At 35.7% G+C, this 144,179-nt stretch overlaps 2 protein-coding genes across 2 annotated transcripts; one reads left to right on the top strand and one right to left on the bottom strand.

The window, feature by feature from the left end:
- Positions 1–46,470: 46,470 nt before the first annotated feature.
- Positions 46,471–143,965, top strand: LOC141390149 (uncharacterized). Its single transcript, XM_073962833.1, has 5 exons — positions 46,471–47,094; positions 50,155–50,422; positions 110,627–111,992; positions 129,122–129,677; positions 143,335–143,965. The coding sequence occupies exon 3, from the start codon at positions 110,983–110,985 to the stop codon at positions 111,580–111,582; it is 600 nt and encodes a 199-aa protein (XP_073818934.1). The 5' UTR covers positions 46,471–47,094; positions 50,155–50,422; positions 110,627–110,982; the 3' UTR covers positions 111,583–111,992; positions 129,122–129,677; positions 143,335–143,965.
- LOC141391207 (uncharacterized) lies at positions 90,643–91,257 on the bottom strand. The gene has a single exon (XM_073964117.1). The coding sequence runs from the start codon at positions 91,255–91,257 to the stop codon at positions 90,643–90,645; it is 615 nt and encodes a 204-aa protein (XP_073820218.1).
- Positions 143,966–144,179: the final 214 nt, after the last annotated feature.

Below are 144,179 nucleotides of genomic sequence, written 5' to 3'. Positions count from 1 at the left end.
GGTTTTCGGATTTATTTCTTGAAAACGGTTGATCTAATCAAAAAGTGACTAAAGTAAATATTGTAAACAGAAAAATTATCTACAAGTTTGCCCTTTATAATTTTTTTCCTAGAAGGAATTATTCTTGAGATATATACATATTCAAACGAACCGGCTATAATAAGCGAAGTAATCGGGTCTGACCCCCCAAAAAAATACATATTTTCTGGAAGAGCGAAATTATAGCTATCTTCTAAAAAAAATCCAACAAAATCGGAGCGTGTTCAGTAGAGTTATTCAATGTTAGAGTCATTTTATGCAAAAATAGCCAATTTAACCCACATGTATAATCGAAAGCCCAAAGGGAACGACCCCAACGAAAACTCTCCGATTTTTTTCAAGTTTTGTCCGAAGGTAGGGTTTGTTGCGCTGATTACGGAATTGTATAATTTTCAACGGGTGCGGATCCGGTTCGCCGGTTATTCGACCCGAAAGGCCAAATTTAAAAACCGGGTTTGACCCGGTTCTACTGAGCCGATTACTGCAAAGTGGATATCGTTTGAAAGCTTACGGAAGTATCTAACACACAGTGTCGTTACTTTAACCGACCCGCCTCATAATGTACTTACGCTGCCAATTTTTTATTTGACCTTTAGATCGCGATATCTCGAAAATGATAAGTCTTTTTTAGGAATCATAAAGACCACTCTTGTAGACAATTATTAAATCAACAACTTTTACTTTAGCCGGCTTTTGCTAAGTCTTACCGTTTTTGAGAAAAATTAAAACTGAATAATGCCTCCAAAAATGACCTTTGACCCCGAATAACTTGTTTTGCACACATGGGCTCGATGGGGACTTTTAGGACGTTGCTTCTAATGGCTAACCCTAGCTCTCCACAATTCAGCTTTGTGGGAATTTTTGCTATTTCCCCTTATACGCATGTCTATTTTGACCGGACTAAACGGGGATATTTCGATGGATTGGCGACTATTGAAATATACCCGTTGTTTGACCACATACGGCGTCCTACTTTGCCTCATTGGCAAAGTGTGATTTTATAGTTAAATTGTAAGGCTTATTTAAATTCCCTAATAAAAGCGGAGGTGTATGCATAAAAATAAAAAGTTGACTATTACCCGACCGAATTTTTTTTTTTTTTTGACTATTTCGACCACTATATATTATGAGACCATCAATTAATTTAATAAGACCAAAATTCATTTTTTAATATACACTCCGTTTCATGTCAATAGCACATTTCAAATTACTTTTTGTTACTTCATTTTAATCGATATCCGTAGAATAACCTCAGAAATGTTTATATATCTTGGTGTGTAATCTTATGAAGTATCTTTCAACAAATTGTTTGGATTCGATAACGTACCGTTATAATTTTTTTAATTTTCTTTCAAAAAGCCCAAAATTTGTAAGGTTTAAAGTGTTTCATCGGAATAGCACATTCTTTAATAACTTGAGTAAAAATGCAAATTTTGAATATAGGTTGGATTTTTTGAGGCAGCTATAATGAATATTATAAGGAAAACATGTATTCGTTTCCCGAATCAACTAATCACTATTTGCAGGTTTCCGATGGCAAAATTTATTACTTCTTACATCTCCGAAAAGAGATGAACTCAATAGACCATCAATATTGCCGAGTTGATCGTCTAATGGAATTGAACGGAACAAAATATTACTGTACTAAATTTACGAATATTTCCAGTTTATGTCTGTTCCATAAATTCAAACTATTTTCTTTCTGTGTATAGGAAGAATGTGGTTTTTTCTTTATAGTATATTGGCTCAGATCTAGAGCAATAAAAATCGCCCAAAATTTTAACGGTTAAATTACATTAAGGCCAACATTGAAACCTATTATGCAATTAGGTTCATAGGAATTTGAAGTTTCAGGAAGAAATTTACCCAAATTTCAGTAGCAGCTCAAGTTTATTTTGCACCATTTGTCTTCTGTCATTCATTTTTCATTAAATATTTATAAATTTTTAACGTATTATAGACAATTAAAGTCCACAGCTTTCATAAGGTCTTATTTCCCCGGTATTAAGTCATATTCCGACCAATTTTAGCGTTTTAAACTTAAAATAGCTTTTATCCGTTCCAATTTTAAAGAAGAAGTATTCAAAATTTGCATTTTTACTCAAGTTATTAAAGAATGTGCTATTCCGATGAAACACTTTAAACCGTAAAAATTTTGGGCTTTTTGAAAGAAAATTAAAAAAAATTATAACGGTACGTTATCGAATCCAAAATTTTTGTTGAAAGATACTTCATAAGATTACAAACCAAGATATATAAACATTTCCGAGGTTATTCCACGAATATCGACTAAAATGAAGTAACAAAAAGTAATTTGAAATGTGCTATTGACATGAAACGGAGTGTATAAAGGTGGGGTGTAAACTTTTAAACCAAATAACGGGATTTTTGTTATTCGTAACTTCCAAATCAATTTACTAACCCATTATTTTAACTAGAAGGTGACAAATAATCTAAAGATCATAAGTTCTAATTTTAGGATAGTTGTGGTGAATTTGTATTCAATTTCAACACACTCCACATTTGTATTTTGCTCTCTGCTAGATTTGAACACACGAACTTCTGATTCCTCATATATTCCTGGATGCCAACAGCTGAGAAAAGTGTACCTTTATTTCTATCCTAAATTATTATTCGGATAAATGTCAAGCCATGATCTCTTTGATATTCCTTTTTAAGATAAATTTTACAAATAAACATAAAAATTCTTTAAATTGTTGTGCACAAAATTCTTTTAAATTTTGGACAGCTTCTAACTGACTACCAATAACTGGCTCTTCAATAGAAACCACAAATCCTTTATTTTGTGGCCCTTCATTATTTACTCAGAGCAAATTTTCATTTATTGAACACATTAGATCTGATCCATAGTGGAAGAACAAAATCAATTGTTTATTGTTTGCTACCTTTAACCGCAAACATTATGAGATGAGATACAAAAAACAACAATAACAGCAGCAAAAACCCAACAAGCATTCAATGAAATGTTGTAGATGACTATGCCACAAGGGATTAAGGGAGGGCTATCAAAACAATTGAGTTGGTAGCTTTTAAAGGCATACGTAAGGATTTTTAGGGCACTCATAAGGATCACTATGTGCATGTGTGTGAGTGAGTGTAATATATACATTTTGCAAATGTATTTTTTTTTATTAATTTTTGCAACATTTGTTGAGGGAGTTTAACAATAAATAAATGTTGTGTATATGTGTACTATTGGTCGGTTGTACATATGTATGTCGTTGGTCTCCAGGAAAACTCCTACATGTAAAATCAACACAATTCTTTTATTAATTTTCTCGTTTAGAGTTGAGCTTTATGACCGATTATTTTTTGCAAGTGGAAAATATAAGCCGACTATTCGAACCCACACAGCCACCAATGTATGTTACTAGTTTCGCTGTTAATTTTGCAGATCATCTGTTTAAAAGGGCAAAAAGCTTTTATGCATTTTTTTGTTACATAAATAAACGAAAATAAAGGTTGACCTTTTGCATTTGATACGTTTGCTTTTGGTCTTGTATCGATACCAAAGCAGCTTATTTTTCTCCCTTCCTGTTGACATTTGTTATGATGTTTTTAAAAGGTAAACCTTGGAACTGATGAGCAAAAGTCTGTAATATTATATAATAATTGTTCCAGAAACATCCCAGGTGGGACAGGGGAGACTTCTCTCATATCAATGAGTGCACCCCGATTCATATTAGCTCAATGATATGGGAACAGCGAGTCCTAATACACCTATTGTAGGGAAGTTTTACATGGCTCAGGAAATGTCGCCAACATTACTCAGGGGTATTTTGCAACCGTTGAAAATTTGCAAAGATGTCAATGGAAAAAAGAAAAAAAAAACAAACACACAAACATTTTTGTGGTCCTAAAGAAAACAACATAAGTCGAATTGTGTCAAATTTGATTTATTCCTACCGCCTATATGGTAAATAACAAAAATGTTTTGCAATCGATGAATCCTAGTTTCACCCTTTCAGAATTCGCGAACTGTTAACATATTCTATAAAGTATGACTACAATTCTTTAAAATGAAGTGTTTTAGGAGGGATCCCATAATGTCGACCATTAAAATTAATTTTCGTAGAAGGTGTGTTGGCATCCATGTAGAAAAATGGGTAAAATGGGTTGAAGCCAACAAGTTTTTTTATGTTCCCATGCGATTTCTGGCTTAACCTTACATTTTATAGACCTATTCCCAAAGAATGAATCACAGAATACTCCATGGGCAATAAGATAGTAGTGTATGATTTTTCGATACATCCACTGCATCCACCTAAAATTGATGCTGACAATTTGAAGCCGGAATTTCGGGGTTTTTTGAATTTTTTTAATAATCCGGACACGCAAGAAGATAATATTCTATAGAACTCGCGATTTTACGTCGTTTGGTGCATATCTCATGAGTGTGCTACTTACAGCATCCTAGTAATTGGAGTCGAAAGGCCAAAATTTCATGCGTGAATTTTTTATGTTTATGAATTTATGTTTAAAATTTACAAGTGCCATTCAATTTCCTTTGAACCCCGCGTGAATTTAGTTTTTTTACGCGACGGATCTTATGAGCCCTTCCGCGAGCGAATCTATCCACTAAAACCGCGGATATAGACACCTTGGAAATCGGAAAATCAGCAAAAATATATTTTGACAAATCCGCGACTTTCTTAAACAATTTTTACATAAATGGACTCCTTTACTCGCGATTATAATATTTGCGGAAACACGTGTCATAAAAAAACAGAGATACGCGAGTAATATGGGTATTTCGCCAAAAATTGAATGTGGAGGCACATCCGCGGTTTTTGAAGAATCTATTTGAAATAGGTGTGTATTGACGTATTTTTGATGGGCGCTGATGAAACCGGATGCGCATCAAAATCGTATGCACATTGCGAGACTTTTACCAACTTTAAGGTTTTTTGCAGTGCATGATGCAACTGGCGGCACACATTGGCCGCTGACTGAATCATCGAAATATGCATAAATATTGAAAGAGATTGATTCGCTTTATCCAAAATCGGATGCGCATCAACCGACTTTAACTAATTCGCGAATTACAGGCATTTTAGTTTGCATATCATTTAAATGATAGTAATTTCAATATTACTCTTAATTTTCTATCCATATAAGTTATCACAGTAAGCAGTTAAGCTTTCACGATGGTAAACCATGTATTTTGATAAAGTTTTAGCAGAATACTTTAATTTATGTATTAGATTTTAGCGAAATAGTTGGATAACACTCAAATATTTTTTTCTAATTTTTCGAAACAAACCAAAAAATATATTTGTAACAATATTTTCCAACAATGAGTTGTTTCTCTTTTGTTGTTGTTATAATATGCAATTTATAAAGCCAATGTTTATAATTTTGGTTTCACATTTTTTTACGCGTTGTCTAGTTTCTGTACTTATTTTTAATTTAGTTTTTAGAGGTTTATACGGACTCTCAGTTAGTATAATTTAAATTTATTGCCAGACTTTTTTTTAATTTTTTTGATTTTCCGCGAAAATAAAAACACATTTTGGAAATTTTGATGCATCTACGGATGGATATCAAATTCTGTTACTGATATATGCTTACATTTTCTCAATACAAAAATTAAGAAATTTTAAATTATTTTTTCTTTATAAGAGGATAAAAACCGCTATAATTTTTGCGCGCATCGGCCAATTTGTGAACGCGAGCAGATTAGAAACCAGATTTTTTTCCTTTAACTCTATACCAAAAATAGTAGATGTGCTCCCGAAAAATTTTTTTAATTTTTTTCAAATGGAATTGCAAAGGAATTTTGTTATTTGCCATATGTATTTTTGAGTTAAAATTGGATTTTTGGGTTGAAAACACGATTTCAGCCTTTCTTAATACCGTTCTCACGACTCTTAGTAAAAGAAATTACGGTGCTCGTGAAACAACTTTAAATGAAAGGAGCTTACGCTTGCGAAGTTTTTGTGGATTCTGAAACTACATCGTTCCTAGATGAGAAAAACCAAAAAACCAAAAAAAAAAATCCTTTTTAAATAAATCGCGTTCAAAGGTCACATTTTTAGGGGTTTTAAGGTTTTCACATCGATTTATTTAAAAATCCTCCAGCGTTTTTTTCTTGTATTCGATTTTTTTTCATCTATGAGCATTGCTGATTAAGAATCCGAAAAATTGTCCGAGGTGTAAGCGATTTTTATTTAAAATTATTTAAGGCGCACCGTACATTACATTGTTTTATAATGAGGCGATACTTTGCTTTGTCCCAATTTGAACTTATATATCTCAAAACCGGTAAAACCTACAATAATATCAATCGTCAACAGAGAATTTTCACTGCTACAACATTTGTTTTAATCCCATTTCGATAAGACTTGCGGTTTCCGAGCAATATCGTGACAACCTAAAAAACCCTAAAAATGTGAACTTTGACCCGATTTATTTTAAAAGAGCTCCGGTAATTTTTTTTGTTTTTGATTGTTCTCATCTGTGAACATTGTAGTTTCAGAATTGATTATTAAATTCGTATTTGAATGCAAGAAGATACAATGTTCTGTAATGTATCAATGGAAAAGAATCTAATTTTGGCTTCATTAAAGCTGGTGTACCACAATGTAGTGTTTTATGCTCTGTTTTACATACCCTTTATACAACCTGTAAGAGATGAGACTATGATTGCTACTTATGCCGATGATACTGCCGTTCTTGCTATTAACGATGATCCTTCTTCAGCTACTGTCTGACTCCAAACACATCTGAATGGTATCGAGAATTGGGTCAATAACTGGAAAATTGGAGTCAATACCGAAAAATCTGTGCATGTTACATATTCCCTAAGGAAAGGAGACTGTCCTGCACCAAAATTAAATGTGCTTACCATTCATTCTGCAGATTGTGTTAAATATCTCGGTTTGCACCTTGATAGAAAACTTAACTGGAAAAATCATATAACATATAAGAGACAACAACAATATCTGAAGACTAAAATAATGTTCTGGCTTCTTGGTCCAAAATCAAAACTAAATCTGAATAACAAATTACAAAACTATAATACCATTCTTAAGCTTAATTGGAAATATGGAATACAACTTTGGAGAAGATCCAGCACTTCTAATATTTAGCTACTTCAACGATATCAATCAAAGACACTTAGATTGATTACCGATGCTCCTTTGTTTGTTAATAATAACGTGATTCATAGAGACTTAAATATTAATGAAATTACAGATGAAATTAGAAAAATTAGTACTACGTATCTTAACAGATAAAGTAACCATTCGAATATTTTAGCAATTAATCTTTTAGATGATGCAGATTAAATTAGAACACTAAAACGAAGAGATGCTTTAGACCTCCCATTTATTTAATAAGTATTATAAAATATGTAATCTGAAATTAAAATTGTAATATGTATTTGTTGTTAAATCCACTGAGGTTTAACAACTTATTAAACTTATTGCAAATAAAAAGAACAAAAAAAAAAAAAAATTTTAACTAAGAAAGTTAAAAAAAAAAACAAAGAAAGAAAGAATCGACAAAATTTACCAGATATTTCAAAAAATCGTTAAAATATCTGTCTTTTACTCCAGTGTAAGGTGGAATATTTTCGAATTGGGCACTTTTCTCTGAAAACCACAGTTGTTTGCCCTAGCTTTTTCTTTTACTTTATCAATCACGTGTCCTTTCTGATTTTCAGGTGAGTTATTGGAAGTATTGAACTATCCTGTTTCTTTTTCACCTCTTTTTATACACACTCGACCAGATGCAAATTCTATGACAAAACCTTCTCGGCAATATCGATTTGCCACCATATTGTTTTCGCGTCTTTATAAACCATAGCTTTGTTCCCGTACACATAAAAGTTGTACAATGTTCACTTCTCTTTAAACAAAAATGGCGCTGATTGACACTCTTTAAAAACTTTTTTACTCGATATATGTAGACGAGTAGAAATAGTAACATTGTTGCCGGTTATACACCCACATTGATATTTGTTCCATTTTTTCATGTTTTTTTTTTAATTTCTCCGTTCCCGAACTATTTCAAAAAACTTTTGTGAGAGAAAAATTTTTTACAGTTCTCTCTTTTGAAAATTTTACTATTAAAAAGTACGGAATAATACTTTTTATGTATCACACTTTTTGCATTGGTTTACACAGAGACACAAACACACACATTTCACATTGAAATTTATTTTAGAATTCCCTTATAAATGTTGTTAGTCCCTGCCTATTGTTTAGTGTAAAATAGTTGATGTCTTCTTTCATCTAAATCTTCTGTCTATATGATAGAGATGTTAAACACTGTTCGTCTTATTGTTCAAGAGTAATGCCTTCGATATTTCAAAGATACGACACCAAGACAATAGCCAGATCAAAAATCATCTGCTCAATGTCAAGTATTGCCAATAAAAACCACAATACTGACAAATGAAGATGACGATGCTGAAGACGATGTCGGTTAACAACAATGAACACTTGAAAGCAATCAATGATTAGTCCAATGTATGAATGAATAAATGTCATTAATGTGTCAAAACCAAAATCAACTACTAAATCGACATTTCATCGGTGGCACTGACATGATAAATACTCTGTCATTATTGTTTGAGGGCTTGCTATTTGGAAGTATTTAAGTATATCTCATTTAAATCGATGAACAATAACAATGTAATGATGCTGTCGATGTTTAGTGATATTGCTATAAAACATAGTATAGAAGGACTAAGGTTTCAGTGGAAGTATGATAGAATTTGGATAGAGCCAACGATAAAGAATTTTCCCGTCAAAGGTTAAATTGGGAAGAATTTCCGAAAAGTACCTTTATTACGTTAATGGACGCTATTTTTTCATATGCAGTATTTAGGGCATACATTTCTTCGATAAACCTAAACATTCTTCAATACTGTTTCTTGATTTGTAAAGGGGAATAGATGAGTACCATGAAATTTCATTGAAATGAAAACTAAACCCTGCTCTTAAATTTCTACAATGGCTACAAAAGGACAACAAAATATTGCAGAATGTACTGTGTGGTACATAGCAACATTTTGTATGACATCGCAAAATAAATGTGAGACACTGTTATCGTTATGCATAGCAGAGTCCATAATTTATTGCGCAAATATTGACGAATTCACCTGAGAATAAAATTTGTTTTGTTACCATCAATAAATACTGTTCAATATGAAAAACGCTTATATCTTCAACACGAACCACTTAGTCATTAATCACTGTTTGCAAACGCAGGGGACAAGAGACCGTAACATCTGTTCTCAAAGATTGTATGATTAATGGATATTTGACATATTGCTAAATTAACTTGTGTCCAATTCATACCTCGAGGAGACATTGAAGTTGCAACAATTTGAAAAACACTCACTTAGAGGGTAACTCCCTACAGTACTGTCCCAGTAATTTAGAGGTAACATTTATCCAACGCAATGAATATGACTAATTTTAAACGATTTAAGTAATTAAATGTTATTTCATGGAAATCATTGGCAATTTTAACCACACTTGTCACACTGAAAATTAAATAAAAATCCATAGCATTCTTATGATAACCACATTTTCTAATCCCTAAGACATTTAAAGTAATATTTCAAAAACAAAAGTGCAAAGCATGTCCGCAATATCAATTCAAATGCTGTTCTCTTTTGGCAAATCCTATCTTTGTGTGTGTGTGTGGTTTATATTCAAAGCCTATTTCGAAGCATACCATTTCACCCATTTGCAAATAAATTAGATGCCATTAATCATCTCTTCTCTAGCCATCCTACTAATTTTCTGAAAAATAAAAGATTTGTTATACATTTGTCTTATTTTTACCACAACCAAAACATGACTCAATCATGTACACCCACAAACACAAAGAAATGACATGTCAAAATGTCATCGTTACAAGCAACATCAATTTAACTTTTAAATTGTTTAATTCATTAACATGGCTAGGAAAGAGTGTTGATATGTCTCAATTTTGAGGGAGGCATTCTTTAGAGAGTGGGTGCCACCGTGGTGCAATGGTATACACACCCGCCTAGCACGCAGAAGGTCGTGGGTTCGATTCACCGACTAGGTAACATCAGATTTTCAACGGTGGCAAAATACCCCTCAGTAATGTTGGCGACATTTCCTGAGTATTTCAGCCATGTAAAACTTCTCTACAAGTGGTGTCTTAGGACACGCCGTTCGGACTCGGCGATAAACTGTAGGTCCCATATCATTGAGCTAATATGAATCGGGGTGCACTCATTGATATGAGAGAAGTCTCCCCTGTCCCGCATGGGATGTTTGTGGAACAATTATATTATTATTATTCTTAAGAAAGTAGCAGTATCCGTGATATTGATCAAGACACTTTATACTGCAATCGGAAATTGTGAAGAAAATCTTTCTCTATTTACAAACACTCCTGGCATTTTCCCACAAAACTCAATACTTAGAATGGTATGTGGATCCATTTGAAGGTCCGTTTTGGTTTTGCATGAAGTCCTTGTACCTGCAATGTCTTAGGAAATGTTATGCTTTTTCTTAATGAAGATACACACTTTTAATCTGTTTATGGGTCCCCAAAAAATTATACATCTTATCCTTAGATAAAACATTCAACACAAAAATCAAGGAATTTTCCCCATTGTTTTCGGATTAAGCTTATATCAGTTTTATTTTTACAAACACTATCCTCGTATATTACTACCTTTAATACTAATCGCATTAAATTATGTTTTACACACTTCTTTGCAGCCATCTTTTAAATATGTTTTGTAATTTCGAAAGTATGAATGAATAATAATAGTACAGTCATTACCTAAAAGTTTATCACCATAAAAACATAATGTACATTAATGATAATACACAGTGGAAATTAGACCGGCCTTGTTCAGTTTTTTTTATCGCATTTAGTAAAGCCACAATACACCACAAATGACAAAAACGTCATTACAACACCAGAATGGAATTTCGCCCGCCACCATAATTCAAGTTCAACATGTTATCATAGTTTCGCTTTCCTAACGGAAATGAAGGCATTTTTATTGCAAATGACTTTGTGTCGTAGTAATAGTGTGCCAAGACACCAGAAAAAAGTGGCACTTGTCATAGAAATGAGAATGAGAAATGTGGAAAAGTTTTAAACCACATTGACATTGAAACAAGTGGGCAAAGGCTATAGTCAGGACGGGACCGACTATGTGATACCCTAAGCCAACCACTACCCACGTACATAAAATTTTCACTAGTAAACATTTCTTTAAGGGAATATTATCTGACTGCCACCAAACTCAATATGCTCATTCCTCTCTGGGAACCCCGTTAGCCAACAAAGTTTCCTGACGATCCGATAGAATTTGCGAATTGTAGCGTGATTACAAAAAATAGAAAAAATGGTGGGCATTGCCGACTATTGTGATATCTCCCATGTTTGACCGCCTTCGCCAACCAATTTTGCGTTAATATAAAGGTGATATTTTCCGTTGGAATACTCCTACTGGAAGCTGATATATTCACATAAGAATAAAACTTTGATTTTTTCTCCAAATAATTTTTTTGTCCATTCCGACCCTGGAATATTATCCACCACCATTAACCACCAAATTTTCGTGACGATCCGATCAAAATTGCGTCCTGTAGCGAGATTTCCAAAAAAAAACAAATGGTATGTATTGCCGACTATTGCAGTATCTCCGTTGTTTGACCACCCACTCGAACCTACCTTGCATCGTTGTAAAGATGTGAGTTTCTACTTTCATAGCTAGGCTCTGAATTTGGAAGGTCTTCAATCACAGCTGAGATATTCGTCATTACAATAAAAATCGCAAAAATGAAAACCTGTTTTGCATTAGCGATTATTGCGATATCTCCATTCGTTGACCTTCTACGAAAACCTACTTTACATCATTGTAAAGGTGACATTTTCTTCTTTCATTTTCAGGATTTTCTTTTTGTATACCCGTTGTATTTTTCTCCAAATAAGTCTTTTGACTATTCCGACCCCTGAGTATTATCTGGCCATCACCAAAATCAGTAATCCCATTAACCCTCAAAATTTCGTGACGATCAGATCACAATTGCGACCTGTAGCGTGATTTCCAAAAAATTGGAAAAATGGGATGTGCTACCGACTATTACGATATTTCCGTTATTTGGCAATCTATGCCAACCAACAATGCATCATTGTGATTTGCTACTATCATAGCTAGGCTTTGCTTTTGGAAAGTTCACAACCAAAACTGTGATATTCGTCATTATAATTAAAATCTAACAAAAATTAAAAGTTGGGTTTTATTTGCGAAAAAAAATGTCTTTTTCTGCAAATAAGTTTTTTGTCCATTCGCACCCCAAAATATTATCGGACCAGCACCAAATCAATAGGCTTCTATTCGTCCGGAACCCCCATCAACACCAAAAATTTGGTGACGATGCGATCAAAATTGCGACCTGTAGCAAGATTACAAGGTTTAGATGGACAGGCGGACAGGCGGACACACATAGCCAGATCGACTCAGCTCGTTGAGACATTCATTTTGATATATATAAGTATGGGTCTACAAAAATTATTTCGATGCGTTACAAACTTTATGGCCAAAACCAACTGATAATACCCTGCCCACATAGTGGTGTAGGATATAAGAAGAAGGAATGAACACAAAAAGGCGACTACTACAAATAGCAATGAAAAAAATTGACAAAACGCACACACACAAGTACACGCTTCGTGGAATTAATCACAGCACACAATAATTTAGACAGGTGCTGAGCCCACAATTAAGGTGCAATCCGTGAGAGTTCCTGTTTGTATGCATCCAACTTTAGATTATTTCCGTTAAAACATTTCCTTCGGCATAGCCTGCTAGACAATGGCAAATAATTGTAGAAAAGAAAATAAAACATCATTGAAAACTGATGCTACAGCTGTGCAATTAGGAGCTTTTGAACGCCTGGCATACATTAGCATTTGAGAACAACAACTTAAGGAGAACTGGCTGCCAATCCTCTGGCCTAAAGTTTTGTCTTTTTCCAAGTTAACATCCCGATTAGATGTGCTGTTCGTCAAGCGTTTGTGGGCTTTTTGTTGTATCTTCAAACGAAAACACGAATGTCAACACATATGTTTTATGACAGTCCTTCTTGTTTAGCAATGAAAAGAAAAATTGTCCTTTAAATAGGTTTATTGTTTTTTTTCTCTTTTTCTCTTTTCTAAGATTAGCAAAGTTTGTTTTATTCGCACGTGTCCTTTATGGCCGGTAAAGCCTAAAGAAAAACAACAATATTGTCTAAGTTATTGCCCAGAGATGGATATATGGTTGGGATGTTTTAAGCCAATCATCGTTTGAAAAAAGGCTGCCACCATAAGTAATAGGAAAAAACGGACATTTAAATTGACCAAACTCAAAAAGGAAAGCATAAATCAAGTTCAAAAAGGTCTTCGTTCGTGTGCGTAGTCATCTGCTTGTATGTGAAAATTCGATATGGCCAATAAATATAAATTCTTATTTGAAATGTCGATTACTCAATTGTGGATGGAGTATCAAATAAGAAAATAAACCCGTTGATAGATTGAATCAGAAGTAAAATGGGAAGAAGTTGCTTGTGATACCCACACAACTTTTTGTGCAGATAGGATGATAAACGAGTATGACCTTCGGATATATGATTAGTTTATAATACTTAAGTTTATTTTGTCTGTACGTTCAGCTTCATGGTACAAATTCCCCAGGCCTGACAGCTTCACATTTTTAACGGTGGTAAATGCTCGTATATCCCTCAGCATAATGCTGGTGAAATTTCCAACGTAAAACTTCTGCAAAGGAGGTGTCTTAGGACACGCCGTTCACACGGCGGTAAAAGTTAGGTCCCAAGTCAATAACTTAATATGAATCGAGTGTACTCATTGATGTAAGATAAGTCTCCTTTTCTCTCTTCTTTTAACATAAAATAACCTTGCCAAAAAGTGTTGGCGTATGTTTCATCTCCTGAATTATTTAAAGAATTTTTGCAAATGGAAAGCCATTCCGAAGTGCGTTGCGGCTTAAAGAAAACAACGTATTACGCATTGCCAGGAATTTGGTTCATAGATCTGGAGAATGAAACCCCTAGTCTGCAGATCTACGGCAGTACGAAAAGCCAGCCCCGCCACAGTCAATGACATATATGATAGTTTGAATATCTACATAGCTGACTTAGTGCATTTCTTCCATCTGAGGATATGAAAATATCCGGCGCGAAATCCACTGCCACACTGTTCATCACCTGGACATCTGTAATGATACTAGCTCTTGAACATATTGGACGATGGTGACCAGATTTCGACTACTAACTGCGCTAAGATATTGGGTGTAAAGTTCGATAACATGTTTAAGTCTTCGGTGCAAGCCCCATATATTTGCGATAAGATTAGGAGCATGGCTTTCAAGTCACTGGCCGGCATCACTTGATGTGCAGACAAGGAAACCTTTTTGACCTGTTACAATGCAATTGGCCTGTCTGGTAAGCTACACGGCATAATGTGGTATCCAAATGTTAGCGCTATAACAACAGTTTACCTCCTCATCACACCATTGGAAGAGTGGCGTGGAAGTGGTCGATGCAGTACCTGCTGCCATCAGGATCGATTATCATAATCTAGAGAGAGGTCCAAAGGTTAAAAACGAGACCCTCTAGATCAACGAGGCATGTTGTACAGCATTCACACGATGCAGTTGTCCAAGAATTGAATTCTTAAGCCCCGACTGAAGGCCCTCTATCTGCATCAACTTTTAATTTGAATAGTTATGGGGTTATTTCCGTTCCATAACATCGGATATAGGTTCCAAAAATGTTGGGTGTTATATCCTACATTAAACGAGGACTAAGACCAAAAACATATTTGAGAGTTATGTCCGTTGGTAGTTATGTCACGGAAACCCATCCATGCCTACAGAAGAACTACGGTTGCCAAGACAAACACGAGAGGTTTTAGCCCGATTAAGATCCGGACGTTATAGCTGCTCAACTCGTATTGCATTCAAATTTAAAGCATTCTCTTGATTCTTTATGGGCGCAGCCAGTACAGTGTGCGGAATTTTTAAATCTGCACGGAGGAAAAAAACGCCTCTCTAACATCTGTCCCAAACATATTTTCCAGCAGACATATATATGTTTGTATGTTCATTTGTATGCTCACTTGCTCTCAGTAAGCGCTCACTGGCTATCTCTATCATATACACACATTTATAAATGGTGGTGGTTTATTGAAAGGCATAGAAAAAAGGCAAAAGCAAGAAAGACACATAGGTACATAAAAAAATTCCAAAGAAATACATAACAGACTTTAATAAAAGAAAAACTGAATGGAATATGAATTTGATTCGATTATAAAATTTATTGGACATTTAATTTACTAAAAAGCACTAATTTCTTTAAGAGAAGACAAAATACTGATTTATTCACTAACTTTACCGTCTTTACACAACGATTGTATTTAGGCAACTGAAGGAAAAAGAACAACATAATTAATAACATTTTTTTCCTCTTCGCTTGCTACGTTGGTTAACAACAACAAAGCTTCTGCGTCTCCTATTACACCATACATACAGCTCTTTATTATAAACCAGCATTCCGCAGTCGCAAAAGCCCTGTTGTTACTCTCTTTGCCAAAAATCGTCTCTCCACCCATAAAAAATATGTTCTAACATAAAAAAAATATGTTGGTACCCAAACAACTAAGATTGAGATATGTTACAAAATGTTTCAAACATATATTTGTTTGGACACAAACAAATTATGTTTGGATCTAAGCATATATTTGTTTGCAATCAGTCCCGAACAAATATTTGTTTGGATCCAAATATATATCTAAAATATAAATATTCTGCGTGTGGACACAGAGCAATCGGAACCAGATAACTGAAAAATGTACGAACCAACATATTTGCCTTGCTACATCAACAAACACCGCCCTAAAAATCATGCTACGATAAAGCTGAAAACACATCCAACGTTTGGGTAAAGTTTGGTGTCGTTTTGGCCGCTTTTACACTGTTCGGCATGATGCCGAAAAATTCAAATTCATTTGAAATATATGCCGGCAGACATATCAACGCTGGACTTTGGTGTCGGCGTCACCCTGTTATTGTTGTTTTTTTCCCAACGCCCAACACAAAACTTTAATCAAACGTTGGATGTGTTTTCAGCTTAAGAAATGGGATATCAAATACGTAGAGTGATATCAACTGATCGGTCCTGCTTAGTTTTGATCCTTTCCTTACTGGTTTTAAATAGTTCGTAACCGCGCCAAACCCCTAAAATGCAGCCTTACATTCAATTCTAAGTGGCATCCATTCGTCTAAACTCGAGGAAACCTAACAAACTGAGAAATTGTTATGGCCCAATTATCGTGACCGTCGCCTTAACAAAAATTAACTATGTTTGCGAGACCCCATAGCCACTTTATTTACACTCACCGAGGAAATGGAAAGCACTGATGCATGGGAGTGCTATTTCAAATTTGGTCCACACGAATACATCGTACCGTTTATTCTTACCTTTCCTGTCCTCTTTGTGACCTACCAAAACAAGAGAAAATAAGAATGAGGTCGCTTTTAAAGTCTGCAGTAAAAGCTTTAAAAAAGCACTTCTTACTATGGACGAAAATAATCCCAAAATAAGAATAACAAATATTTTCCAACTCAGTTTGCACACAAATAATCATAAAACATTTTCATTTGAGAACTTTTATTTACCGCTTCCTGCATTTTCTTGGTTTTCTTCATTCCACAGACCATTCATACTGTGGATGCACAAGTTACGCTACTACCAGTTAACCGACCTTGACATATCAGAACAAGGAAGGGAAAGCAACCAGTGAATGGATCCATTACAAAGGATAGCTTGCTTGGTTAGCCGGCCGACTGGCTTAGCCATTGACTGACTGAGTAACTGTGTTGAGATTGTTTCATATGGTTTTGAAATCGACCAACAGGATATAACAGAAAAAGTTAAAGAGAGACGGTGTATAGGAGAAAGGAGAATAAAACGGTATAAGTAAAAAAAGGAAAAGTAAAAATTATTTTTACTCATTATTTCGTCGACATTTTCATTATTATTCATTGTTCTTTAATGGCAATATGCCGGCTTGTTTGTTTTTACTACTACTTTCAGTTCACTTGGACGGAGAGGCTGACTGAGTCTTTCAAAAATAAACTGTTGTAGCTGCAACTTCTGCTGCTGTTATAAAAGTGTTTTAGCATTCGGCTCCCGAAAACTCCTTCATCTTTTCATTTTAACTCGGCCATGTTGGCAAATTGCTTTAAACATTTTATGTGATTTCGCTGGTCATTTCTCCTTTCCTCCCGACAAGAAAAAAGTTTTCGTGTTTTCAACAGCTTGCAGCTGTTTCTTGTTCCTTCGATGGCTCCTTGCCAGTTCAGCTTTTGTTAACGTCATCATATATTCATTGTTTTAATAGCCTTTACTGGCCGTCTCATCATCTTTGTTGCCAAACTACACTACTCAAGGAATTGCAACAGTTTTGGGATTAAATGCTAACGTGAAGGTCACTGGGAGGAAGGCTGGATGGGTAGTAGGTCATCATTATGAAGGAATGTGGCCGCCAGATTATCTCTGAATCATTGTAGCTTTTCTAAATAACAAGAACTTTTGCAATATCTCAGATCATCCCTTTTCGTCTCAATATTTAATATTTTCTTTGACATTTATCAATTTTTAAGCTGAATTTGTTCGTTGTTATTTTTTTATTATGGTAATTAAGTTAATCGAGATGAACTTTGAATCATGTACGAATGCATACTAGAGAGCATGGCACTTGCATATAATTTGAAACATGAAGAGATTTATTAAAAATGATATCAAAAATTTATATATGTACATATTTCCCGGAGACTTTGACGTACTTTACGTCAAATTATGAATGAAGATTTATGTTAATGCGCTGTTTTATGCACATTCATATAATCTACTCCTGCTTCTTCTCGAACCACTACATTTAATAAAATTCTCCATCTTAAAACCACTCTCTGCTAACTTCGTATGCCAACACCGTATAATTGTGTAGTGCATGTATTTGCCTCATTAAGAATTCTGTTTAATTTGCCTTGCAGCATTAATTCATTTTCTCCCTACACGCAGAAAAATTTATGTTAGAAATATGTTTGGGTCCAAACAAATATATGTTTGTAACATATCTCAATTTAAGATGTTTGGGTAAAACATATTTTTTATGTTAGAACATTTTTTTCATGGGCGGAGAGAGGATGTTTTTCAAAGAGAGTAATAACAGCGCTCTCGCGGCTGTGGAATGCTGTTTTATAATAAAGAGTTGTGTGTATTGTATAATAGAAGACGTAGAAGCGAAGAAGGGGGCTTTGGTGGCATGTATGCGTCAAACTCGCGTGTTTCTTGTTTTGTTGTTGTTAACCAACTTAGCAGCAGGCGAAGAAGAAAAGAAGAAATTACATGAATTATATTTTTTTTCTTTCTTCAGTGTTTTAGTTGCCTTTGTAGAGTCAAGACGGTAAAGTGAGTGAATAAATCAGTGTTTTGTGTTTTCTTCAAGAAATTGTGCTTTTTAGTAAATTAAATGCCCAATACATTTTATAATTGGAAATTTTATAATTGAATCAATAAGGTGAATGGAAATATTGTATTGGACAAGGAAGAAATCGCATTTAATATTGGTAATTACATACATACTTATGTATATTTGAAATATGGCATATCCATATTTATTTATTACATTACATAATCATTTGATTCTAGATGCCGATTCCCCGCTGATGATTTCAACTATGAGGACAATTTGTTTTATTTCACAACTATGGACAAGTGTTCAACTACGTGTCTATATATTTTTCCTTTTTAAAAGTGTGACTATTTACAAATTATTTCAATCAGTTTTTCTTTTATTAAAGTGTGTTATGTATTTATTTCTTTGGAATTTTGTATGTACCTATGTGTTTGTTGTTCTTTTGCCTTCCAATAAAAAACCACAACATTTGTGTGTATACTATAGAGATAGCCAGTGAGTTCTTACTGAGAGCAAGTGAGCACACATTTTAAAGTGTTTTACATTGTATTTTACGCTCCCTTGCTCTCAGTAAGCGCCCACTGGAGCATTTTTTTTGTGCCTTTTGGGTTTGTATTTTTTTGCACCCAAACATAAAATTGTTTCCACCCAAACATATCTTTGTTTGCACCCAAACATATCTTTGCACTCAAACATAAATATCTTTGCACCCAAACATATATATGTTTGCACCCAAACATATATTATGTTTGGGACTGTTGCAAACATATATATGTTTGCTGCAAAATATGTTTGGGACATATGTTAGAGAGGCCGTTTTTGTTGCGTGTAGTGACCATTGGGATTCTAAATTGTTCTTCATTCAAAAACAATATCGCACTTCTTTATTTGATATTTGATTTCTCAAAGATCTTCAGCTTATTTTTCATTCACAATGACACAAAGATATTTTTATTGACATCAGTTTATATTAATTTTATTACTCCCATACCATTTGATTTCAATATAATTAACCTTTGGGAAATGAATTTGAGAATAACAAAGTAGGCGATTTCTTGGGATCAAATGTTGGCCTTACAAAAATCTAACCACAATAATTGAATTAGTAGATAAATATGAAATTCAATTTTCAAATTTAAGTGGACAAATATTTTCAACTAATTGGGTTGCCGAGGTAAATATGTTCGAGACAGTAGAAAATTGGTCATAACTCATAAATGTACTAAGAGTTCATTAATTGGCATTGTAGGCATACCCACACACAAACAGACAGTCATAAATAGAGCACTAATTTTGCCGCAACTTCTAGAAATAAATTGTTTTGAATGGGTAAAGGACAGCAGCATATTTTTGTTTGTGTTAAGTCAGCAGCAATTAATTAGAAATATTTCGTGCGCATCGAAAAAAGCAAAAATTAAAATATCAATTTATTTTTGCTAAGGTTGTAGGACGTGGCAAATAGTAGATTTATGTTCACAATATATAAAATTATGAACACAACACCATTGAAGGGAGCACAGTTCATAATGGAGAATTGCCATCTTCCATAAAATGAGAATTGTTTTGTTTATCATTTGAAAAAAAGAGAAAGTCTTTTTTTTAATTTTATATATGTTGAAAAATCTCGTGTTGAATTGGTGTTAAAAATCACGTGTAAAATTTTGTTAAGAAAATTTGTGTAAAGTAAAAATTGGGTGTCACTTGTATTTGACATTAAATACACAAAAAGATAAACATCCCTCGTGGCAACACGTTTAAACTCATCAAATGATTTCTAAACCGAGAGTGCCTTAAACACACATTTTTCAAATCATGAATTGTGTTTGCCAAATGACAAGAAAATTTAATTTATGTATCTTTGTTTAATCGAAATCGTTGAACGTTATTTATGTCACACTAAAGATACATTATTTTCCTTGCTGTACTTCCATTAAAAGTCATTGGTGGTTTTTAATGGGTTTTCAATAAAGATTTTCTCATATATCCTCTAACGGAGATGGTAATTCCTTCAAAAGCGACGCATAAAGAGAAGATTATATATAACCGAATATTATTTCATTGAGATTAGCTCGAAAGCTCTGTTTTTTCGATATAAAACAAAGAGAAGAAACTGGACCCATTAAAGCTATATTTAAGTATTTTCCACGAATGTGAAATATAACATTGATTGCGTTCTCACCATAAGAGGAAACGATTGCCTGCAAATGCAAAAAAAAAAATGTAAACTAATGTAATTCAAATGTCTATAAGGACAAAGCATTCCCAAATAGAAAATAACCTAGCCAAAGTAATTTTATTTAATTTTACTTTACATTGCACAGTGGATGTAGTTATACAGGAAGGTGTGACAAAATTATTTTTGACAAGTAATTATCGATCTGCAAAATCCTGAATTAGGGTAAAACCACTCGTGTTTGCCTAGGCAACTGGCTTTCTTCTGCTGCGATGGATGGGGTGGATTCCGAGTACGGCATTGTATTTTCATTTTGTAACATGACCGCTACATTGCACAATCGCCTCTCAAGTATTACGCCCCGCATCATATTGATGATGGACAACTGGAAAGAAGCTTATTATCGTGGTCATTACCTCTGCTGTCATCATTGTCATAGCGGGACCACCCTGGCACGATTCTGGTACTGTCGGCGCATCTGGTACTATATGTGTAGCTAAATTGAGGGCATTTGTCAAATACTCAACTCCGGGTTCATCCAGTTTAATAAGCATTACCATGGAGATTCCGAGTGGGTCCAATCTTTGGATGATTTCGCGTTTCCGATTGTCAAAGTCCTATCATTATTGCCGGATACGAGAGTAATTTGACCGTAGCCCACCATTCAAATAATCGTCTAATGTTGCATTTCTTCAGGTGGCCTATCCACGTTTCCTCTAGTAGGCGGCCGGTTGACTTCAATATCGCAGGGTGAACCTCATCACGCGTGTATGTAGCGAGCTGCTGCAGCCGTGATTATGTCCCGAAAATTATACTCAGATACCCGAGGATCTGAGGAAATGGGCGGATCTCTGAAGCCGTGAGTGGTAAATACTCCGAACTATTGCCAATCCATGGTACAGCCGTCAGAAGATGGTCTCTTAGGTTGGTACTGGACAAACTGATGTATAATGACAGCAATTCATCCTGCTGCAGGTGACGGTGATCTTCCTGTTTCCGGAACCGTGGCTACCATGATGTTCTTTCGACTCATAACTGACTGACTTTGTTGCAATTGAATTGCAGAGATTATGCATATCCGCATCGCAGAACAACAACACGGGGTGTACGAGTTGCGTTTGTTTATTGAGGTCCTTTATCGAACATGGAAACAATTCAGTCTTTGAGAAAAATAAGTTATCCCTTCCTACCAAATTAACGGGTTTTCAAGATTTTGGTAGCAATCCTAAGTCTAATTATCTTCAATTTATAATTGACCTCTCGTGTAGCTAAGATACTCCTTTACTTATATTTATTCTGAATTCATTTCTTAATACTAAAGCCTTCAAGATCAATACATACCCAGCAAAATAAATTGGAAGTAGTGCAATGTAGACTACTTCTTTCACGGCATGTTTTTATGCAGTTCAAACGGAGTCGTGAAAAAGGCACTCCATTCCTCACATTTTAACCGCATTTGGATGCAATCCAAAGAATCACATCCATTTGTCACATTTTAACAACATCCGGAGGCAGTTCAACGGAGTCGTGAAAAAGGCACTCCAATTCCTCACAATTTAACAGCATCCGGATGCAGTGCAAACGGAGTCGTGAAAATGGCACTCCATTCACTACATTTTATTAGCAGTTGTTAGAGATCCCTACATGTACATAAATCAGTTTGTACATCTCTACATTTCCAAAAAGAGATAATCGTGTTAAAATTTCCAATCATTTGTTAATACAAACTAAATAATATTTAATTTGTAAACATTTTTCCGGTAACTCACGAGAAGAAAATTTCCCAATGGAGTGCTGTTGGAGTACATGTCGAAATCTTAACTAGTGATGGGAAGACAATATCAAACCCATTTAGCAGATGAAGCAAAAGCAATTAAGCTTGGATTTAATGAAGAGCGGAGGAAACACACATGTTTGCGATTGAATTCAATAGAGAATTTTCATAATTTGTGTGAATTTACGTAATAAAGTTATTAATATGTTTGTTTTACACAAATAATAAATGCATTTGATTTTGTTATTCGAAACACGTGCTCTGGACTGCCTCCTATTCTGCCCCAAAGGGTCAGTTAAAATGCAGTGCCAAAGGGTCAGTTAAAATGCAATGCCAAAGGGTCAGTTAAAATGCAGTGCCAAAGGTTCAGTTAAAATGCAATGCCAAAGAGTCAGTTAAAATGCGGTGCAATGGAGTGCCTCTTTCAGTAGTCACGCTCTTGTAAAAATCATGAGTGAAAATGCATAATTTGATGCACTTCCAGATCACTTGTACATATCATTTAACTGCCTCTTTGGAGGCAAACTTTTTGCTGGGTAGTATTAACAATGTAAAAATAATCCCAAGTAGGACGTTATAACTAAATAATGCAATATTCATACCAAATTAAACCACATATTATTGGCTCTCCAGCTATAACTACAAAAAATTGTACAAATGAAGGTCAACTTAGGCGACAAACAACAAATTTAAATCCAACTGCTCAATTTTGAAGCATCCCTTTTTGTAGCAAAATGTTGATAAAAAGGACAAAGGATTTTACAAACATGGAATTAAAAATTCTGGGTATAAACATTGGTGTGGTCCATGAAGACATATAAAATCTAAACATATTAGACAAAAGAAGGCCATTTGTCACTTCTTTATAAAAGGGACATAAGATTCAGCTAGAAACAAAACTCTCTACATCAATGCACATTACGCTCCTTACATGATCAGAAATGTGCTCTCAACATTTAACTCCATTAACAAAACAGACAACAGAATTAACAACACGCTTTAGCCTCAAAAAATACGATCAGTAGTACCGGATATAATTTCCAAGCCATAATTTATATGGGCTAATAAAATAAGCTAATTTCTTCTCATAAAGCATGGTAGAAATAAATAGTTGAATATAACCTACGATTAATACCAAATACTTTACGTTGAACAAAATCCCCATGTCTTTCAAATATGAGCTTATCATCAGCATAAATACCTAAAACTTTTTGAGCACTGACAAAATTAATCAGGTTCTGGCCCAAATAAATATTAAGGTCATGAGTATGATTCCCAAACCTCATAGACCTAGTCTTCTGGGGATTTAACTTTAACTTATTATCCGAATACCATTGACTGAACATCGATTAGCAATGGTTAATTTCACATTGAAAAGGCGTAGCATTGTTACGGAATTAGGTTTAACTAATCTCCGTGTAGACGTTGTTTTATTTCCCAGTACGATTTGCAGCAAATGAAACAGGGTTCGTTTTAGACTACGTTTTGACAATGCTTTACTTACTTTATTACACTTATTCGGAACCGACTTTAATTAGCACACAGCTTGTCTCTTGTAGGCACGCAGCTTTTCTTTAACCATCTGTTCTGTTTAACGACTAAAACACAACCGACTCGCTTTTCTGATCCCACCTGTATTTATCCCAAAATCTCCTTTTTCGGGAATTATCCAGAGAACATGTGGTAACCCCTCGAATCTGTGCAACGAACACACAGACGCACATTCACACTAAGCAAACAACCACACTCACATACATGGGCGAAGATCAATACAAGTGGACAAGCACACTAATGACGTAATTACAAAAACAAACACAAAGAAAATACTACGAATGAAAACAAAAGAACATCAATAACATGTAAAGTAAGAACTGGAATGATTAAGAAAATTCTACATGGTAGTTGTTGTTGCTTAAATAATGTAACTGCGTAATAAAACTGTACGTTACAATTCAAAATTTTAAATTAACGGAAATTCAACTAAATTATCTTAAACCTATCAGTTACATTCGTAACAGTATTCTGTCGATTATCACCAAAGACTAGAAAAACTTCATCCGTAAATAAAAGTGGAGTACAATTGACTCTAAAAAAGCACTCAGCAATACTATTCACATACAAAACAAAGAGTAAAGGTCCTAAAACAGAACCCTGCGGTACACCACATGTAAGAGGAGGCGTTGTAGAAGAAGTACCATGTAAACAACAAATTAAGATCATTGACATAAATAAGATAAGACAAGTTTACAAGCAGCAGAGAAATTAAAATCATTCTTAAGCTTTCTTATTAAGATATGATGAGAAATAGTGTTATACGCCTTATTCAGGTCCAAGGACAGCACTATTGTAGTTCTATGATGTTTACGAAAATCAAATTGTCCATTATAAATTTAACTGTCAACATGAGACATTATCTGGTATTTCATGATATGCACACATAATGTAGACAAAACAGGCAGAATGGAAATTGACCTCAGATCAACAGGACCATTAACAGCTTGGCCCTTTGGTATAGGAGCACTGCGAGCTTTTTTTTTCCACAACGACGGAAACAGAGAGAATGTTAGAATGCATTTTATCAAGTCGAGAATGCAATCAGATACATAAGGGAAGATAAGCCTGACAAAATCCACAGGAATCTTATCAGCCCCAATTGATTAAGACTTAATTCTCTTCAACGCCATTACAAAACCTTTAATGTAAAAACAGTTAAAAGAGAAGCCACCAGCAAACGAAGAATTAATGACTTCAACATCCATACCACAAATCAACTCATCATCACCAAAACATCCAAAAACTTTAAGAAATCGCCATAGAGCAGAAAAACCCATAGCATTAAATTTCCTTGAATAGTTTAAAGATATATGTTTATGGTTAAGGGTATGCTAAGATTCATAAAAATACATTTGTAAATGATCCGTTTGTTAGATTTTTATTCATATTTTTAATGATTTATTTTCCCATTATATCCCAAACATTGAATGACTTCCCATAACTGGATAAAAGATATACTTTAAAAGTTAAGAAATGATTATAGAACAAAACAGAACAACTAACTTTCTAATTAGGATTTGAACATTTGTAGGTTTTATGAAATTTAAAACATTTAATGATATCTAATTTAAAGGTATTCCAACTTTTGAACTTTGATGTTATGATTTTTATGGGGTATGCCTCCAAGATTTAGCTGGTCCTTAGACAAATATGTTGGTCATTAAAACTTTTCTCCTAAAATTTGTTTTTCCATTTACTTCCTTTTGTGGCTAATGGATACTTAAAAAATATTTTTTTTCCTTTATGGCGTTTTCGCCATCACTCCCTTTTGGTATAGCCAGCTGTTTTTCCAAAAGCATTCATAATCAAGCTAAATTCATTCATCATTGAACTCCTGTAAAGTCCATGTTAAAATATGAAAGAAGGAATGTTGAAGTTATACCCGCCATTAGGACAATTCGAAATATAATTCACTTTATTTTGAATTCCATCAGCTCAGTTTGTCTTTGCCCCTCACCAAACAAAATTGTATTATTTCCATTATGTTATTTTTCTGTTTATTTACATTCCAATTTGTATTGCGCCCCTTCAATCTGATCCCGTCTTAGGGATATGATGATGAATAGCTCCTACCATAGGCAGTCAGGATAGATGTTGAGATGAATGAATGGAATTTTATTTCATATTTTCTTGAATTGTATTTAGAAATTTTCTTGATAGATGGCCTGAAGCACAGTTAGTGTGCCGTGGGCATGATTTTGTGGTCAAAAAACAACGACTGATTGTAGCTCTGACATGGTTACAAGCGATTTAATTTAAAGACGTTTATAATTACATTACATGCGGATTTACATCTACATTATTTTTACTATTCACCTGTCCCGCCCCTTTCTCACTACACAGTAAGGCAATTGACGAATGACTTTAATGAGGACAAGGAATTCAGCCGTTTACCTCAGAGTATGTTTAGAGAAAGTTTCACAGAAAAAGTAACAAACAAAAACAAGTAATATGTTGTAATAAAAAATATACTAAGCCGCAAGCTATCTAGATATCTTGATTCTGCCATGCCGGACAACTCTCTATAGATTCAGATTTTTGAGTTGATATAAATTTGTTATATTTTCCAATACATAATTTCATTTCAGTCATGAATTCCAACTAAATTGTATTTCCAGGATTTCGAAGAAGAATGTAAAAACATTATATTTACCATTAACCTAAGCTAACTTAGTTAGCCCTTTTCTGCAACTTCAATTTGTAATTAGTCTAAAACCTTATCTATAAATACAACTCATAAACACGTACACAAACATGCACCTATACATGAAGCATTAGATTAAAAAGGACTTCCTTTAATTTGAAAATATTTTCATTGCCCTTTGGCCAAATGGATTCTACTAATTGAGTTATGTGTTGCTTTCTCAGTAAATGGCCGTAAGCGGAAGTAAGCAACTGTGCAGTTTAGTTTACTTTTGCTCGTTAAAGAATAGACATATACAACAACAAAGCCATAACATTTCCATAAATTACTCAAGTAAACACATTTCAAAATATTTAAGATCTTTAATTATTAAATTATACGCTTAATTAATGTGGCATTTATACTCTGGAGAGGGGAGTAAGGCGTACGATGAGGGAGTATTAAACACTGGGTTACTTGAACTTGAAATGAAAAGAATTGCTAATGAAAGACAATAACATTTTATACCCAGGAGGAAATCTGTAGAAAATCAGTTTTTCGTTTTTACTTGTTGTGCTTTTTTTATTTGGCATTCAATAATTAAAGTAGAGGACTCAAACATTTTGTTAATGCGACATTCTCGAAGACTTCTAAATCGCCTTAGTTATAGCCTACAGATTACTCACGCCTCTATACGAGCAAAGATTGTTTATAAAGCTATATTCTACGAATTTCAATAAATATATCTTCCATCCCCGCCGTTATCCTTTATTTTTCGTTGAAGATTGTGAAAGTGTTAACCACTAAAGGTTATCCAGCGGCGTGTTAAGCGACCACGACATTTGAACCAATTACCTGAGTACTAAATATAACTTCAATAAGAGTAACGTCGTTGTTTCTATGACATGCCAACGTTTAAGTAAATATGCCTTGCTTGAATGAGTAAGATGCTAAAATCAAAATCATTTGAACACATGGTTGAAACAATCTTTGACATCGAACATTTTGCTTTGTAAATGTTATACAGGTAGTGATCTATTACCTCAAATCGGTGTTTTTCGAGGTTCGCTGTAGGATACGCTACAGCATTTGAACGGAACCTCGTTGATATCACAGCACTTCAACGAGTAATGAGCTTAGTTGTCAAGTCCTTGCTGTAGTAAAAAGGCTATGTGACGGTCGAACTCAGTCTCTACAAATCAATATCTAACGGATATACGCACCGTTACTAAAAATCCCAAAGAAATACCAAACTCAATCTCCCCGACTTTTAGAAATATGGACATTGACAGCGAATCCCTTTTACTGTCGCCAGCAGCTCAAGCTCATGCGTGACAAAGAAACGGACAGTAGTTATAGGCGGGGGCAACATCAATGAACTAGACGACATACATAACAGTTTATAGAGACAGGGCAGTGTGGTCTTCAATCTCATTGTGGAGAAATTCCACTAAAGTTTCTTGGAAGATAGCAACCCGGACGACATTTGGAATAAAATATCAATGATGGAAGAGGATTAGGCTATGGGCACGACAGTGATCCATGTCTCAAATCCAGACTTAATGATGCGCCTCAACTCGTTTAAAAGGATGCTGAACCGACATATTTCATTGGACAGGTTTTGTTAACGCCGGACAAATCCCATAGGCACATACTTTTTAGGAAATTGTAAGGGAGAATGACCCATCACATATACGGATGATTTGATGATCTGACCAATTATTGAAAAAAGTGAGTCCTCGACCTAGGCGGAGACAAAAATAGTGAAGACTAGACCCAAATTCTCCGAGGCGGCTTCACTGGGCTCTTCATCTGCCTCACGTCCAAAACCCCATATCTGGGTTATGGAGGTGAGATAGTTGATGGACAGAGGGAAGTCATTCAACTTCGATACAAGAACGAGCAGTCAAAGCTTGGATGGTTATGTGACAGCATCAACCACTTTTAAGGTCGCCAGCTCTCAGTTGGCCAATCTGAAATCAAGAGGTTGTAACGAAGAAGGTTAGTTAGAAGATCATCCAAATCTCTAAAGTAAGTGCATCTTCGAAGCAACCTTGCACGTCTGAGAGGGCGAGCAAGGAAAGTGTGGACCCTAGTTTTTCGCAAGATATCATGCTCTTCTACCGGAAGCATGTTGACAACCTGTGCAACGGATTGTTCCAAATGATCTCAGGTTGACAATCATAGACAAGGCAGGCCCCAATTGGTGTATCAGTGATAGTCTTTGGACAGTTCAAAGGACATTCTCATCTCAGACGTTCAGATCAATATATGGTTCTATCAGTCAGCCCTGTACAAGGAAGTCAAGGTCATTAGTTACGAGGATAAGGCATCGGTGGCTCATAATGGCATTGGCTCACATTTGAAAGGCAGTAATCTGGTGGCCGTACTTCTTGATAGTCCGTATAATGATAACTTCAATATGGCGCTGAAGTTAGTCGAGGAGCAGAACATTAGTTTTAAAATGGGAAGTTGGAGAATTTGTAATTCCTTTCCTACAAATGACGATCATGTCATTAAGTACTGGCGAAGACTATTCAAAAAGTATAAGGAGGGTGCTTAACTTCGAATTTGGAAAGTTACGACACCGAATCCCTCAGAAGCAACAGTGGTATGGAAGCAGAAATAGCTTAAGTTTGTGCAGGTAAATCTTCATCACTGCAAAGCTGCTGAACTCCTGCAAGCTCCTTCGACCTTATTTGTATAAAAAAGGTAGGTGAACTAAGCAACAAGACCTATGCTGTATTTTTCGTCCCAAGGGAGACAAGGTGAGAGCTTATCGATTTGGTATTATTCACATCGTTTACTTCCACTATCGTTAATATCCAATGTCGAAGTTTGTGCTAATATGTAATATTTTTCACGACCAATGCCATCGCTGCAAGTCTTGGTATCTTTGGTTTTACATTCCAAATAACTCAACTACAATTTGTTTGCATAACCTAGTAAAATTCAATTTTAGCTCAATCGAATATTTTTCTATTGTCATAATAGTGAACTACAGTCAGATCAACCATTATCAAGTTCTTGTTTGTTTCAAAATCCTATAAAAATTCCAAAAATATACTTTCTGTAATATCTGTTTATATCGGATTTTTATTTATCAAACGCAGCCATTGCTTGCAACAGCTGCTGTATACAACATTGTACATTAAATGCTCTAATACAAAAATACAGATTCTGAATCTCTTGATTATCAATTGATATTTATTTCAAAATATCATTCTGACCAGGAGAATAAACTTCTTTCCCCTTCATTCCAACAGACAATTGTTATTTATTCCAATGCACTCTTGCCCAGTTTAATTTCCAAAGCAACGATTTAATTATCATACATTCGTAATTATTAGTTGTGACACCCATTTTCAACCCTCTATTCGACGACATTCTTCCACCAAACCAGACTACTTATTGCCAAAGCATTGTGTGTATTGTTGTTGTCTAGCCAGAATGCCAACATAGTATGAGCCGAGTCATGTCTACATTAGCTGTTAAGAATACAGATGGAACAGGAGCAACAGCAACAGCATAACGACCAAATCACTGACAATATGCGTTTTAACCCCATTTTCTGGCATTAATTAGTAATTGGCATTTAAAGTTATCTGCAGAAGTGATGGTGTTTGCGTTTGGTTTGGTGAAGTGGCCGGCTGTTTTAGCAACCCGTCTAGACATGCCAAACACTGTTCAAACATTTATTCACCTTTTAATTTCACAAAACAACTGGTCTTACTCTGCACCCTCCTTACTTCCATTTTTTTTGGTTTTTAGTTGAGCTTTTTGTTATTAGAAAAGTTTACAAAGGCTAAACACGATTTTCACGATGGTCGTCCGCCTGTCAATGAGAATTTTTAATTTTCTTTGATGAGCTTTGATTTCAATACCTCAGGTAAATTGGCCCAAAGGTGTCGGTTTTTTCCATTTTGAAATGAGACTGCTTATAGAGATTTATTAAGAATTCGTAGGATGTTCCATAAAACAAAGTCGATAGCCCGTAAAATATGAATATTCGTGGCAGTGAAGGTGTTCTAAAACTCAATTACAATGTGGGTTGATTGGAATATAAAATGTAATAAAGTCATTAGAATGTGTGGTTTGTGGGAAGGAATGAATTAGTGCTTTGTGAAGAATGCCATAGAACAATTATTTTTTCTAAATAAATGGCAACAATTTGTTTAGTTTTAGGCACGTCCTATAAAATTTAAATTTATTGATATTGTATTTGAAAAATGAAACATTTCAGCGAAATTTATAAATACTTGATGGCATATTTTAAAAATTTTTTATATTTCGTGGCAATATAAAACAACAACAGTCGTAACTACGGTAATGGTAATGCGTAATACTAATAGGATTTGAAATATTTGTTTCAATTTCAGTTACATTGAATATAGAATCAACTAATATAATTTGTATAAAATATTAAATTTCTGCAAAATTTAATTTTTCTTGTAGTGAAATATTACGGACATCGTATGGTCGCATACAGGATTTCCAAATTTCTAATGTAGAGGGTTACGATGGGGACATAGACAAAGAAAATTCTATACACTGACATTGGAAGAGGTACAATTTTGTACAATCATAAAAGTGATAATCGCAAGCCTTTGTATTAGCTGTTATATTTTTTTGAAAAGTTTTTGCTGTTATACTATTCTTAGCTCTTTCTGAATTTCACTTTTTCCTATCTATGAAAATCCTCAAAATATTTGCTCTCCCCCAAAACCTGCAAGAATCTACTTTTTCTCAAACTTATAAAGGAACAATTTTAAATTTATACCCTCAGCCCTTAGGCTAAAAAGGGTATATACAATACGACCAAAAATGTGTCTCGTCGAAATAACGGTTTTAGACGCCATGTATGTTTGGACAAGGTTTGTTTCAGATCATTTGGAGTCGATTTAGCCATGTCCATCCGCCTGTCTGTCCGGCTGGCTGGTGCGCACCGATAAATGGGCCATATCGTTCTCCTCTTTCGGGTAGCTCCACTGCAAAAGTTCAACATTTGTCTGAAAAATGTTGTATACGATAACTCTCGAAGGGAACAATCGATTTGGTCCAAACTTTGCACATCGTACACATCGAATATGGACCATATAGGTCCACTCCTTCTGATACCTCCCTCACAAAAGTTCCAAACTTTTCGCTAAAATGATGTGCACGTTAACACTTGTAATATTCCTATGAGAGATAGATTAGGTTCGAATATGGACTATACATTAGAGTGGGGCGATTTGAACACCATCACGGGCGCCTGGAGTTTCTGATTCTTGGGATTGTACTGAGAAAAAAGTCAACTAGACCATATTTCTACGGTGAAAATCGAGCCCCCGGATTTTGACTTGAAGTTTTTTTCAAGGATTTTCGGATATTTTGGCATATAACAACCAAACCACTGATATTTTCGATCCAACACAAAGACAACAATTGTAGCCAAGACAATAATAAAGAACTCTCTAGTACATCGCAAAAGCATTGGAACGCTCCTTCAGGCAGTTATGGCCTCGAGAAGGTGCACATTTTCGGGAAATATCAATAAATGACACTGTGCTACAAAATAGGACTCAAATTCAGTGGGTGGAAAATCCCTTTTGGAGATTAAAGCCCTTGGTGAGTGTACTAAGAACCTAAAAGGAAATTTTCACCATAGGTCAAGTTTCCGAGATTTCGCGTGATTAATGGTTTAATTTTGGCCCCTTATTTGCGAGAAAATAGCTTTATATCTCTGTTAAGCGTTATTGTAGCTTCATTTTGAGATTACATGTCTTCAGTCAAATCGAATGGTGAATCTTTCTGTAGAATATTTCATCCCTCTAACTCAATTCCTTCCATGTCCTTTTCGTCCTTTTTTTTTGAACCGTAGTAAAAGTACCACAAGATGAGATTTTACAGCATCCAAATATTCTACAAAAATGTTGTTCAGAAGATTTTAGGTACGGTTCTCATTGATGATCAAACGATATTTCCCCGTTTTCATGGTCCTTTTTGACATTTACCCGTATTTTGTTGAGAAAATTATGTTTTGTTTTTATGTATATTCGTTATTGGTCTGTGGTGCATCTGAAATACTTACCATAAATAGCTCTTGTAATGACGAACATGTTAATAACAAATTTTATTGAAGGATAGATCCGGTTATCTAAATTTTTGAACCGGATATTCTGATATCAAAACCGATTTTGGAACCGGTTTTAAGTAACCGTTTAATCGTATATGTATATCGTTGGAAAGCTAATAAAGTGGTCACTCAAATGACAGCAAGTAGCTGATTACAACTTTCTTGGTTCCGATGCTAGAACAAAAAAACCGCTTTCTTAAACCGATTTTGATGTAAAATATCACTGCGTTGACGTGGTTCAAACTTCTGAGTTATGGCGAAATTAATTCATTCTTGATGAACTTTAAGTGCATGATAACAAAACAACATAACACAAATTCATCTCACAATAACTCAGAAGTTTGACCTATGGCATAACTGTCTTTCCAGATTTATAAAACATCTTATTCGACTTTCATCGCCAAAAAGAATTTTTCAACCCAGTGATATTTTACATCAAAATCGGTTTAAGAAAGCGTTTTTTTTTTTGTTCTAGCTTCGGAACCAACAAAGTTGTAATCATGTAATCAGCTACTTGCTGTCATTTGATTGACCATTTTATTAGCTTTCCAATGATATATGTACATATACGATTAATCGGTTACTTAAAATCGGTTCCAAAATCGGTTTTGATATCAGAATATCCGGTTCAAAAATTTTGATAACCGGATCTATCCTTCAATATTTTGAGGTATATTTTATTAAAAAAATTATGGTGAAATTTTCTGTAGAACATTTCTTTCATTGATAACATGCTTCTAAAGTGCATAATTTTAAAACAGAATGCAGCGAAATAGGGAAAAAATGCCAAATTCGACGAAAATAAAAAACAGTTTTATATACCAAAATTGCTGCCTAATTTTTATAGTTCTATGTTATTGTTACAGATGTCTTTTGTTCACAATCTCATAATAAAATTCGATGATAAACATTTTTTCTTTTGACACTATCTGCGTAAAGTGAAGTATTTTGGAAGATTTTGCGTCAGTTTGGAAGTATACGACATTAACAGATTGGAATTTAAACAAAAAATTTACACCTATAATACATCATTTTGTAATGCAATTCTTTTAAAAAGTATTATACATAGATACCTAGTTTATTCTGAGACTCATAGTGAAATTTTGTGTAAAATATTTCTTCTTTTGACAATTTTTGTCTAAAACTAAGTTTCATGGTACTTTCATGCATTAACTCGAAAAAAGTCCAAGACAAAATTCATCAAAAAAATGATGAGATATTTTCGTGTTTTTTCGTCAAAATTGATGCATATATTTTAATGATAAATAATGTAAATATAAGTTTCATTTCTTTGGAGACTTACAGTAAAATTTTATGGAGAATATTTTTGCCTTTGACGATTTTGCTCTAAAATTATGTCATGTGGGAGAATTATGCAAAAACTCAGATGAAGTACGAGTTTAACCCTAAAACGTGTTTTTATTTTTTGCTTATTCCTGGCATTTAGGTAAGTTTTACGGTTTTGACGTATTCTACTACCTATAGTAAAACTTTATGGCAAAGAATTTTGTAGAACATTTGGATTTGATATGACCACATTTTAAGGGAGTTTTTGAACAATTTTTGAAAAAAGGACCAAAAAGACCCCTTTCATGAACCGTATGAGGGTTAAGTTTTTTAACAGATATATTTCCCATATCCTCCTCTGTAATATTGCCAAAGACACTATACACCTAAAATGCATAGATTCCATGATATTTCAACTCGAATATTTCGAAAAAGCTAGAAATGGGCGGAACTTGCCCCACCTACTTTGGTTACTTTTCGATGTAAACGTTAAAAACGCCGATACACGTGTCTCATATTTTTAGGTCTACTTTCATAATCTGCTTAGTTTTCCTTGTCATTTTTTTTGTTGTCGCACAGTGTAGTTTGTCCAAATGTAGTTTAACTTCGAAAATGGTCCATATTGGTCTTTTCCTTATGTTACCTCCCCCACAAAAGTTAAACAATTTTGTTTAAGTGCAGCTTAATGTCTGTTCGAATGTCTTTTGAAATTCATAGCAATGCTACTCCTTGTGGTCATGGTTAGAGAAATATCATGTTTTTCGTGGGAAAGTCCATGTTTCCTGGAAAGTCAAAAAGCTTTAAATGATTTACTGAAATGACTGGAGGTGCGCTATCTATCGAATAGAAATGACTCCCAAAATAAGAAGCACCTCCAAAATGGACTATGTCGATCCATAACTTCAGGTACATCCTCCGCAACACTTTTGAGTTTCAATCCAAATAAATTTTTTGTCTGCAAGTTTGTATGTCCAAAAAGGACCACAAAATCATAAAACCTCCTAAATACATAATTATTGAGGAAAAGTATTTTGATTGCGTAGCCAGTATTCGATTACACTGTGCGACACGAAAAAATTAACCACATTCTTACACCGCAGCGTGATAGAAGACGAAAAATAAGAAGACACGTGTCTCGGCGTTTTTCCCTGTTACTTCGAATTTCGCGGTTATGGGCCCCCAAAGACCTGAGGCCTTGGTGTCAAAAAGGACCATTTTGTCAGGCTCATGTCTTCTAAACCGCTAAGAATTTTGGTTTACTCGTGGAGGCAGAGTTGTAGCTCTCATCTTAACGAATAATAATTGTGAAGACATAAAATCCATTCAACCTTATCTTCAAGGTCAAAATCGTTAAGGTCAAGTTTCCGTTACAATTTTTTCTCAGATTTTGGCCTACAGATATCAAACCGATCAAAATTGAATCAAACAACCAACTACAAACATGTACCAAAGATTTCAATAAACAACTTTCTAGAACATACGAATCCTGTAGAAATGGTTCTTAAAGGTCAAAATAGCAAAACAAATGCAATTTTTATTTTCTTTTTTCGGTTTCTGCTCCATAGAAATTAAACCATTCAAAATTCAAGAAAACATTCAACCACAATAATGTAGCGAATATATCAGTATACAACTTTGTAGAACATCAGAGCCCACTACGAACTGTTCTTAAAGGTCAAAATAGCAAAAAACTTCAGAAAATATTCGATTTTTATACTTTTTTTCCGATTCTGGTCCATAGATACCGAACCGTTCAAAATTCAAGAATAAAAGCAACTACAAAAATTTACATAAGATCTCAGTTAACAACTTTCTAGAACATATGAACATTCTAGGAGCGGCCCTTTAAGCTCAAAATATCATTAGTTTTACTCATTCTTTCCTGGTCAGGTCCGTAAATAACAAACCTTTCAAATTTTCTAGAGTGTTGAACAGTTTGTTATTTCCACACCTGTGCATTAACCATAATATTAGTGTTGTGAATTTTGAACATGAAGAACCGTTCCTAGAATGTTCATATGTTCTAGGAAGTTGTTAACTGAGATCTTAGGTAAATTTTTGTAGTTGCTTGTATTCTTGAATTTTGAACGGTTCGGTATCTATGGACCAGAATCGGAGGAAAAAGTATAAAAATCGAATATTTTCTAAAGTTTTTTGCTATTTTGACCTTTAAGAACATTTCGTAGTGGGCTCTGATGTTCCACAAAGTTGTATACTGATATATTGCTACATTATTGTTGTTGAATGTTTTGTTGAATTTTGAATGGTTTAATTTCTATGGAACAGAAACCGAAAAAAGAAAATAAAAATTGCATTTGTTTTGCTATTTTGAACTTTAAGAACCATATCTACAGGGTTCGTATGTTCTAGAAATTTGTTTATTAAGATCTAAGGTACATTTTTGTAGTTGGTTGTTTGATTAAATTTTGTCGGTTTGATATCTGTAGGCCAAAATCTGAGAAAAAATTATAACGGAAACTTGACCTTAACGATTTTGACCTTAAAGATAAGGTTGAATGGATTTTATGTCTTCACAATTATTATTCGTTAAGATGAGAGCTATAACTTTGCCTCCACGAGTAAACCAAAACTCTTAGCGGTTTAGAAGATATGAGACTGACAAAATGGTCCTTTTTGACATCAAGGACTCAGGTTTCTGGGGGCCCATAACCGCGAAATTCGAAGTAACAAGGAAAAACGCCGAGACATGTGTCTTCTTATTTTTCGTCTTCCATTACGCTGCGGTGTCAGAATATGGTTAATTTTCCATGACACAAAAAATTACACACAGTGTTATATATTGTACGAAGATGAAAGTATCAATTCACACAGGCTGAGGGTATACCTTTGTCGGCAAAGCCGACTGATACTTTTTTACTTGTTTTTTATTTCTTCCGTTCAGCCTGTCCTTCAAATATTTTTAGAAAAATTCCTTCTTGTAATTTAAATCATTATCTAATTTCTAATTGTTAAACCTACACCATTCACATTAAAAAATATAACCCAAATTCACATAACTTCTAGTTATTCATTTAATTGGGATTTAAGAACCCCCGTCATTGCTGGTAACATCTAAAAAACCTTGCAAGACCCTGCAGAAGTAAAACTCCATTGATTTTTCCTCCACATAATTTAATTTAAAAACGTTTGCTTTTTCTTTGGCATTTCGAAAAGTAAGAGGAGAACATTCGAAGAAATTTGCAGCATGTTCTCAAACAAACTATGTAAAACATGATTCCGATTACAAACAGCCTTTAGTCTTCTGTTTAAAACGGTTAGTAGATTAAATGGCTTCTTACAATAATTTGCCAGAAGTACTAAAACGCTTCGATACACATTCTAAAAATCAAAACAATATTAGTGAATTTTTTGAAAGGGGGAGTTTTTTTTAAGAATTATTTTAAGACCATATGCCGTACTGTAGTAACGATATTTATAATCATGACAAACAGACAGTCAAATGTCTAAAAACGTTTCAACAGACTGTCTTGATTTGCATGTTAAATCAGTGGGTATTTTAAAATTCGCACTTTGTGCGTTTTGTTGGTGCAGAGAAACCCGCATGAAAACAAACAATCACAGCCCTTCATATAGCCCACACACGAAATCACACGCACTGACTTACAAGAAATACGAATATATACATAGAACAAATCTCCATACGTACATTAACAACAGTAACAACTACAAACCAAGTAAATCTAACACAAACAAAAGGAAAAAGTACTTGCACTTACTATACACATATGAGATATTCAATAATAGATTGGAATTTATTCGAATAGCAGAAAAGCCGACACATGAATTCAACGAAAGTGTGGATTTATTTAAACATAGTAATGTAACAGAACACATCTCCCAGTGCGTTGTCGTCGTCATCGTTACCAGAATTACAATTCAATTGCAATGTACTCTGAGGTAAGGTCGAGAAAATAATGGACTTTTTGAATCGGAAAAATTTCATTGTCGCGTAGAGCTCAAGTTCAACAAAACTGCAGCTTGCCGCTTTCTGATGGTTACAAAGTGTTGAGGAAGGATCGAACTAAAAGTGGAAATGGCGGACTAGCTCTCCCATTGGACCAGTCTGTTCAATACAGTCCTAACCCGCTCTGAGCTCTAATGACCCCTACATGGAAGGTATGGGGACAGCAGTCAGGTGGGAAACTGCCGAGGTAGTGTTGATTAATATATTTATACATACATAGTCGAACCGACTGGTCATAGGTGACCACCAGACTTCATCACATCTGAACCCCAGTGTTGACTCTTCTTTGTAAATGTGGACAAAAACGGAAGGACAGAGACCGTTAAGACTTGCAAATGAGGGGGATGAGTTTAATCGAGCCAATCCTACTGACCCTGTAGTTAGTGTGCTGAAGTAAGTATGTTAGTCGGTGAGCCCAAGCGGAACAAGTGGCTAGATCATCTGATGAATTGCAACATTCGATCCGTAATTAGTGAATTGTGGGCAACGCTTATTTTACTCTCAAACCCTCAGAAGAAAGAAAGTAGGAACACAATCACGTTTGGCGACATTGCGCTGATTGATTCGAAGTGATGCGGACGTTATTTTAATCAACAATTACGCGAGCACCCTGGGAGTGACAGGGCGAAGAGTACTATGTCGCGTTAGATTTCTTCCCGCCGAGAAGGTACTACAGCAGTTTAAAGTGGATGATGTTGCAAATGTCATTAGAAATGCTAAATCATCCAAAGCCAGTCGTAGGTGGAATTCAGGAACAAGAAGTCGAAGCCTCGTAGGGTGAAGCAGACGCTTTCCCAAGGTGGCATGATATCTCCGGAACTGTTTAACTTCTATCTCTCCTATATTACATCTGCTCCCGATGGCATTGAGATCGTTAAGAGGGTTGGTTGTACGATCTTGGAACCTTCCCTAATGTCATTTGAAAAAGCTGAACTCCCATTTAAACTATCTTACAACCAACTGCCGATATCCGTCGCGCGAAGAAAATGCAAAACTTCCTCCACAAAGTGTATGACCACTTTCTACATCACACGCACTGCAGAGATAAGCATAAAGTTCAATATCCTAGTCAATGCTAACAGAATTCCGACCATTAACTACCCCAAGAATGATATGTAGAAACAAGACCCGCCGGCAGCACTTGGAATGCTGAAAAAAAACATTGTTGACCATATATAATATGTTATAAGTTCAAAGCTATAGAACAATATTCAAAGCTTTCAGAATGCCGCCCCGAGAGCTTCAACAGAGTGCCTCCTCATGTCAGCAGTGGATTATCTGCACAAGAAGTCCAAGATTCGTCCAGTACCTAACACAGTGACCAGCTCTCGTTGCAGTACTTGCTCGTGTGTTACCGTGAAAATCATCCTAATTATCGTATGGTGGATATCAAGCAGGTTGGGAAAGCATTCACACATATATAGTCACAGATACCATAAATTAGTATCGTGTGAATGCGGTCTGGGAGCATATCTCTATCTATCAAAGACGAAGAACTTCACATTACACCTTTTCAACTGCCCAGCCAAACATAATCAACAACCTCCCGTAGCTTTGTGGTTACAGCCCATCTAAGCCACCACATTATACGAAGTTACAAGAACAACATAATGTAGAGGGTAACATTGCTTGAGCACACAGTTGAGAACCACCTTCGTGAAAGATTGTCCACCAAGTCACATTTTACTTCAGGAAAGCTGTTGCTGATAGTTATATCTCCTAAAACAGGTGTAATATTTTTTTATATACACTTACTTATAACCACAACAGAACGCATAATATTGTCGTCAAACATATAATTTATTTACAAGTACATGGGAAATTCGGGCACCTAATTTACCCAAACCCCGTTTTAGCTGTAACCACATTAAACCATTTCCACAGCCTGACCTAGAAAGTGTATGTCTTGCCACCTTTAGCTATTCTCTTATTTAGCGGATCGGTCCTTAGAATTATCAAAAAAATCTTCGAAGCACTCCTACTCTGATCTAACTAAGCATCTAACCATTTTTCTGAAGCACAAAATAAATTACACTGTAGGCCATGATAGATCAATTAATTAAAGTAACTTATGTCCTTTCCAACAGATATGGACTTAATTATGCGGATACTTTGTACATATCTTATATAAACATCTTACAATGTTATTCATACAAAAACCTTTATGAGAAACTTCTTCTTTCGATTGAAAAGTCGCACTGGAAATATAGTAAAGATACGGCAAAACTCACCATGGAACTGTCCATAAACACGTATATTTAAAGGCAATTCTCGTGCAAACTCTTAATGAATATTTGTTTTAAACTTACTGCAGCAGTACGATGGAGTGTCATGAAATTGTGATTTTTACGCACAACGAGTATATTAGGCATGAACGTGATCGGGATTCATAACATTTGCACATCGTGAAATGGTGAAGATAGACTGTTGGTATTTGACAGGTAGCCCATACCATAAAGGTGTGAGAAATCTCTTTCTTTGCAATATGGGGTTGGGTTGTTATAGACTGATTACAAATGAAATGATGTAATAGGGAACAACAGCAACCAACAAACAAAGAACAAATAACAGTTCAAATAAATAAAAATAAGGATAAGAATATTAGTCTGGTTAAACAAAGATAAATCGTATGATGCCACAAGTCCCTACTAAAAAATTTGTGTAAACTGCTGACATTGGCAAAACAAAGTTAAGAAAAAGAACAACAATGAACAATTTCAAAACACCTACAGTTCTTGACAGATGTCTGAAATAATACATTAAAGGTATTAGCTTTGAAGGGAAACAAGAAATTGATAAGAAACAAGCAAATAAAATTGGCATCACCAACGTAAGATAATAAAACCAAATGTCCTTCCACTTGGCATTTATTCCCAACAGATGTTATTTTATTATTCAATGGGTATTTTGTGCACATTTCCTAATTGAAGTTTATTTACATAATACTACCGTACGTTTGCAGGTGCCTCAACACGATGCAGTTTATTTATTAAATAATACTACAATATGCTTCGACAATATATTTTTTTATAGTTTTGTCTTGCGATTTCCTTTATAAATATACTAGCTGACCCGGTCCGCGTTGCTGGCCCGTTGTTTGGGTTCTCAGTGTAAACTTTAGTTATCTATCCAGCATTGATACAGCCATAATTAGGCATCCCTCTAGAAACTTCATAATATAAATCAATGTTTTGACATAAATTCCATGTAATGGTATCCCCCAAATGTAAGATATAAAATCTCTTTTATTATACCCTTCACCATAAATTGACAGTTTAAAGCACTTTGTGACCCACATATAATGATCGGTGCACGTCAATTAACATTGCTATATATTGGATTGTTGGTCTCGGTTGGGGTCGTAATTATTACTGCAGAGAATTGTCAGTATAGGTCCACGTTTTGATAAGCTCCCATAGAACGGTACCGGCGGATTTTCGCTATTTTTGAGGATTTAACATCATTATCACACCGAAATGACTAAAATTTGGTTTTAATGTAATTTAAAGAGGAGAGCATACATATTCGTATCGACCGAAAGACACGCCCTTTTATTTGCGCTCGGTATGCAACAGTTATAGGTTCACGTTTTGATATAGCTCCCATAAAGCAGTACCTCCCGATTTTCGATAGTTTGGAGATATAGTCACTTTTGGGGGGTCGTAAACAGTCTTGCAGAGAATTTTCAGTATACGTCCTCGTTTTGATATAGCTCCCATAGAAGGGTGGCGCCTGATTTTCGCTATTTTTGGTGGATTTAACCTCTGGATAGTGAAATCTCAAGTTATCGGGATTTTACTGTATTCCAAAATGTGGAATTGATCGCGCTATCCCACTTATTGTTTAGAGTTCAGCGTTTATCGCATTTTTTAGGCACGCAAAATTATGTATATTATCTGAAATAATAAATGTTTGAACATTTTGTGATGACCGCGATATTTCACTTCCGCGAAGACCATTCAGGGTCAAGACGGTAATTACAGTAGTATTGCAAACAATCTGTAAACAATACGTTCAAAAATATCATGGACTTTAAAAAAAATTGAAGGAGAACCTCCGGTCACTACACTTAGCCATGTTAAAATAGCTCACGACCGCGCTATCCCACTTGTTCAAGCTAGTGTTCATATCATTTTTGTGTCACGCTTACTAAAATTATGTACATATATTAATTGAAATAATACATTTTTGGAAACTTTGTGATGACCGCGATCATTCAGAGAAAACAATCTGTAAACAATACGTTCAAAAACATCAAAGATTTCTGATTTTCTTAAAAACATTGTGGGGAGGACCACCGGTCACTATTCTTAGCAGTAAAAACAGCTTACGACCGTTCTAATTAATTGAAATAGTAGATTTTTGAACATTTTGGGATGAACACGATATTTCACTTCCGCAACGACCATTCAGGGTCAAGACAGTATTACCATAGCAATGCAAACAATTTGTAAACAATATATTTAAAAGTATCTTGAATTTCGCGGTTTTCTTAAACAATTTGTGGGGAGGACCACCGGTCACTACACTTAGCGGGATAAAAAAAAAAATAGATTACGACCTATTCTCAGACCTAAAAACTCCACATACAAAATTTTATAAGATTTCCCAATCGATTTTTCGGAATTTCTTTATAGTGACATCTCATGTTATCGGGATTTTACTGTATTCCAAACTATGGCGTTGACCTCGTTATCCCACATATTGAAGCCAGTGTTATAGCGGTTCTGTAGTCACGCTTACTAAAATTAGGTATATTATCTGAAATAATACATTTTTGAATAATTTGGGATGACCGCGATATTTCACTTCCGCGACGACCATTCAAAAAAATATATGGCCTATTTTCACCACCGGTGTTCCCAGTACATTATCTGAAATTTTCAAGAAAATTTATTCAGCCGTTTTTGAGTCTATTCGGAACATACAAACATACAAACAAACAAACATACTAACATACACACATTGCCTTTTATATATTAGATTCATACTTAATTATAACTGCGAAATATTCTGCAAGGGCTCAGTCTATAGGCTACCGAGGGTATGTGCGTATCGTCACCATAAATGCCCAAAGACGTAACCCACATGAAAATCCAAATTCGTTTTTTGATGGAATTTAATACATAAAGCTAAAATATATGATCCGGCAAAACTTCAAGCTTCCACGTTCAAAAATAACGATCCTATTCAAGAAATGACATTTCGGAAATGTGATAACATTGCAGATTTTGTTGTAATGACAGATCCCAAAATCAAATTTTTTCGCGTTTTGTTTGTTTTGTTTTTCGGGCATTTATGGTGACGATATATACACTTTGGTACGTTGAAATAATGTATGTTTGGGTGAATCCGTTTCAGACAATATGGGGACGATGTATCCCTGGCCGTCCGTCAGCCTGAATCTGTCGAACGGATCGACCTTTAGATCCAAAATTTGGTCCCCGTAATATTTCGTTCAAACATAGATCAATTTCGAAGATGGGTCATATCGGTATACTCCTTATGGAATCTTTCTCAAAAAGGTTCAAGCAAAACTTGTATTCAAAACTTTTGGTCATCATTCAAGTGAGCTGGTAAAGGGCAAGCAATAATATCGTTGCAGTATTGCTGTTCACCCGATCTACGTATGTATGTATGTTGTGTGGAAAGCTAGAGGTATCTAGGCGTATGAGTTATAATTAGGACGTTGTGTATACTTGTAAATTACACTGTACGACAACAAAACAATGACAAGGAAAACTGAGTAGATTATGGAAGTAGAGCAAAAAATATGAGACACGTGTATCGGCGTTTTTAAAGTTTACATTGGAAAGTGACCAAAGTAGGCGGGGAAAGTTCCGCCCATTTCTAGTTTTTTTTCGAAATATTCGAGTTAAGATATTATGGAATCCTTGCATTTTAGGTATATAGTGTCTTTGTCTGCTTTACAGAGGAGGATGTGGGCAAAATTTTTGTTAAAAATTTTAAACCTCAGGCGGTTAATCGAAGGGGTCTTTTTGGTCCTTTTTTTCGAAAATCCTTCAAAAACTCCTTTATCATATCCAAATATTCTACGAAATTGTTTGTCATAAAATTTTACTATAGGTCTCAGAATACACCAAACCTGTAAATCGCCAGAAATCTCTACAAATGAAAAAAAAAAAACGGAAAAAGTCGGACTTCATCTGAGTTTATTCAAAATTGTCCCACAAAACATAATTTTAGAGAGATGACGTCAAAGAAAAAATATTCTTCATAAAATTTCACAATCGGTCACCAAAGAAATAAAATGTCTATCTACATTATGTATCATAAAACTCGCAGCATTAAATTTGCTAAAAAAAATAAAATATGTATTTCCCAATTTTTTTGATTAATTTTTTTTTCTTCTTTTTTAGAGTAGTTTTTCCCATCATTTAAAAAATTAATTCGATTCGCTAGTAAATTTTTATGATATATTATGTGTGTTTTGTTTTTGTTGAAGATTCAAACATATGATTGATTAAGTTCATATTATTAAATATTTTAGTTATTTATTTTGATTATTCCATATATCTATTTTTTCTTTTTCATTGTAATGGCAATGTGCTGGCGCGACTAGTTACAGTGCCCATAAATCTTACCGTACATTAATAAAAATGGAATTCAATCAATAGAAAAATATTTCCACTTAAAATTGAACATTTAATTAAAAAGATACAATAATTTGGCCAAAATTCAAATATTTTTTCCAAACCATCAAAAACTGGTGGTAAAGCACCCCCATTCTCCTTTACCACTAGTCTACTCGGAACAAGAGAATGAGTTCACCACCTTGGGCAATGAAAATCAAATATTTCTAATTTTCAAGTAAATCAAAATTATGCAATTTCCATAAACTGGAAATCGTAAGTTTTACACGGTTTACGAGAATGAATCAACAACGAGAACTTATGGAAAATGCCTATAATTAATCTTAGGAGAAACCTCCAAAAACGAGTATTCACCACTTGTATTTTACTAACACAACCACCAGCTTCAGTTCTGCCGACAAAAAGGTGTAGACTACCCCTGCTAACCTCCATAGCTTGCATTGACAAGTGAAGATTTTAAAATTATTCATAGAACCACAGAGCATGTCGTACCATTACAAATGACAAAATGTAAACAATCTTACACAAATTTTAACATTCTAAAAATATTTGCGACTAATACAATTTTTTTCCAGAATCAGACGAATTTATTTTTAGCAGTTTCACATGACAGATATTTTGCACGGTGTCATTCATCCTTGCCCTCTATGAATTTAAACGTCTGCACCATCCCGAATGGAGCTAAGCCCAAACTACTCTGGTTTGTATTGGCACCTGACGTTCTACCTAGGACCGGATTCAATGTTAGCTACGGGCGACAAAAATGAAATCGATCCGTACGATTCACCTTAGCTGTCATCCCTGTCTGGCACAGACTTCGAGTTCGATATGGGTAAGTAGCTACAGTTTGAGAATTGGTGACACATCCCCCATTCCTGGCTAATTCATCTGTTCCAACATTACTTGGAGATACCGTCACAGTCTAACCCTTTGTACAATTTAGCATTTGCAAACATCATCCATTGTAAATTGTAGTGGTTCCTCTTCCGCAGAAGGAGATCTAATGCGAAGTAGGACTCTTCTCATCTCCCTGTCGCACCTAGCGTGCTCAACTAATTGTCGTAACTTGCGCACCTCTTCGAATCATTCAGCTTAATGTCGCCAAACGTGACGGTGGTCGTATCTTCCTTTTTTTGTAAATAATTTTACATTTCCAAGAAAACCATGTTTTTCTACAATTTGTCGAAATGAGTGTACTAATGTTTTTATAGCTTCTAATCGTACCTATAACTGGAATATGTTAGAGATGGTCTTGTTTTGAATTTCAACAAAAACAGTTCATATAAAAACATTACTGAAATATTCAGAATATAAATATTCCAAATATGAAATTCGTTTTACGTCTCATACATTTTACTGCTCTTTTATTAAGGATGCGATTTTATTATTAAGAAACACACATTTTCATAAATATTTTCCCACTGTAAAATAACATTGGACAATGTTATCATTTGCATATGTTCTTTTTATTTATATAGCAAAAAATATTCCAAAACAAATGCCTCTCTGTTCCACAGCTTCCCCCTATTTTTAATATGAATATTCTCACATAATGTTATTAACATTGCGAGAGAACAGTGCCATATAGTTGGTCAAATGTTCTGTTACCAACTAACATTGGTCAATGATGCTGTGCGGTTTCGCGGCTACTGTTGCTGCTGCTAGCGCTGCTGCTGCTATTGACTGCTAACTGTGATGCGTCTCCGCCAAAGGCATCGTTGGTAGGAATGCGATGTGGGAAAATTCACAAATTTAGTTTGTTGTGATAACTCGCGCGTATAACATTCAGATAATACATGGAGCTTAATGCACGCGCTCGGAAAACAACAATTGAGATTGAAAATTCAAAAAGAAATTAGAATGGAAACATAACAAATTTTAAAATGTGCAAACAAATTGAAACAAAATGTTTTTATTCTTAACCGATAAGAAATGCAACGAAATAAAGTAGCCATAAAGAGAAAAAATAAAACTATAAAAGAAAATGAAACATAAAAATTTGAAAAAAATGCGTATTAACATGTTGGCAAACATATACATAATATTATTTAATTAATTTTTATGGTGTGCATAATCCATGCATAATTCAATAAAAAATAAAGTAATTAATAATTACTTTAATGAATTTGCATAATTAACGATGTAATATCGTTTTGTTGTTTGTTTAACATTCCCTTTCAACTGCAGCGTTTTTGCACTTTAAATAAATTACTTTAGTTGTGTGTGTGTGTGCAAAAACAACATCAAAATATTTAATGTCCTTTATAAAAACAAATGAGCTAACAAAACGAGTTTATATTACGTTAAATAACATTTAATGCAGAATATTTAATTAAAGTGGAAAAAGTCAATTTTAAAAAGTGAAGAATAAACATTGAATTACAAAAAAATATATTGCAACAATCCCGTAATCTGTAAGTGCTGTCATGGTCTGATAACTTTCTTTTTCTATATCAAGTGTGCTTGTTAAAAAATTATTGTGTAGGCACATACATATGTATGTATGTTATAATCCCTTAACATTCAATACATACATATGTATATACTTTGAACAAAAATATGCTTGAATTGTTGTACAAGGCCATACAAACAAAAAGACTAGACATAATATAACGCAAACAACAAAAATGTTTATGAAACAATGTATAGAAACATTACCCTTAACAGAAACAATGCAGGTTCCAGGAAATTCAAAATCGCAACCAAGCACTATAGGCCCAATGGCAGGTTTCTGAGACAAAAAGTATATTTTTGAAGTAAAATATTTGAGTAAAATAGTAACGGGTTTAAATTCCTAACACTTTGAGCCACTTAGAAACAAAATCATTTCATCCTGGCAACGCTTCATGACCACATAAATCTATCAAACGAAGAACAAATTTGTTTAGCTCAACAATTAAAAAGCGCTAACGTAATAATCCGTTTTTTTAAGGGATAATACGTGTAAAGGCATTTAAATTAATATTCTGATTAAGAATTAAAAAAGTTAGATTTGGTAAGGAATATTTGATGTAGACTTGTGGTGTATTTTTTGTGTAGTTTATACGGTTTTTGGAATAGAATTCTTGGTGTTGCGACGTATTGGCGAAACTATATATATATATGGTAGAAGGGAATAGTGAGTACTATATGTGTTGAAAATTTTATCCCCGTATGGATCCGTAAACTTGTAGAAAAATACTTACAGATAGCGTGACACTTAAAAATTTGGATATTTTAAGTATTGGGTTGGGCTGGGAGTGGGACTTGACACAAGTCGCGAAATTTGATAGTTATCTTAATCGAGTTATACCAAGCATTGAAATCTTTTATGTTCAAGATCTCTTAATTTAGTAATTGGGACTACAAAAACATACTAAATTTAAAAATCTTAACATGTAATTATAAAGAATTCAAAAATTGAACGCGATCGCGTTATTCTACTTCCAAATCATCAACTAATGATGGAGGTCACAATTACTGTTGTATTGCATCCCAATACGTCAAATTATCTCTGAGATTTCGTGTTTGGCTAAAACTCGTTGTGGGTGAGGTCCCCCGCCCTCTCCCTTCCCCGGTATAAAAACTATCTTACGATCTACTCTAAGACCTAAAGAATCTACAGTCAAAATTTTATCAAATTCTGTCCAGCCATTCGGAGGATTTATATTTGGAACATCATGGCAGGCCTGAATAAATTTCTATATACATATATGTAGATATATATATATATATATATACCTGAACCAATCAGAACCAAATTTTCTGGACGTGATTCTTAATTGATTAGGATGTACCATATAAAATTTTAAAGTCATCGGATGCAAATTGTGACCATAGTGCTGCTCAAATATAAAGTCGGTTGAAACATATATACGAAAGCTATATCTATATCTGAACCGATTCCTTCCAAATTTTGCAGATATATTTTTATGCTCACTATAAACATCAGTACGAAATTTGAAAAGTTCAGCAGCTTCCAGTGATTTGTTGCCTCAAAAACCTGTCATTAGGCCCATATTGCCAAGGAGGAAAATTTCATGTAATGGTATCAGAAACGAAATTTATAAATTCCAGAAGAATTCTAAGTCAATTGGGACGTTAAATTCGGTTAAATACGTACAATTCCATTGAAATTGAAATGTTTACAAATCAAACTTCATTAGACTTTGTTAGATTCTGCAGATTTTATAAAGAAATTAATTTCATATCTTTTATATGTGATTTTTCGAATATATGTTCATGGAATCTTTGGAGTGCGGTAAATTGAAAATAAATTTACCTCTTATGTTCTCTTTCAAGATGAGCCGAATGTTTATATTTTTAGAATTATTTATCGGCTTATAGTGGCCGTTTGGCACGCAATTTTTTAACAAAGGGTTTGTATATTGGTTTGTATGTAGTTATATCTACCAAAAAGTATGATATAAACCATTATTTGGTAATGGGCGCCTCTAGTATCAGTGTGTTGTATAGAGTGACTTTGGTATAGGAATAGGTTGATTTGTTTTTGAACTACTTGACCACAATTATAATTTTCTTTTTACACAAAACCTAAAATTGTTTGTTTTATTCTGTGGCTGTTCCAAATTGAATCAAGTCGTCGCTACATCAAACAATTGCAACTTATGCTGCCTTTCTGAGTACAATGGACGTTTTATGCGTTGGCACCATCAACAGGGTCTGTCACACACACATTAGCAGATTCCTTTTTCAAAAAATGTTCAAGCCACTCGTAAAATTCTACACAATTCGGAAGAGTGATTATTTATTATTATCAATGAACATAATGTAAAGCGAAAATGTGAGGAATTCGGTATGACAACATTTACGCTTTATTTGAACACAGTTTTTATATTTAAGTAGCGGGTATTATAAAAAACAATTTTTTTATAAATTGTGTTACACTTACTAATGATTTTCCAATTACAATTATTACAGAATTATATTATCAACTAATAATTTTTAAACTACTATAAATGTTGTAACTGGAATTTGTTACAGTCCCATGCAGAATACTGTGTCAAACATAATATTATTACTGTACATAAATATAACTAAAGAAATCATGATCTCACAAACAGAACACAAAAAACACCCAAAATTAAAACACAAATAAGAAGGTGTAATAAAACACAATCCAGAGTCTAAAAAAGAAATTTTAAAATCAATTATAATTAATTATAAAATTAATAAAATCAAATTGGAAACGAAAAAATCAAATACATGAAAAAAAATTCAAAATAATAGAATATAAAGACTACGCTCACATAAAAATAAGCAAAAAAAAAAAAACAAATTCCATTCTCTAAGAAAATCAATTTTCACTTCTAATCAAAATATCAATTAAATAGAAACACAATGACAACAAATCCAATACAAGAATAATAAAAACAACAATCATGCGTAAAAATGTTAAGAAAAATTCTAAAATTAATAAAATAATAAATCATTAGCGAAAGTGTAAAAAATCCTTAAATAAATAAATTCGATAGAATGGAATTACAACAGCAACAGCAACAACAAAAACCACACGGCTATAGCCATAAAACTGAGTAAACAGAACGCAACGCAACAAAAAGTGGCAAAATAAACCACACAAAATAAATATAATAAAATAAAATAAACAAATAATAATAAAATAAATAAATAATAACCAACCAAAATATTGCATTTAACGAAATCGATTCGAAATTTTATTTGTAGTTTTTTATATTCACACAAACAAACAAACTCATCATCAGCAAAGCCGTATCAACAAAAGTAAGTTGAAATGCAAATAAAAAAAAAACGGTTGGCATATTAAACGCAATTGAATGATTGTATTTTAAGAAAAAATACGAATTAAGAAGCCTTTCGTTCGAAACCAGGTCACCCCAACAGTTCCACAAAAATCCCATACGGGACAAGGGAGACTTCTCTCATATCAATGAGTGCACCCCGATTTATATTAACTCAATGATATGGGACCAACTGTTTATCGCCGAGTCCGAACGGCGTCTTAAAACACCACTTGTAGAGAAGTTTTACATAGATTAAATACTCATGAGATATCGCCAACATTACTGAGGGGTATTTTGCCACGGACTTCAGCGTGTAAGGCGGGTTTGCATACCCTTGTACCACGCTGGCACCCAACATCCCAACTGTAGGATAAAATAATTTAAAGCATTTTAATAGAGCGTATGTTTAATTTTTTTATCGTTTCTCTAGAGTTCATTTTCACTATTATTATTTTAAAGCACAATTCTTGGTCACGTCCCAAAGAATGCATGGAGACTTTTTCTCTTCTAGTTACCAAAACCAAATCTTCTAGCACCAAAACCTCAAATGCCACCCAAAAAATTCTAAGAATGCAACCATCTTCATTAAAAGATTCAGTATATATGCTATTCCAAGGAAAATGCGAGACAAAAATTTTATATGATGTCGTCAAAATTAAAAAATAAAAATATAAATCTCTTAAAGAAAATGCATATATAAAATATATTCTACGTATATAAGACTAAAAGAGAATATGCATGATACGGAAGGCCATTTGGGAGCAACAGGAGCCGATTAAACCACTACTAAGTGGAAATCAGAAGTTCGCTTGTTCAATTCCGACAGAAGGCAAAATAAAGTATTTGGATTGTGGTGAAATTGAACACAAATTCAACTGCTTATTTATCGACTTTTAGTGGCCATAGAATTACGATACTATATCGACACCTCCAAATAATAGTATGCTAAGTCTAAAAAGTGAGTTTTGCAGGAGAAGCTCTCAAAGTGTGGAAATTTTTCTGAACTTCAGTACTATGCTATATTTGTTTATAACTTCTGTTCGGATTGACCGATCATTACCAAAATTTGACAGAATTTAAGTTAAAGGTCGTTCGACACCTCCAAATAATAGTTTGCTAATTCTGAACAGTGAGTTTTGCAGGACAAGCTCTAAAAGTTTGGAAATTTCTTTGACCTTCAGTACTATGCTAAGCCAATATTTGTTTATAACTTCTGTTCGGATTGTCTTGTTATTACCAATATTTGACAGAATTTAAGTTAACGGACGTTAAATATAAAAATGTAAAGAACTTGAAAACATGCTAAGTCGACTTAGCATACTATTGTTTGGAGGCGTCGATATATTCAGGTGACATTATTGTATATAGGGAATTTTGCTGGGTAGTAAAGCAACCTATAATGGCGAAACACAATAACAAATAATATATTGATATCATGGCTTTCTCATATGAAATCGCATCTGACTGCAACATTGCCACTGTTGTGCAATGGTATGCACGCAGAAGGTCGTGGGTTCGATTCACCGGTCAGGCAACATCAAAAAATTTTCAACGGTGGGAAAATACCCCTCAGTAATGTTGTAATGTACGCGGGTTTCCACGGCACAGTGTCCACAGTTTTTGCGCAAATAATTATTTTAAAAAATCTCTTTGTGAGTCGTGCTAAAAGAGTCAATTTTATCGAAATTCGCTTAAAGTTGAACAACAGTTCTCGCATTATAATACCCCAAACATGCGCTTCAACATATGTTAAATTCCCACGTAATTGCCCATATGTACAAAAGATCCAAAATAGTCTCACCTTAGAGGTCTTCAGTTTGATTACCATTCATAGAACGTTTTAAAAAATATTCTGGCCTCATAATATCGACAATAGTCGTTGGAAATAATTACATAGTAATGATTTCTACTTATCGTACTACTGATCATATTGTAAAATATTTCAGAATTTCAACCAAAGTGAGCAAAGGCTATAGTCGGGACGGGGCCGACCATGTGTTACCCTACACCACTACCCCTGTGCATAAGCTTTTCACTGGTAAACATTTCTTTTAGGGAATATAATCCGAATACCATCAAACATAATATGCCTCTTTCTCGCGGGACCCCTTTTAGCAACCAAAATATCGTGACCATCCGATCAAAATTGCGGCCTGTAGCGTGATTGCAAAAAATGGAAGAATTGCGTGCATTGTGGCATCTCTCTCTTGTTTGGCCACCTTCGCCAACCTACTTTACACCAATTTAAAGATAATAATTTCTTCTTCTATTGACAGGCTTTGCCGTAGGAATACCCCTACTAGAAGCCGATATATTCTCAAAGAATAAAACTTTGAATTTGTCTCCACATGAGTTTTTCCCCATTCCGACCCCTAAATATTATGCGACTATCACCACAATCAATAGGCTTCTTCCTCTGTGGAGCCTGCATCTACCCCCAAAATCTCGAGACTATCCGATCAAAATACGTAATCAAAATTGCGGCCTGTAGCGTGATTGCAAAAAATGGAAGAATTGCATGCATTGTGGCATCTCTCTCTTGTTTGGCCACCTTCTACTTTACACCAATTTAAAGATAATAATTTCTTCTTCTATTGACAGGCTTTGCCGTAGGAATACCCCTACTAGAAGCCGATATATTCTCAAAGAATAAAACTTTGAATTTGTCTCCACATGAGTTTTTCCCCATTCCGACCCCTAAATATTATCCGACTATCACCAAAATCAATAGGCTTCTTCCTCTGTGGGGCCCGCATCTACCCCCGTGACTATCCGATCAAAATACCAACCGGTAGCGTGATTACAAAAATGAAAATTTGATATATTACTGACTTTTGCGATATCTCGGTTGTTTGCCCACTTACGCCAACAAACTTTGCATCAATATAAAGGACATCTTTTCTTCTACCATTGGCGTGCTTTCTTTTTGGAATACCCCTACCAGAAGCAGAGATATTCGCATAAGAAAAACACATTGACTTTTCTCCACATAAGCTTTTTGCTTATTCCGACTCCTGAATATTATCAGACCAGCACCAAACTTAATAGGCTTCTTCCTCTGTGGGACTCGCATCAACTCCCAAAAAATGCGTGACCATCCGATCAAAATTGCGACCTGTAGCGTGATTACAAAAAATCGAAAAATGAGATGCATTGCGATATCTCTGTTGTTTGACCTACTGTACATCGTTGTAGAAGTGATATTTTCTACTTTCCTTGCCAGGTTTTGCTTTTGATATACCTCTTAAAGGAACAGAGCTGCTTTGAAATAAAACGTTGACCTTTTCTCCAAATAAGTTTTTGCCCATTTCGACCCCTGCATATTATCGGACCATCATCAAAATCAATACGCTTCTGCCTCTGTGGGACCACATTAACTCCCAAAATTTCGTGACGATCCGATCGAAATTGCGACCAGTAGCGCGATTTTGAAAAAAATTTAAAAATGGGATGTATTTCCGACTATTGCTATATCTCCGTTATTTGGCCACCTACGCCAATCCGCTTTGAATCATTGTAAAGGTGGGATATTCTTCTTTCATAGTCAGGCTTTGCTTTTGGAAGAGCCCCAAACAAAGCTGTGGTATTAAATTTTGTGATATTCAAATCGCAAAAATAAAAAGATGGCTTGTATTAGCAACTATTGCGAATTCTTCTTTATACATCGTTGTAAAGGTGATATTTTCTACTTTCATTAGCAGGTTTTGCTTTTTATATACCCCTTATAGAGGGGGAGATATTCGCTTTGAAATATAACGTTGACTTTTTCCCAAATAAGTTCCATTCCGACCCCTGAATATTATCCGACCATCACCAAAATCAATAGGCTTCTTCCCCTCCAGGACCCTCATCAACACACAAAATTTTGTGACGATTCGATCAAAATTGCGACCTGTAGTGTGATTAAAAGGTTTAGATGGACAGACGGATGGACTGACGGACGGACACACATAGCCAGATCGACTCAGCTCGTCGAGACATTAAGTTTGTATATATAAGTATGGGTCTACGACCATTATCTCGGTGCGTTACAAACTTTTTGGCCAAAACAAACTTATAATACCCTACCCACATAGTGGTGTAGGGTATAAAAATAAGAGGACTAATTTTCAACTTCCCTCATTGTTTTATTCATTGTTGCCACAGTTAACATGAAAGGGAATACATCTACGAAATTTAGTACCTCAACTTGAATGATTTAGTTGTATTTTTTCAGCTTTGCGGTTCGCAAAAAGTATTAAAATTCCTTTTAGATAAACGTTTCTTAACGACAAGTAAAACAGATGAATAGCAACATTCTTACATCTGTGAGCATATCCAACTGCAATGCATTCGTCATTCAAACAAAAAAAACTGAGCCATGTGTATGGTTTTGCAATGCACATATGTATACGTCGTCGCATTGTAATTACACATTTGAATAGAAAATTTATATACCCCCACTACAATGAGCTTTTTTCTCCCTCTTGACGCATAATTACCTTTTTTCTAAGGTGGGAAAGAATATATATTTACTTTATTGCTTACTTTTATATAATTGCATATGTATATGAATGTATGTATGTGTCCACAAAACCACAACTTTTCGTTAAGGGCCAGAGCTTACAACCACACTAACGATGACAAACCGCGTTTGCTCTAACAACGTCAAGTTACAGCCGCCATGACAAAGGCTAGAACGAAAAGGAAAACTGTGTGCAAATGTGATAAAATAGGAAGAGTCTAATGTGTAGAAAAAATTGGTGTAAATAATGCTGTCAGGTATTTTCTTGTTTATACTCTCAGCTGTCGTGTAATGTGGAGGATATCGTTCAGTCAGTTTATATGTATGTTAGTTTCTGAAGATATGTGGAGGATTTAGGAAATAGCTTTGGAAAAAAGGTAAAAGACTACTGACAAAGCATGAAAAGAAAATTATTAATTTCTCGAATTACGAGCATGTATCCAATATGTACCCAGTATGTTCGGAGTATTTCTGAAGTGTATACCATACATCAAGGATCTGATTTTATAACTCATTTATCACTATTTTCGAATAAAAATGTACTGTTCTTAAGAAATAGCAACTAAAATGTATCATTCTCTATCTGTAACTGCATAATCGCCCTCCCTTACTTTAATCTGAAACTAATCGATATCGTTGCAGAGCTCATCGACTATTCCCACACCCGTTTTTTGCGGATATGCGGTTATCTAAGCGTATTTCAAACAATCACAGAAACAATCACATTCCACCAGTGGCAGGGAATAACGTAACTAACACCAACGATAACAATACACAAGAAAAAGAAGAAGCATTAAAATGAAAAACTAAAATAAATGTTAACTCAAGTGTTTGCTCACTGAGTAAACCCCATTCGCTAAAAGAAATACAACAGTTTCTTCCTCTTCTCTACCTTGTGCCCGCCATTACGGGAAATTTTACAATTGATTATTTTTTTCTTCTCTTTTTTACAAAATCTATACAGATCAGTCAGTCATTACCATCCAAATTTCATTGTTTAGCTTATTGATTAAATCCTGCCATTGGGAAAATCTCAATTTTAATGATTTTGGAGAATATTGAAAAAATGCATTGAAATTAACTTATTAAATTTATCATCACCTTAATTTTTTACTTTAAAGGAAATAAATAAGGAAAAAATGCTAGCCTTTTTGATAGCACTGAATTTGGTTTACCGATATTCGAGACAGTAAAAATATTTTTTTATTCCTAGTATTTTCGTAACTCTAACCAGGTGCTGAGTGGAGGCAACGTTGTCTGCATTTCCACTGGAGTGGAGTTTTCCCGGCTCAGACCAATTACTGCACATGTCTTCTCCAACAGATAAGGAATATCCTCATTTGTCCAATAGAATCTAAGGTTAGAATTGTAAATACATTTGAGTAGTCCTCTTTAAAAGCCACTTTCCCTGTCAGTGTTGCAACATTTGCAGTCCATTTCAGTCGCCTCCTTAATAGTTGAGTTGTTCTTTAGGTTTCTTTGGCTACACTTCGACTGTCAGCTCTTCACGAGACTAATTATTTTCAATATTTTTCTGTTGAGAATTTAAAGAGAACTGATCTATCGGTTAGTCTTAGCTACAGCATTGTTTAGGTCGCTAGGTTCCCGAAATATTCGGTGAAAAAAATTTACTTTACCAAACATTGTCGCTAATTTTGAATATGCCATATTACATTATTTTACATATGAATTTGAAACATTCTACTGTGTGTGTGTAAATATCTTATAAATCACCAAATAGCTTGAGAAAGTATATTTGCTGTGAAATTGTCCACCCAAGCATAGCAGAATGTTAAAAATCTTGTTTAGTATATTTGACAAGAATACAAGTGTGAATATTTTAAGATTTACTCACACGCACATTGTCAGCATAAACAATTCTTCGTAAATATTGCAACAACAACGACATCGTAGCTAAAATTGTTATTTGTCATGCCAATTTTTTTTTTTTTGTGTATTTTTAAAATGAAAACGAAATGTTTTCTATTTTAAAAAAAAGTGCAGAAAAATATTTACATTGTATGTCCATAAGTAAACATAAATCTTGCATTAAGTCGCTTCCCACACTCAATATTTTGTTCAAAATGCTTAGAAAACGACTATTGCGATTATTAATAAATTTAGTTAATCATATAAGAAATAATCCAATCTTAAATTGCTTATGATCATAATCAAACATTATTGTCACCACAAACTATATATTGCAGACTGCAAGAACCATAACAACTGAATCCGATAATTAATTGGTACCAGAAAACGGTTAATTAATTTGAAATTTGCATAATCATTGACACCCGACTAAACGTCAACATGCACCACCCTAATGAAATATTTTATCACACAAATCCAACGCATGGTGTCTTATTCTCGTAATAGGTGGTCTCTAAACTTCACTCGTCAGCACAAATAAATGAAAACATCTGTATGCGTGCTTGCCAAGTTTAAAATAGTCATAAACTATTTGTCATTTTGGTCGTATTTTTGCAAATACATCGTCAGACCTGAATGATATCAATGCACTTAACCAAAAATAAAAACAGAAAAAGTTTAATAAATATAAAGAAATTAATAGCACTTTTAAAGGATTCCCATGAGTTTTTTCAGTCTCATTTAAATGTTGTCATGTATTTATTATTTTATTTCAATAAAATTTTTCTCATATTGAAAATATTTAGTCCAGACTATTATATCAATATACCTCATCTTACCACTTTAAATAAACACAATGACTATATGATTTTCAGTAAATCGACAACACTTTTCACATAGTTTTTCAAACGTTTCTGTCAGAAATAAGTCTTTCATATTTCATTTATAATACCGCTATATGTATGTACGTTATTAGCATGTATACAACCCACTGGCCTTTTTTTCAATATTTTTTAATTAAATTTGACATTTCGTTTGTAACACATCGAAATATTCTAGAGTTGTGCCAAAGAAACTATATGGAACTATATAGTTCACTTCGCAGTTCCAACGGCCCACATTTTTTCTTTGAACAAACTGCGTACACTTAACAGCACACGTTATATTTCATGATGTTACTCATACGTTTTGGAACTAGTACAAGGAACTAGGAACTAGATTACCCAACTCTAAAATATTCGCCGGAGACCCTATAAAGTATATATATTCTTGATCACAAATAAATTCTAAATCCATATAACCATGTCCGTCTCTTGAAATCAAGAAACAGTTCGCAATTTCGAAAATAAAGCTTTATAATTTGGTATAGAAGTTGTTATTACTCCTAGAATGTTTGGTATTGAAAATGGGTTATATCGGTCTACGTTTTGATATAGCCCCCTTAGAACATACTTTACCATTTTCGGTATTTTGAAGGTTTTAGTCTCATTAGTACAACGAAATTGCTGAACTTTGGTATTCAGTCTTCGTTGGGGTTACAAAGCTTTCCACTTGTCGCTATAGGTCCACGCCTTCATATTGTCCACATAGAACGGTACCTCCCGATTTTCGGTATTTCGAAGGTTGTGGCCCCAATACCCCACCGAAATGGCTGAAAGTAGGCATTTAGTCTTCGGTGAGGCTATAAAACTTTCCACCTGAAATCTGTCGGTATAGGTACACGCCTTTATATAGCTCCCTTAGAACAATACCTCCCGATTTTCGGTATTTTGAGGGTTGTGGCCTCAACATAGCTCTTAAATGGCAGAAATTTAGTATATGTTTTTCGCAAGGCTACACAACTTTCACCTGAAATTTGTTGGTATAGGTCCACGCCTTCACATTACCCCCTATAGAACGGTACCTCCCGATTTTCGATATTTTGAAAGTTGTGGCCCCCATATACCACCGAAGTGGCTGAAATTTGGATTTTAACATTCCACGGGGTATAAAATATTACAGAAGATGATTATCAGTATAGGTTCACGTCTTCATATAGCCCCCCCCCCCCCAGGAAATGTACCTCCCAATTTGCGATATTTTGAAGGTTGTGCCTTCAATATTCCATCGAAACAACTGACATTTAGTATTTATTTATATTGCCCCCCATAGAATGGTACCCCAGATTGTCGGTATTTTGAACGTTTAATCCACAATATTCAACCGGAATAACTGATATTTAGTATTTGGTCTTCGCTAAAGGTAAAACATCCCCGGTACAAAACATCCCTTGCATGAAATTAGACAGTATAGGTCCACGTTTTGGTATTGCCATAAATTAAGACATTTTAAATATTTTTTGACATTCTTTTACCGAATTGGTTGTAGAATCTTGGATTTTTGTGTTCCGAGAAGATAGAAAACTTACTCTCAAAAAGCTATCCAAATCCAGGATATCCAGGATTGAGTCTAGCCGGTATTGTTCAATTTTATGTTTTTTGAAGTTTTTGGTCAAATTTTGGAACCCAGATTGCTGTAATTTAAAAAAAATTGTAAATATTGGTCCACTTTTTGGTAAGAACGACGATTACTCCCCATATGAGCTCTATTGAAGGAAGTATTATCAGTTGGGATATACTACACCTGAAAAAATAGGAAGAGCTTAGTACTTTCATAGACGAAAGGAAATTAATTATTCCAAATGTATAAAAAGTTCGGCCCGGTCGCACTTAACGCCGTTCTTACTTGTTTTACAAGTTTGACTTCTCTCGAGTTACGTCCACATTTGACCCCAATGGATGTTATTTTTTAATTAAAAGTTTAATAACACTGTGCGACACAAAAAAAATTAACCATATTCTGACACCACAGAGGGATAGAAGACAAAGACTAAGAATACAGTTTCGCTGTTATGGGCCCTCAAAAACCTGAGCCCATGATGTCAAAAGGACTCATTTTACCAGGCTCATATCTTCTAAACCGCTAAGAATTTTGGTTTACACGTCGAAGCAAGGTTGTAGCTCTAGTCTTAAAGAATAATAATTTTGAACACATCAAATCCATTTAACCTCATCTTCTAGGTCAAAATCGTCAAGGTCAAGTTTCCGTCATAATTTTTTCTCGGATTTTGGTCTTCAGATATCAAACCGATCAAAATTGAAGCAAAAAACGATCTACCTAAAATTTACCTTATATATCAATAAACAACTTTCTAGAATATGTGAACTCTGTAGAAACGGTTCTTAATGTCCAAAATAGCAAAACAAATGCTATTTTTATCCTCTTTTCTCAGATTCCGGTTCATAGCTACCAAACCGTTCAAAATTCAAGAACACAATCAACTACAATAATGTAACAAAGATATCAGTTAACAACTTTCTGGAATATACGAACTGTCTATGAGCGGTCCTTAAAGGTGAAAATAGCAAAAAAAACTTTTGAAAATATTACATTTTTATACTTTTTTCTCCGACTTTGGTCCACAGATATCGAACCGCTCACAAATTACGTATACATCCAACTACTAAAATCTACCTAAGATTTCAATAAACAACTTTCTAGAACATATAAACATTCTAGGAATGATTCTTTAAGTTGAAATTCGTCAAATAATTAAATTATTCTTAACATTTCCCCCAGCTCATTTCCCCCATCTTATAATGGAACATTTCCCCCATCTTATAATGGAATGTCTTATCGGTCCACTTTTGACCACAGCCTCCATATAGGGTTACCATCCTTTTCTTAGTACTTTATAAGATTTAACCACATTTGTCTGCAGAATTACTTGTAATAATGTATTTTTGGTTCTCAATGCGGAGAAAAATCTCCACTTTTTAGCGTGGTCCAACATTAGGGTATCCCAAAAATAAAATAAGTTATTTGTTAAAGTGAATACCACCAAATCTTTTTTTCGGGAGTTTTCATTACAGTTCTAAGTTACCGTGACCATAGAAATCGCTAATAGTAGAAAAAACATTATATTGAAACCAAATTTAAGAAAGGATGATAAAATTACTTAAAAAGATTCAAAAATATATAAATTCAGCAAGTAAATAATGGTGTTAAACTTTTGGTCATAACTGCCAAAACCGCAATTTTCCGCAAAAAGTCTATACAGTTTTAAAATCTACAGGCGCTAGGCTTCACTGTGGTACTAGTGGCCATTTGTGCGAATTTGTAGAAAGTTACTTAAACTTTAAGGAAATCCATACATTTATATTAAATTTTTTCATATTGACCGATATTATAACCAAAATATATGGCAACCCTTGCAATTTAGAGGAATTTTCACAACTAGAAAAATGAAGCTAAGGCAATTTGCTAAATGAAACAACTTAAGTTATGGCATTAAAAATAGACCTTTGTTTCATAAATTCGCTTAAAACATAACCATTTTTTCTCATTTTTAAATACAATTTTTTCTTCAAAATTAGTCATGCTTGTGCGGCTTTTTCTCCTTAAGAACCGCGAAAAATGTTGAGTTTTGAAAAATTTGGAATGTTTTAAAGCGATTTGCATCTTTAAATTTTTAAAATGACGACATGAATTTTTTGATTTTTGTCGTTGGGCGCATCCACTGTGCAGTGGTGTAATTGCAAGCACGCCTCCCTTGCATGCTGAATGCACGAGTTCTATTCGAAGACCAGATAACAGCAACAACAAATTTTCGGGCACCCATTCTCTTATATCTTATATATATACGTTACAAATGTGATTCACTGAAATAATGGATTTAAACGCTACATATGTGTGTATGTTTGAACAAAATCTGTTTCAGACAATTTGAAGTCGATTTAACAATGTTTGGCTGTCTGGATGGCAGGACCATACGATATCTCTCAATATATTGTCCAAACTTAAATCCAGCGCGATGATGTACTTCCTGAGAAAATAATCCAGAAGCCCTAAAAATCCTAGCGGTACCAATTAAAATCATTGATGAGGACGATTACTTACGAATAGGGTATTCGTTTTGGACTAACGTCTAAAAGTACATTAACTTCCGATGAAGTCGTTATGGAAAAGCCTTTGTCCAAAATTCGCTTCAGTACAGTCTAAAGGCTGCTCGATGATCGTTTTGAGAATTTTACTGAAGGTACTCGTTATAGTAATGTTTACAGCTAAATAATGTTTTTCATGGGCAAGCCCATGTTTCCTGACACAACTGTCCAAAAACTTTAAAGAAAATCAGTTCGGATTTTAATATCAGCTATATTATGGAGGCGGCAGTCAAACAAAACCTCTGTTCGAATGGCCTTCTTGAACTAAGTGGCAGGTAGTCCAAAAACTAAAAGCATATCCAAATAATATTATGTTCGTGCACCCTTTGCAGCAAAAAATATTCAATTATTTTGCAACAAATGCATAAATCTCAAATGCTACTTAATTTCGTATTGTATTATGACGCATTTTTACCAAAACTAAAAGCATCCAGTCACTAAGCTGACCTTCTGCAGGAATCACATGAATAATTCATTGAAACTACTTGACCCATTTACCTGTCACAGTAGTGAAAAACTCATTTAGTTGTGTGTGTGTTTTCTCCACTATTTTTTGTGTGTATTTCCCTCCGCCAATGTTTATAGATCATCAACAATAATGAATATATTTCCATATTTCAATTTTACTACAAACAAATAAAAAAAAAAAAAAAAAAAAAACATTGTTCCACAACATCCCATACGGGACAAGGGAGACTTCTCTCATATCAATGAGTGCACCCCGATTCATATTAGCTCAATGATATGGGACCTACTGTTTATCGCCGAGTCCGAACGGCGTGTCTAAAGACACCACTTGTAGAGAAGTTTTACAAGGCTGAAATACTCAGGAAATGTCGCCAACATTACTGAGGGGTATTTTGCCACCGTTGAAAAATGTTTGATGTTGCCTGGCCGGGGAATCGAACCACCGACCTTCTGCGTGCAAGGCGGGCGTGCATACCATTGCACCACGGTGGCACCCACTACAAACAAATATCTGATAAAATTCCATAATCTCAAAAACTAAAACAATGGTTTATTCCATGAATTTTATTTCTTTGCATTAATTATTGTTTTCACTTAAATTATTCAGATTATTTGTTTATTTGGATTGCAATTTTTATCTATTCATAAATATTCCCTACATTTTTTGTTATTCTTAAGATGAGTAATAGTTTCCATTTGATTTGATTTGATTTGTATTTACGACGACTGGCAAACACTTTTTAATTTCAAATTGGGTCCTTCTTTATCTGAGAAAAGAGGACTCAATAATATTATTAGTTTAACGTCATTATTTATTTTGATATCAAAACAATGTTACAGTTGCAAAAAAAAAAAAACAGTAAGAAAAGGATCAAAGTCGGGTGGGACCGACTATATGATACACTACAACACTGCGAATAGGTAAAATATATAAGGGAGCTAAATCCAAAAGTGAACAGATTACGATATAATTTGGCACATATATTTCTAGACCACACATTCCAAATTTCATCAACATTAGACATACATGGCGTCTTTGATGCATCAAATAGCTTAAATTGGGCCAAAATATATATGGGAGCTATATCCAAATCCGAACCGATATAATTTGGCACATATATTTCTAGACCACACATTCCAAATTTCATCAACATTAGACATACATGGCGTCTTGCATCAAATAGCTTAAATTGGGCGAAAATATATATGGGAGCTGTATCCAAATCCGAACCGATTTCGATAAAATTTGGCACATATTTATTTCTAGACCAAATTCCGTCACGCATTCCAAATTTCATTAAGATCGGACATATATAACTCCTTCGTGCACCAAATACCAAAAATCGGCCGAAAAATTATATGGGAGCTGTATCCAAATCTGAACCGATTTTGATAAAATTTGGTACATTTATTTATAGACCTAATTCCATCACACATTCCAATTTTCATCAAAATTGGACAGATACAGCGTGTTTGGGGCATCAAATACCTCAAATTGGCCGAAAATATATATGGGAGCTATATCCAAATCTGAACCGATAAAAAATTATCTTCCCAAACTTTCAGCCAAATCGAATAATAAACGCGGCCTGTACGTTGCGAACGGACGGACGGACGGAAATGTTACGACAGTCTGAGCGCATGGCGAATTATTGGCGAATTGAAAATACTGCCAACTTATGTTGCATAGTGTAAACGTTTCTTGTCTTCTTCACTGACTTCTTAGCGGTGATGATGACATGAAGTATTTGATAAGTCTTCGTAATAGAATTTAATTTGTTTTTGATTGATACTCCAGTCATCTGCCCAATGTTGATGATGGTTTATGAGTCGCCACTTAACTGCAAATCAAATCTTTGTTTTGATGGCTAAATTAACATAGAGAAATTCCGTTTACACTTTTGGGATAAGTCACAACACGACATAGTCCTTACAATAATACAGGATTTACTAAAACAAATATCATAAATATCTTTAGGCTAAATGTACCAGTTATTATTGTCATCTTCATTATTGCATACATTAAATATGAGAAATTTACACAAACACAACAACACAGATTGTTGATTTAATATAGGTACAAAATCCGGAAACCCTTAACTTTTCTAAATGTGTTTATTTATGAAATATCCTGCAGCCAGAACGTGTTTGCTATTTGTAAAGCTTTTTCCTGTTCTGTTCCAATGTTGGCTTATAGCAGAGGACAGAGGGAAATGAATTTCCGTTGTCGGCACTTGAACATATAACATAAACTACTGATCAATGCTGCTGCTACTGCGTAGGTGTTTATCTTGGGCGTATCGGAGTGTGTGTTTGTGTGAATTTGGTTGTGGAATTATGGTTGTCGTGTTAACGAATCTCCTTTTAATCAGGGTCGTGTTTAAAGATTCTTCCACGTTGGAATGAGCATTTAATTGTCTTGACACATAAAACATTTTGTCATTTCTTACGCCTGAGCTATGAGGACAAAGTTTTTATATTACAGACATATGTATGTATGTAACCATTATTCCAATGTTGATAGAGGAAAATTTAAGACAAAGTTTGTGTAATAGACTATATTTTGTATTTATCTCTGTTTCCTTATACCAAAGTTATTGTAGCTCAAAGATTTCAAGCAAATAAATTAGTGGTCCCAGTTTAATTTAGATAATAAACAAAAATTAACTAAGCCAGTCAAGGCAACCTGGCAATATATACATATATGAAGTTACGTTAATAAGGAAACTTTAACAAATTCGGAGTTTTTTATATTCCATATATGATATAATGCTTGAAAGAAACACTGCCGGAGAAGCTCAATACAATAATACTATACCACTCTCTCAAGTATAAAACACGGTTTTTCTCCGCCATCGATAGTGCCAATTAAGGCACTGATTGTTTACTTAGCTTATAGCCTTGGATGTCCGACATGAGATAGTATATACAGGCACGTAATAATATATATGGAAACATGGGCGCCTTCGCCACGTTTTTGTTCAAAATGTTCTCATACCAACACCGTTAAAGTTTTTTCAATTATTATTTTTGGTACAAATATTAGCATATATTGACTATAAGTTTTGATAAATACATTGTTATAATTTTGTTTTTAAATTATTATTTTTGAGAATTTACAAAATATCTAAAAAGTGGCGAAGCCTCCCCACCCACGGGGCAGCTTCGCCATCGATATTGAACATTCTCCAACGGACTCTAAAACTGTAATTTACAATACTTCTTCCTTAAATATAAACATTATGCAAAAAAGAAACATGTTTTCTATTGAAATGAAATGATTTTAAAATTCACAAAAAGTAACGGATTCTAGTGGTTAATTGAAGTAGGTACCTTGAATTTAGGTACAATAATCATAATATAACTAAAACAAGATACGTTTAGGATAATATTTTATTTTAACTTCACATTATAGTGTGGTATATCTATGCAATAAAGAATTTACCTTAAACATGACACATTTCTAACATTAACCCACAACACCCCTATCATAATATTAATATATTGACAGTTGTATTTGCTTTTTTCATGCGAATTATTGGGATTTATATTCTCCAGTAGTTGTCTTCTAACGGTAAAGAAGATATCACAAAAAATACCTACGATAATTATTTTTCCCAATACCCCAAAAACACAAAACCGCGCGCGTCCGCTATAATACCGATGACACAAGTGTCATCTTTTGGGAGATGATAGATCTTTATTAAACTCACAATTTTGCCTTAAAGGATTTTTTCTAGCACTTATATTTTGCGAGAAAATCGGCGCTGGCGGAGCCGCCCCAGTGGCGAAGGCGCCATATGTTACCATATATAATGCCCATGTCTCTCAACTGTGACAACCCTCAATACGTCCAGTAAGCTCCCATCAACTACGGGTTTATTTGGCAGCACCATAAATAAAACATATGTTCAGGTGCAAAACAAGAAGATGCTGCTTTTGTACCTTGCCAACATAATGAGAGAGTATCCATCTCGTATTTGTATAGTATTCTGTGTTTTCTTGTGTGCAACATGGGACTCCCGCAAAGTAGATGCTCGGCATTCTCTAACTCTTCTAAATCTTCACATAATCTACAGCAGCATGAACATAGCCACACATTCGCACAATATTTCCTAAGCACACGTGCCCTATAGGCAACATCGTTTTTCATGGTGAGGCATTTGTTTAACACAATATAAGCACAATTTTAACTCTCTACTTCCAGTGGTGCCCGATACTGATCTACAGTAGTCGACGCCATTGTCATCAGATCTTGACGTTAGAGATCTAATCCTATAGTGACCTGTAATATGTCATACAGTGATTCTCAACCCTGTACGAGAAAAGAAAACGTTCTACGTTGAGAGTTCGCAGGCGCAGAATGCCTTAAATGCCCTGCATCCTGGTGCCATAAGCCATCTGCATATTCCATTTTGGAAGTGTGTCTTATTTTGGGAGTCATTCCTCTCGATAGGACCATTATATCAGGAAACATGGACTTGTCCACGAAAAACATCATATCGCTGTAAGCAGGGCTACTATTGGATTCTCGCACAGACCCTTAACCGCACTTAAACACAAATGTTTATAATTAGTGTGGGTGGTAGGTACCCTAAGCAATAGACCGATATGGTCCACTTTTGAAGATAAACTAAACCAAATATTTCGAGATCCAAAGTTTTGTCCAAAACCATTTTAGCAAATATTTTTGAACTTTTGTGGGGGAGGTACCGGAAGAAGTGGACCTATAAGAACCATCTTCGAATTTTATTTTATTTTAGACCAAATCGGTTACTCTGTTTATGAGATATTACGCTTTACATTTTAGCGAATATTTTCGAACATTTGTGAGGGAGGTACTGGCAGGAGTGGACCTATAAGCACCATCTTCGAATTTCTTCTAATATTCTAAGAAATATAATATAATTGTTCCACAAACATCCCATACGGGACAAGGGAGACTTCCACGACCTTCAGCCTGCAAGGAGAGTGTGCATACTAATGCACCTCTGTGCATTAGAAATAATACGACATGCAAAGTGTGGACCAATGCAGCATTCGGTTCGGGAGTTGTCGTGCGTAGCAGCCTTAGGGGTATTTTACAATTTTTGGGTCATTTTCTCAAGAAGCATGGACTTGTCACTGAAAAACTTGTACCGTCGTGATAGGGGCATTGAGTGCAACATGTTGCAAGAAATGATCCGAGAGGTGATCATAACCTGCACTTTTTCGAAATTTGGTGTGGGAGGTATCCGAAGCAGTTGGCATATTAGTTCATATTCTAAACTTATCTATGTATCGTAGAAATATTACAATGTCCAAAGTATGGACTAAATAGGTTACTACCTTCTAGAGTTATCGTGCGCACCATTTTAGCGAAAAGTTTTCAACTATTGAGGGGGGGTACCGATATGAGTTGTCCGATAAGGCCCATCTTAGAACTTTATTTAACTTTGGGCAAAATATTATTATAGACAAATCTTGAATCGAATTGGTTTATGCGCTCGAGATTTACCGCGCGCTCCATCCACAATACATGATGTTTTTACCGTTTTCGGGTCATTTTCTCAAGAAGTATGGACTTGCCGCTGAAAAAACTTGTACCGTCGTAAGAGGGGCCTTGAGTACAACCTGTTGCAAGAGAAATCAAAACGATCCTAGAGGAGGCCTTAAACGGTACTTTTCCGAAATTTTGTGTGAGACGTACCCGAAGAAGTGGACCAATATAGTCTCGAACTTGATCTATGTCTCGTAGAAATATTACGATGTCCAAAGTTATGACCAATTCGGTTACTCCCTTCGAGAGTTATCGTGAGCCCAATTGTAGCGATAAATTGTTAACTTTTGTGGGAGAGGTACCCGAAGGAGTACCCACCCATGACCCATCTTCGAACTTAAACTAAGTTTGGACACAATATTACGAATGCCAAATTTTGGGCCCGATTGGTTGCTTCGTTCGAGAGTTATCGTTCGCACCAAGCCAGCCAGCCAGACAGACAGACGGACATGGCTAAATCGACTCCAAACTGTCTGAAACACATTTCGTTCAAACGTACAATCAACCATTATTTCGATGAGGCACATTTTGCCCATATGAAAATGTATGTACATTCGTTAGCATAAATGCTGAGGGTATAAAACTTACCTTCCGAAGTCTTAAAATAAACAGAAAAATCTATGATTTCATTGAAACCAAAACAATATTTTGTTTAATTTCTGCCTATGGTTCTCTGTTTCCATTGTATTTGTAAAACAAATCAAAAGTAGAGGGCAAAGAGTACACCCAAAGAAAATAGTGGTCAAATAGAATTTATATATGTATTTACGAGACCGTCAGGAGTCACAGCCTTAAACCAGACGAGGATATCCAGAGGTTGGAAATCTAGAATCATGTTCAAAGCAGGGTCATTAGAATTGTGGCAGCCCTTTGCACACTCGATAGTTTGGACAGTAGTGCCTTATTCTCAAGTGCAACATAGGCACAACCACGGTTACATACAGCCGGTGTATAACTTTTCCCAATGGAGTTCTTGCAGGAGTATAGCACAATAAGAGCTTTCTTCGCCCGCTCCTCGATATTCCATTTCCATGTCAAGCGATGGTCCATGATTGTACTAAAGTAATTAGCTACCGAAGAAAGTTCTAACGCGACTCTGTCCGTGGAAATCTGGAGGTTTGCGTTTTCTGTAGCATAGTCCGAACTCCGTCTTCTCCTGGTTACCTTCAAGACCATTGTCATGCTCCGAGTTTGAAAGCATGACAGGAGCATTGCATAAGTTAAGACATAGACAATTATAAGTTAATTTAAACTTGAAAACCTTACGGGAATAAAAATCTCAACCAAAGCTTGTATTTGACAAAATGGTTAGAAATCCTCATTTGCTTCTGTTGAATTTTCTATCCCATATCAATTCAATATCCTTTCTCCTAGGCATACTGAAAATTGCCGCATAGAAAATTACTTGTTCGCTACTATATGAGGAAGTGAGTTTAATATTTCTTTCACTCTTTCTATCTTTTCTATATTTTTTTGTTGAAAAACGTTCCACTCTTATTTTCTTCTAGTACCTCTATCGTGTATGTTTATATGAGTGTACTCATTGATTATACTCTACTACCAACACGTTCTTATGCTTCCAAATCACAGCCCAATGATAGGCAGCCCGCCTATCATTAGTTTCTCACAGCTCCATCTGCGTTGTGTCGTTTTCTCAATGAAAAGTTCATGATCTACATGAAGCATAATCCTTGATAACTGTAGACCACGTTAATGCAGTCACTTAACGTGTAAATCATTACAATGCGGCTAATATAAACATTTGTTAGCATTTTGCTAAGCAACAGTGACACCTAAAGCTGCCAGGCTGGATCGTTGGCATCACGACTTGGTGTATCTTGGTGGACATTGCATTTGATGTTTGGTATTTGGCACATCAGCAATACGTATGTACATACTTCTTGTAGTTATAAGCAGGACTTTTTCCGCATTTAAGTGAAATCTATGTACATTGTACATAGGCATGTTGTCTTCATTCAGACTTGGTTTGTTACTTTCGGTGGAAAGTAAGTAATATACTCTACTTGCTTTGAAACTTTTATCCCGCTATATAGAAGCAAAAGTTTTTACATCTGTCTCTTTTACGTACAAAAATAAACTCGAATAAAAAAACTTATTATTTCGCATCTTCATCCCAATAAAATATTGTCTTTGAAATTATATATTCTTTGCTTTATTATGACATTGCCAATGTTTTTGTTGACGTTGGTGTATAGTTTTCTTTGATCATTAGTAAAAATTATGATGTTTACGCAAAGATGGTGCATGATGATATGGCTGAGTTGTTGTTGCTGTTTTTTCTTCTTCAACAATATCTATTGTTGTCACGTCATTGATCCATGCTACATGTACAAGGACCAAATATAGACTCCTGTGCGAATAAAGACGACAACAACAAACTTGTATTTTATTGGCTGTAAAGAACCCCATTCAATGTAAAATGTGCCATGAACATAGCTTTTTTGAATAGTGGATGACTTCAAAGCTTAAGATAAATACTTGCGATAGGTATGCTCAATTATGGTATGAAAAAAAACACTGCTGAGAAATTGCTCTGAATTCAATAAGGGATTCAGTCTCATTACCAATATGACAAGAGGGCTTGACATTTTCTACAAAATTAACCGAAAAATACAGAGTGATAGATAAGTGAGGATAAGAAGGAGAACAATATTTGTGAAACTTAAACAGACGGGGTACTTGCAAGAAGACTACGCACATTAATGCCGAAGAAAAACTAATAAATTAAATAGCATTTTCAATACCCAAAACCCAAAATGCTGTAACAAAAATTCATCATCATCATCTCTCTGTGAGGGTCGAAGAAGCCATCTGACGAATTGCATGGGGGCTATCTCTTTGCAGCAAAAATTAAAAAAACGTTCCACAATTTTTGCTACTTGCATGCATAAAGCATGTTCCTTCAGATTTCTTAAAATAGCCGTCTTTGCTCCTCTTAACTATCGCACGGATGTAGTAATAATGGCACCAAATGGCCAACAACAAGTTTTTGCCATGCACTACCAACCAGAATTGCAATAACAACAGCCGCTAAAAATGTATAAAGACGCAAAAAGAACGACAATTACAACAACGTTTGATGGCATCAAGGGTGTAATTTAAGCTTTTGCTTGCTTTCATCTTTTAGTTTTTTTCTGCTTAGCGTTTGCATTTTTCCTACTGGCGGTAGTTTTTAACGTGCAATTGCTGCTTTCATTTGAAATCTACCTTCACCTCCCTATTGCCACACTGCAGTGGAAGAGAATATACTAAAGGGAATTGCTAAGAAAATAATTTAATTCTAGTATTATGTTCTCGTTACAAATAATCAGGCTCAACTTTCTGTCTGTTATGGTTTCCTCTTTGGCGGTTGGATAATTATGGCATTACATTGTAATTTTCGTGCTTTTTTATTTTAGTGTTAGATTATGGTCGAAAGACAAATATGTTTAATATTAATTCATTTAGTCATAATTTTGTATAAACAATAAAAGACCAGTAACTTTTTAACAAATTTACTCATTGTTAATTTTACAACAATTTCATTTGTTTGTTTTGTTTTTGTTACAATAACACAAGAAATTTAAACAATATCGATAGTTGTTAAAAGTTACAGAATAGGCCCACAGGTTAATTTCAGTATCGCAAATTTCACGTATAACTTCGCCGAAATAAACGTTTTCGCATGTATTGACGCTTTCATTTCCATTCTATTTATATTTCATTGAACATTTATCATTTTGCTTTAAAACGTACTTTTTGGTTATCCGTCTGTTTGGTACACATGATAACTCTCGAATGAATCGAGCAATTTGGTCCAAGGTGTTGGCCTCATAATATTTTGTCTCAGCTTAATCATCAAGATTGAAGATAGGCTGTATAGATCCAATCCGTTCGGCCATTCCCCATAAAAGTTCAAAACTCCATATCGGTCCACCATGTTGGGAATCTCCCACATCGCGAAAACGTAGTTTACGGACATGTCTCGGATCCTGAGACCACCAACAAAATTCTAATGAAACGAAATAAGTTAGGTCAAAAGCATGTTTAATAGGATTGATATCTATGGTGACTAGATATGAAAGTAGGTGAAAGTATTGCGATGATCTGTAGTATGTAAGAAGGTTTCTTCCGGAGATTGAAAACTATTCCTCGACTTGCCGGGAAATGAAAAATATCGGTATGGATATAAGTATGTATGCATATAAATCTTAAATGGAGCTGGAAATTGATTTTTATTTTGACTTTTTTTTTCAAACATAACAGAAAAATGTGTTTCAATTTCTCAGGAGTTTTGGTTTCTCCTACTTTCCTTTGAACTCTGACCCTGTCCAAGGATTTTCTTTTTTATCTTTCACAGTCTTCCCACAACGGAAAAATATAATCATTGAAAATGATTTCTTTAATCTACCCTACTTTTTATTTTTGACATTTTCACATCCCACTATTCGTGTATTTAAAACATTAGAGCATTTGTTGTTATTTCGAAAAGTATCCTTTAGCTACATCCCAGTGTTTCATATGAACATTTTCAAAATACTGTTTCGACGGTTTATTTGCCATTCACTTTTATAATTGTGTTGTCCTAGTGGAGACATATAAATGTGTAAGTCCATATATACATACATATGCAGAGAAAAGTCATTAAGTGTGTGTCTGTAGGCAACTTATGACGATTGTTATAATACAAATAGTTCATTTTGTTCTGCAGATAGTGACCTATGTTAAATATGTGCGTCAAACTAGGGATATTTATGATTCGTCTGTTGCAATTAACAGTCACTAATTTTGTCTTATAAAGTCAGTAGGTGTTTCTAATTATTTTCTTTCAACAGTGTTACTCTGCCTATCTTCGCGGTATGGGATAAAAAGTGAATCAAAACATTTTTTAACTCTTGGAGTATCGAAAAGTTAACTCTAGTGCCATTTAAAATATGTACGCAATTGCCTAAATCCATACAAAGTGTGTTTATTTTCGTAATTCTTTTAATTACCGACAAATACCAACCGTATCTGAAACCTATGCATTATAGCCGCTTCTTTCATTTGAAAATTCATTCATTTAAGTGAATAATTATCTCCAGGTAAAATTGCTAATTGTTTAAATTCACTTTATAAACATCGGAGGCCAGACCATTCATGGGCTATTAAACATGTCGATTTTTGCATCAGACGAAATCGAAAACATCAATCCTTTCAAATCAAACTAATTTCTGTTGAAACAAAATCAAATGACTGTTGAATGTTTTCATTCATCCGCCATGTATTCGTCGAATTTGTTTAGCAGTTAATATCCTCACTTCGATTATCCGGTCCCTATGTTTGTGTGATTTTTTCTACGATACGATTCAATAATTTTTCAAAATAAAAAATAAGCATCGTCATGAAGAGGATATAAATTCACATGCATACATATGTTTGTGTTCATGTTCCCATATCCGGTGGGCAACAAATGGTAAACAAGTCAAGTAGCAAAGAAGTACAACACAACAATCAAATAAATATGTCTGACAACTTTATGTTTCCAATAAAAATACAAAAACACATTTATTTGCAATACTTTGGTGTTTATTAGGGTGTGTAGTTGATTAAAATAAAAAACAATTGAAGAATGCATACAATGTGACACATTTCATATTGTTGCTGTTCTATGTACAGAAATTTGTCAGCAGAGATTTATAGGGAATAGGTTTTGTGGGTGTATCACTACTCAAAAACGCCAAGTGCTACCTCATTTGCTTAAACAAATACCCAAGCGTCAATTCCCTGAATCAGAAACAGTCACAATTGTAAGTACCAGTGTCTCGTATATGAGATATGAATTTGTATTCAACCTTCTTAGACCAATTTAGCATCTGTTAGACAATATTATTCTTGTTTTTATGTCAGTTAATACAAGTTTTATAAGCGATACCGAAATACATGGATCATTCACTACCGCTTAGCTTCTTTGTTCTGTACAGCAATATCAAAGGGATAACAAATTCGGTCATATCTTGGATGGTTTTTGATTAAGGTCGTCGTCAAGCATTTCTGATAAGATCGCTATCTTTTGTGACTAGATAGATCAGAGTTATGCACTAGTTTTTTTGGTTTTGGTGCTAGGGTATCTTTCTGTTGATAAGGCCTTTTGACAATTATTAACTTGCGGAATGCTACCTCAAAGAATTGCGGGTTCATACTGTACCTGTTCGCTATTAGATATCGCTCAAGAATCCAAGGAAGAATTTCAGGAGAAGAGAAGGATATTTCAAAATAAAAAGTTTGCCAACAGCCTGTGACTGTAAAAAGCAATAACTGGAGCGATGAATCTAAATAAGCTAAGAGTAAATACTTAGTCGTAAAAAAAGTAACATTGTCATACGAGTTTTGGAAGTTTTCAGTATAAATTTTTAGGTGTTCATAGTGTAGGTATCATTAGCAGTAATCCTTATCTTTGATCGCAGACAGATCTAATCCACACCGTATGCATAGAATAGAATGGTCCTAAATATGTGATCAAGGACCATATATCAGGAAGTTTTGCCTATTGTAGTTATGACTACAATGACTACACGCCATTAAAATATCCACACTTGCCATCTTGGAACTGGATCTATTTTTGGAAGTCATTTTGTAGGATTTCTTGACCTTTTTTTCAATATGGCAGGTATCATGAACTTGCCCACGAAAACAAATTATAGTTGTAACTAGAATCACAGGTTGGATCTTCGATAAACATTTCTAAACAATCCTGAAAAGCAATTAATCTGAACTTAGGCAAAGATTTGAACTTTTGGAATGGAGGTATACGAAGGTGTTGTCCGATATAGATCATATTGAAACTGTACGATAAAGAGAAATATTACGATGAGCAAAGTTGAACCAGTGTCAGTCATCACCAGCCACTTACGTTGGTTACCATAAGAGCTTTACAGCTTATGGATCATTATGTCAGGAAGCATGGACTTGCCCATGACACACATTTTGTCGCTGTAAATAGGACCACAAGGAATACCTTTAGTTCGAATTTCAAAACGATCTTCGAAGAGCGCTTAAACTACACTTATTTACACTTTTATGAAGAAGGTGCCTAAATGCGTTGTCCTATATGAACTTTCTTGGAACTTCATATACATTTCGAAGAAATTTTACGATGTGCAAAGTTAAGACCAAATGGGATACTAAATTCGTAAGTATTCGTGCTTATCAGCTATTCCCTCTGGTGCCGACGTAAAAAAATTGACGTAAAAAAATTGTCAAAATTATCCTAAACATGTCCTTAAACTGCACTTGTGCCAACATTTTGATATCCAGAGGAGTGGACCGATATAGTTTATATCCGAACCTGATCTATGTTTGGAAGAAATATTATGAAAAACAACTTTTGAACCAAATCGGTTTCTTCGTCCAAGACCCAGAAAAAATACTCACACAAATTAACCTACTTTCTAATTATTTTAACAAGGGCATGTCATAGGGAATCAGTACTTATTTTTGGCAACTAAAAAGTAATTAAGAAGTTACGACTTGAAGTAACCAGAGAGTAACTACTTATTTATCTAATTTTTAGTGTCCAAAAAATAAGTACTGATTCCCTATGACATGCCCTTGTTAAAATAATTAGAAATTAGGTCAATTTTGCTGGAGAGTAATTGTGCGTACGATTTTAACGAAACATTTAAAACTCTTATGGGAGTGGTACTGGAAGGAGTGGAACAATATGGACCATATTCGATCTATGGATAAATTATTCGATCAGAAGTTTGGACCAAGTCATTTGATTCCTTCAAGAGCTATCGCGCTCTCAAGCCATGCAGAAAGATGGACAGACTGAGCTAAATCGACTCCAAATTGTCTGAAACGGATTTCGTCAAAACATATTTGGGGTGTAAAACCATTATTTTGATGAGGCATATTTTTGATCGTATCAAATTGTACGAGTATAAAACTAAAGGCTGAGGATATGTATACTGACACTCATGGCTATAATTTTACGTTAAATTTTTATTCATTGTCCAATGTAACATCTCAAAACAGTATTTAGAGTTAGGTTGATTGTCTCTAAAAGCATTCGAAAAGATATTAATGACCTGTCTTAGTAAGACGATTCAAATTTAAATTCATTCGAACTACTTCCACACTAATTTTTTTAATATTTCATTCAGTTTTGTTTTCAATCAAATATATATTTATTGCAATAGCAGGAGTTTTATTTTATTTTTTATTTTATTTATTTATTTTATTTTATTAATAGATGATTTTTCAAACTTTTATAGTAAATCCAATTGTTGTATAAGTATTTTTAGTTATAGTAAACATCTAATAGTTGGCTTAGCGATATTGCTGTTAGCCATATTAAAGTTATATTTATATAATAATATACATCTATATAATAGTAACAATAGTTTTTTACATATTATATTCATTTATAATTAGTTGCCTATTTTTGAAGCATGTAAGAACATATTTATATAGAGAGAGAAAGTTTGTGCCATTTCATATATCGATTATTTCATTTATTTCTATTCTTCCCGAAGTACATATTTCTATATTCCGAATAAATGGGACATACGCCAATAAAATGGGTTGTGTTTTCAATTTCATTCATGGTGCAAATTGTACAAAGTATATTTGCATCAGCTTTAGAAGTAAACGGTTTAGAGGCTAGATTTAGCAAACCACCTCTAGCTTTTATAATCCAGACTGTCACATGTGAGGAGAGATCCTTAGTTAACTCTTGCATCTGATTATATTGTAAACTCGAATACAGATCATGGAATTGCGAATTCCTCGCAGTATTGGATAATACATCACGTTCCCTAGTACTCAATGCAATAATTATCTCCTTCCAATACATACATATTGGTACGGTGTTATTGGGAGGAGTATAACCTAAATTTTCACATAGGTCGGACCATTCTTTTGCACAGTAGATGTTTAATTCCATGATCTTTTCGGCAAGTATACGAGGTAATCTATTGGGACTAAGTCTTAACACCCGGTCGAAGCATATAATGTGGTTAGGCCAGTTTCTAAGTAAAGCATGTAGTTGGGCGTATTGTTTGGAAGTAACAACATTTTTTTAATAAAGAAACGCAACAATTTCTCAACACATTCATAGCGCTGAAACCCCCATATTGGTGCCGCATAGAATAATATAGATTTTGAACAAGCAGAGAATATTTTATATTTATTATGTTTTGATATCTTTGGATGTGTGATGTATTTCAACCAAGTAGAATTGATAGCCATTTTGGATGTCGCTAGTTTTGTTTTGTAAATGTGTAGTAAATGATAAATTGTAAGTTAATTCGACTCCCAAGTACGTATATTTATTGACAATCTCAACTTCTTCATTTCCATAAAACCATTTTAAATTGGATGCAATTCGATTGCCTTTGCGAAAAATAAGTACTTTCGATTTAGACAGATTTTAACTTTTTATGCAATATCTGTGTAAAGCATCTATCATTACTTGTAAACCTTCGGGTGTTTCAGATAGCATAACAATGTCGTCAGCGTAAAGTAGAACTTTGACGATCGTATCAGCTACATCGACCCCTCCAGGTAATTCATCCGGCAAATCATTAAGGTACAGCGAAAACAATGTTGGACTTAGAATGCAGCCTTGCTTAACACCAGAGCTAACTGTAAATGAATTAGAGAATGTGAATCCGTCCCAAACTTTTGTTGTTGTATTATCATACAAGGCCTGCAGTATTCTTATTAGTTTTGTAGATAGACCCATAGAAGACAGCTTGTAAAAAAGACTGTTCCTCGGGATCAAGTCAAAAGCTGTTGAAAAATCAACAAAAAAAACTATTAGTAGATTTATTATTAGCCCTTTTTAGATGTATAATATTTACAAGATTGAAAATGTTGTCTACAGTAGAGTACCCCTTTCTGAAACCTGCATGGAACTCGTTAAGAACATTATTTTTGGTAAGCCAAAAGGTTATGCGATTCAACAATATGTTATTGAAAATTTTGGATATTGTATCCATAAGGGACAAACCCCTACAGTTTGAGGCAACATTCGGATCACCCTTTTTGAATAATGGGATAAGAATGGATTCTTTAAAACACTCTGGGATATCTTCATATAAAAATATGTTATTAAACACATGGAGTACTTCCCTGAGAAAATTCATTGGTGCGTTTTTGTAAAACTCGTAGGGTATTCCATCTTGACCCGGCGAATTTTTCCTTTTGAGCTTTTTTATGACATTTTCCAATTCAAAAAATTCGATTGGAGAATCCATGAAGGGATCTACGTAAGAGGGAATGCACCACAATATAGAGCTATCACCAATATTATTTTGCAGAATACTCTCAAAATGAATCCTAAATTGATTGGAACTGATATTACCTCTACGCAATTGATTAGACTTTTTCAAAGATTTGGACAGCGCCCACCAATCTTTACTGCAGTTTATCCTATCTAGCTTGGTTAGGTTGTTATTATAGAATGCTTCTTTTTTCTTAGTACACAAATATCGGAATTTGGACCTCGATAAGAAATAGCGTTGCCTGTTAATTATTGTGTGAGATTTTCTATAGTTTTTTTAAATTTTTAATCATATTGGATCTGAATCGAAAGCACTGCCAATCAAACCATTTTTGTTTGGGTTCAAAGACTACATAATTTTTCTTTCTCACTTGAGATTGTTTTATTTTAGAAGTTATTTGATTAACCAAGTTATTTACAGACTGATTTGGCATATATCTTTAATATGTTGACAGCTCCGATAACTTATTTTTATATTGAAGAGTATGTTTATCTTGCCAATATAGCTGTTTGTTTTGTTTATTGTTGAAGTTCAATCTCATTTTCAATTGTTTGAGTGGAGTATTCCCCCATTCGCTCAACTTCATTTATTACCCTCTATTACAGAGAGTAATGTTTTTCAAAACGAACTGACAGTGTTGCAAAATTTTGCTGATCGCTACCAATATCATGATTTCATCCCGGCGAAGGGAATTATCAATTGGCTTCTCAGTTTTTGAAATGATGCCTTTTTAGCGAAAAACCGAACTCTTTAAGTGTCTAGTATTCTCATATGAATGAGAATCACACTCACTTTTCGGCTTTTCCAAAGAAACACCAAAATCAAAATATTTTGCAACATGTCAGCACGTATCAACTAAGAATTCTTCGAATTCTGTGAGTTGAAAAGAACACCAACACAGTTGCCTGTGAGGTTGTTATTGGAATTTTGTTTTTTTGTTTTTTAACAAAGCTCCATTCATTCGCCTTTTGCTATAGCTTTTGAAATGATATTTGATTTTTCTGAACGAGAGGACAGTTATTTGGTATTTTTAACTCCAAATGTAAGGGCATATGATCAGAGAAGGTTTCTAAATCAACGTGTATATTGGTAACGAACTGCAAAAAGCTACATGAACATATATAGTAATCAATAACAGAACTTCCCATAACCCCACAGAAAGTAAAATTTCCATCAGAATCACCTGATGTTCTCCCATTTAAAACAATGCCTCCAATATCATTAACAAACGTTAACAGCTTTCTGCCATTAGTGTTGACTGTTTTGTCTTTTGACTGCCTTAATTCAGTTATATCTGTAAACCCATCAATAATACTTTCTTCAAGACACTGACCTTCACCAATTCTAGCATTTAGATCTCCCATAATGCAGAAGTTAACTGGACTGTACTCACTAAAAAATTTTTCAAATTGCTCCATATCCGATTTCCATTTTGTACAATTTAGGTATGAGGGAATCAAATAGAAAACAGACCCATAGAAGTTGGCTGATAATACCACGAGGTTGGTCATAATAAGAGCAAAACTGAATTCGAATTGTCTTAGTCTTAGAAAGTTTAATAAATATTAAACCCTGAGAGTTGACCATTTTTATGACAATGCAAACCAAAACTGAATATGAAAATAAGTGAGCAAAGGCTATACTCGGAATGGGCCGACTATGTGATACCCTACACCACTGTCCATGTGCAAAAGCTTTTCACTGGTAAACATTTATTTTAGGGAGACACTGAAATATTCACCCACCATGGCTTTTATACCAAATGACTTAGAGCTAACCAACATAATTAACTGGGAAGTAGATTGTCGACATTAGTCAATGTCTTGATTATTATAGGTCACTTCTGTTGAAATGCGTTCATCCAAATTTGGGATATTCTCATTACAATTTAAGTAAAGAGTGGTACAACAACTTACTTTACATCATTGTAAAGGTGAACTTTTATTCTTCCATTGACAGGCTTTGATTTTAAAAGCGGAGATATTTCCATAAGAACATCACGTTCCACATTAGCTTGTATATTTACTGATGCTTGTACAGTTTCTGACAACCACTAAAATCAATAGATTTCTTTCCCTCTGGGACACACATCAACCCACAAAATTTCGTGACAATCCCATCATTTTGTGACGATCCGACCTGTGGCATGATAACAAGGTTTAGATGGACAGACGGACACAACTAGCCGAATCGATTCAATTCGTCGAGACATGAATTTTGGTATATATAAGTATAGGTCTACGACCATTATTTCGATGTGTCACAAACTTTTCGGCCAAAGCTAACTTATAATACCCTCCCCACATAGTGGTGTAGGATATAAATACGAACAAATTTTCAGCAAAGAACATAACAGAAAATCATAGAAACATAGCTCGTGGTTTATGTTAAATCCTCTTCAACAATTTACTCAGAAAATAATGAAGCGTTTTTCCAACACCCACATTAATATCCACTGTGTATCATGCAGATCGGTGTGTGTTTCTTTATGTTGGCATGTATACAATTGACTAGACGCTGAGCAGATAAATATTTACACATTATTGCTGCTTGAGCACGTTTAATATTATTTACAATATATCCAAATAATATCACTTACAAACCCGCTAACCAAACGCAGTGAACTGACATTCAATCGATTTGTAAATAATAATAACAACACACGCACACATACAAAAGGGCAAAACGAACTTGAATAGCAGAAAAAATCGTTTATTAACGTTGAACACATAATTCAATATTAGGTCCTAGGGACATGCTTGATATTATCTGTTTAGCATTCAAGATGTGTCAATTTCATAGATGGTGCTTTAAGAAAATATGAGTATCAAATTTCCACTCACATAACATAAACAAAAATATTTAATATGTGCACTCTTTTGATAAACGAAATTTACATTATCTTAAAAAAGCCAAGTGCTTTAAAGATTTAATGATATCCCCTTTAGGTGACGGAAAAAGCCCTTAATACTTAACTTTTAAATGCCAATGTTCTCCAAGTAAACCAACAATAAAAATATCACATCATTAATATTTTTTTAAATTACCAGGGTTTTTGTAAGAAACGATCATCGTTACAATTTTTATGTTTTAGAAATTTCATATTTTCAATAAAATATTTTCTAAATGATTATGTTTATTTGTCATATTGTAATTAATGGAAAATAGAGAAAACGCTAAAAAGTAGACAAATAATCATACCGGGCTTATGAAATTCACTCAAACGACATTTCCCGGCACAACAGATCCACGACATAATTTTGATTTACCATCATAGTAAACCAATAGCGATTTTATAAAAATTAAATTTTTTTCTCAAAAAATTGTGAATTGTTATTTTGTTCAAATTCACGGCAACTAATCAACATTTTTCTACAGGCGCACAGCATTTACATGCATCATACATACATTTATACATATGACACACATGAATACAACACCATCTCTAAACATATTGACCTGCTGTAATTATGATCGATAGTTATGAGAGCGTCATGCAAATCAAATGCAAAATTTAACGAAACCCAATAATTATTTCGAATAGACTCAACGGGTCCGAACTGGTTGGTGTTTCGATGCTATGGTTGCTGTAGCAAAGACCACACGGACAATGTCGCCAAAAAACATAACTCACAAAACATGTTAGCTGTTTGTGATATCCGTTTCATTTGATTTGAATTGACATTGTTGATTAGGTGCAGAACTTTTGTGGCTTTTTGTGAATACCAGGAATATCACTACATGGCAGGTGGGTTTAAAAAAAAAAAACAAAATATTGAAAATACTGCCGCTTCGAAAAAATTCCAATTTTGTTATGCAATACTTTTTTCTAATCACATATACAATCATTTCGCTACACGATCAATTTTAAAGCTATTTTTCAATTGTCGGAACCACATGCTCTTCATGCTACCATGCCAGGTAGGTATGTTATAAACAAGAAAAGTTGCATATATCCCTAACACATTTGTCCGTATAAATACATATTGGCAACTGAATTTTATTGATTGGTGTGGCTATTACTACTTCAGTTATTGCCAATTTCTGTTTCATAGCAAACAAAAAGTAATTGATCCAAAATTATATCATCACCAATCAACTTGACCTGCATGTTGGCGGAGAATGTCTATTGCAGCGTCAAAAATAAAATGTCAAACAGTCTGTCAGATATACCGAATAACCATAACCCCATCATGACATGTGGTGGTTACTACTATGACTATATAGGATTTATTTCGCCCCATATGTGTCCATACATCATACATACAAACTAATACATGTACATTAGGATTATATCCATATTTTTTGGTGGTCAGTTGGTATATAATTTTGTACAATAATTCAAATACATATCCATGTTTAAGAGATCAATATTAATAATTTTTCAGCTTAAACATTTTTAAAAAATTAGAGTTTTTTTTTATTTTATATACACATGGGAAAAATATCAAAATGTAGGGAGAAAACTTTATGTAAAAACCCTTAGAGAATATTTTTTCTAATTAAAAATTTAAACATGCTTTGTTTGTACAAATATTTATAGAAAACATATAAGAATTCTCACAGGCAAAGTCATTAAAAACAGTCTGTAACTTTCGCGAATTCGTTGCAAATGACCACATATTTATTCTCTTGTCCGATAGGTACAATAAATACAAATACAAAATTAGAGAGTTTTTAAAGAAAAACAAAAATTGCAATACTGACAAAAGTGCATTAAATGCACTGTCGCGATTTAATAACAAATTGGTCCAGAATGGTTAGATTTTAAATTAGATAAAAACTATTAATAAGTTATTAAGAAAAGCCTATATGCCATTATAACGAATTAAATAAATAATGCATTGTTGAACTTCAATGCATTTGGTGCGGAAACTTTTTTCGCGATAGAGAAAAAATGACACCGTATTTCATAGTAGTTTTTCATGCTCTACACGGCTATGCGGTGGAATTTTTGATATTTGCAAAAAAGTTATAACCCTAATGTACATATCGTCATCATAAATGCCAAAAGTCGTAACTAACAAAATAATAATTTTATAGGAGAAGCAAAATATGTTAAAAAAAACTGTGTTATGGAATATTATTCTTTTGAATGAATGGGAGTAAGTAATTGAACCAAAACCGCGAAAACTCTTGATTTTGGGATCTGTCATTACAATGAAATTTATTTATTTATACCATTTTCCGAAATGTCTTTTCTTGAATAGGATTGTTATTTTTTAACGTAGAAACTTGAAATTTTGCAAGAGCATGTATTTTAGTCTTATGTATTAGATTCAATCAAAAAACTAATTTTGACTTTTTTTGAGATACGACTTTGTGCATTTATGATGACGATATGTAAGTTCAAACATTGATTGAAGTGGTGGCGTTTGTAGTGAATGGATTTTTGGTTGATTGGTTCGATGTACGACAAATACCACTTTTGGTTTCCAACATCCATTACTGTCGCCATTTAATTATAATCTCATTGAGCGTTTAACATGACACTGCATTAATTTAGTTATTACAACGTTAAGACAATAATTATTCAGTTGAAAAAGTTGTTTTTAACAACCAAAAATATCGGACTATTACGCTTTTTATGGGGATATATCATATCCAAAACGATTTCAAAGGATTGTAAAAATTTTTGTTTAGTTTTGTTAATCCATGTCTAGGCTTGGCACACTGACATACCATGGCATTTTTTTTAATACACTGTGAACAAACATTTTGGGGCAGGGATAATTCCTTTTGGAGATGAAAGGCCTTGGTGAGTATATTAAGAACCCCAAAGGACAGATCCGCCGTGAGTCGAACTTCCGCGTTATGTCGTGATGAAGTTTTTGCTAGAGACCCTGTAAGCCATCCGGAATTAGCATTATATCTTTGTTTACTGTTGATTTATCTTATTTTTGAGACGACATGTCTGCAGTCAAATCGAATGAGGATTATTTTCGTAGAACACTTCGACCTTCTAACTCGCTTCCTTCAATGTACTTTTTTGATGTGTACATATCCACGTATGAATCTACACTTACCTGTTTCATAATCTAAGAAGCGTCGCGCAGTGGGAATTATGTCGATCAAAAATGGACTTGAAAGAAACTATGAAACGTTAGTACAGTATTGAACTAAAGTATTGACTGTACTTAACGGCATATACATTAGGCCAGGGCGATTTGAAAACCTTAATGAGCCCTTCGCGTTTCTGATTCCTGGGATTGAACTGAGCAAAAAAGTCCACTGGGCCATATATCTACCGTGAAAATCGAGCTTCCCGGTTTTGACTTTAAGTTTTTTATTGACGTTTTTTAGATATTTAGAAATAAAAAACTATAACTGAATTTCTCACAATTTTCCAACATAAATATTCAACAAAACAAAAAAACATTATATTTTTGAAAATTATGAGAAATTCAGTTATAGTTTTTTGTGGGGGTTTTTCCGACTTAAACCACTATAACTTAGTTATAAAAAAAAAATGAAACGGAGTTACCCAATCGAAATAAAGGCATTTTCGTTGTCCATGGATTCCAACACGATAGAATTTTGCACCCGAACGCTTGAATAATTTTCTGGAAATCGCTCTGAAAATTTTAGGTACGGCTCTCATTGACAACTAATTGATTTTGTCGCGTTTTCATTGTCATTTTTGACATTTACCCCTGTTTGCTTAGAAAAAACTGTGTTTGTGTTTTTGTATTTTCTGTAACGAATATACAAAAAAACAAAAGATAATGTTTTCTGAACAAAAACAGGGTAAATGCACAAAACGACCACAAAAATGCGACAAAATCGATTAGTTGTCAATGAGAGCCGTACTTAAATAAGATATTACGCTTAAAGTATTTAAAACTTCTATTGTCACCTACGAAAACACTTTTTTAAATACGGATTTATTTTTAGCACATTTATGTTCACTGAAAACACCACAAAAAAATATCTGCATTTAAAAATATAGTCTCTATTAAACAATAATGTCGCTACTGTTCGAAGCGTAATATTTTATGGACAAATCTCACTGCTCCTCTTTTAAAATCTCTAAATAAGATATTTTAACCATAACCCACAAATGATACATATATCAATCCTATTGCCATAATTGGATTATAATTATCAAACGGATTTCCAATTGAATGCTGTTGCTGCTGCTAATGCCTATGCTTGTAATTAAAATGCATTAAAACAAACAAATTGAATCGAATTCAAGTGAGACGCAAATAAAAAGCGACTGATTCAGATCGTTTGCAGCGATACAAAGAAGTAATTTCTATAATCGCAACATAAGATAAGAGGCAACAGAAGAACTGTGAAAAAGAAACATTTCTCTTGAAAACCAACATTTCACTTCAAACTTAAAGCGAACTTTATAATTAAATTTATGTTTTAGTTTCAATTAAAATTTTTGCAAAAAAAAAAAAAAAACAAAACAGAAATTGTTTCTATTAAATATAAGATTCAAACCAAGCTCATTGTCACATAATAACAAAGCCGATAGTTATATTTGCAACTTACATTTGCCAAATACTTTTCATAATTTTTTATTAACACAGGTGTTGAATAAAAAAGACAATGATAAGCGAAATTTGTGTTGCTGTCATTTGTGGTGGTCTACTGGTCTTCTCCGTAAAACAGCACTCACGTAGCTTCCCAGAGAGAGAGAGAGAAAACAAAAGAACTCCTTCCATTTCCTTGGTTCTAATGTATCCAAGTTGCCAGACAAAATATAATGAAGCAACAACAAAAAACCCGCACAGATGCAATGACTGCAGCCATCATTTCTCTGACATATATTTTAGTCGAGTTCCTTTTTTTATTTTTTGTTCTCCGACATTAAAAAGGACCAAAAATTCCTGTTTTTGTTGTAAATGTTCAGGGGCAAATGACAAATAAGATTTTTTAAAGACATTGCACATGAACATTCCAACAGCCAATGATGAGGGGGTGTATTTTGCAATTAGTGGAGGGCATAGAAAAATAATCTAAAATTAGTATTTGTCAGATCTTCTGCAAAAAAAAGAAAATACTGTAAAGTAAAAAATTTGCCACAAAGTGATGCTCGTTTGAGTAATTAAACAAGTCAAATAAAAAACATTTTATTTTGTTTAATTGTTAACACTGTGCAACATGAAAAAATAACCATATTCTGACAGCGTGGTAAAAGCAAAAAAATGAGTGGACACCTGTCCGGGAGTTTTTTCCCATCACTTGCACTTTTGCGGTTCATATCGGCTAAACCGTTAAGAATTTTGACTGACATGTAGCACTTGTCAAAAAGAACAACAAATCGTTAAATAGCAAATTGTTCAAAATTCAAGAAAATTTGTTTGGTATTTACGGACTTAATCCAATTTTCACCTTGGAAAACCGTTCATAAATATTTCATATGTTGTAGAAAGTTGTTTGCTGAAATCTTTGGTAAATTTTCGTAGTTTATTGTTTCCCTAAATTCTGAACGGTTTGGTATCTATGGACCAGAACCAAACAACGAAGGGCACAAAATCCTATTTGGATAAAGTTATTTGCCCTTATGACCTTTATGAACCGTTCCTACAGAGGTCATATGTTCTAGAAATTTATTTATTGAGATCTTAAAAGACACCCTAATTGAGATCGGTTAAAATATTTTAAATGTTGGTGTTAAACTCTTTCTACAAAAACGCCGAAACATCCTTATTTCACGAATCTTTTATAAGCACTGTGTTCGGGAGCTTACCGAATTCCTAAAGGCGACCACCACGATGTCTTACACCCTGGTCGACTCGGCGCACCAATCCTTTGTTGCTGGAGGGGTGGTTGATGTTATTCGAGCACAGCACCGATGGCTTCGTCTGAGGGTAATGTCACTCTTTTTCCACACACAGCCTATTATTCCAACTGCACCACAACTGGCTAACTCTAAGGGCAACGATATACGGATGTGTTATTTAATCTTTACTCGGGATGGTTGACACGAACTGGTGGAACCGTGTGATCTTGGACATATACTAGACGGCACTTGATGGTATATTGCAACTACCTCACTGGTTAAAGAAAACACTTGGAGTTTAAAGTTCACTGTGATATTTATTTTATGATTTATTTCAATAAACCTTGCTCGATGGCGGAACACAAAGAAGGAATAATTCTAACAATTTTAATAATGCAAAAAGTAAACATGAGTATTCTGTGGTTGCTCTTCTTCTTCCTCCATAACCGGTTTTCTATGTTTTCTTGAGTGAAGGAGGGAGAAAAAGAGCGAAAGTAGAGCATTTTTTCCTTAGAAAGAGAGTTCAAAACAAAGGGCGACAGTATACATTAGGGTAGGACGACGTTTATGGGCCCATTTCAGTGATGACAATTTAGCGCTTTCTACCATAAACATCCTCCCCCCTTGGGACGAGGTCCCAACTAAATCTATGTTATTAATATTACTTCAGTTATTCAAATGTATGAGAAAAGTAAACTAAACAAAGAAAAACTTATATTACTCATAGTACTTCAATTATATAAATATGCGAGAAAAGTTTCAATTAACTTTTAATTAACTGTTTGATTATAAAAAATGAAAGGGTGATACCTAGGGTATACAGATGAGGGGTATTTAATACTAAGGTTTAGAAATGTAGATTATATATGTAATTCAAAAACGACGAGGCGCCAGCTCCCCTGCTCTCCTCCAGGAACATATCGGGCAAGATATACCACTTTAGCAAGGTAACTAAGCTTTTCGTGCCACGTCTCCAAAGAAAGTCCACCCAAAAATCGTATTCTGGGCGTAGGGCATGCCGCGCTCAATAATCGGTAGGCCCAAGAATATCCCCTTTTCTGCCGGCTTGCCCAGAGTGACGGTGTATGTGCTAGGCGTCTCGAATTGAGGATCTGCCAGTACCTTTTCTGGGTAGAGTCGACGAACGCACCGCATATCGGCGACATAACGAGGCGTGACGATATCACATTCGCCGAACGTCACCAGGCGACTGGTGTACGTTAGCACATTGTTGCGCGTTGAAGTCAGCACAGCTCTGACCCGGTTGGGATAAGGCAGCCCTTGCGATGGCGTTCCCATGAACAGGGCATCTTCCTCACAAAGAGGGTCGATAAGGACACGAACCTTCTTCGGGGTCTCCTCGATCCCCGGAAAATGGAGCATAGCCTCGGCAGTCATCTCTAGCCAGACTTCTTTAGAGTTATCAAGGGGGTGCAGGAAAGAGTGGTGGGCACGATTGCACACGTTACACCCCACGCTCCACGGGCAAGCAATCACCTGATGGCCCATGCCGAGACAGTTCAGGCAGCATTTATTCTTCCGCACAATGGCCTCCTTGTCTTTCGGCATCGCTTGGAGAAAGGCTCGGCAGTGACGGAATGAGTGCCGTGGACATTTGGACATTTAAAGTTATCGTTGTAGCTCATCTGCAAGAAAGAGTAAGATATAGTTAAGGGACAAAAAGATTACAACACATATCTTCATCGCGCAAGACATCAACGAGCTGGCTTGTAGAGCAAGAATTTATTCGGGACGAGGAAGAAGAACCAATTTGTGCACTGGACGAGTAATTACGCCATTCAAGGTTTTTATGTCCACAACGCGAACCCTGTCGTCCTGACCCAAGTGTAATTTTACCACACGGCCCAAGCGCCACTCGTTTGGAGCAAGATTATCACTAGGCAGCACCACAATGTCATCCATTCGAAGGTCATTTTGAGCCATTTTCCATTTGGTGCGCTTATGGAGCTCCTTCAGATACTCCGACTTCCATCGTCGGCAGAATTCCTGAGCAATCAATTTCAGCCGTCTCCAGCGGTTCAACAATGACGTCTTGGTCTCAACCTCCTCAGGCTCGGATGGTGATAGCAGCGGCCCGCCAATTAGAAAGTGGCCGGGAGTAAGGACACCGAGGTCATCAACGCTATCGGTGAGGGGGGTAAGAGGCCTAGAGTTCAGGCATGCTTCTATGTGGGCCAGAATAGTGGCAAACTCCTCAAAGGTGTGCCTTATCTGCCCTGCTATCTTCTTCAGATGACTTTTGCAGCTCTTCACCCCTGCCTCCCACAGCCCGCCCATATGCGGAGCTGCGGCAGGTATGAAGTGCCAGTCCAACTTTTGAAACCCGTATCGGGTAAGCGAAACAACCCTCATCAAGCTAGACCGGAGTTCCCGATCAGCGCCCACAAAATTTTTGCCATTATCCGAATAAATATGGCGGGGGCAACCACGCCTGGCAACGAAACGAGACAGAGCGGCGATGAAGGCAGGGGTGGAGAGGTCACTCACAGGCTCCAGGTGTATAGCCTTGGTGACGAAGCAGACAAATAGACATATATACCCCTTCGAAACGCGGCAGCCTCTACCGCTAAAGTTTTTTATTTCCACAGGGCCAGCAAAATCAACGCCCGAAGTGGAGAAAGGGCGAGCGAAAGTAGTCCTCTCCGGAGGAAGGGCAGCCATCTGCTGCGTTTGTCGCTTCTTTTGAGCAAGAACACACTTCGTGCAATTTCGATAGTGCGCTTTCACCAAGTTTCTATCTCGTATGATCCAGCATTCGAGGCGAGTCGTAGCCAGAGTTAGCTGGATGCCACCATGGTTGGTCTGCCGGTGAACCTGGTCAACATAGAGCGCAGCGAATCTACTCCGATGAGCCAGAATGATTGGGTACCTTTCGTCATACGACAGGGAAAGTGTGGAACTTAATCGTCCATTAGCACGGATAAGATTGTCTTTATCCAAGAAGGGATTTAGAGACAACAGGGAGCTACCAGACTCTAGCCTCCGACCATTGACGAGGCAATCATACTCCGAGGGGAAATGGATTCTCTGCGACAGAGACATCAAACGGTATCGAGCAAAGCTTATCTCTTTTGAGGATAGTTTTATGCTTTCATAGCAAACGACCCCCTTGGTTCCAGAATGCGTCCTATGGAAGAAACGAAACATGTACGCTACAACATGAATCGCAGTGGGGAGACGAGAAAACCTTTCCAAAACGTCCTCCTCTACGACAGATCGGGCAAGATGAGTTTTTGCAAGTTTAGCTTCAAGTGTTGTTTCCATTATCACTGTACCTGAGGGCCAGTCCTCTCTACGAAACTTGAGCCAGTTTGGTCCGTGCCACCACAGATCGCAATCCTTCAACTCCAAAGGAGTCCGCCCCCGGGTTGCCAGTTCTGCCGGATTCTCATCCGTGGGAACATGCCGCCAGTCATTTCCCACTTTCTCCTGAATAATGGACACCCTGTTCGCAACAAAGGTTGTCCAGGCATAAGACGGCTTTTTGAGCCAAGACAAAACAATAGTCGAATCAGACCAAGCGAACAAAGATGCCTTCGAAATATCCAATTGAGGCAGAACAGAATCGACCAACTCCGCCAGTAGCAGAGCACCACAGAGCTCCAAACGGGGCAGAGACATTTTCTTCAACGGGGCAACCTTAGACTTCGCTACGAGCAAGTTCGAAAAGATTTCTATACCCACTTCTACTCTCAAGTATAACGCCGCTGCGTATGCCGACTCCGAGGAATGGTAATATTTTCAATTCCTGCCGAATTTGAGACAAAACTCTTCCAGCTTGATAAAGTAAGCGGCTTCAGCGGATCATCCTATCCAACTTCATCGAGCCAAAGTTGCTGCATGAAGATTTTCGCAGTTATAACGACCGGGGAAAGCCACCCCAACGGGTCAAAAATCTTGGCAATAATAGACAAAACCTGCCTCTTGGTATAAGAACTTCTTTCCCGGATTTTTTCCATAACAAAGTAGAAACAATCCGTAGAGGCATTCCACCGAATGCCAAGCGTCTTAGCCGAGCTTTTGTCTCCCAATTCGAGAAAGTCCTCATTCAAAAGATGCTCACGAGCCAGACCCCTCAACATATCTTTAGAGTTAGACGTCCACTTCCGAAGAGCAAACCCCGCTGAACCAAGAATTCTCACTAATTCCTCCCTCGACCTCAAACCTTCCGAGACAGTATGCACGCCTACCAAAGCATCGTCAACATACATGTTGTTTCTCAGTATTTTCGAACCAATGGGAAAGCGCTCCTCCTCATCATCCGCCAATTGCAAAAGCGTCCTGATAGCCAAATATGGAGCGCAATTGACGCCAAACGTTACCGTATTTAATTGGTAATCAGCTACTTCCTCTTCCGGGCAAGTCCGAAATAAAATGCGCTCATACTTGGAATGCAACGGGTTAATCCAAATTTGGCGATACATTTTAGAAATGTCCGCATTAAATACATATTTGTATAAGCGCCAATTTAATACCAAAGAAACAATGTCTTTCTGAAGTGAAGGGCCAACATACAACACGTCGTTTAAGCTTTTTCCATTTACCGAGGGACACGAGGCATTAAAGACGGCTCTCAACTTCGTCGTCGCGCTATCAGGCCTAAACACACCGTGATGGGGCAAGTAAAAACAATCTTGATAGTTCACGAACCCTTCTAATTTGCTCATATGGCCTAGGGACAAGTACTCTAGAATCACGTCATCATAATCTGACTTTCGACTTGGATTCCTCATTAGTGACGCTTCATTGCGTAAAAATTGTGTAAGTGCAACGTATCGACCTGATCTTGACGCACAAGCAAAAGGATCATCAATTCTAAAGGGCAAGCTTACGGTATACCTCCCGTCAGAACCTCGAGTCGTCGTCAATCGGAAGATTTCTTCACACTTCTGATCGTCTATCGAGACAATTGGCACCTTTGGAACCTCTTCAACTTCCCAGAATTTGGCTAGTTGATCCTGCACCGCCACTCTAGTGCAATGGGAAACGCTTACAGAATTCGCCTTTACTATATTTTTCGCTGGACCTGTCAATATCCACCCAAAGACGGTTTCCTGGGCTAAAAGCGAGCCAAGTATGTTTTTCCTAACACCATTGAGCAATATAACCGGGTAAACGTTACCACCGAGCAAGATATCTACCGGTCCACTTTCATAAAATTTGGGATCCGCATAATCCAAATCCGGAAGCTCATCAACCCGAATTTTGTCCAAAGGCTGCGTCGGAATATCCCCAGTTATCTCCGGGACCACAAAGGCCTCCAAGCTCAGCGAGAAAGAACTATCCTTTATTGATCCAATTACAATTGATGCTACCCTTGAGCACTTCGTCAAATGCTCACCGCCCAAACCAGAGATATCCGCAGAAACGGAACTCGTTGGTAACCTCAACATCCTCTGAATCCGAGAAGACACAAAGGTATCGTCTGAGCAAGGGTCTATTAGCGCCCGGAACCTATATGGAACTCCATTCTTCACAATGTTTACCCAAGCCGTGGCAAGCATTGTCCTACTTGAGACAGAGGTATGGAAGTTTGAGGATGTTGTTGGGCCAGAAGATAAATTCCCGGTAGTCAACGACGTATCAGGGGACCTGCTCGAGCAAGTACTATCATTTTGTGCATCTTTATGTTTATGGAGAAGAACATGATGCTTCGATTTACATTTCGTGCAACCCTGTGCCTTACAGTCCACAGCTCTATGACCCACTGTCATACAATTAATGCACCGATTCTCCCTCTTGACAACATTCAATCTACCTCTAAACTCCATACTAAGGAACCTCGGGCAAGATTTCAGTGAATGTGTCCCTTTACATAAGCCACATTTCACCTCATTCACTTTAGTATGGTGCACTCTAAATTGTTTTGATTTTTCAAATTGAGTGTATCTCGGACGAGAATTCTGTCCTGATTGCGCTCCACTCGAGCAAGTTATGTCGGCAACACTCTCTAACGCCTGAAACCTCTCTGTGAGAAAATGATTCAACTCCTCCCAACGAGGCATTTCTGACTTATTTTGCAACGATTGCTCCCAAAGCGAAAGAGTAAGTTTAGGCATTCTAGTGGAGCACTGATAAACAAATATCGGGTCCCAAGACTTGACATCGACCTTGTACAATTCAAGGACCGATATACAGTTTGTTATCTCCCGCTGTAATTTTTTCAGGCTACTTGCCGATTCTTGTCCGCAATGAGCAAGATTAAATAAATTCCTCAACTGGGTATTTATTAGGATTCTTTTGTTCTCATATTGGTTTCTCAAATTGTCCCAAGCAATTGAGAAACCATCCGCCGTTAAGGGGATATGTTTAATTATCTCCTTCGCTTCACCACTTGTCTTCTGGAGCAAGTGATATAGCTTCTCAACAGAGCTAAGCTTTTTATTAGATATATAAATGGCCGTGAACAAGTCACGAAAACTTGGCCATGTCAAATAGTCCCCATGAAAAATGTCCGTATCACACGGTGGGACAGCAATCGAGGAAGAAGTCTTTTGACTCTGGGCAACTGGGGCTACCTTTCTTTTCTCCTTCCATTCCCCTATAATATTATTGCCCCTAACATAACTCTCATGTGCAAGATTTTTATGTGTTTTAATCATCTCCTTATTTTTCTTGTGGCATTCAGGATCCGAAGTGCAACCTTTCAAAGGCTCTTTAAACTCAGCCCACAAGCTTTGAAACTCCGAGCGTTCAATCTCAATGGCTGAATCATTAAACCCCGAGGCATCAGTCTTCTTCAAATGCTCCTCGTAGGAACTAACCTCTTCACATTTATTTAAAAACTCCTCTAGGCTTGCCATTGCTCTATAGGAACGTCAAAATCCCAAACGGAATAATTCCAATAAGCCAAATCCCCACTATCGAACAAGTACAAGAAGGGGAAACGACCAGCGTTCCGCAACGTGAAAGATTTTTCTTCAAGATAATCAAATTTATCGTTAAATTACAGCTGCACCCAATGTGCTTCAGTCGCACGCACGATTCCAACAACCGTCCAAGAGTAAGCAACTATTATAATAAATCTTCCAAATATTATTCACGAGCAAGTTTGTTTCCACAAATGCTCCACACAGATTTCTTAACCACCGAGGATAATTTTTCCAATACTCCACAGTATCGACTTGTCTCCAAATGAGCAAGAAATTAAATATGAAATCACTATTCTTAGCAATCAATCAACAAAATTGTTCCACGCCATACATCGAATCAATCAATTAACCAATCATCGATTGAGAATTATTGTTAACCATATCCAATACAACTGGTTTATAACAATCGAGCAATATTATCAATGTTTGTATATCCCAGAAAAAATTTTAATTTATCATATATTTGACTAGTTCCAATTGCAAAATTCAACGCAATAAATTTCTTCCTGGGTAAGGTAATCACAACGGCATAAAAATCCCAAAACTGTTCAACGTTTCTATTGTCAAATTCAAAGCAATAAATTTTCTCATGGGTAAGATAATTATAACGACATTTAAATTCCAAAATTGTTCAACGATTCTATTAAATGTCGCTGCATAACACTGTGCATCTGATTGCTATTTATTAATTTCAACAAATTTTCGTTCCCTTGCTTTGAACCATCAACTCTTCCAACAGTGGAGGCAATAGAAATCCAAAAAAAAAAAAATAAACACATCAATTTCTGGCATCTACTTTGTCTACTTTTCGCACATTTGGTTTGTTTTTATTTTCGCTCTTCACGAAGAGAAACACACCCCATCCATGCAATGATGCAACAAGCAATCAAATTCCACAATCCGTGCAAGCAAATTAAGAGACCACTGGCCAATGCATAAGAGACAAAGAGATATCATCCACCGCACAAAAAGAGTCAGCGCAAATAAAAACACCTGACAGAGCGCAATCGTACATATAACGAGAAACCAAGTACGCATACATAAAGGCAAGCGCCAATAAAGTGAATGCAGCCAGCGCACACACAGCGAGCAATCCAAAAAAACAAATTAACTCAGGCAGCGCAAAAAAAACCAGACAGAATGCCGACACACAAATAGTGTAAATTAACAAACTATTTATTGGTTTACACACAAGAGTAAGCATCAACATCAATAAACAGCGTTAGCGCACAAGCAGCTAGCTATTCCCAATAGCACCAGACAGCGGGAAACACACAAGCAGCGAGCCGCCAAATGTCGACAGCGCCCGTCGAATAACCAACGCACAAGCAGAGAGCCACCAAATGTCGACAGCGCCAAAGCGCCCGTCAAACAACCAACGCACAAGCAGAGCCACCAAATGTCGACAGCGCCAAAGCGCCCGTCAAACAACCAACGCACAAGCAGAGCCACCAAATGTCGACAGCCCTTATGTATCAACAAAGGGAATGGCAGGCAAATAAATAAAATTGCCGGTTCACCACCACAACGAGATAAGTAAATGGACAAGGCTCGACAAAAAAAAAATTCAACGGTACCTGGGGAGCCAATGACCTGGCCAACCTTGAAGTTTTTTTGGCACAATTATGCAATGACAAGGCTCCACTTTTTTCTCGAAGCACTTCCACCAAATAGGGCCAGTTTACGTGTATTACCCAATGGCATCAATAATCGTAAACAAATCTCTGGTACTTACTTTTGTAGTCCAATAACTTCCTCGTTGGTTCTCCAATTGCCGGTTGAGAAGGACCAGATGTTCGGGAGCTTACCGAATTCCTAAAGGCGACCACCACGATGTCTTACACCCTGGTCGACTCGGCGCACCAATCCTTTGTTGCTGGAGGGGTGGTTGATGTTATTCGAGCACAGCACCGATGGCTTCGTCTGAGGGTAATGTCACTCTTTTTCCAGCCTATTATTCCAACTGCACCACAACTGGCTAACTCTAAGGGCAACGATATACGGATGTGTTATTTAATCTTTACTCGGGATGGTTGACACGAACTGGTGGAACCGTGTGATCTTGGACATATACTAGACGGCACTTGATGGTATATTGCAACTACCTCACTGGTTAAAGAAAACACTTGGAGTTTAAAGTTCACTGTGATATTTATTTTATGATTTATTTCAATAAACCTTGCTCGATGGCGGAACACAAAGAAGGAATAATTCTAACAATTTTAATAATGCAAAAAGTAAACATGAGTATTCTGTGGTTGCTCTTCTTCTTCCTCCATAACCGGTTTTCTATGTTTTCTTGAGTGAAGGAGGGAGAAAAAGAGCGAAAGTAGAACATTTTTTCCTTAGAAAGAGAGTTCAAAACAAAGGGCGACAGTATACATTAGGGTAGGACGACGTTTATGGGCCCATTTCAGTGATGACAATTTAGCGCTTTCTACCATAAACACACTGATTTATTTAATCAAAAATTATTCTTAAGAACTAAGTAATCCAATTTGACATAGCCTAACTTAAGCTAGTGTGTAAAAGAAGGAGAGTACACACATGTGTACCAACAATTGAATGTAATTAATCTAACACAAACATCTCCCATGTAGCAATGGAAAAATCCTATCTCACTTTATTCTAACGACCACCTATAAGAAGACGTTCTGCTTGCAACATTTTATCTTTTCTCAAGTGGACTGTATGTTATAGAAATAGATCCCTGCCTTACACAGGCAACCGTCACAAAGACATTCACCACAGTCGTTTTTGTCTCAAGTAATAATAATATACATTACCAATTCAATTAATTCACTGACCACAATGGCGTATGAATAACAACAGAACAATTAACAACTTCCCGGTGAATTTGGGCGTATGATTGATTTTTATTATTCATTAAGCAAAGGTTCAGCCATTCCAAACGGAGTAAAAACTTCCTTTCTTGAATGCTTACCTGCCCACACCTCATCTTTCTCACAAACACTCAACTATCGGAGCCACGAAACAATTAACGTTCTGCGCCACATCAGGCCAGGTCAGCAAGAATGTTAATTATTTTGTTAACACAATAAAGAAGTTGAACAAAAAAACTGATTTTTGGTTTGTTTATCCACTGCACACAAGGAAAAACTTAAAAAGAGAAAGAGAGAGAAAGAGGACGTACTATAGTATGTGCCAACTATGTCTTTTTTTTGCTCTATGCATTTCAACGAATGATGAGGGTGACGAACACCTCAATCAAGTGGCTGTTCATGGCAGATGTCTTTAAGCGAAGTGTTCCAAAGTTTTTTCTCATACAGAGTCCAAATAATGAGAAAGTACCAGATATGTGGTTACGGACGTACACTAGGGTGGGACGCTACGCGTTTCTGATTCTTCAGATTGTATTGAGCAAAAAAGTCCACTAGACCATACGATCGAGCTTCCACATTTTGACTAGCAGTTTTTTTCATTTTTTGAAATTTTTACTTATTTCCAAAGTAAAGTTGTAACTATTGTCTCGGGCCTATTGAACATAGAAAAAACCTCGTTTTCATGGTCGAAAATTCGAAAATGTAGAAAATTGACAATTTTTGTAACGTTTTTGCGGATATTTTGGCCTATAACAGCCAAACCATCGAGATTTCTATCCAATACTAGACAGAAATTGTAGCCAAGACAATAGATAAAAATTATCAGGTACATTGCAAAAGCATTGGAACGCTCCTTCAGGCAGTTTTGGCATTGCGAAATTGGAAATCAATCAATATTTTCACGAAATAATTGTATTTTCACAATGTTAAAACTGAGTGCTAAACTATTGTCTTGGCTACAAGAATCAGAAACGCAAAGCTCTTATCAATTACTTTTTAACCGAACCAAAATGAAAATAAGAATTTTTGCTAAACTACTTTTTAATTTCGAAAATAAAAGTCTTTAGGAAATTACAATTGGAACAAAATTCACTTCAGTGGAACAAACGAAAAGTGTAATTTTAGTAATTTCTTATCGAGTTGAGCTGAATGATCAATAAATGAAAGATGAGAGACCCACAGATTCTGCACACCTATAGAACTTAAATGTTTCAAATTCAAGTGTGTTTTTGCAGGATTGAGCGGTTTATCGTTTTAATCAGCTATGGCTTTATACGCTAAAAGCTCTTTAGCGTAGCCTTTATAAATTGTGAGTTTGGAGTCACAAAATATGTTTGCGTTGTGAAGGTCATTAAATATTAACATGTCAACGAATTCACTTTAAATACATCAAAAGTATTTCGAAAATATTCAATTGCAAACTTAAAGCAAACTTAACTATTTTTTTAAATTCTTCGTCGGAGGGAAAAATAAATATTTTTATATTTATTGTTGTCTTATTAGGACGAAGGTCATTATTTATGAACGTTTTTAACTGTATTTCAATACAAGAAACTTCCTAGGTCATGTTAGCTCGATTAAATCAATTAATTAATTATTTGTATGTTTGTTTCACATTCAACAAAATTAGAAATTGACCTCCGCCCCAAGGTGAAGGTTTTCATGGCTACAATGTGCGAACTTTTTAAAATGTTTAATTGCTTTTTGACAACTCTTAAAAAATACTTTTTTTTGTTCTTCTCAGTGTCAGTAGCATGCCCGTAGGGTACTGCAAAAATACGCCATTAACACTATGCAACACTGAAAATGCAAACAACTTCTAGTATGCATTTTTTGAAAGTACATATTTAGACTACAAAAACTAAACCATTGGGAGTTAAACCAAGTAACCGTTTGCAAAAATCTTCCAAATAAAGTTCTCAGCAATTCTATAAATATTCTGAAACTTAGGAGGGTTGGCGTTTTTTGTTTGGGATGACGACTTCTATTTTGTTTTTCAAAATAGTCAGGCTTAATCCCATAGTCGTTGTTTTAATATTTTATTAAAACAACTTTAATTTATTAGTGGGAAAAATTGGCGGTGTTTATCAAGGGGTAAGGCAGGGAATGCTATAGTTTCAGATCTCGCCACAGATCTTCATCAGTTCCCTTACTTCTTGTGTTTCAACAAGAAACTTTTTATACCCAAGTGTCAATTGCTAGCTCAAATAGATACGTGCACAAAGAAACACTCTGATCGAGAATTTCTTTGGCACTACCTAAACTCTAGCAACTTCACTTGCAAACAAAACCAAATTTTTCCCACTGCTATGCGTTCGTCGATTCTCGACAAAAAAACACATAACTAATTTGTTGGTATTGCATACTACAGCAATAAACAACATTTTGACGGTGCCCAGTGGGAAAAATTTGGTTTGTTTGCAAGTGAAGTTGCTAGAGTTTAGATAGTGCAAAGAAATTCTCGATCAGAGTGTTTCTTTGCGCACGTATCTATTTGAGCTAGCAATTGACACTTGGGTATAAAAAGTTTCTTGTTGAAAAACAAGAAGTAAGGGAACTGATAGTATTCCCTGCCTTACCCCTTGGTAAACACCGCCAATTTTTTCCCACTAATAAATTAAAGTTGTTTTAATAAAATATTAAAACAACGACTATGGGATTAAGCCTGACTATTTTGAAAAACAAAATTCTGAAACTCTTAAATGCTTACTTCATGTTGTTTCAGCGGTATTTTGCATCGTATATTTTACAACACGTATTTCAAACACAGTTCACACCAACAGTTTATTCTCGCATTTCGGATTTCACTACATTTTTGACATTTTTATTAAATCGTCGTTGAAAAATGTACTGAAAACAGCGGCATAGAGGCATTTTACAACAATGACATGTTCTGAAGAGTTGTGTATTACACTCCAAAGAAAATATTCAGAAAAAATTAACGGTTTTGGAGATACGGAGCGAAATGTATAAAAATTGTGGAATTTTTGCATATATTTTGAAATTTGAGGCAATAAATGTAGTTTTTCAAGTTCATTATTTCTCCAACTATTTTATTCTTGTCCTTATCTACAAATTTGCCGAAGAGGTCAGAAGAAGATTTGCATTGGTTTCAGAGATATAGCCCAGAATTTCTTTAAAAACCCAATATTTAACCATGTTTAGATGGGGCCATAACATCCGAGCTGGATCTGACACAACAAAACCAACTAGGGTTTCTTGTCGTTTGGGTCTGTACTTTTAAAAAATCCTCAGTTCGAATTGTTTGCACAAGATCGCCTTACAAATGTTGCACAGTGTAATACAACACTGTTTGGTACGTGCAAGCGTAGGTTATGCCACAACATCGCCATGACTGCATTCTGGGTGATAATCACCAAAAACACTCTATTTGAATAGGTATTCTACCTTCAATAAGACGAGCCGTTTAAAATCGAAACTTGTCAAATTTTGCGCTTAATGCGACTGCATTTGTTATACGCTCTCCTTATAAGTCGTGATTACATATACATACATATGTTCCCACAACATCCCTGAAGGGACAAGGGAGACTTCTCTCATATCAATGAGTGCACGCCGATTCATATTGGCTCAATGATATGGGACCTACTTTTTATTGCCGAGTCCGAACGGCGTGTCTTACGACACCACTTTTTAGAGAAGTTTTTCATGGCTTAAATACTCAGGAAATGTCGCCGGCATTACTGAGGGGGAATTTTGCCACCGTTGAAAATTTGATGTTGCTTGGCCTGGGATTCGAACCGCAGACCTTCTGAGTGCAAGGCGGACGTGCTAACCATTGCACCACGGTGGCCCCCCAAGTCGTGATTAAAAAAATTAAAAAAATGGAATTTATTTTTTAAGGCCTATGGAAGGTACATGGTTATGATCGTCACCTTCATCATTACACCATGCTACACCGCGCACATCTATGTCTTGTCTTTATTTGCTGCTTCATCAACATTAGTTTTCACGTTCCGAAACAAGTTTATAAAAGACAATGTAATATAAAGCAGTAATTCTTATATAATGCTGTCATTGTTATCACAGCGACAACAAGCAAAGAATCTTTAATGATGCTCGGCCCAGTTATCAGAAAATATGACACAGAATGTCTGAAAACAACGAGACGTGCTATTATTTCATTCTATAAAGAGGCAACATATTTTGCACATCATAAGAAGGGAAATTTTTGAGAATGTTTGTCAACATTATTGAGATTTAAGCCAAAAAAGGCTGACTTCCGAAAGGTCAGTTGCTTTGTTGTCAAACTTAATGTTTGGCTTATTTTCGAAACATCAGTTGCTTTGTTGTAACGAAACAAATCTAATGAAATAAGGCGTTCATAGATTGAGTTCCCCACTACTGCAATTTCATTAAATTACTCTAGCATGAAATTCGATATAAGATAGCCTAATTTCATGAGATTTGCTTTATAATATGAAAGCAACTGATGTTTCAAAAATAAGCCAAACATTAAGATTTTAAAATTCTTCATAAATAAGTCCAAAATATGTATTTAAAATACCACATTTGTCTTAAAAGAGGGAACACCAAATAATGTCACTCCAAAATTTTAATGAAAAAAGTGAGCTTTCCTGATACCATTTTGGTTGGAAAATCCGGTTTTTGGCAACCTATTGTTGACTCAATGAAATGTACACCATTGTCCATACTTCATGTTCAAATTACGTGTTAAAACCAAAAAGCCTGTCACTTGCAGTGTGGGTCAAATGAAGGTGTAGAATATGCGTTTTCTTTCTTTTGTAGTTAAAACCAAAGACAAAAGAGCCAATAATACACCAGGGCAGAATCATTGGAGGTCCATATACACTAGCATAGAATTAATGAAAATTCGCCTCCATCGCTGGTTATACTTGCGCAACAATTCATCGGCTAGCTGATGACGAAAGTGAGTGATGATGATGCTGGTTTTGGTTTGACTTTTCTCCAGCAACAACAAATACACACATTGATATCAATGATGGGTATCTCCCTGGGACAATTGTTGTTGGCTTCAATATGTTTGTGGGGGTCATATAGTTCCAATACCGAAGAAAAAATCAATAGGACAACAATTTCAATTGCTTAGCCCATAAAAATTGACATCGTCATATTAAGTAGTCTAAGGTCGACTCGGGTGGACACCGACTGTTGGAAAAGTATTGATAAAGCTATTGTTGATTTTCTGTTCATCTGTTATTTCGAATAACTGCGATTTCCCTAGAATATTTTTTTAGGAATATCGATGCCGTCATTCTTAGAATTAGGAGCCTTCGTCGAATACCCATGCACCACAATTCCGTTTGCATTGTGACTTGGGTAAATATTCGAAGATAAATTGCCTGTGAAATCCTAAGGCCCGTGCCGCTAAACAACCAAAACAAAATCGAATACCAAACAATAACATAAGAAAAGTTGACGATCATATCAACTACACCAACTACATCATTATCAGTAACAGCAGCCATGCTAATAGAGAGAAATGACAACACTGGAAAACCACTAAAACAACATTTATTGAAATGATTTTATTATTGCGACATTTCTGATCTAATTTCACCTGAAATTTGTTGATGTTTTACCTAACAGGCTTCTGGATGGTCAATTCAAGAAAACATTTTCATGTTTTTTGTGGAAATTTTGCAGGCATGGGACAGGGACCCATATACACCTTCGATGAAAATTTCAAAACAATCATCGAAGATCATTTTTAATATTAATTTGAATTAATTTTTCGTTAGAGTCGAGCTTAATGACCTATGATGCAAGTGAAAAAGGAAAGCCGAAGATTGAACAAATATTCAGCGTTGTAAAAAACAAATTGCATTTGAAAGGGGAAAAGTTAGATTATAGCGAAGTCGCTTCACAGCCGATATGTCTGAAGAGCTTCTACCAAAGGCGAATTTTCGGCTTTCCTTTTTCACTTGTATCATTGGTCATTAAGCTCGACTCTAAAGAGAAATTAATTAAATAGAAAAATTCGAACTTTTCTGAGGAAAGTGCCGTAAGGTGTTGTCCGATATAGACATTCCGGCCACTTGATGTAAATTCGAGGAAATATTACGATGTGAGGAGATACTAAAACATTCCTTACGATTATCGTGGCCACCAGCCACCATTTTTAGCGCTTCCCGACCATTACGTCTGGAAGCATGAACTTGTCCACGGAACACATTATGCCGCTGTAAACAGGACCTCACATAGTATGCTCGGTAAAAAAAATTAAAACGATATACGAAGAGACCGGTGTTGTCCGATATGGAGCATGATATACGTTCCGAGGAAATATTACGCCAAATTGTAGACACAATCATTAAATAATCATTATTCACTTTAGTTAATGTCGACAGGGTTTTTAGCTTTTGGAACAGTATTTCGAAATATTCGGACAAAATATTACTAGAATCAAATTTTGAACTCTTCGACCCTTTAGACAAATGAGACATACGGACGGACGGACAGCTCTAAATCAACTTAAAATTGTCCTAAGATAATTAGGATCTAAAACCATTATTTCGATGAGGCACATTTTTGATCGTATCACGATAAAAATATTCTCGTTAGCCTAAAGGCAGACATTGTAAAAATAAGGTGTGTGGTGAAATTGAAAATGAATTAATCTTACTTAGACTAGATTAGATAAATGAAATCGTGCATTTATGTGATAAAGCGATTTGTTTTAAACACAACCTGAAACATACATATTTATTCAAAAAGTACAGAAACGGAAAAAACCTAAGCAGAAATGCCTAAATCCACATATCAGCAAATCAGATGTCAGCAAACTGCTGCTTGTTACTATTCAGAAAATAGGGCGTTATGACCTCTTATAGAAGTTCACAAGACCCACTTTTGTGATTATAGAAAAAAAGATGAAAGACTTTCAACTTTGGATAGTTGCAAAATTGGCCATTGGATGTTATGTCAGGTAGGAATTGAATGTTGTTATTTCTCGTTTATATTTTAATTTGTATCACATTGCGGTTTTTGGAACATATATAATTTTTTTTGCTTATGTTGTTATGTTGTTTTGTCAAAATATGGAACTTCCAATCCTCAATATGCCCACATTAGAAATGTCTTCCAAACCTCCACCTTTTTCACATTTCTTTATGTTTATGATCAACATTTCATTAACAATTTGCTTCATATGACAAATTGTAATTGGACATCTTCAGAAACTCGTTTCGCATGTCTGTCTGATTTTCAGTTTTCATCGTCAAGTAAGTGAAACTAATAAATAAACGATTTATCTACAATACATGAAATAAAATCCAAATGAATTTCTTGTCAATCTTAATTCGATCGTAACAAAAGTGTCGCATAAAGCTGTCACGGTCTTCTTGAGGCCAAAAGACTGCTGTCATTCCACACACACTTACACTCACATCCACTCCTATGCTCTGTACGTACTTTTCATAGACAAACAATTTCAATAGAGGCGAATTATTTTGTTTACTCTTCCACTACATATCGAGAACGCCAACAAAGCATCTGAAGCCTATAAAAAACGTTCAGTGTTAAATATGCGTGTATTGCATTCTGCTTTTGTTACGTTGATGCTGTAGCTGTTGTCACTGCTGAGGTGTCATAAAAGAATGGGTGCCGCTACATACCTTGTTGATAATATTTATAGTTTTCAATTAAGATTGAAAATATTAAGCGATTAAGAAAGTATGCTATTGGAAACGAAGATAAAAAGTTTTCGTTACATAGGTTATCATTATTATAGAACAGTTTTTTTTCATTCAAGATTAGCAGGTAATTATCTAAAAGTCTTCAGCGTGTTTCCTAGAGGACGAAAAAGTCTCATAGAAAGAGGATTTATGTATGTAGAGAAACAGAGAATGGTATTCATATTAAGAGGGAATTCTATATAAAAGATTAGAAATGTATGCCAAACCCAAACCAACAGAAAATTGGATGTTTATTATTTTAGAATAACAAAAATATCTTCTTATGATATGATGTAGAAACCTTCTTAAATTAAACAAGAAAGCTTTCTCTCATAAAATATATAGAAATTCAAAGGATCTTAATTGAAATTTTAGGAGGTTAAACTATGCACATGTAATTTTTTAATCAATCAAAAAAAAAAAAAAAACATTTTTAATACTGGATCAGTTTTCTTTGAAGTAACCATATATATGACAAGATATATTATCCTTCTTCTGATGCATTTCGTATCCGAAACGATTCCGCCATCGGACTAAATAAAACTAGCTTTTGGAAATTGAAAATAAATTAACCTCAATTAGACAAGTTTGGTTCTAAATGCGGGGATTCGGTTTTGTATCAGCATAAAGTAAAATAAATCAAAACGTGTGCTGTTTTATGAAAATAATGATATTCCTTTCGCGATTCTCAAGCGTTTCCAGGCTCCAGGCAGAAACCTAAAATTTCTGTCCTTGGAATCGGTTCGAAAATATGATCACATCTCTATTCAGAACTCGGTTCGATTTCAGATCCGGAACTGCAATCAGCACGCAAACATTTGTACCTGATTTCGTACAGTTTAATTCGCTAGTGCTGGACGAAGATAAACAATAGCGTATTACACATTTATTCCCTTCCCTAAATTATCTTCAGTGTACTCAATATTGTAGGGAGGCACATGTAGTGAGTGCGCGCTTGATACACTTTACTAAGGAATACTTCAGCAATAGTTGTTTTAGTTGCTATTATTGTTTTCTTTACAATTTTATTTTTGGTTTTTAATAATTCTGCAGACATCATCTACTCAGCTCGTAGATGAGAGATGTAAAACAAAAGAAACAAACACACTTTTATTTCATAATAAAATAAAAACAAATAACTAACAGAGGAAGACTACAATAACCCAATGCACGATGGCTTTTTGTCAGCCAGCAATTAGGTATATGCAAGATGGCAAAGGGCCAACACACACAGTTTCGAAATGACATTGAATGATTACACGCTAAACGTTGTTTTATACCCATTACGCGAGTAATTAATTATTTTACTTAAAAACGATACATACAACAACTGACCAATTGCCAGGTAAATAAAGCAATTTTTTATTATTTATTTTTTTTTACAAAATATGCAATTTTTCAATTAAGCAAAACATTGCATATTATGACCAAATTAAGAATGAATCAACCATATTTTGAGTTTTCATTTATAATACAAATTGGTGAAATTGTTCTGCCTCCGTTCATCCCTGTCACAACTCTTTACATGATAATGGAATCATTGGCAGGCCAGACTATTCATTACTGAACGGGTTATGATTGACAGAATAATGGCAGGCGAATGATTGGTAAAACGTGTCAATGCCCAAAAACAGCAATCAGCTCAGCAGCCGTAATGATAGAAACAGGAGCATAGAGAAGCAAAGGTAGACGGCATGCACATTGTTTTCAGTTACAAGTATTTGGGAATTCATAGGAAAATATTGTCACATGTATATTAAGGTTATATAAAAAATTGCTAAAAACGGGTTTGAATATGTTTTGTTTTACAAATAAATATGCGTTATGTATTTTAAAAATATTAGTCAAATTAGATTTAACCGAAAAATAAAATGTAAGAAAGTTTCTGTCTTAAAAAAATTAAATAAATAAATGTATTGTTGATATTTTTTATTAAAAAAATGGAAATGTTACATATATTTAAAATACTGTACAACCAACATATTAATTAGACAAATAGGCTTCCAAATATTCAGTCAGTCGACTGTACAGTCTGCCTTTCATTCAATATGAAATGCTGAAAATTATTTCCAAATTATAATAATTCACATAAACACATGTCCAAGTTTTTTCATAAAATTTCAAAGCATTTTTTCATGAGCTGGCCAAGTACTTACTTACTTAGCTGGCCCATTACAGAACGTTTGTTCTATAGGCCGAACTAAGAAGAGATCTCCATTCCTCTCTATTTGTAGCTTCGCACTCTGGAATACCGCGCCTTTTCATCTCATCATCCACTTGTTTGAGCCATCTATTCCTTGGCCTGCCAATTCTGCGTGCACCACCAAGCGGTCCGTATTTATACGCCTTTTTAGCGGGTTCATCATCGCTCATTCTTATGATATGGCCTAGCCAACGCAATCGCTGCATCTCGATACGTTTAACAATATTGATGTTGTTGTATAGCAGATACAGCTCGTGGTTCATGCGACGTCGATATTCACCGTCAACGCAGATTGATCCGTAGATCTTTCGAAGAATTTTTCTCTCAAACACACCAAGCACTGCCATGTCTGCTTGCGCAAGTACCCAGGCTTCGGAGCCTGATGTATGGGTAGTATCAGTGTTTTGTAGAGCGTTATTTTTGTTTGACGAGATGTGGCTTTGTTTTTAAACTGCTTACTTAAACCAAAGTAGCATCTGTTGGCCAATACAATTCTTCTTTTTATATCACAACTGATGTCGTTTGTTGTGTTTACGGAGGTGCCGAGGTAGACGAAGTCTTTTACTACCTCAATATTATAGGAACCAACTTCCACAGTCGGTCCGAGCTCAATGGACGCATTGCGCGTCGACACCATCAACTTGATCTTCTCACCGTTTACCGCCAGACCCACTTTATCAGATTCTACTTCGACCTTTATAAAGGTATTAGTTACTTCTTTTACTGATCGGCCCATGATGTCTATATCATCAGCATAAGCAAGTAACATGTGACTATTGGTGTAGATTGTGCCACTTCTTTTGACGTTTGCCTCTCGTATAACCTTTTCTAGCAGGATGTTGAAGAGGTCACACGAAAGGCTGTCTCCTTGTCTAAAACCTCTTTTGGTACCAAACTCTTCGTGTCAGTTAAAGTCATTTTACAAAGCCAGATGAGCGTTGCGGGGATACCAATTTCAGACATGGCTTTGAATACCTTTGAACGCAGCGGGCTGTCGAAGGCTGCTTTATAATCGACAAAAAGGTGGTAGGTGTCGATCTGCATCTCTTGGGTCTTCTTCAGGATTTGCAGCAGGGTAAATATCTGGTCAATGGTGAACTTGCCAGGTCTAAAGCCGCATTGGTATGGTCCAATTATCTCGTTGACCATAGGCTTTAGTAGTTGGCACAATATCCCTGACACGATCTTGTAGGCAATAGGGAGTAGACTTATGTCCCTATAGTTAGAGCATACAGTCTTATCTCCCTTCTTGTGGACGGGGCACAGGATACTCAGGTTCCAATCGTCGGGTACTCGTTCTTCCTGCCAGATGGTGCTAACTAGCTGATGAATACACCTTATCAGCGTGTCGCCTCCGGTTTTGAACAGCTCGGCTGGTAAGCCATCGGCCCCTGCTGCCTTATTATTCTTCAGCCGATTTATTGCTGTCTTTACCTCATCTTGGCTGGGCGGTATACATTCAATACCATCTTCTGGGATTGAGACTGTGGTATCTTCGTCGTCTTCGCTGCTATTGGATACCAACAGATTTGAAAAATGTTCTTTCCATATCCTGAGTACACTATCTGTATCAGTTACCAAATTACATTGCTGGTGTCTACAGGAGGATGTGCCTGTACCAAAGCCATCAGTTTGATGCTTGACTCTTTGGTAGAATTTTCGGACTTCATTCTGGCTCCTGTACATCTCGATTTTTTCACACTCCCGCTTTTCCATCTCTCTCTTTTTCCTGCGGAAAAGACGTTTCCCCTCTCTCCTTTTCTCCCTGTATCTCTCTCGTGCGCTACGCGTTGCTACGGATTGTAAGGTAGGCCTATATGCCGCATTTTCCTCTTCGGTGGCAGCACGACACTCCTGATCATACCATGGATTCCTTGGTGGAGGTCTCTGGTATCCAAGTATGGATTTTGCGGCTGTTTGCATGGAGTGGGCAATTCTTTGCCATTGCGCTGATATGTTATCGGGATAAGGAGTGCTTTGATTAAGCAATTGGGCTAGTTGGGTGGAATATGCTGTGACTATCTGTTGTGATTGCAGCTTACCGATGTCTAACTTTCGTGTTGTGTCTGTTCGCACTTTGTTTGCTACGTTTAAGCGGGTGCGTACCTTTGCTGCAACAAGGTAGTGGTCCGAATCAATGTTTGCGCCTCGGAACGATCATACATCCAACACGCTCGATGAATGTCTTCCATCTATCACAACATGATCAATTTTGTTTCTTGTTTTCTGATCTGGAGACAGCCAGGTGCCCTTATGAATATCGAGATGATTAAATCTGGTACTGCTAACTACCATGTTTTTTGCAGCTGCAAAGTCTATCAGCCTCATACCATTGTCAGATGTTTCAATGTGGAGACTGAATTTCCCGACTGTTGGGCCAAAGATATTCTCCTTTCCAATTTTGGCATTAAAATCGCCTAGAATGATTTTAATGTCATGGGCAGGGCAGCTGTCATATGTTTCTTCTAAGCGCTCGTAAAATATATCTTTGGTCTGTTCGTCCTTTTCTTCAGTGGGAGCATGAGCGCAAATAAAGCTGATGTTGAAGAATTTAGCTTTTATTCGAATTGCAGCAAGTCTTTCATTCACTGGAGTGAAGCTGGATACCGACTAACTACAAATCCGCAACCAAACTCATGCTTTACGTCATGGCAGCTATAATACAGTGCGTCACCTTTAGGTGTTGTTGTGACGCCTTTCCCAATCCATCGTATTTCCTGTATGGCGGTAATATCGGCCTTGTACTTTTCAAGTACGTCTGCCAATGCGAAGACTGCACCTTCTCTATAAAGAGTGCGAACATTCCAGGTGCAGATTCGCAGATCATTGTCCTTAAAAAGTTTGCGGGGTTCGTCAACTTTAGAGGGGTTTGTTTTTCTTTTTTTTCGTTTTTTCATAGTAGGCTGTTTTTTCTAGGGGAGGGTTACTAACCCGACGCCCAAACCCAAGTTTTGAACGTTCTTATGGGTGAACGCGCGGCACATGTTAGCTCACTGCCTTTAACGAGTGTTAAAGGCAGTTCCCCAGGTGACACCACGGGGAGGTCAGTGTCCACATGGGATGAAAGAGGGACGAAGATAAATAAATAATATAATCTTTAATCTTACCATAAGCCTCTGTCGCATCTTTTAAAACCGGTGGAATTTTCAGCATTCTCCATAACTTCAACCGATATATGTATATGCATTAAAAGAATGACCTAAATTATTTTTAAAGTTCTTTAATGTAATTGTTCTTACTTACCGTTCTTTGGACAAAGCACACTGTATAATCATTGACGTGCGTTCAGATTTTTACGACTTTATTATCTTACATTTTTTACAAAATGAAAATTTTTATTCGAATCAGTATGGGAACAATCATTCCATAGCACGCTTTTTTGAATATTTTTGGGTTTGTTGCCACGACACATTGCAAAACATGGTTATGCACCTTGTCTTACATGACAATTTATAAAATTTCGTCAATGATTCATCGACGAAAATGTCATCAACGATTCCATTTTCTATTTCGAAAAATAAAGTTTGGGTGTGTTTCACTCGCACACATTTTCGTTACAGAAGCAGGTTGTAACTGTTACTTTTTCCATAAACAGGAAAAAAATAAATCAATAACATTTATTTAGACGCAAACATATTAAATTGGTAATTAACAATATTTTGATAATTGGTGCTAATTTAAAGGTAGCTTTGTGGTACTTTTAACAAATATTATATATACATTTATATAAATAGTAATGGTAAAAACATTCTAAGGTACTCGAGAATTATTCTAATATCTCCCATGTATTTTTTGCACCTTCGCCAATCGTAATTGCAAGAACACAACAAAAATTATTAATAGTTTTTAAAATACACACTATGATTTCTCATCAATTTATATGCAATATGTGGAAAACAATTAATTTAAGCTCAATACGATTTTGTCACTATTCCACAGTAAGTGCAAAATGGAATAAGAAAAGTGAAAACTGGTATTCATAACAAATTAACATAAATCACAAAAATTGTATCACTAAGGAATGAACGGAGGACCGACCACCACTTTCGACAGATTTATGACTACAAATTAATTATGTTATGGTTGCTGGTGCTCCTTGCTTGCATGTCATCGGAAAGCAATAAATTTTTTCAACAATTTAATTGTTAATTCAAGAGCATTCCTAAATTTGTTGTATCGTTTTTTCTTCATTGTAGAAAATCACGAAACCTGGAATAAAAAGGGCAACTCCACCTCCTGTAGACAACAAAAGCCTAAGTTAAAGATTGTTAAAAAGCTTTAGAATGGAATGGATTTGCAACAAAGACTTGGTCTTCGACCAACCTCAACAAATGTCATGACAGTTAATAGAGGCTACAACAAAGACGGCATCAGCAAAAACAACAACAATGCCAACACAATACCTACACCGAGAGTAGTATGTGCGATTCATTTTGTTTTGGTGCCGTTTTAGCCCAGGTAACACAGCGGAGAACACGAATGAAAAGGTCTTACCCCCGATTTGGTGGACGAAGCTCAAAATCAAATACCAGAAGCTACCCCAACAACGACAATGTCACCCAATGGGATAACACCATGTCGCAGGATACAGGGTCAACATCCAAATCGTTTCAAACATTCCGTTATATACTCGACACATCATCAACTGCATCCTCAGCTGCACCGACACCAACAACTCATTACAGCTGCCTTAATACGCAATCGGTTTTATCCACCGAACATCTTTTATCCCCAAATTGAAATGCCACAGGAATCAACTCAGTTGCCTCCCTTCTTCTCAAACCCTGCGCCAAGTCAACACTTCAGACCATCGCCGTCATCATCATCATCGCCATCAGAGCATTTCCTACAAAAACGTGTGGAACGTTTGAAAGTTATTGTCGATGATTTGCAACAACCACTTCAAGAATTCCAAATGTCCTTTAAGTATCCACAACCACAGGGAAAACATCATCATCTTCATCCTCTAATGGAGTTGGATGAAACTATAGCAACAAGTATTACAACAACACCAACAAGTATTAATCAAATCTATAGAGATTCTGTGATGATCAGTGATTCCTCCCGCCCTTGTCAACAGCTTACAATGTTCTCTGCCAAACCCCCATATTTTCAATATCCTATGCCCCTTCATCTGCCCCAACAACGATAAGGAATAGTGTTCGATGTTTTGTAATTCAACATTTACCCGAAATGGCCAAAGCTTCCTTAGAAACGTTAAATGGCAGCATACCGATGTGAAGTGAAAGTTCCTCCCAAGCATATCACAAGACAAGTTCTTGGATTCAGGGAACAACAACGACCAACATCTCATCGTGGAATCATCATCATATGATCGCGGCGTATGTCATTACTTAATGCAACAGTTGCTGCAAGTTCGTCACTGACTACGCTTCCTGATGCCATCAATGGTTCAGATAACAGGTTTCGATTGGAGATTTCTATTTGACCTCTTTTTTATATTTCCCGGTGGTTTGGGTAACATTTTGGTGTTTCCGGACGTAGCGGATCTGCTTCTTAGCCTCTTTGTTATGCCACTGATAGAAATACCGCCGCTTTTGGGTAAGTGCATTTAATTTTTCCTTTTAGTTTTTTAGGTCACCAAGAAGATTGTAAATTTGTAATTTTGCCACAAGTTTGATATCGCAGGACATTTGTTTCAGCAGCCGAACGTAGGATACAAAGATTTTTAAGCTTTCGGCAGTAAGTGTACATTGTTGGAACATTTCTTAAATTCTTGTCAATAAGAACTCCAATAAACAGGTTACTGGTTTGAAACTTTAAAACCCGATTATGATAAAATCGCATTTCTTTAGAACTTCACGTAATATTCGATAATAATAAGCTCGCAGAATTACACTGTGCAACATTTTTAAGGTGATCTTGTGCAAACAATTCTAACTAAGGTTTTTTTGAAAGTACAGACCCAAACGACAAGAAACCCTAGCTGGGTTTTGTTGTATCAGATCCAGCTCGGACTTTATGGACCAATCTAAACATGGTTAAATAATGACTTTTTAAAGAAATTCGTGGCTATATCTCTGAAACCAATGCGAATCTTCTTCTGACCTCTGCAGCAAATTTGTAGATAAGGACAAGAATAAAATATTTGGAGAAATAATAATAATTTGGAGAAATAATGAACTCGAAAAACTACATTTATTACCTCAAATTTCAAAATATATCCAAAAATGCCACAATTTTTTATACATTTCGCACCGTATCTCCAAAACCGTTAATTTCTTCTGAATATTTTCTTTTGGAAAAATATTCCCTTGAATGTAATACACAACTCTTCAGAACATGTCACTGTTGTAAAATGTCTCTATCCCGTTGTTTTCAGTACATTTTTCAACGACGATTTAATAAAAATGTCAATAATGTAGTGAAATCCGAAATGCGATTAACTGTTGGTGGGAACTGTGTTTGAAATACGTGTTGTAAAAGATATGATGCGAAATACCGCTGAAACAACATGAAGTAAGCATTTTACAGTTTCAGAATATTCTAAGGAATTGTTGAGAAATTAGTTTGGAAGATTTTTGCAAAAGGTTACTTGTTCAACTCTCAATAGTTTAGCCGATACTGACCAGAATTTCAGCAATTATGTAAAATGTTCTATATTTTATAGATTTTGATGCCCTAGATGGTGTTTTTCTTATAAGGTTTTTTTCAGAAGATAAGTTCTACTAGTTTAGGGCTACAATATTGCTAAAGTCAGCAAGGCCAAATTCCTATCAGTTTCTGAGATAAAGGCCTGATAATTGCAAAAAAGTGTAGATTTAGCCCGGTTTGGATGAGACCATAAAATCCGAACTGGATCTGACAGGACAAACCCCTACTAGGGTTTTTATAGTCTAAATATGTACTTTCAAAAAATGCATACTAGAAGTTGTTTGCATTTTCAGTTTTACAATTTATACTTGCAAAGCCATTTATCTTCTACTCATACACAGAAATATTCGGGCAGCAATAAAACATCTAACAAACTGCTACTCCCTTCTAATGTATCCCTCATTGTTTTTTACAGACCAATTCGATTCGGGCAGCAATAAAACATCTAACAAACTGCTACTCCCTTCTAATGTATCCCTCATTGTTTTTTTACAGACCAATTCGATTCCCGACAAACAATGAGAGGGACTTAATGGGGATAACTGTCAAGTCATTCGATTTTACTGCCAGTTTAAGTATTCATTAAAGTACCAAATAAATTTAACGCCTTTTCAGTGGACTCCATCCACTCCATCCACTCCACAACCGAAACCATAAACAATTTGCTTCACCCAACAAAGTGAAAACTTTTACCCTTTCTTACCCACCATCTCTTCCGGCTGCAAAAAGTTACACATGAAGAAGAAACTTTAAAAACAAAAGACTTCTTTCAAATTTTTGTTGATATTGGCACGGAGAGAAGTGGTTTTGTTGGCATGGATTAAATGGAAAACTTTCTATACCCTACAAAAGCATTTCAAACACATTATTTTATATAAATCTTTTCTTCAGTAAATTGAATAAAAAATCGGATTCTTTTTCAATGTTATATCATATATTCTTACGTAAAGAATATTTAATGTATTTATTTGATATTTTATTAGTAAAACTCCCTTGTAGAGTGTCAAGTAGTCTGTTCTGCCGTCCATAGCATTTTGTATAAACTTTCAAGTTTGGTTAATTCAAAGGCATAGAGGCGTAATGTGAAATAATTTGAATCGAATTGGAGCATTTGGTAAGCCAAAACAAAGGCGAAACTAAAAGCAAGATAAGGTCGCAAAGTATAAAAGTTGTGCAGAATCCAAAACCAGTAAAGAGGATATTAAAAAAGAACATGTATTTGTTGAAGGGTAAACAAGTACATGTATTTGTGTGTGTATGTGTGTGTGAACACCCAAAAATTTTCCTTTATTTGTTCAATAACTGCAAATAGAATATTTGACACAAATTAATGGATTTGTTATTGATTTAAAGAAGAAAAAAAGAATTTATTGTTTTTACAATACAAAAAAATGTCATCTTCCAAACAATCAACCGAATAAAAAAAGAGGGTTAGCAAAATAATCCAATGTTTTCCTTTCCTTATGATTTCTTTAAAGAACAGAATTTAAGCACTCCATTAAGACTTTTTTTATAAACAAACAACGACAAAAGAACAATGACTTAACTGTGGGGGTTCTCTGACAATGACCATTGAAATAAAGTTTTCGTAAATGTTTTAAGTTGCCAGTCGCCTAAATGGATAACTCACTAACTTATACGAAAAATAACAAAGAGGAAACATTCCAATATTGATGCTATATAAATAATCTTTTCAAACATTCTCTTCCTCTCTGTAATTTGTCATCAGTTAAAATTCAATGAAAGGGCGGTAAAGGATGGGATTCTATAAATTATTCTGCTAAGAAATAAATGATTATAGTGGCATACTTTAACAAAAAGGCTCCGTACCTTCCTACATATCCTCTAACAAATGCTCCTCAAATGTGCCAAACATTGCAGAACAATATAACTGGATTGTCCTGAATTTCACAATTGACCTTAACACCTATGTACGAATGAATGTATGTACATCCATGTGTATGTATATGTCACATTCCTATAATCAGAAATAAAACCAACAATAACAACACACAGAGGAAAGATCAAAATATTTATGTTCCTTCTTATAGCTCTTCCTGTTTGAGTGCACAGCGACTTTCTAAAAGAGAATGTTGGCAAATTAATTTGCCGAAAGACAGCACGGATTTGAATTATGATGCTGGGGAGAAAAATAATGAAAGTATTTTTCCATGTTTTGTCAGTCAATAATCCACTCACACGCACGCACACAATAACACCAGTCTTGTTTCAACCAGGAAAATGATAATGGTAGTGTGTGTATGTATACGTGTGCGGTCAGTGCCCATTTGAATGATAGAAAATGTAATTGTCCGTTGTACACCTGTCATTAATTAACTCCCATGATTGTTTCACAGTTGAGGTGTCTGAAAGAAAGAAAATTATGCAAATTTGTGTCAAATAACAAATGGCCGTTACTTAAAAATAAAGAAAAAAAAAACATTTAACTAAATTGTCCACAAGAATTCAACTGGAAGTTTACCGAACACCAACCCCATTATTTTAATGATGTCTTAGAAAATACATCCCGTGCAAACGATGTTGAAGTGTTTAGTGAAAAATGAACGAAACTTAGAAATATGTGTTAAAACTTTTCAACAACAAAAGGACAAATTTACCAATTAAAAATTCTCAGTTATGTACATACGGGATTTTTTTATATCTACCAGAGATATAATTGCGGCCTTTACAGCCTTGAAGTACACATGATTCAAAACATATCCAAATTCATAAATATTAAAGTCATTCTCTTTGTTGATCCAAAAAACTTATATAGGAAATTTTGTGGGGATCGGTTAACGTTAACCCGTGCCAACCTTCTAATGTATTGAGAAAATGATTCCTAGACAAGACACTAGGGTGACTTGATAAAGAAAAAGACTTCAATAAATACTTCATAATTACAAATTTGTAAAAATGTTTGTATAAATAGAAGTTATCAAAATCAGCCTTTGTCTTCTAGCCATTAACATTGAAATACGCCTGATGAGCCTGGCTTAAAACCACCAGGCGAAACGATGGTAGCGTAAGGGTTGAGTGTGTGGTATTTCGCTAGAATTCATTTTTCAATACAAACTCCTTAATCCAATTAATTAAAAACTTTTTTCTCGAAGAAGTTTTTGAAAAATAACTTCAGTGGAGAATAATCACAAACAAGAAACAGGGAAATTGATGAGATTCTGTGGCGAGAATCTAAACTATAGTCTTCCCTGTCTTACCCCTTGGCGAACAATGTCATTTTTTCTACACTAATAAATTAGTTGCTTTAAAATATTAAAACAACAACAATGGGATTAAGCCACACTATTTTGAAAAAAAATTGCAAAAGCTATTCCAATAAAAGACGCCACCAATGAACAATCCCACGGCAGCGGGTTCTTTCGTACCGGATTGACCCGGAACAACACAAAACCAATGTTCCGGCCAGCGGCTGCCACCTCAGTGTGTACATGTTCGTATTTGTTTCGTTTTTCTGTATTGGGAGCAGCATATCCCGGAATGCCTGCTCCGAATTCTATTGGTCCGAGCCGGGACGGAGGAAAACCCAGGACCAATATATCTGTGCTCAGTTTGTCACATCCGCATCTTCACCTACATCCAGGGGTAGCAGTCAGGTGTGGAGCTGCCGAGAAATAGCTGTATCCCTGATTATAGGCCTGACATTAGCCCGCTCTCGCAAGGTCATAATCGTCTGGTCCTGGGGGATTTTAATGCGCATCATGAGATGTGGCATTCGGCCCTCGGAAACGACCAGAGAGGTACAGCGCTGGCTTAGCAGATTGATAGCTTTACGTTTTGCACGGTCAATGAGGACGCCCCTACCAGAATTAGAGGAGAGTGTCACAGTTGCAGCCGCTCGCCATATCCCTGCTGGTCGAATACCCGAAGTAAGACTAAATTTCCCAGCAGAGACGACGGGATTAGCAAATGAGCGTGATGAGCTTCGTCGTATCAACCAGAATGACCCCAGAGTCAGGGGTCGTATCAGGCTGGTCGGCGAGCATAAGCGGAACAAATGGTTAAATCATCTGAAGAGCTGCAACATTGGAGCCGGTATAGGTGAATTGTGGGCAACGGTTAAGTCACTCTCGAACCCTGGAAGAAGGGAAGATAGGACCTCAGTCACGTTTGGCGACGTTACGTTGACTGACCCGAAGAGGTGCGCAAGTAATTTCAATCGACAGTTTGTCGAGCATACCGAGAGTGACAGGGCGACGAGAAGAGTATTAGTCGCATCAGATCTCTTCCTGCCGAGGATGAACCACCACAATTTACAATGGATGATGTTGCCAATGCCACCAGGAACGTTAAACCATCCAAAGCGTTGGGCCCTGATGGAATCTCCATGGTAATGTTGAACAGCTGGATGAGCCGGGAGTCGAGTATCTCACCAAAGTCTTCAACTTGTCGCTAGCCACCCTCGTTGTTCCCGAAGTCTGGAAAATGGGCAGGGTGGTCCCACTACGGAAGCCAGGCAAGGATGCCAGCAAAAGTGAATCGTACAGACCGATTTCGCTTTTGTCGCCCGTAGCAAAGACAGTTGAGGCCTTGCTCTTCCCCAGTATCAGAAATAGCCATCAAGTTGCCGATCATCAACATGGATTCCGTAAGCAGCACAGCACGACAACAGCGCTGCACGCCATTACCACATATATATGTAAAGGACTCAACCAGAGACGGCCGTGTGATAGAACAGTAATGGTGGCGCTTGACTTATCAAAAGCCTTTGATACAGTCAGGCACTCCACGCTTTTTGAGGACATTGAGCAGACAACCCTCCGGCCAAGCTTGAAACGTTGGATAGTCAACTATATGTGTGGACGCCAGTCGTACGTGGAATTCAGGAATAAGAAGTCCAAACCCCGTAGAGTGAAACAGGGTGTTCCCCAAGGTGGGGTGATATCTCCGGAACTGTTTAACCTCTACCTCTCCTGTATTCCACCCCCTCCAGACGGCATTGAGATCGTGACGTATGCGGATGATTGCACGATCCTGGCGTCGGGTACCTATCCTGATGACATCTGTGAGAGACTGAACAACTATTTAACCGATCTTACCACCTTTTTCCATTCGAGGAATATGCAGATTTCCCCCACAAAATCTACAACCACTCTGTTCACCACATGGACAGCGCAGTTTTGACGTGAGTTGAATGTCGTGGTCGACGGTAGCAGAATTCCGACCACAAACTGCCCTAAAATTTTAGGGGTCACATTCGACACTACATTCACGTCGTGCGCACACGCCACAGCTATCTGCGACAAGTTGAAAATTAGGAACAAGGTCCTCAAGTCACTGGCCGGCAGCACTTGGGGTGCAGATAAAGAAACCTTATTGGCCACGTATTACGCGATAGGTCGGTCTGTGGTAAACTATGCGGCTCCAGTCTGGTCCCCGAGATTGTGTGATTCGAACTGGAAAAAGATTCAAACTTGCCAGAATGCCGCCCTGAGAACAGCGACAGGGTGCCTCCTCAAATCTTCAGTGGACCATCTACATGAGGAGGCAAAAATTCTTCCTGTAAAGCAACACAATGAGATGCTTTCGTTGCAGTACCTGCTTGGATGTTATCGTGTGAGCCATCCCAATAACCATCTTGTGGGTAGGCCCGGCCCATTCAGGGAGATCAGGAAGGATATCCATGCTCTAGAGGGAGAGGCCCAACGATACAGGAGACAACCCCAAGATCAACAAGCATATCAAGCAGGATTGAATAGCATTCATACGGACGCAGTTGCCAAGGCCTTAAGCAATTATAGTGTGAATAAAGTACTCGGAGTACATCCTCCATCTATCGCATCTGAGGAGCGTCAGCTGCCACGACAAACCAGACTAGTTTTGGCTCAACTACGCTCGGGAATTGCAGTCGCCTAAATTCGTATTGGGCGGAAATCGATCGCGCCGTGCAAGACATATGCCCAGTATGCGGCATGGGCCCGCACGACACACAACACCTTTTTAACTGCCCCGCCAAACCTACCCATCTAACTCCAGTGGATCTGTGGCTACATCCCATCGAAGCAGCCACTTTTCTGGAACTGGAGATAGACCCAGAGCCAGATTGAACAGAGGAACGAACAAATAAACATAACAAAAACACTGTTACAACAACAACAACCAATGATCTAATAAAATTTAATAGCATAAATGTCTCAATTCACACATGCTGAGGGTACCTTTTAATAGTTCATGATTTAAAAAAAAACTTTTTTGGTATATTTTTCCACCTGAAAAAGCACGTTCTAATCTACTTTCTAAATTTTTTGGAGAATATTACGTATTTCTTTTGCAGTGAAACCCTACATAACCCTATTTTTATTACAGCATTTTGCGGTGCCAACTCTTGCTTTAACACGACTGAACCGATCACCATGTATTTTTGTGGGCTTATTTAGAATATTAAAATGTAGTCCTTAATCGATAGGCAATTTTGACAGGTTTTAGACAAAAAGTCACATTTTGCACTTTTAATAATGCGAGTTTTCAAATTGATTTGAAAAAGGAACATGTCAAAATATTAAATATCCAATTCGAAATCAAAATCAAAATGTTGAAGGCAATAAAAAAATGATAAAAAAAATTTAAACTCAGATCAGAATTTAAATTCGGAACAGTTTTGTAAGAACAAAATTCATATGTGAATTTTTGAGTGAAATCGGACATTTTCAAAAAGTGGTTTTTGATTCTCTTTATTTTTGCTTTATATTTTCAGATTTTTTTTGTTACTAACGCTTCCAGAGATATCGCGTCTTGAAAAAGTCGAATTCTGTAAAAACTATATGGAAACTAATACTCATAACTTCTTAAATATTTGTCCAAATAGAAAAAATACCTTTTTTTACATTTTTGTTTTTCATTATCAATCTAATAAAAAATAGAAAAACATTTAGCTTGGAAGCAATTTTCGTGATTTAGTATTTAAAATTAATTTTTGTCAATGATTGTACTCTACTCTTTTATTGAAATTTGTAATTATTAATCTACGATGAATTACAAAATTTGTAAGTCCTTTTTGGCAGTGGGATTTGAATAACTACTATTTTTTCTTAATTTTTTAAAATTTGTCAATGAAGTTTTTCCCGTTGCAAAAAATACAAAAAATTCTATTCTAATTCTATACCAATATTAAAGAAACAATGAGTATTTCTTTCCATATAGTTTATAAAGAATTCGACATTTCCGTGGCGCTTATCTAAAATATACTGACATGTTTGGCTAAGTGCTGATGAGCACTGCAAAAAAATAAAGGAAATCAAAAACCACTTTTTGAAAATTGTCCGATTTCACTCAGAAATCCCCATATATAAAAATATAAGTGTGGATAGTTGTTTTTTTATATATTACTGATCTTTCCTTTTTTCAAATTTCTTTCATGCCCAACAAGTTTACCTTCTCCCTACCCATTTGCACAGCCATAAATATTTATTAATTTTAGTATCATCATTGCTGTTTGTGGGCAAACTTTTCTAGTTTATTCGGTTAGTTGAACAACAGAATAACTTTTGCTGAAAGTATCATCGTAGGTATTATGGCTTCATTCACAGTTTTTCTATTATCCATCTATAGATTTTGAGTAAGCGAGTAAGTGTGAGTGTTTATTCAGAAGAAGGATAAACGTTGGTCAAAAATATTATCAGGAAACCTCATAAAGACCTGGAGAAAAAAGTTATAAATCCAAAGAAATTGAAAACTAGATGAAGTTCGTGTGTGGCATTTGGGCATGGATATGTGTGTATCGATGTATTGGTTTCTCTGATTGATAACACAAGTCCTGGCTTTGATTAAGTATGTGGTAATAGACGTATGATAATATCCACAACTATGCATGGAAGATTGGAATTTCTTTACTTTATTTCGTTTCCAATAATCTCTGTTCTTTCGTTGTATTACATCAGAGTAATGGTGAAATTTGTTTATCCGCAAACAATTGGGGAAAGCCTGATGATGCCAAGCATCAACAGTTACTTTTACAGAAATAGTAACAGTAGCAATAACTTATTAAAAGAAATATTATTATAAGATTAAAAGAAATATTTATTAACCTATGTAATAAAAGAGATTAACTATATGAAACCGATTCGTTGCATAGAAAAATCACGGCTTCTTTATCTGCCTAGAGATTGTCAATTCCTAAGCTATTCATGCTTTAGACCTGTAGACCAGGTGCTGGCTTTGACTCTTCTTTTTTGATGAATAAGTTTTCCATGGAAATCTTAGTAGTAAATTTCCAGTCATAAATAAATTCCAATTTCAACTATTCAGTTCATTCATATGATCTGCATTGTCAATGGGTGGTTGGTTGGGTGTGTGTTTGCGCGTGTGTGGGACGAATGCTGTAAAAGGTCTAATTTCATTGGGAACACAATCTAAGTTTCCATCGCAATGTGGGCAAATGTTTTTTTGGTTACTAAGCATGAGAAAAAATAAATGTAGTAAAGAAATGTCAACTGGTTTGTGAACGACAAATCACTGCAGGCAATATTATATTTGTTGTAATGTATAAAAAACATTTGAATTTTCAAATTGATATCATGGAGAATGAACACATATGGGTTATTGCAGGCGCTATCAGACAACTCCTAACGAAAAACTACTGCATGGATTTAAAAATTCCAATACCAGCATGTAAGCCTACGATGAATGTAAATAGGCCCATTGTCTACCTGACTATTTTAAATTAGGGATATGGTCATAGAAAATTAGGGTCACCATTCATTGTATTGGTTTTTGCACACTCATAGGTTTTAACTACTTAGCTATTGGCAAATCCGACAGATTATTTTTTACTTGTGTACATTGCACAAAAGCTATGGAGCTATGGAACCATATTTAAGTATATCTTAAAAAATAATCTTTGCAAACATCTGTCTCAATTTTTTTTTTCAGTATCTGCATTTAAATTTATGTTCCTCTGCTCAAATCGAAATATTCATTTATATTTATGTAACTACATATGTAATATGCATACATAGACACAGACATGTTTGTAAGTAATCCATGTGGACTAAATGTATTTGCATACATTCGCCGATTGCTGCAGCTGCTTAGAATCAGATGGTGATTATGGCATGGGACTCTGAAGTCTGGCTGCAATAAATTAGAAAAAACGGCATTAAAAACAAGAAAAAGAGGACTATAGTCGGACAGGGCCGACCATGTGATACCCTACACCACTTCCACTAGGGACTTGTTTTCGACGGAATTTGTTGTTACAAAAAAATTAAACTTTGTATTGAAAAAAATACCACAGGCCTTTCCAGTCAATATTTCGAGGTATTACAGTAATTTTTAACCAAGTGTACAGCATTGTACTTAGCATCAATTAAGAAACAAACAGGGAATTTCTGTATCATGGTTTCAAAACTGTTCTATCCTGATTGCAGCATTAAAGTAGAATTGTGCCATCTTGTTTATAATTCACTATCCTAGTTCAAAAAAAAAAAAAAAAAAAAAAAAAAAAAACAAAAACAAGTAAAAGAGGGCTATAGTCGGACAGGGCTGCCCATCTGATACCCTACACCACCTCCCTTAGGCACTAGTTTAGTTTGTATTACAATTGGGCAATTGAACGAACTACTTCACTGTCCTACATAGTTCAAAAAAGTATGAGTAACATCATACAAACTAACTTGAGATATTGAGTATACGCATTGCCCAACTCTAGTCTGTATACATACATATTCTTCAGAAAATAAAATTTGTATCGAGAAAAAATGCCTAAGGCATTTTCAAACAGCCTTTCCCACTACTATTTCGTGGTGCATATTTTATATACTAATTTTTAACCAAGGGAAGCACAAAAACTTTAAGACCCCGTACAGCGTTGCAGTTATCATCGATTAAAAACTGGGAATTTCTGCATCATGATTTCAAAACTTTTCTATCAATTTAATTCATAGTTAACTGTCGTAGTTCAAAAAAAGTACATATGTGTAATGTCACACAAACTAACATGTGAAATTACGCATGCACAGTTTTTACATACAAACGACAGGAGTTCATTGAACTAGATAGCGAACCAGGTGGTTCAATTTAACTAGATTGGCACAACTCTACATGGAGGGTAAATTTAGTTCTGTACAAACAAACCACAAGGAGAAAGGAAACCCAGTTCCGTTATAAAACCGCTTTTTTATATAATCAAGGGAGAGGTTAAGAGATGGTTTAAAACTCTGGGAGCCCGTATATACTAGGCTTTAACTCTGTTATCTGACCACGAACTTCAACATACTTGACATCAGTGTAAAGTTCAAGAGTTCATCTTTTGAATACAATTTACGTGGGTGGAACATATCTTCCAGGAATAAGGGTTCAATTTGATCAATTTTCACACAAAAGTATGGGTCCATTTAAACCGCTAAATATTATCTCATCATCATGGTTAATTGCGTGCATCTTCCTTGTCATAAACCCAAACTTACTTAAAATTTCGCGCAAATCAGACTATCATTGCGACCTACATAGCCGCTGCAAATACGGATAAAAATTTTGTTTTTGGTCCATTTCACTCCCTAAATATTTCACAATCATCACCAATAACTGTTAGTGGCTATTCTGGAATCCCACATCCATACAGAATTTAGTAACGATTGGTCCATAATTGCGGCCTAAAGTTTGATTCTAAAAAAAACAGAGAACATCATGTTTCTTACATACCTTAAAATATAAAATATGTATATAACATTGGTGACATTCACACATTTATTCATTAGATTAGCTTGTATACAATAACAATTACCGAATAATCTTATGTCAATTAGACCCGATAGATTAGACCATAAAAGAATAAAAACACTTTGCAAGTCAAGTGTTGTATTAAAACACAACACAGGCACAACAAAAGATGACAAACTTTACATAACTTGAGGGGCATAATTTCTCCTTCTAAGCAATAAAATTCAAATTCGATTTTTTCAAAGGGAGATCAATTGTCATTGCAAGAAAATTGACCCATTATTAATTTTACTTGCTCTGTTTTTTAACGATCTTCGTTTCATATTTTCGAATTTTTGCATTGCAATTTAAAATATTTGGTATTATATTTCTCTTGTTTTTCTTTGCAGGCTATTGGCCATTGGGCTTTACGTGGTGCAATATTTACGTTACCTGTGATGTAATGACCTGTTCGTCCAGAATCTTACACATGAGTTTAATATCGATGCGTCGCTACTTGGGTATACGAAATCCGTTCGTCATCCAAACATTTGTCCGGCATGAAAATTGCCATAGTTTGGCTACTGGCAATGCGTGCCTCAAGTTCTTTAACTGTATTGGTTAAGTTTAATGATAAAAGAATGGGTGTATTAAGGTGGAATGCAATTTTAGCAAATGCCTGAATTGATAAAAATATTTGCAAAATAAATAAATGAGTTATTAATTAATTAATTCATTGTAAAGCAATTAACTGAGGATTAATTTTGTATTTTCTCAAACGCTAACTAAAACATAAATGCATATCACCCTAATATTGTCAGAAATATATGTCTATTATGTTGAGTTTAATGCAATGCGGCACAAAAACCACAACAATAAACCCAAGTTTTTTTATTGTGCCATCACGGATGCAACTGCAACAATGAATGTTGATAACTTTTCCTTGCCGTAACGAAATATTGCCTCCTTTTATTTACATTGACGACTTTTTTGCCATAAAAGTGACATTGCAATATTCTTTTCTCTTTCTTCCTTACTTCTTTTCCGTTTTAATAGGCCTAGCCAACGAAAAGAATATCATGCCATAGCGAATATTTGCGTTATAAACAATAGAGCGTTTTTCGTATTCGGCTCCATGGTGGCATTTTACATACCCATGGTGATGATGGTAATCACGTACGCTCTGACCATTCCATTGTTACGGAAGAAGGCTCGATTTGCTATCGAACATCCGGAAAGCGATTTATTTCGCCTGCAAGTTTATTGTACACTCTCTTTATGCAAATGCATTTGCAGTTGTAAATGTCATTGTGGTTACTTTGTCAGTGTTAAGGTGAACGTTTCGAGATGTGCCAGAAGTCGTTTTTATTATCCACATTACAAAGAAAAAATATTAAATATGGAAAATAGTTGCATTTTGTAGACATTAACTGTTTGGGTTTTTCTGTAAATCTGAAATTCATGAGGAAAACTCAGCCTTCACACTAAATTTTTTAATTTGATTTTTATTATTGGTCCTCAAGCGTATGAATGTTGATGTTACTTATACGTCGTATAGTACGCTGTTACAGAATGTCTTATTTTTCAGGGCCACGGTATTGATACTACATATGCTGCATTGTTAAGTGTATCGGAAATGAAGGCAACCAATATGACTTTGTCCTTTTTGCTATTTTAATTTTTTAAGAGATATTAAGAAAAATAAAAAGGCTAATGCCTCCCTTAAGCCTTGGATTATATTTATTAATAGAAGCTTTCATAATACGATGTAAGTGTTTCTTTCTTAAGGTTATGTCAAAATTTTACTCACAAAAAAACATTTGTTAATGTTTCACATAGCTAACTATTGGGAGCCATAGTGATGCAAAGATAGTCCCACCTTGCACTCAAAAGGTCAGTGATTCACTCCAAAACAGAGCAGCAAATAATTTGGCTGTGATATTTTCTGAATATTACGGCTATGGAAATTTTGAGATTCGGCGATAAACATGCGGCTCCATATCAATTAACTAGAATAGAATTAACATTTTTGTAAAAAAATTATTTTTTTGTGAAAAAATTTAAAATTTGTAATTTTATTTCAAATTTTGAACAAATTCAACTATGACAGAACGATACGATTCATTGCAAATAAAAATTATTTATTTTACAAATAAAAACATTTAAATAACTTTTGGTCGCAGATTTTGAATTTTAAATGTGATTTTGGACTCAACGTATTTGGGTAATACGGATGCTCAGAGAGCGTTGTTGTGGTAGAAAGGTGAAATATTTTTGTACGTCCCGTCGTTAATTAGGTATAGCAGTAAAAAAATTAAAAAACGACTCCTTTGTTTTTTATAAAACTCATATGAAAACTCATATATTTGTGTTTAGAAAAGTAATAAAGTATCAATCAGCTGTGCCGACAGAGATATACCCTCAGTCTCGGACCTAAAGGAAAGAAGCAAACACAATACTTCTGACGTCTATAGGGGTTTTTTGAGTTTTCGGACCAATTTCTCAGGAAGTATTGATTTGCCCCCGAAAAAATGTTAGCGTTTTAACTACCGTCAAATACAAAACATGTTACCAAAAGTTTTAAAACGATCCCAGATGTGTCCTTAAACTGCACTTCTTCTAAACTTTGTGTGGGAGTTACCCGAAAGAGTTGTCCGATCTAGTCGATATTCGGACATAATTTGAGGCTGTATGAAATAATACGACGCAAAACGTTTGGACCAAATCGGTTTCTCCCTTGCAGGCTTATTTGGAAATTTTGGGCCATTATATCGGCAAGTATGGACTACCCGAAAAAATTACACCGTCGTAACAGGGCCGGTAACAACAACTTTTGGAAAAAGATCAAAACGATCCGATATGACCTATTAAACTGCACTTCGATATAGTCCATGTTCCAACCTGATACATGAGTAGATGAAATAATACAATGTGCAAAGTTTGTATCAATCAGAAACTCCCTGCGAAAGTCATTGCGTATTTGCCATGTAGTTGCTGCCGTCAATACAGCTGGCAAACCATCGATGGAAATATCGATATTATCGATACTTAATTTGTTACACCAATATCGACGAATAGTTTTTTATATCGATATTATCGGCCATTTTGACATCACTAAAGAAAAGCCATAGAAGCAATAGCCAGAAATTGTTATACCCTCAGCCAAAAATGTGCCTCATCGAAATAATGGTTTTAGACCTCAAGTATTTTTGGACGAAGTTCGTTTCAGACTATATGGAGTCGATTTAGCATTTAGAGTCCGTGCGTCTGTCTGTCGGACTGGTTGGAGATCACGATAACAGATCAAGCGATTCGAACCAAATTTTCCATTTCGTAATATTTCGCCCAAAGTTGGAATATGAGCCATATCGGTCCAATTCTTCGAGTACGTACCCCACAAAAGTTCAAAATTGTTCTGTAAAATGTTGTTAACGATAACTATCAAAGAGATCAACCGATTTGTTCCAAACTTTGCACATCCTATTATTAAATTAAAAACATATCAATGCTTGACTTTGGTGTCGGCGTCGCCCCGTTGTTGTTGTTTTTTCTCAACGCTCAACACAAAACTCTAATCAAACGTTGTATGTCATTTCAGCTTCAGGCTAAAAGTTGTCACACTTTCCAACAAAATGTTAAATGACGACTGGAGACACTGCGTGTTGCTTAGGCCGCAAACTTTTCTAATTCGCCTCATATTTCACTGACATGCAAAATGTAAACAAAACACATTTGTCGGCCAGTTTGGATTCTAAATAAATAGGAGCAGGAAATCTACAATAGTATCGATATTTTGAAACGGAAATATCGAAATAATCGAATGTGGCCGATATCGATAGTTTGCCAGCTCTAGCCGTCAAGGTTTCTTGGAACTTTTAGGCCATTATCTCATGAAGTATGGACTTGCCCCCGAAAAAAATTGTACCGTTGTAAAGGGCAAGGACAACCTGATTAAAAAAATCAAAACGATCCGAGAGGAGCTCTTAAAGTACACATTTCCGAAGGATGGACCGATATACTCCATATTCCCTTCGGGAGTTATCGTGCGGACCATTTTATCGAAAAATTTTTAACTTTTGTGGCGTAGGTATCGGAAGGAGTAGACCGATAGGACCAGTTTGGACAAAATATTACGAATGCAACATTTTGGACCGGATCGATTGCTTCGTCCGAGAGTTATCGTGCCAACTGCCAACCAGACAGACATTGCTCAATCGACTCCAAATTGTCTGAAACAGATTTCGTTCAAACATACTTTGGGTATGATGAGGCACATTTTTAGACGTATCAATGTTTTATATATCTTCAAAGGCTGAGTGTATAAAATTCTATAATTAATATGAAAAAAACGCATTTTTACCCGTATAATTTCCACAAATTTAAAAAAGTTTTTAACGGACGTCTTGCGCCATTCATCATCGTATCTTTACGCAACTGTCGGAAGTGTGGTGGGCAGTAGCAGTCTTGGTGCCATTGTTGGTTGTGGCGGCGACAACAGTTACTCTAACAATGATAAACGAAGTTTATCTGTACACTTAAAAAAAAAAGTGTTAAACGGACGGAACGGGAAACTCTTAGGCATCATTCTACGAAGATGAAAATTTGTTCAATGCTGTTCCCTTAAAGTTCTACTCCACTAAACTTGGAATAACACTAAAATTTAGTACCTGAGGAAAAATAAAATAGATCACGTCGTGTAAAAGCAACGGTATTTTATTAAAAAGGGCTTGAAAGGCAATAATCCTACCTACGTAACCAAAAACAATGAACACAAATCAGTTGCAGTTTCGAGATATAGTCTCTTTTCCAGAAATGTGCAAAAATTACGTATTTTCGAAAATTTGGAAAAATGACATCTTTAGGAACACGGCACGCCCACACATTCTAATATTTTGATCTAATTTTTTGATTTCCCTAGTTTCAATATGCTTACTATCGAGTCCCATATAAATTATTAACGATCGGCATCTAAAAAAATTTGGGTATTGGCCAGGAAAATTGATTTCTGAATAACCGTGTGCCGCTTTTACCCGCTTTGTTGGTATGGTAGCGTTTGAGTGTTGTCCATACTTATACGCATTCTTAATAAAATGACTATAGTAGGAACACAGAAAAAGATATTTTCAATATTCCCAGCTAATAAGAATAATCAGAATTCACTTTTCTATAATTATGCAATTAATTTAACTAATGTACGAACAATTTCACTGGGGTCACTAGAACAAGAAATGATGATGCACTGTACAACAACAACATCTGACAGACAACACACACCAACCTTATTGACTTAATTTTAGTTAGAAATTTCTTATCCCTGTAATTAAATTTTTATTGAACAAAAATAATCTCTCATTAAATTAACTTAAATTGATTTGTTTTTAATTTTCTTCTCCCCCTTTCTCCAACTCTCTCCTCGCTTACAGCTTACGACCACAACATTCGATGCAGAAAATCTAAATGCACAGTAGTTTTAGCAATAATTCTAGTTTTAGTAAATATTGATTCGCTGGTGGCAGTGCAGCAAGTGGAGATGGCGACACGCATCGCAACTTTTACCATGGCTACGAAAAACAATCCTCTACTCATCTTAGCAATTCATCGAATTTTACCAATGGCAATAATGGTAGCAATTGTGGTGGTGGATTCTGCCGGCCCAATAACGACACCGGGACAACGACGACCAACACCTGTCGTTTTCGCAGTGGCATCTTGCGCCATTCATCATCGTCATCTTTACGCTGCAAACCAAATAACTTAAAAGATTTGGTTGCTACTACCACAACTGCCGGAAGTGTAGTGTTGTGGGCAGCAGCAATCTTGGTGCCATTGGTGGTGATGGCGGCGGTAGCAGTTACTCTAACAATAATAAACGACGTTTATCTGTACACAGCCATCAAGGGCATCGATGAAAGCATTCCGGGGCGGCACTGGCAACTATTGGCGTTCTTCGCATGCTGGTAATGCGAATCTAATAGATAGGTAATTTATACTTTAGGACAATGAGTCTGAGTGTGTATGTGTTTTATTGTGAAAAAAATGAACTGGAAAATACACTTGAAAAAACTCCACGAATAATATAAGTTAATATAATAAAAAATGATTTGCTTTTTAAAGAATAAGCCGAATAAATAACCCACAAAGTAATGTTAATAAACTGAGTTTGCATTAACAGTGCTTGGATGATTTCGCAACACATTTCATCGTATTTTGTATTGGTACCTACTATGCTAGAATGTCCCTTATACGGCCGGTTTATATAATACCTCTAGTTCATCGATTCCGTCATTGTCAACAGTCACCTTATAATCATTGTTTTCGGATTTGTGATTGATTAAAACGTTGTCTTATCATATCCTAGCTTAAAGGCTTATTTTACAGACAATTCAAAGTTTTAATCCCTCCATCTTGTTCAGATGCAGAGTTTATTAATTTACATTTTCTTCAGTGTACACACTGATACGCCAAACCGGTAATAGCATGTGAGGTGAACACTGAACATGAGGACGAATAATAATGCTGTAAGGTAGATATACTAGGACACCGTGAGCACATCAACAATAGCACAGCATAAAAATGGAAATCAGTTTTTACTGGCATTTTCTTTACCCGACCGACGAGACAAGGCATCATTTATTAAGGCGAACAACATCATGTGTCAATATTCAAGTCTTAAAGTTATTAGTAAGCGATTTAAGCTGATGGTGATGAAAGGGATAAAGTGTTAAAGAAGAAGTATTTATTTCAAATAGAAAGAATAAAGAAATGGAAAATTGTTAACAAATTGTAATCAATTTTGACATTAGGCAAAGAGAAGACAATGTAAATTTACATCATAGCTGTAATTTAGCTTTTTAAGCGGTAGTTTTTCTTTCAACAGCGGAGTATATAAACAATAACGTCAGACAGGCATAATAAATTTCAATATTTGAAAAACAATAACAAATACCTAAAACCATAAACAACAAGTTTAAATAAATTACCATAATATTTGTTACCTGTATTACGGGCAACAACGATCTTCAGTTCTAGCTGTGAAATGTTAATAGACGACAACAAATCTCATCCATAAAGCTTGCAATGAACATAAATTTGAGTTTACTCTTCTGTTGGGGAAATTTTAAAACCACATTTTCAGCTTTACTTCCCAGTCCATTCAAAACAATGATACAACCATACAAACCACCAAAAAATATTTTCATGGGAAACTATAATAGTACTTCGTCCGCACCCGCTTTTAGCCAGTGGAAATGAGAAACGACAAACCAACAAGTTTTAACCATTGCCAATGCCATTATTGCTGGGTGGAAATGCGGTTGGATGGTTTTTGTTTTCCTCGACAACTTTTCAGCATCATACATGTAACAATTTTATGCCACACAAAAATAGTTACCTTGAATGTATTACCTTTTTCTCATGCAAAACCAGCCTGTAAATTTGACACTAGCTTACCGTTTTGTGATGGAAATTTTTAATTCACATTTGAATGGCAGAAGGAAAATGAGGGCTACCATTACAATTTGTTGGCTCTAGTACCGTAAATTATTTCCCAATGAACTGTGATTGTTCTTTCTTAAAAAAAATTGGAAAGCTATGAATCGACGTCTTAGTTTAGAAGCCTAAGTAGCGTTTCTTTGAATGCTATGAATCGACGTTTTAGTTTAGAAGCCTAAGTAGCGTTTCTTTATTCAAGGACAAAGTCATCGATTTCTATTGAAGTTTGCGTTATCTTCATGTCTTAAATCATAGAAATTTCCGAAATGAAAAAAATCGACTTTTTTAAGAGAGCCCAGAAAGTAACTTTTTCACCAGAGTATCTAAAATAGCATTTGTTTCAATTTTAAAATAATTTTCACGGTTTTTATCTTGTTTTTCATTTTGAAGTTGTAACATTTTCCCTCCGGCAGTATGTGAAGAAAACGCATTAAAGCACTAAAAACACAACAGCCACTGACTGTTTTAACCTGGAAAATAACAACCGCATACGAAATAAAATTGCAATTCTATTTACCTATCATAGTCTAGCCCCAAATGCACACACAAAATAGAAAATATAGAGCAAGGAATACGGCCATTAGAACTGGCTGCTGAATGCAACTAACAACAACTACATATAGCAACAAAGAACATTTTATGAACATGCATGAAATAATAATAATAACAGTAATGTACGAGAATAACTGCAGTAATTTTTAGGGTGAACGATGATGAGAATGGCGGCTGATAGCATTTAAACAACAACTTAAACCATCCAAAATGGAGAACAATTTTGGAGAAAGCCCCAGAATTTGGCACAGTGTGTTGATTATGGAACATAGTAATTCTCCTAAATATTGTACACTTTGTTGTGTTTCCGGGGGGGATTCGGTTGAGTTTAGAAAAGCGAAGGGGTTTTAAAGACAGTATTCCCCGGTCGCACAAAGCTTTTTGTGGTATTAACTTCTTAAAATAATATTCTTAGTTTAAATTATTTTGAAATGATTATTTCTCTTTGTTGGTATGCCACGAAACCCTGACCCAGTGTAAACAACATATCGTCACATACATGATTTAGCTAAATACCCTCACTGACATATGTAAATGCTAAAAGTCAACATTTACATAGACACTCTCATTGTAAGGACTCAGTCACACAAATTACCACAATTGGATAAAAACAAGAGTCAAACAGACTAGGCTGGTTGGTAGTGACACTGACAGGTGTCAATGTTTGTCAAGTAGAGAATTATTTAAACACGAGAGGAAAATTCATAATGATTTACATTTAATTTGCCGTCAAACAAATGCTAAAATAATCTTCTTCTTCTTTATTTGCAAATCCGTATTCGGATATTAGCGATCATACAATGTTAATTATTACAGAGTTATTTAATTACATATTATAAAATAAAAAAATATTTCATTCAATTATAGCTAGTTCTCTGTTTCTTGCGGCGCTTAAAAGGCTTATTTCATCTTGGTGTCCTGTCCATTCCCGAATGTTTTTCATCCATGTTATTTCTCGTCTTCCTCTTGGTCTGCGACCTTCAATTTTGGTTCTTATAATAGCTTGGAGGAGATTATATTTTCTATTTCGCATAATGTGTCCCAAATAAGCAGTTTTTCTCGTCTTTATAGTTCTGATAATTTGATTTTCGGTATTCATTCGCCTCAGTACTTCATTATTTGAGATGTGATTTGTCCAGGATATCTTTAAGATCCGTCGGTATATCCAAATTTCAAACGAGTGCAGTCTTCTCTCGTCTGCTGCTTTTAGTGTCCATGTTTCTGCCGAGTATAATAGTACTGACCATATGTAGCATTTTACAAATCGTTTTTTTGTTTCCAGAGTTATGCCATGGCTCGTTAATATTTTTCGATACTTAAAAAAAGAGTTTCTTGCCATTTCAATTCGACATTTTATTTCTTTTGATGGATCCCAGTTTTCATTAATTTGAACTCCGAGATATTTGAATGTTGAGACTCTTTCTATTTGAGTACCATTGATGCTTAAAGGAGTGTTGGATTCGATGCCCCTTCTACTTATAATCATAAACTTTGTCTTTTTTATATTAATTTTTAAGGCATATGACGTACTGGCATGTTCAAGAGCATCTATTAGTTTTTGTAGTCCTGTCGTCGGCATAACGTATATTGTTTATAATTGTGTGTTTATTCTTATTCCGATGTTTTTCGCACATATTGAATCCTCAAATATTTTTTGGGAGTATAAATTAAACAGAAGGGGCGATAGTACGCAACCCTGCCTTACACCTTTCGAGATTGGAACATTTCCAGTAAGTTCACCATCTACTTGAATGTTTGCTGTCTGTTGCCAGTATAGGTTTTTGATGCATTTTATATCGCTATCCTCTAACCCAATTGAAATCAAAATTTTCATCAATTTGTCATGGTTGACCTATCGAATGCCTTCTCGTAGTCGACAAAACATATATATACATCCTTTTGTACATCGCGGCAATTTTGTATAAGTACATTCAGGCTAAGTAGGGCCTCTCGAGTTCCCATGCCTTCCTTGAAGCCAAATTGCGATTTTCCCATGTGTGCTTCGCATATTGGGTATATGCGCCTATGTATTATCTTTAAGAATATTTTAAGGGCATGACTTATTAATCTATAATCTCCGCACGTCTTCGCGTTATTTTTCTTGGGAATCATAATAAAAGTAGATTTCAGCCAATCTTGAGGGTATTGTCCTGTTTCATAAATTTGGTTGAATAATTTCAACAATAGTTGTTTATTTCTTCCATCTAGTAATTTAAATAATTCAGATGGGACTTCATCCGGCCCGGTAGCTTTGTTGTTTTTCATTGAATTTATGGCCACATCTAATTCGCTTCCTGTAATGCGTCTTCCTCTAAAATTGGTTCCTCTATCTGTGTTATGCATTTCTGTTCTTGTGGTATCTGTGAACAGACTTCTAATATATTTTTCCCAGTGTTTCTTATTCTCTGAAGTTTCGTATATGGCTGTATTATTCTCGTCGAAAATAAATGCAGTGTGGAGATTGAAGTTCTCATGTAGGATTTGGAGTCTTTCAATTTCCTGGCACTGTTTATTTAATTGCTCATTTTTTGCGGCCCGAATTGCAACTTTTATTTCTTGGTTAATTTCCCAATATTTTTCATAATTTGAGTTCTTATATTGGCTCCTTTCTATGCGAAGTGCGCGTATCTCGTCCGTCATCCATGTGTCTTCTCTTTTAGCTGTTGTGGTTCCAAGGATATTGTTGGTAATGATATTCACGGAGTTTTTTTTACATTGTTCCACAGATTTTCGACATCTTCTCCATCAATATTGCATAGTTCTGCATTAAGGTGATCTTTCATGGATTGTTTAGTGGAAGGATCATTTAATTTTTGAATATTAATTCTTCGCTTTGGTGTTTTCTTTCGGATGGTAGTTAGCTTTATCTGTAGTTTGCACAACAGAAGATTATGGTCCGAGGGAACATCTGCTCCTGGGTACGTAGAGCATTTATTTATGCAGGAGGAATATCGCTTATTTATTAAAATGTAGTCGATTTGGTTTCTAACAATATTTCTGTTATTGTCTTGCGGCGATTTCCAGGTGTAAAGCCGTCTTGGGTGGAGGCGAAACATAGTATTCCCAATCTTAAAACGGTGTTCTTGACAAAATTGTATCAATCGTTCTCCTCTTTCATTCCGATGTCCTAGGACAAATTTTCCTGTGATTCCTGTTGTTTCTTCTTGCCCAACTTTAGCATTAAAATCTCCTTGGATTATGGTAATGTCGTGTGGTTTTGTCATCTTTAATAAATTTTCAACGTCGCAATAAAACTGTTCCAATTCGTCGTTATCGCTATCGCATGTTGGCGCATATACTTGAATTATGTTCATGTTTATAGGTTTTGCTGATATTTTTACCATCATCGCCCTATCAGAAATTAGAACATATCCAGCAACACAGGCCGCTATGTTGCTTTTTACTATTATAGCGACACCCTTTCCTCTTCCTTCTCTGTTTCCGAAATAGTAAATTTTTGCGTTCTGGGAAACAAATTCCGCATCCTCCGTCCACCACGTTTTACTGATACCCAGGATGTCAATTTGTAGTCTTTCCATTTCGCTTATGGTGTTGTCTAGTTTCCCAAGCTCATAAAGGCTTCTCACATTCCAGGTTCCTATCATAAGTTTGGTTTTGGTTTTACCTCCGGGGATTCTTAGCACCCTCTGATTGCCGGAGACTGAGGGCCGTAGGTTATTTTGTGTGTTCATTGTAATTGTATGATTTTCTAGGACTTATATACTTCAGTGGTTTGCCGGGGCCTTCTGAACGGTTTAGAGTATTCCGTCTCCATATTCAGCCGCTCCTCCTGGAGTTCAGACGCTGTTTGCTGCCGCCAATCCTTTGGTCAGACGCTGCCGTTTTCCATTTTTTTCTTTTTGTTCGCCCCGCATATTTTATTTCTGCGGTACCCGCCATATCTGATGAGCATTCCCCTATCCACCACCTGGGGAGGCGTTCGATGGGAGAGGAAAAAAGGGAAAAAATAACTCCGCACGGAAAAATAATAACAAACATCAAAAAATATTTAAGCGGTTATATTCAAAACCTTTTCGGACATTTCCTAATTAAAAACCCCTTCATTTGAATGTGATTTTGTGAAATGACCTCCATTATAATGATTAAAAATTGACTTTTTTGCGGCTTCCTGCATGTTGAGAGACATAGAGTTTTGTTGTGAATTTACAATAATTTCTTTGTCACTCAAATTGAACGGTATCATTTTCCAGGACATAAATGGAAATATGTAAGTATATTGTCCTTTACTCTGTCTCCCTGTCATATTTCTGGTAATGGACTTGGTAGCTCTATCTATGACAATGACTCACTTATACACATCCAACTGCAGTTGTGGTACACGTTAAAGTGAGATGCCAGCAATATCGACTCTATATAAAATACACTCGAGAAACTCACGTAAATGTAACCAGGCATCGGATGAAATTTTGAACATCATCCGGCTGTTGTCATGCAAACATGCAGTGCTTTCTCGTGCAAGGACGCATAGATGAATGATAAATGGGGATGAGCATGTGAAGGTGAATATAAAACTAGTTGTTATTGTTAGTGTCCTCGGTGAAAGTGTTTTTTTTTTTTTTTTCAAATAAAAAAATCAAAAGGCGAAAGAACTATAACAAAACTCAATGCGGACCTAAATTATAAAAAAATATTTCATCCCGCTTTATTTGTTTTTCCGACACTAGGAATGTGCTTTACTTTTTCCTCGTGAAAAGCGTAAGAAGCAATTTGCAAATTATCAGAAGCTAACGCAGCATAACTATATTCTCGAACATATAATAAACTCAGACAGTTATTTTATCGATCATTTGACTCTTCATCTACCTTATTTACTTACTTAAAAAAACATTGTTCCACAACATCCCATACGGGACAAGGGAGACTTCTCTCATATCAATGAGTGCACCCCGATTTATATTTAGCTCAATGATATGGGACCTACTGTTTATCGCCGAGTCCGAACGGCGTGTCTTAAGACACCACTTGTGGAGAAGTTTTTCAAGGCTGAAATACTCAGGAAATGTCGCCAACATTACTGAGGGGTATTTTGCCACCGTTGAAAAATGTTTGATGTTGCTTGGCCGGGGAATCGAACCCCCGACCTTCTGCGTGCAAGGCGGGCGTGCATACCATTGCACCACGGTGGCACCCCGGCCGAAGGCCGGCTATTTGAAGAAAAATTTATAATTTAAAAGAAAATTTTGATCCCGTTCCCGAGATTTGCGCCTGTGCATAGGAGAAAGTCTTAAATACCCTGCCAAAGGCCGGCTATTTAGAAAAAAAAAACAATTTAAAAGAACATTTTGTTCAATATTTACTTACTTAGCTGGCCCATTACAGAGCATTTGTTCCATAGGCCGAACTAAGGAAAGATCTCCATTTCTCTCTATTTGTTGCTTCGCACTCTGGAATACCACGCCTTTTCATCTCTTCGTCCACTTGTTTGCGCCGTCTATTCCTTGGCCTGCCAATTCTGTGTGCACTGACAAGCGGTCCGTATTTATACGCCTTTTTAGCGGGTTCATATTCGCTCATTATTTGATATGGCCTAGCCAACGCAATCGCTGCATCTCGATACGTTTAACTATATTGATGTCGTTGTATAGCAGATACAGCTCGTGGTTCATGCGACGTCTATATTTACCGTCAACGCAGATTGGTCCGTAGATCTTTCGAAGTATTTTTTCTCTTAAACACACCAAGCATTGCCATGTCTGCTTGCGCAAGTATCCAGGCTTCGGAGCCATACATCAGTAGTATCAGTGTTTTGTAGAGCGTTATTTTCGTTAGACGAGATGTGGCTTTGTTTTTAAACTGCTTACTTAAACCAAAGTAGCATCTGTTCGCCAATACAATTCTTCTTTTTATTTCACAACTGATGTCGTTTGTTGTGTTTACGGAGGTGCCGAGGTAGACGAAGTCTTTTACTACCTCAAAATTATAGGAACCAACTTCCACAGCTGGTCCGAGCTCAATGGACGCATTGCGCGTCGACACCATTAAGGTGGTCTTCTCACCGTTTACCGTCAGACCCACTATAGAAGATTCTGCTTCGACCTTCATAAATGTATCAGTTACTTCTTTTACTGATCGTCCCATGTTGTCTATATCATCAGCATAAGCAAGTAACATGTGGCTATTGGTGTAGATTGTGTCACTTCTTTTTACGTTTGCCTCTCGTATAACCTTTTCCAGCAGGATGTTGAAGAGATCGCACGAAAGGCTGTCTCCTTGTCTGAAACCTCTTTTGGTACAAAACTCTTCTGAGAGGTTCTTTCCTATTTTAACTGAGGACCTCGTGTCAGTTAAAGTCATTTTACAAACCAGAATGAGCTTTGCGGGGATACCAAATTCAGACTTGGCGTGGAATTCGTTTGAACGCTGTCGTAGGCTGCTTTATAACCGATAAAAAGGTGGTGGGTGGTAAATATCTGGTCAATGGTGGACTTGCCAGGTCTAAAGCCACATTGGTATGGTCCAATTATCTCGTTGACCATAGGCTCTACCATGTTTTTGCGCTGCGAAGTCTATCAGCCTCATACCATTGTCAGATGTTTCACTGTGGAGACTAAATTTCCCGACTGTTGGGCCAAAGATCTTTTCCTTTCTAATTTTGGCATTAAAATCGCCTAGAATAATTTTAATGTCATGGGCAGGACAATGGTCTAATGTTTCTTCTCATAAAATGTATCTTTGCTCAGTTCGTCTTTGTCTTCAGTGGGAGCATGAGCGCAAAAAAGCTGATGTTGAAGAATTTTGCTTTTATTCTAATTGTAGCAAGTCTTTCATTCACTGGTTTGAAGCAGGAGACCAGGTGTTTTAGTCTCCGACTAACTACAAATCCGCAACCAAACTCATGGTTTGTGTCATGGCAGCTATAATACAGTGCGTCACCTTTAGGTGTTGTTGTGACGCCTCTCTCGTTCCATCTTATTTCCTGTATGGCAATAATGTCGGTCTTGTACTTTTCAAGTACATCTGCCAATGCGTAAACTGCACCTTCCCTATAAAGAGTGCGAACATTACAGGTGCAGATTCGCAGATCATGGCCCTTAAAACGTTTGCGGGGGTCGTCATCTTTAGAGGGATTTGTTTTTCTTTTCTTTTTTCATAGTAGTCTGTTTTTCTAGGGGAGGGTTACTAACGCTGCGACCAAACCCAAATTTTAAACATTCTTATGGGTGAACGCGCCGCACATTTTAACTCACTACCTTTAACGGGTGTTAAAGGCAGCTACCCCAGGTGACACCACGGGGAGGTCAGTGTCCACTTGAGATGAAAGAGGGACCAAGATGAATCCTGGACTTTGCCATGTTAAAGCCGGTCAGGACCGTTCCTTGGTATCTTTCATCCCCTACGCTACCCTTCATCTAACACGAATATTTTCTTTCGTGTATGCCTGATGACAAATGTATTAAGTATCCCCATTATTAAAGAAGCAAAACATAAACAGGTTTTAGCATTTTATTTTGCACAATAACTCAATAATATTTTATTGAATTTTTGCACACTTAAATCAAGTTCGAAAATTCAATGTATTTGTATATTCATTCTGGTATCTCTATCTAAAATTTTCAAAATGGCAGCGCTTCAGAAACATATACTCTCTAAAAAGCTTTCTCTATAAAATAATTTCCAATACCAATATGCAACACTGAACATGCAAACAACTTCTAGTATGCATTTGTTCAAGTACATATTAAGACTACAAAAACCGTAGTAGGGTTTTGTCCCTTTAGACCCAGTTCGAATTTGATGGCCTCATCTAAACCGGGCTAAAACTACGGTGTTTTGCATTTATCGGGCCTTTATCTCAGAAACGAATAGGAATTTGGCTTGCTATCTTTGGCAATATTGTAGCCATAAACTAGAAAAATGTATCTTTTGAGCAGACCACACATGAAAAACTACATCTAGGGCATCAAATCGAAAAATATAGAAAATTTTACATAATTGCTGAAATTCTGGTCAGTATGAGCAAAACTATTTGGAGTTGAACCAAGTAGCCAACTGTTTATTCCCGCATTTCGGATTTCACCACATTATTGACATATTTATTAAATAGTCGTTGAAAAATATACTGAAAACAACGTGATAGAGGCATTTTACAAAAATCGAATATTTTTCAAAAGAAAACATTAAGAAAAAATGAAGGTTTTGGAAATACGATGCAAAATGTATACAAATTATGGAAGTTTTCGGTATTTTAAAAAATTTGAGGCAATAGTTCATTATTTCTACAAATATGTTACCCTTACCCTTCCTTATCTACGTATTTGCTTCAGATGTGAGTTGAAGATTCACATGGGTTTTAGAGATATAGCCGAGAATTGCTTTAAAAAGTCAGTATTCAACCATGTTTAAATGGGGCCATAAAATCCAAGCTAGATCTAACACAACATAATCCAACTAGGGTTTTTGTCGATTGGGACTGTACTGTCAAAAACTCTTCTGATCAAATTGTGTGCACAAGGTTACCCTAAAATTGTTGCACAGTGTATTTTTACAATGGTCCGAGACATTATTTTCCTAGCTGGATCTCCCAAGAATGGTTCCAGTAAAATCATAGTTCTTTTTCAACGATTTAATATTTAAAGAACATGGATTTTGGAGTGTATACATGTTGACATTACTTATTTGATGATTTATAGAGCAAACTTAGTGTTGTGACGAGAAGCTATACCTAGGACTGTTCAGTATTAATAACACACAATGCAAAATGCATCAAAATGTGCAATAAATTTGATTTATACATTTCTCGACATGGGTGTTTCGGAGGTTTTACATGTTGCTTGACAGTGTTATGCCACACCTGCATACATGTATATGTGTGAATGCGACCATGAGTGGGTATTTAAATGTCCAAAAGGCTTCATGTATGGAACGTTTCCACAACATGACATTTGTTTAATATTACACGAGACTTTTGAATGGTAGTAGATTAATGGCAAAACCACCAACTGTAATTGACCCTAAAGCATTTCAATGGTCATTTTGGTGTTTCAAATGGAATTTTTATGACCCTTAAACATTCAGCCAGCAGGCTTTAAGCTTATTGAAGAAAATTTTGTACACTTAACAATTAGTTGTTTTAAAATATTAAAACAACAAAAATGGGAATTTAAAACGACCTTTAAAACGAAAATTATTTGACACTAAATTTAATTATCAAATTTAAACGGGTTAGAATATTTTAGTTTAAAAATTAATTACTTACAAGTTTTTTTCGGAACACCACCCTCATTACAAATATGAATACCATCACCCAAATATTTGGAGAAGATAAAAATGATGATAAAAAATCAACGTTGACTTAGTGGTGGATATTTTCATATTCCTCGCTTGGAAAAACTCTACAAAATCAAAGAGATATACGTTTAGCCTGTCACAAATGTTACCAATGTTGGGACCTGATGCCATGAGTGCACAATCATCCACGTACGTAATTAATTAAATGCCGTCGGGAGGGCGTGGAATTGCAGAAAGGTAAAGGTTAAACAGTTCCGATATCACCCCTCCTTGGGAAACTCCCTGATTCCACGTATGACTGACCACACAAATAATTGGTGACCCAGCGTTTCAGTCAAGGCCGGATGGTAGTTTTATAGATATCCTCGAACAGCCTAGCATGGCTGGCCGTATCAAACGCTTTGGTCAGATCCAAAGCTACCATCACTGTTCTGTGGCATGGTTTTTCCTGGTTGAGTCTTCGGCCAATATATGTGGAAATGATAACAGGCTCTGATGCTCGAAAAACCGCCATCGTCAATTGTGGCAGTTCTTCCTCAGCTGGAAAAAATCGCAAACGACGTCAAACACTTCACTTCGCCCGGTTGCTCGATAAATTGGCCTCAGAAAGCCTGCACACCTCTACGCATCTGTCACAGCCACACCGTTAAACATGACAGATGTCCGATCATCCCTCCTACCAGGGTTCGATAGCGCATTAACATTTGTATACAATTTATTACAACCGAGTTCAATGTTGCAGCACTTCAGATGTTCTAGCCACTTTTTGTGCTTGTGTTCACCGACTAATCTTTTGACTTCCACTGTCAGTTTTCTGACTCTTCGTCATTAGGGTTCGTGTGGCGAAGCTCATCACGCTGATTGGCTTATCCCTTAGCCCCCGCTAAGAAATTAGGTCTTATTTCAGGTATTCGACCAGCAGGAATAAAGCGAGCGGCTGCAGCAGTGATGATGTGTCGGAATTTCCTCTCTGCTACCCAAACATCAGATGGATTGGGCAGTTCTCTGAAGCGTTGGTTAGTGAACTTCCTGAAACCTTGCCATGGTTAATGAAAGTACGGCGTTCGGAGGTTATGAAGTTGGATGGTCTATTGATGGAGATAATGATTGGAAGATGGTCCGACCCAAGGGAAATGACGGGTTGTCATGTCACGTCATTCGTCAGACCGGGTGACACCACGGATATGTCAGGCGAACTGTGGCAGTCTCCTCTAATATATATACTCAGCTTGATCTGTGCCTCTCTGGTCATTCCCTAGGGCTGAATGCCATATCTCATGATGCGCATTGAAATCCCTTAGGACCAGCCGTTCATCACCTCTCAACAGAGGTCTGATGCTAAGCGAATAACGCGGGGCACAGCTGTTAATCGACGGTATATCCCATCAGTAGTTCTATCTCGGCGGTTCCACACCTCACCGCTACCCCCATACACTCAAAGTATGGGTCCCTAGAGTCTAGCCCAGGTGAGATTGGTCTGTACGCAGTAGGAATGCAAGTCCACCACCCCCCACTTAACGTACGATCCTGGCGAAAAACATTGTATCCATCACAACTAAGCTTCAGCTGAACTACATATATACAAACATTTGTAGATTTGAAGATCTTCGAAGAGACAGTGAGACTCCTCTCATATCAATAAGTGCATCCAAATTATATTCAAAGTTAATGGTAGTATAGAACATAGATGAAAAATATGAACACTCGCCTTTTCGTACGATTTACCATGCAATTTCTCTCTTCGAGTTCATCGTTGGTATAGAACCACTTACACACAGGTCTCCTATTGCCGATATAAAAAGGGATTTGCGGAGAGGTTTTGTCACTTTCGGAAGACATCAACTAGTCTACATTATGTACTATAACTCTTCTAATACAGTTACATTCTGCTAAAGGAACACGTAATTTCAAAATTCGTTTAAATTTGTACATCCTTCCAACAGAAAGATTATAAATTTCTATTGTTCTCCCATTTTTCACTTACAGCTGCCTAAATAGCCGCGATAATCGTAGCAGCCTACCAGCCAACGCTGGTTTTATCTTCAAACTCGTTTGTGCTGATCGCCATTTTTCATATATTATATTCAATATGAAAAATTGCGATCAGCCACCTGTCCAGAGTATGAAGTACCTAAAAACGTGATCAACACCTGTTATGTGACCTCAACCATAAATACCATTATATATACAATATTTGAACTTACGTTCGGAATCTGATTTTATCAGTTTGCTCTAGAGTAACTGTGAAATTTTTTTTTTTGTGATTTTTGTTTTTTTTTTCATGAGATTTGCATCATATTTCCTTTTGGTTACTAATTTAAACGTTTTCGTTTTTGCATTGCAGATCTGGTCGTCCAACACGTTATCTTCCGTGATAGAAGGTCGTATTGATTTGTGTTTGTGTGCAGCGCTCTGCCTTGTCATTGGAAATACCATTCCAGGGGACGCAACTGACGCAACCAACTCCTCGTCCAGTGACAATGTTGCAACACCATGAAGCGAATTCCGTGGCAGTAATACCATAACTGATGAAGAATGTCGATGTTTCTGTTCAGATATGGAGATTACGATCAACAACAGTCGTGTAAATGAAAGACATGGCATGTGACATGTGTGCAGCGCTCAGCGCCAAAACGGCCTAACCCACATGGAAATGGTTCTGAGAAAAACGAAGTTGAAAGAAAACAAGTTTTTAAAATATTTTTATAATTTTTTTATTAATCATAAATACATATTAGTTGTAATATTTGTTTTAGGTTAATCATTAGGTATTAGTTTACATAGATAAAAACTGTTTTAATCAGTTAATAAAAAAATTGAAGTGGCTTAGGCCGTTTTGGCATCCATTTAAAAAAAAAATATATTGATAGGAACTGAGGGTTAGGCCATTTTGTCTCCATTTATTAAAACAAAAGTTATGCAGATGAATAATAAAAATAACTGTGAGCGTTTTAATTGATACATATTAATAAAAATTATTGGTCTTCTTCCTGGATATCTTCATCTTCGGCTCTCGAATTTGCTTTTAAATTATTATAAAATGCATGATTTACCCTTTGAGTTTCTGTAAATCCTTAAACTTTGCAGCTTTAATGAATCTTCCTCCCGGATAAAGCGGTTCAAATTCAAAATGAATTATAAATGGCTTCGCATTTTGGAATCGAAGGCACTGAATCTTAAGCCATTCAA

Source organism: Musca autumnalis, unplaced genomic scaffold (assembly GCF_047663935.1).
Source record: "Musca autumnalis isolate F117 unplaced genomic scaffold, ASM4766393v1 scaffold_1, whole genome shotgun sequence".
NCBI classification, from domain to species: domain Eukaryota; kingdom Metazoa; phylum Arthropoda; class Insecta; order Diptera; family Muscidae; genus Musca; species Musca autumnalis.
This window is presented reverse-complemented; position numbering and strand designations above follow the sequence as displayed.

Coding starts and splice junctions, on each gene's coding strand:
- LOC141391207 (XM_073964117.1), bottom strand. CDS start 91,257: ATGTATCGCCAAATTTGGATTAACCCGTTGCATTCCAAGTATGAGCGC.
- LOC141390149 (XM_073962833.1), top strand. CDS start 110,983: ATGTCACCCAATGGGATAACACCATGTCGCAGGATACAGGGTCAACAT.